This window comes from Mercurialis annua, linkage group LG1-X (assembly GCF_937616625.2).
Source record: "Mercurialis annua linkage group LG1-X, ddMerAnnu1.2, whole genome shotgun sequence".
In the NCBI taxonomy this organism is placed as follows: Eukaryota; Viridiplantae; Streptophyta; class Magnoliopsida; order Malpighiales; family Euphorbiaceae; genus Mercurialis; species Mercurialis annua.
In genome coordinates this window covers 68,304,255-68,414,661 of record NC_065570.1, presented here as the reverse complement: position 1 = coordinate 68,414,661, position 110,407 = coordinate 68,304,255, and the positions used below count along the sequence as shown (strand labels likewise).

At 30.4% G+C, this 110,407-nt stretch overlaps 11 protein-coding genes across 19 annotated transcripts; 7 read left to right on the top strand and 4 right to left on the bottom strand.

The window, feature by feature from the left end:
* The first annotated feature begins 15,163 nt into the window (after positions 1 to 15,163).
* On the top strand, positions 15,164 to 18,898 carry LOC126665806 (FT-interacting protein 7). The gene has a single exon (XM_050358725.2). The coding sequence runs from the start codon at positions 15,514 to 15,516 to the stop codon at positions 18,625 to 18,627; it is 3,114 nt and encodes a 1,037-aa protein (XP_050214682.1). The 5' UTR covers positions 15,164 to 15,513; the 3' UTR covers positions 18,628 to 18,898.
* Positions 18,899 to 18,977: 79 nt separating this feature from the next.
* On the bottom strand, positions 18,978 to 24,728 carry LOC126665807 (uncharacterized). Its single transcript, XM_050358726.2, has 11 exons — positions 24,468 to 24,728; positions 24,349 to 24,387; positions 23,948 to 24,039; positions 22,796 to 23,045; positions 22,434 to 22,553; positions 22,288 to 22,363; positions 21,590 to 21,798; positions 21,343 to 21,451; positions 20,682 to 20,774; positions 20,022 to 20,182; positions 18,978 to 19,683 (listed from the first exon to the last, which is right to left on the bottom strand). The coding sequence occupies exons 1-11, from the start codon at positions 24,612 to 24,614 to the stop codon at positions 19,138 to 19,140; spliced, it is 1,842 nt and encodes a 613-aa protein (XP_050214683.1). The 5' UTR covers positions 24,615 to 24,728; the 3' UTR covers positions 18,978 to 19,137.
* A 1,414-nt stretch (positions 24,729 to 26,142) lies between these two features.
* Positions 26,143 to 27,641, top strand: LOC126675274 (uncharacterized). The gene is made up of 2 exons (XM_050369889.2): positions 26,143 to 26,519; positions 27,533 to 27,641. The coding sequence occupies exons 1-2, from the start codon at positions 26,143 to 26,145 to the stop codon at positions 27,639 to 27,641; spliced, it is 486 nt and encodes a 161-aa protein (XP_050225846.2).
* Positions 27,642 to 29,332: 1,691 nt separating this feature from the next.
* LOC126659948 (uncharacterized) lies at positions 29,333 to 30,884 on the top strand. The gene is made up of 4 exons (XM_050353281.2): positions 29,333 to 29,567; positions 30,207 to 30,266; positions 30,472 to 30,518; positions 30,643 to 30,884. The coding sequence occupies exons 1-4, from the start codon at positions 29,409 to 29,411 to the stop codon at positions 30,728 to 30,730; spliced, it is 354 nt and encodes a 117-aa protein (XP_050209238.1). The 5' UTR covers positions 29,333 to 29,408; the 3' UTR covers positions 30,731 to 30,884.
* Positions 30,767 to 44,861, bottom strand: LOC126659957 (protein NRT1/ PTR FAMILY 5.14-like). Of its 2 annotated transcripts, none has more exons than XM_050353300.2 (8): positions 44,759 to 44,861; positions 44,362 to 44,579; positions 42,476 to 43,029; positions 40,099 to 40,877; positions 37,353 to 37,433; positions 37,057 to 37,274; positions 32,080 to 32,609; positions 30,767 to 31,675 (listed from the first exon to the last, which is right to left on the bottom strand). In XM_050353300.2, the coding sequence occupies exons 1-8, from the start codon at positions 44,850 to 44,852 to the stop codon at positions 30,865 to 30,867; spliced, it is 3,285 nt and encodes a 1,094-aa protein (XP_050209257.1). In that variant the 5' UTR covers positions 44,853 to 44,861; the 3' UTR covers positions 30,767 to 30,864. The 2 variants fall into 2 exon arrangements, with proteins under 2 accessions (XP_050209257.1, XP_050209248.1); XM_050353291.2 differs by having other exon boundaries at positions 37,353 to 37,456; positions 40,149 to 40,877.
* Positions 44,862 to 48,363: 3,502 nt separating this feature from the next.
* Positions 48,364 to 49,038, bottom strand: LOC126659937 (uncharacterized). Its single transcript, XM_050353270.2, has one exon. It carries the CDS (start codon positions 48,972 to 48,974, stop codon positions 48,417 to 48,419), a length of 558 nt encoding a protein of 185 aa, XP_050209227.1. The 5' UTR covers positions 48,975 to 49,038; the 3' UTR covers positions 48,364 to 48,416.
* Positions 49,039 to 49,994: 956 nt separating this feature from the next.
* Positions 49,995 to 57,723, bottom strand: LOC126658815 (disease resistance protein RPM1-like). 8 transcript variants are annotated; one of them, XR_007634445.1, is made up of 4 exons: positions 57,445 to 57,723; positions 57,288 to 57,338; positions 51,223 to 51,715; positions 49,995 to 51,132 (listed from the first exon to the last, which is right to left on the bottom strand). XR_007634445.1 is itself a non-coding variant. In XM_050352694.2 (4 exons), the coding sequence occupies exon 1, from the start codon at positions 55,635 to 55,637 to the stop codon at positions 52,803 to 52,805; it is 2,835 nt and encodes a 944-aa protein (XP_050208651.1). In that variant the 5' UTR covers positions 55,638 to 56,678; the 3' UTR covers positions 49,995 to 50,641; positions 50,786 to 51,132; positions 51,223 to 51,715; positions 52,801 to 52,802. The 8 variants fall into 8 exon arrangements, 4 of the variants coding, with proteins under 4 accessions (XP_050208651.1, XP_050208649.1, XP_050208650.1 ...); XR_007634439.2 differs by having other exon boundaries at positions 57,510 to 57,723; XM_050352694.2 differs by lacking the exons at positions 57,288 to 57,338; positions 57,445 to 57,723 and adding an exon at positions 52,801 to 56,678 and having other exon boundaries at positions 49,995 to 50,641; positions 50,786 to 51,132.
* Positions 57,724 to 60,978: 3,255 nt separating this feature from the next.
* On the top strand, positions 60,979 to 69,496 carry LOC126675263 (uncharacterized). Its single transcript, XM_050369878.1, has 4 exons — positions 60,979 to 61,130; positions 61,654 to 61,775; positions 61,820 to 61,915; positions 65,952 to 69,496. The coding sequence occupies exons 1-4, from the start codon at positions 60,979 to 60,981 to the stop codon at positions 69,494 to 69,496; spliced, it is 3,915 nt and encodes a 1,304-aa protein (XP_050225835.1).
* A 738-nt stretch (positions 69,497 to 70,234) lies between these two features.
* Positions 70,235 to 71,882, top strand: LOC126676447 (phenolic glucoside malonyltransferase 1-like). The gene has a single exon (XM_050370659.2). It carries the CDS (start codon positions 70,361 to 70,363, stop codon positions 71,768 to 71,770), a length of 1,410 nt encoding a protein of 469 aa, XP_050226616.1. The 5' UTR covers positions 70,235 to 70,360; the 3' UTR covers positions 71,771 to 71,882.
* A 2,738-nt stretch (positions 71,883 to 74,620) lies between these two features.
* Positions 74,621 to 78,313, top strand: LOC126665109 (protein NRT1/ PTR FAMILY 5.10-like). The gene is made up of 4 exons (XM_050357811.2): positions 74,621 to 75,034; positions 75,104 to 75,321; positions 75,988 to 76,535; positions 77,414 to 78,313. Exons 1-4 carry the CDS (start codon positions 74,908 to 74,910, stop codon positions 78,216 to 78,218), a joined length of 1,698 nt encoding a protein of 565 aa, XP_050213768.1. The 5' UTR covers positions 74,621 to 74,907; the 3' UTR covers positions 78,219 to 78,313.
* Positions 78,314 to 92,096: 13,783 nt separating this feature from the next.
* On the top strand, positions 92,097 to 95,006 carry LOC126688126 (patellin-3-like). The gene is made up of 4 exons (XM_050382724.2): positions 92,097 to 93,516; positions 93,608 to 93,732; positions 93,868 to 94,009; positions 94,436 to 95,006. The coding sequence occupies exons 1-4, from the start codon at positions 92,188 to 92,190 to the stop codon at positions 94,691 to 94,693; spliced, it is 1,854 nt and encodes a 617-aa protein (XP_050238681.1). The 5' UTR covers positions 92,097 to 92,187; the 3' UTR covers positions 94,694 to 95,006.
* The last annotated feature ends 15,401 nt before the right edge of the window (positions 95,007 to 110,407 follow it).

Below are 110,407 nucleotides of genomic sequence, written 5' to 3'. Positions count from 1 at the left end.
TTGTTTAAGAAATTTTAGTAGCTTTACTTTTATATCCTCATATTACATTAAATACTTCACCACTTTTTAGAAAAATAATTTTAAAATGCATTATTTGATGAGGGTAAAAGAAGAAAAGTAGTGTGAAAAATATTCTATAAATAGATTCAAACAGATTGGGACACTCAAAATATAAAATTTGGTCAATTAAAATGGGACGGAGGGTTATGAATTTATTTAACATTATCCTTAATTTAACAAGGTTGATGTCATTTTTACGCTTAAAAAGTTAGTAGGACCATTTTTGTGCTTCGGTGAAATTACGAGGATCATTTTTATACAGTAGTTTCCGCAATATATTATATCAATTTAATTATTGTATGTACTTGGTCTAAAGTTGTATTGACTAAAACAAACTAAGTAACTGTAAATTTTGGGTAACCAGATTGAAGTTTTTTATAAACATAATTGGAGTGATTGATTTTTATTCTATCCTTTATATATTGTGATGTTAAATTTTACTCATTCGGCTGTTCCCTAGAGTAAAGAGTAAATCCAACTATAATTTGAAATATAATCTCTAGCTAGTACAATGGTGGAACTAGGAAGAAAAAGATTGACAAATGACGGATGAAACAATTTAAAGAGTAAATAATTGGAAAAAGAAAACAATCAATTATGGAGGATTAGTAGAGAATTCCCCTTAATTATCCTCCTGTCGAGTAAAGCTTTTCTTCATAAATGAACGTTAATAAAAAAAAAGAGTATATGCTCATTATGATTTTTAAATTTGTGATTTGTGATTTGGAGTCATCTTTGAGTCATTTTAATCAATTAAACACACTACTCTCTACTTTATGTCAATTAAGAACAATACTCGTTAATTTTAAATTAATTAAAAATAGATTTATGTCATTTTGATTTTTAAATTTGTTTATATTATATAATTTTATTTTTAATTGATTAAAATAATTGAAAATATTATCTTTAATTAATTAAAATAATTAAAAATAAATTATATTGAATTATAATTTCAATATCGGGAGTGACCCTTTGTTCAATATAAAAAGAAGATGAGAAATAAAGGCAGGTTGCATAATGTTCTTATTCGGTAGTATCTATCTTTCTTTTTGTGAAGTTTCCATTTTCTATTTTATTATCATTTGAAAACGACTTAAATTTGGTTTAAAGAAGCTACAATAAAAAGCTGCCATGTGCACTTGAACGTGGTTACATTATGCTACAAACAAAAACAAAATTCTAATATCAACACTTTTACCCCACCTCATTTTACATTATTTTATTCACTACTATTCGTTTAAAAAAAATATACAACTTTATTTAAATAATAACAAAAAAACTATCCATCTTTTAGACCTTTTTTAATTTGGACTTTTAGAAAAGTAGCTAAAAATAAAAATATTTATAAAATTTAATTCTAAAATTAAAATTCGAAAGTCAAACTCCAAGCATATCTGAATTTTATGTTTTGCACTCTTGCACTTTAAATTTTAACTTCAGAGGATTTCAAACAGTTCTAAACGTTTTCTAAGACACTTTGACAACTGTTTATCAAAAACAGTTTATAAAAGAATTTTAAATAATTTTTAACAGTTTCAAGGGATATTTAAAACACAGTTTTGCAACTGCTTTTTGAAAACATTATACAATAGTTTCAAACAGTTTATACAGTTTACAAAAAGTTTTAAACAATTTACAAAGGTTTCGAACAATTTATAAAAGTGTCCAATAATTTTGAAAAACAATAAACAATTTCAAAAAAATTCTGAAACACCGTTTTGCAACCGTTTTTCAAAAAAGTTTATACAATGATTTCAAACAGTTTACAAACATTTCAAACAATTTAAAAGGTTTCGAACAATTTACAAAGGCTTCCAACAATTTCAAAAAAACAGTTTCAAACAGCTTATAAAGATTTCTAAATAAATTATAAAGGCTTCAAATAGTTTACAAAGATTTCAAACGGTTTGAAACTGTTTCTAAAACAGTTTATAAAGTTTTCAAACAATTCCAAAAATAATTTTAAACAGTTTCAAAAACAATTCTAAAAACAGAATTTGCAACATTTATCTAAAAATAGTTTTAAAAAAATTGTTTCAAACATTTTACAGATTTCAAATATATTAACAAAATCTCCAATAAAAATTGACAATTAACAAATAAAAAATGAAAAGAGGAAAAAAATCCAGAATAAGAGGATACGGCGGTGGCGCTTGTGAAAAATTTTGTTGCTTTAAATTTTTTGAGACGAATACGATCGATTTTTTCATCGGTGATATTTTATTTGTTTTGTATTTTTGATTATTTGTGTTATAAACAAAAAGTATTAGATGAATTAAAAAAAATAGATAAAATTTGCCCAGAAATTCCATTAAAATTGAATTAAAAAAATAATAGAAAAAAGAAAAAAAAGACGAATAAGAAAAAGAAGAAGAGAGAAGAAGATATACTAGTGTCTAAAAGAAAGGAAAGTAAAAATTTTAATAAGTTAAATTTAGTTGAGTTTACAACTAAAAAAAAATAAAAGTTTCAAAAGTGAGCTATTCATAACAAATAAGTTAGAAAATGAATTTTTTTTTTCAATTTTTTTTTAATTTCATCCTAGCGTTACGATTTTGTTAATTGTACCAACATCCAGACTTTTGAGCTTCAATTTCACTTTTAAAATCAAAATGGTCTCTTTTTCATTCGGAAAAAATCATAAATTTTTTTATAAAGTATTTATTTAAACTCTTTTTAACTAAAAAATTAAAAAAAGAATAACTTATTTGAAGTTTTTTAAAATAAAAAAAAGATCAATTTAATATTTGAGGGTGAAATTGAAATCAAAAAGTGTGAAATTAGGTGCAACTGATAAAATTGCAACATCATGGTAAAATAATAAAGAACAAAGGGTCAATGCGCCCCCTAAATTTGTGTTACAGGGTCATCTAACCTAATTTATACTTTTTGAGCAAAAAACTCCAAAACTCTTCATTTTCGGGTCAAGTAACCCCATAACTGTAATTTTAAAACGCGTAAAATAAATCGGAGGTGAGGGATACAAAAAAATTAGATACTTCCCTAATTGTTGCGATATAATTATCCTAAATCTGTTTTTTAAAATAAAAATATAAATTATGGGTTATTTGACCTAAAAATGAAGAGTGTTGGGGTTAGTTGCTCAAAAAAGTATAAATTGGATTAAATGATTCCGTGTCACAAGTTTAGGAGGGCGCGTTGACCTTTTGTTTGAATAAAATCGGGGTTAAAAAGTAAGTGATTTTTTGGTCAATACAAATAATATGATAATTACATTATGTTTACGTACATATTGATATTAATTGCCATTTTATTTATCTAAGTTTCGTTACACATGGTCGGGCCAAGTTTGAGTTGCCATCTCCACTCAGCTCAATTATTATTTTAAAGAAGAAAAAAGAATGAGACTTATAGAGCATCATTTATTATTAATTTTGGAGATCCTCATATTTTTAAAAATTGTAAAATAGTGATGAAATTTCAAAATATAATATTGTGCTTACTACACTATTATTTACTGTGAAAGAAAAAGAATTTTTTGTCGTGAAAAAAAAATCAAGCCAATTTTTAATTGATTATGAGTATATATAAAATATAAGGTATTGTTCGTTATAAATAATTAAAAACTGATTATCACATATGCATAATTTGACAGTTAAAAATCAATCACAAATTTAAAAAATTTATTAACTATTTTGTTACAATTTGAAGTTTAGTAATTATTCTATAATTAAAATAATTCCAGTAATCTCCAAAATCAGTTACGCTCTTAAATTGTAGTATCATGATATCGTATTTTCTTCAAACTACTGCATCAAATACATATACACTAAAATCTGCAATTGTGGGTATAAGGAACAAATTGCAAAGTGTATCCATAGATTGTTCCATTACAAGATGAGAGAAACTTTAAAAAAGTTGGGGCTATATTCTAAAGATTCCCCTTAAAATAATGCAACCAGACAAGCAAACAGACAAACACAAAAAGAAATAAAAGGAGAAAATAATAATAGAGACTGTGTTTTCCCTCCTTTGGAGGTCCATTCACCTGGCTCGCATTAATGCCTTATATTAGGAAAAACTATTTATAAAATTATGCTTTTTTTTTTATCTAAAAGTATTTTTTTTAAAAAAAATTACATGACAATTACATATCATCAAAAATTCATCATTGATATATTTCTGATGCATCCACGATTAGGGGTGAAGCCAAAAAGGAGAGAAAATTTTATAATTTAGTATGAAAGAAATAATTAAGGTGGTCAATTTATATAAAAACAAGTATATATATATAATTTAGATTAATATTAATACTACCAATTAATAAAATTTCTTTTGGAGAAGGTGGTCAATTGACCATCTATTAATATAGTGGTTTCGCCACTGTTTACGATACAATGCGTATGAAGTGAAAGTTTTAAAGTATAAAGTGAATGTGTTTTAGATATAAAATAATTTGTTAATTCTTTTTATAATTTTTCCTTTATTTTACTCATAGATTGAAATTTTAAAGTAATTATTATAATATTTTTGATAATTTAATTTTTAATTAAATGTAGATTAAAATTTAAATAAAAGTTTTTCTATTTACGTAGAGAAGCTTGGGGATTTAAAGATATAATAATAACATTTTTTTCAATAGAAAATGTTTTATAACCCATTTTATTTCTTTAATTTTTTAAAAAATATATAGTCAAAATAATAAATTAAATATGTCTATTTTTTATTATCATGCAAGATATTACAATAAAATGGATTAAAAGAGTTGGATAAAATAGCATTAGTCTTTTCCAATTCCCATGAAAGATTACAATTTTTAATTTATACCTGACTAAATTTTCTAATATCCTAAAACAAATTAATTAATACAAACAAACAATTGATCTATAACTAATAATGCCATAACAGACTATACTTTCTGTCTACATGCTGTAGAAGTAATAAAAAAGTACTAAAACCCACAGAACTTCAACAACTATAAGCATTGTCGTTTTGAAAATATTATTGTTTTTTGATTACATAATTATTTCTTAAGTGTTGGTTGCCACCTAAATACAAATTGTTTTTTAGGGTATTCATCTTCAATATTCAATTAGGTCAAATTCTTTTCAAAAGAAGTCCAATCTATAATTCTTAACTATGTCGTAATCACAAGATTTTATCATATATCTCTCAATCAATCCTATTCATTCTCAACTATAATACACATAATAAACATATAGAAAAATAAAATTCAATTTTTTCAGGATAAAAAATAATAATAGATCAAATGTGTTTTCTTATTACAACCGGGAAAGAAATATTAACCTAAAACTCTCTGATATTAACAAACATTTCTATTCTAAATTATATCCATGAGAAAGTTGAATTCTACTTAGGAGTGTAATTAAGTTGAGTCAACTCGCGAGCTATTCAAATTGACTTGAAAAATACTCTAAATCAGTTCGATTAATATCAAATCAAGCTCGAATTTAGCTACTCGAATTGAGTTCGAATATTAAAATACCCGACTCGATAAATTCGTGACTCTAATCAAGTTTTCGTTAATTTATCTTTTATTCTTTATAATTATATTTATTTACAATAATAAATGTATTTGTATATTAAAATTTATTTTTTAAATATTCATACGGATAATCAAGTGAGTCAAAATGAGGTCGTGTTTCAAGTTTGAACTCTATCAAGAATATTAAGAATTCAGAAAGTATAGTGAGGAAGAAGATGAGCACGTGAAAGAAGATTAATTCTCATTAGAAAATAATGAATACTGTTACAACGGTATTTATAGACAGAGGTGACAGTTGTCACTTGAGTATTCTCTAAACCCACAACGGCTATATTAACAAACTTCTTTTACTAACAATAACTGCTTAAGCTTCTGATTTCTTCACTTATAAATATCTTCTCCTTCTTGATTTAATTATCTTTAATATCCCCCCTCAAGATGGAGCATATATATCAAGTATGCCCATCTTGTTGATGAAATTATGAAACTGAGCAGTAGGTAGAGGCTTTGTGAAAAAGTCAGCAATTTGTTGTTCAGAAGCTATTGGAAACAGATGAATTAAGCCAGATTGAATCTTCTGTCTGATAATGTGACAATCCACTTCTATATGTTTAGTTCTCTCGTGAAATGCTGGATTGTGAGCCAAATAACAGGCTGACTGGTTGTCACAATATACCATTGCTGGTGTAGCATTACTTACTTGAAGATCTTGCAGTAGGTAGGAAAGCCATTGAATCTCACATGTGACATTTGCCAATGCCCTATATTCTGCCTCTGTGCTAGATTTTGACACAGTTGCTTGCTTTTTGGTTTTCCAGGATATTAAAGATTTTCCCAGAAATGTACAAAAACCAGTTATAGACTTCCTACTGTCAGAACATGTTGCCCAATCAGAATCAGCAAATGCTTTTAACTTGAGATCATTAGATGCAGGAAAAAATAATCCTTGACCAGGTGACTTCTTAAGATATCTCAGAATTCTTCCAGTTGCAGCATAATGTTTGTCAGTAGGACAATCCATGAATTGTGATAGCTGTTGAACTGGAAATGAGATATCAGGCCTGGTGCTGCAAAGATAGATTAACCTCCCAACTAATCTTCTGTAAGCTTGTATGTCTTTGAAATCTTCACTGTCAGCTTTATTCAATCTAGTTTCTGATGTCATTGGTGTTGAAGCTGGCTTTGATCCAATATAGCCTGTGTCTTTTAATAAGTCCAGTGTATATTTCTTTTGGCATAAATTTATACCTGCCTTTGACCTTGCAACCTCCAATCCTAAGAAAAACTTCAAATTGCCAAGATCCTTGATTTTGAAAGTATCATCAAGATAAGTTTTAACTGATTGGATAACCTCCATATTATTGCCTGTGAGGATGACATCATCCACATAAATTAACAATGCTGTGAAGGACTCATTATTCTGTCTGGTAAATAATGAAGAATCTGAAGCTGTTTGATTGAATCCTTGTGATAGTAAAGCATCAGTTAGCTTCTTATTCCACTGCCTACTAGCCTGCTTCAACCCATATAATGATTTTGTTAACTTGCAGACTAGATTGGGCTGTGTATTTGAAAGTCCAAGTGGAAGCTGCATATACACTTCTTCATGAAGATCCCCATGCAAGAAGGCATTGTTGATATCCAATTGCTGCAAAAACCAATTCCTTGAAGCTGCAACAGCTAACAATACACGAATAGTAGACATTTTGGCAACAGGGGAAAAGGTGTCAATGTAATCTATACCATACTGTTGAGTGTAGCCTTTTGCTACTAATCTAGCCTTATGTCTTTCTATAGTCCCATCACTATTGTACTTAGTTTTATAAACCCATTTACAACCTATAGGCTGTTTTCCAGCAGGTAAATGTGTTAAAATCCAAGTATTATTATTTTGTAAAGCATCTAATTCTTTTTGCATTGCATCTTTCCAACAGACATGCTTTATAGCTTCATTATATGTCTTAGGTTCTGGAACAGAGTCTATTGCAACATTAAAAACCTTGTGATTTTCACTAAGTTTGTCAAAAGTCATAACTCTAGATAAAACATGTGGTGTAGTCTTATGCTTACTAACAGCATTAGTTCCTGGAAGCTTATAAACATAGTCCTTTAAAAATGCAGGTTTGCTACTGACTCTAGATGACTTCCTAATTACATTTCTATCTGTTTCAATAATATTATCACTAATAACTTCATCATTAGAAACAATTGATTCATTTCTATTAGCAGTAACTAATTGTTCATCAATATTATTACTACCCTTATTAATATCTATAGGCAAAGCATCAATATACACAGGAAATACAGCATCATTAATAATAGATTCTGGAATATTAACATTTTCTTGAAATGGAAATAAATGTTCATAAAATCTTACATTCCTAGAAACAAAAATTTGCTTAGATTGCATATCATACAACTTATATCCTTTAGTATTTTCTGAAAAACCTATAAACATACATTGTGTAGCTCTTGGAGTAAATTTATGTCTTTCATGTAACAAAGTTGATGCATATGCCATACAACCAAAAACTTTTAAATGATTTAAAACTGGCAATTTATTGTATAGAAGCTCATATGGTGTTTTATTATCAATAATGGGAGAAGGTGTTCTATTAATTAGATATGTAGCATGTAAAACACAATCTGACCAGAAAATCAAAGGCATGGATGACTGAAATTTAAGGGCTCTAGCTACATTAAGAACATGTTGATGTTTTCTCTCCACTACTGAATTTTGTTCAGGAGTGTATACACATGATGTTTGATGAACTATGCCTTTTGACTGATAAAATGCAACCATATCAAACTCAAGCCCATTATCACTTCTAATACATTTTACTTTGCTATCAAACTGTGTTTCTACAAGTTGACAAAAACTTTGAACTATAGTTCTAGCATCTGACTTAGCTTTCATTAAATACAACCATGTATATCTACTCTTGTCATCAACTATAGTTAAAAAATATTTGTGCCCATATAATGAATGTGTTCTAGCTGGTCCCCAAATATCCATGTGCAAAAGATCAAATGATTTATCAACAATAGATGAACTTAAAGGAAAAGGAATCTTTTTCTGTTTTGCTAAATGACATGTTTTGCAATGTTTTTCAACAGGAACCTTTATTGATGATTCAATAGATTGCAAACATTTCAATCTAGAATTAGCTAAATGTCCTAATCTATAATGCCAAATTGTATTTGCATCAACAGAATTAATCAAACTTTCAGAAACAGAAACAACATTTGAATCAGAAACAACAGAAGCAGCAACAATATTTGAAACATCAAATTGTTCTTTATCAAGATGATAAAGTCCTTGAATTTGTTTAGCTGATCCAATCATCTTCCATTTGATAGGATCCTGTATAATGCAAATATTTCTATGAATTATGAAACAATAATCATATTGAGATATCAACTTGCTTGTTGATATTAAATTAAAAGAAAAATCAGGTACAAACAACACATCTTTAAGGATTAAATCACTACTAAACTTGACAATACCTACATGTGTTACTGGAACTTTAGTGAAATTAGGTAATGTGACAAATATATTATGCACTTTTTTATAAGCAGTAAATGATTCCAAAGAACAAACAATATGGTCTGTTGCTCCTGAGTCAATTATCCAATGAATTTTAGTTTGTTTTTTAATATATGTGCAACCAGCAAAAGTATTAAAATAAGAGAAAGAAAAGAAATGTGTACCTGTCTCCTCAGGTGCAGCAACAAAGTTTGTAGACACAGTATTCACCTTAGGAATCAAAGTTTTCATACCACTAGATTCATTGGCAGCAACAGAATTATTTTGTTGTTGTATCATATTCATAATTTGTGAATATTGCTCCTTTGTGAACATTGATGAATTATTAGAACTCTGAACTCCATGATCCAAAGAACTTTTATCATAATCAGCAACTCCTTGATTTCCATAAACTTCAATATGACCATAACCTTGACTCTGCTCATAACCTTGATTCTGCTCATAATCTTGACTTTGCTCATAAGAATAAGCATTTTCATTATCCTCAAATACACTTATATCTCCAACTTGATTCACATAAGACTGAGGTTGATTTACATTAGATTGAGGTCTAAATCTAGGCTTATATCCAGGAGGAAATCCATGTTTTTTAAAACATATGTCAATGGTGTGACCAGATACACCACAGTAACTACACAAGGGTTTTCCATTATTAGGTGCTGTAAAAAATCTCCTTTGTCCCCCCTGAGGACGATAACCAGCATTTGAATTTCCAAAAGATGGCCTAAAACCTCTATACCCAGGTGGCCTATAAACATTTCCAGATGGTCTAAAATTGTTAACTTGTGTTGCAAACACAGATGATTCAGCAGTAACTATTCCTCCTCCTGTAGTAATCTGTCTCTCATGTTGTAAGGCTAGTGAAAAAACTCTATTGATTTTGGGAAGAGGATCTAACATTAAAATTTGTGTTTTAACAACAGAAAAACTTTCAGTTAATCCTTTCAGAAATCTTATCACATAGTCATTATCTTGATTATCTTTTACCATCTTTAAAGCATCACAATGACATTGAGGATCACAAGAACAAATAGGAACAATCCTAAGATTAAGATATTCATCCCAAAGAACTTTCAATTGAGTAAAATAGTCTGTTACAGACAAATTATTTTGCCTAAAAGCATATATTTCTTCCTGTAATTCTGAAATTCTTACTGCATTACCTTGAGAAAAACGATCAAAGAGATCCTTCCAGACATCCAGTGCATTGTCCATCCATAATATACTTTGAGCTATGGAAGGAGATAAAGATCTCAGAATCCAAGAAATCACCATAGTATTACATCTTTCCCAATACGGATAGATTGGATCAGTCTTTGCAGGAACAATGATACTTCCATCCACAAATTTCAGCTTATTCTTTGACAATAGACACATACGCATAGAACGAAACCACGAGTGAAAATTTTGCCCATTCATTAAAGGTGAAACGAGAATTAATGAGGGGTTCTCACTGGGATGTAAGTAGAAAGGACTTGCAGGATTTTCTGCTTCAGAAACTTGAAATGCCATGATTAGGGTTTTTGGAGAGAAAGAAGAAAAGAAACAAGAAACAAGAAACAAGAAAGAGGAATTTAATAATCTGTAAAGAAGAAAAGATTAAAGAAATTGATGATGAACTGATTGTGATCTGTAATTGATTTTTGAGACTGATTTTGAACTAAAATTGAAATTGATTTCTTTTTGCGATTGAGATTGAAATTTTCAGAGTTTGTGCTCTGATACCATATCAAGAATATTAAGAATTCAGAAAGTATAGTGAGGAAGAAGATTAATTCTCATTAGAAAATAATGAATACTGTTACAACGGTATTTATAGACAGAGGTGACAGTTGTCACTTGAGTATTCTCTAAACCCACAACGGCTATATTAACAAACTTCTTTTACTAACAATAACTGCTTAAGCTTCTGATTTCTTCACTTATAAATATCTTCTCCTTCTTGATTTAATTATCTTTAATAAACTCAAATATTTAAAATAGAACTCAATCGAACTTCAGTCGAATTTGAGCTTTTAAATTTTAGAGTCAAGTTGAAATAAATTTGATAGTGTTTTAACTAGATTCGACTCGATTACCGACTAATGACCTAATTTGCATGAAATTGAACTTTCTATTCATTTATTTTAAAGTCTTCTCTCACTATCAAGAACAACATAGATGTAAGACAAGTCAGAGAAGATAGAAAATAAAGGAAGCAAGACTCAATCAACTTCAGAATTAATGTTGCTATACATATTTATTGCACCTTACTGAACTGATAGAATGTAGTTATTGCAAATTTGTGTCGTATGTAAATAGGACATTTCGGTTCAACATATGTATAACAACACCTTTCTAAGACATCTCATCTTTACAATTCCTGCCCCAAGAAACCTGCTACTTATCATCAGTGAAAACCGGTGGATGAACCGGCAATGATCATCTGTTTAAAATTTAACTACTCTAAAAATTGGGAGATAACTTATGGATTTATGTTGAAGATGAGATTTGAAAAGTTTGAAGTTTCAAGAATCAAGCGGTTTTAAGATCGTATTTTCAATTTAAACCATTTATGTATTTGGATAATATTTTGATGGTTGAAAAAACCCTATTCAATATCTGTATTAACAGCTATCATCATTATTATAAAATAATTCTTTCAATGCGTTAGAAAACTATTCATTTATGTTTAATTTTCATTCTCATTAATGGAAGTTTTAACTTTTGATGAAAAAAACGCTAAATAAATTATTATTAAATATATAAAAATAAGTCGGTGTTTATGGTTTATCCTATATCAATTTCGTATTTTTTAAAAAATATCTAAACTGGACAGACATTGAATTAATAGCTAAGCCAATTAAATCAGTCAGTCTGATTTAGTTCTTTATTTTTTGAGAATCAGTCTGATTTAGTTCTTAAAACACTACTTATCTCCCTTAAAAAAAAACACTAGTTGTCATGCCACAACAAAGTTAGTTTTCTTTTTCTAAGTTAGAAACAAACATTAACTAGGTCAAAGAATTTGGCTTGCTGAGTTCACAACAAGTAAGAAAGAATTCTTGAAGTTTGTGTCAATCTTTCTAAATTGCTACTATTTTGTACTCTATATGGCATGGGTGAGAAAAATCCGAGCCCAACCAAAAAAACTGAGCTCAACCTAATTGAAATTGAAAATAAAGTGGTTAAAACGGTTAATATGATTTGATTCGGTTTAAAATTTGATTGCATTTTTAGTTTGATATTAGCGCTTCATGTACCGAACAAACCAAAAAAATCGAACTTCCACCTTATTTTGATTTTTAAATATACTAGTGTCGCTTCACGTGGCTCGTAGTGTGACTCGTCAAATTATCAAATAAAAAATTTTAATTGGTACTTAAATTTTATAATTATAGAAAATATAAAATAAAAATTAAAATAGTAGTTCATTGAAATAGTTTATCTTATTTAAAATTCTATACGATTAAAAAATAATTAAAATAGTAATTATTAAATAGTCAAAGTAGTATTAGTTAAGAAAAATAGTTTAATTAGTTATTAATGATAATTTTTTTATTAAATCATATGATAATTTTTTTTATTAAAATCATTAGTTATTTTATCATTTGATAAAAAAATTATTTGTATATTTTTTCTAAAAATCAAATATAACATATGTCTTCTTCTTTGATAATAATACACTCTATTAAATAAATTATTAAGAGAAGAGAAAGACCGATTCATTTGACGGAAAAAATGTTCACTTTCTTTTATTATGTTGGTGTTTTTCTTTCGAAAAATAAAAAATAAAAAATCGAAGGAGATCATAAGAATAAAAAAAATTAAAAAAAGAGTTAAAGAAACTTGTGTGCTAAAATAACAAATATAACAAAATTAACAGGATAAAATGTTAATTCAAAAATAATTAGTTATTAAACATAAAATTTAGCATGTGCTTTAATTATACTCAAATTTAACACCAAGCATATGTCAAATTAGACAATAATTATAATATTCCCATTGAGTTATATTTTAAACCTCAATGATAAATTATTGTCATTAGCACACTATTTTATTCTTGCATTGGAGGTGCTTGTAATTTATTTTACATTTTGTATATATAAAAATTAAAAATTACATTTGACTAAATATTTTTATTTATTTTAAAATTGATGTTGTAGTAATAAATTTAGATATCCGTTTGAAAATAATTTATAACTGTTTTAACTTTTTCAAAAATATTACTCTTTCCGTCTTAAGTTAATAAATAAGACTATTTTTTTAAAATTTATATAAAATTATTTATCATTTGAATGATTAATTATCATATATATTTTTATTAATTATAATAAAATATATTAAAAAGAAAATTTAAAAAACTATTAAAAGATAAAAAGTTATTACTATATTAAATAAGAGTAGATGTGATATTTTTTTAGAAATTCAATTATTTTATTTATATCTATTACATTTTTTAATATTTATATTTTTAAAATTATTTTTTTATTTAAACGGAAAAGAAATAATACTGAAAAAATATCAGAATGCTCACATATTTGTGAAAAATAAATAAATAAAGGCCAAACCCATCTAGAGGCCCTTGTACTTTACACTTTTTTTTCCGTAGGTTCTTATACTTCATTTTTGTATTATCTGATCCTTCTAATTATCTATTTTTATTTTTCAGGTCCTTTTTGAGTTTTTTTCAGTCATTTTGTGTGGCTGGAGGGAAAAAATATTGTAAGTATAGGGACTGGACGAAAAAATAATTATAAGTAGAGGGACTAAAAAAAACTCAAAAAGGACCTGAAAATCGAAAATAGATAAGTAGAAGGATCAGATAATACAAAAATAAAGTGTATATATCTACGGAAAAAAAAATGTAAAGTACAGGAGCCTCTATAAGCGTTAAAAGAAGATGCTAAAAGTCATGTAAAGGGAAAGTGAGATTCAATCTGATTTGCTGATAAAAAAAGGTGAAGATTTATGGAATTGCTGACCTTTTAGGCAATAGAACTAGACAACTTCCCCACAAAAATTAATTATTACAATAATAATAATGGATATGCTGCCTAATTCCTTGAAAAGTATAGATCCAATTAATTGATACTATCAGACTGCTTTTAGAAAAGGTTTTTAGGCTTTCATCAATGAAGTGATGATCAATTTCCACCTTAGTATTTAATTTTGCATTCTCTTCTCTTCTTATCTAAGCATTATTCCCATCAAATCTATCATTACAATGTTAACCAAAATTGGTTGCTTAATTGTGGCACACCTATCTTATAATGCTGAATATTAATATTAAATTTGATCATACTTTTTATAATATTAAATTTGATCATAATATTACCAAAAAGAATAGTATTAAATTTGATCATACTTTTAATAACTAGAGAAATGGAATCTAATTTTTTAATTTGAATCGAATATTTTGTGCATGAGATTTTGAATATTCTAACTTTAAATCTTGTTCTAGAGTAATTTTTTTTATAAAAGGATTCTAAATAATTTTTAAAAATATAATTATTTATAAAATAGTTTCTAAAACAGTTTTTTAAAAGTGTTTCAAACGATTTCTAAGAACATAGTTTGCAACCATTTTTAAAAACAGTTTCTACAACAATTTTTAAAATAATGTCTAAAACACAGCAGTAAAAGAGCTTCAAATAGTCTCAAACGATTTTAAAAATGCAGTTTACAATTGTTTTTAAAAATAATATGTAAAATAGTTTAGACGATTTAAAAATAATAATTAAAAGGACGGGTTTTATAATTTTATTTTTAATATAATTGAAGAGTACAAATAGAAATATTATGATAGGAGAGCAAAAAGATAAAGTTTTAAAATCGGAATAATTTTACAAATAAAATTGAAACTATACTAGTAGGTTATCTCATCATAAATTTGTTGATTCATTAGAAAAATTAAATTTGAAGTTCGAATAAACACTTAGCGTTCTTGATTTAATCAAGAATAAACACATACAAATTACTAAATATAAAACAAATGGGCAAAAAGACGATGATTTTCGGCGAGAGGCGAAAAAGCATCTCCTTCCACCAACTAAATTTTCTGATTAAAATCCCCCCTCCCTCCCTCCCTCCCTAAGTAAGAGACAGAGGTGTGAGATATGAAAAAGATGGAAAATGAAGAAAGAAATAGTAAAAAATGATCACTAAAAGACTATTGTTTTCTCACTATCTCCCTCTCTCTTTCTCTAAATAACACACATGTACCCATCAGAAATGAATCTCCCACTTCACCTTTAAATTCAATATTCAATATTCAATATTCAATATTAATTTTCATATTGTTTCTCTCTTCTTACTCCAAAATGACCACCACATCTTCACTCTTCCTCTTCTTCTGCTTTAATCTTACTCTTTCCTCTACCCACCACTCCATTTCTTCATTCTCTTTTTCCCTTTAACTCTCAAATTCTTCAATCCTCAACACAATTTCTCACACACCATGGCCAAGTTAATAGTACAAATTCTTGGTGCAACTGATCTTATGCCTAAAGATGGCCAAGGTTCTTGTAATCCTTTTGTACAAGTCGACTTTGATGAGCAAAGACAGAGAACACACACCAAGATTAGAGACCTTAATCCAAGCTGGAATGGTGAGGAGCTGGTCTTTAATGTTGGAAACCAAAGAGATCTTTCTGGCAAAACTATTGAGGTTGTTGTTTATCATGAGAGACAAGGTCATGATACTTCTGGTCATGACAAGAATTTTCTTGGTCGTGTTAGAATTTCTGGTGATTCTGTGTCTTTGTCTGAATCTGAAGCTAGTATTCACAGATATCCACTTGAAAAACGTGGACTGTTTTCTAATATTAAAGGCGATATAGCTCTCAAGATTTTTGCTCTTCTTGATGGTAATGCTCATAATTACTTTTCTTCTCCTCCTCCCTCTGTTTCTCATCATTTTCAACAGCCAAAAAATGCTGTTAATTATGAAAACGAAGCTATTCCTCTTCAAGAAATCAGTACCAACAAGCTTGAACATGATTTTCTCGAGAAAAAGAGCAAGAAAAAGAAGGAAAAAGAAGTCAGGACTTTTCACTCTCTAGGAACTGCAGCTGGTGGAGGTTCTGCTCATCATCATCAGAATCCTGCTCCTGCTCCTGCTCCGGCTATGTCCTCCGGATTTGGATTCGGGTTCGGGTCCCAGACTCATGTAATGAAAGAAAAAACGCCTACAGTTGAGGCAAGAACTGACTATGCTAGAGCAGGGCCAGCTACTGTAATGCATATGCAAGTTCCTAAGCAGAATCCAGAGTTCTTACTGGTGGAGACTCGTCCGCCGTTGGCCGCCCGTATGCGATACAGAGGCGGAGACAAGACGATGAGTACTTATGATTTGGTTGAGCAGATGCATTATTTGTATGTGAGTGTGGTTAAAGCTAGAGATCTTCCAGTTATGGATGTTACTGGAAGTGTTGATCCATATGTGGAAGTGAAGCTTGGGAATTATAAAGGCAGAACTAAACACTTGGAGAAGAATCAAAATCCTATGTGGAATCAAATTTTTGCATTCTCCAAGGATAGATTGCAGGCTAATTTGCTTGAAGTTACTGTAAAAGATAAGGATTTTGTTAAGGATGATTTTGTCGGTAGAATTATGTTCGATCTGACCGAAGTTCCGCTTCGTGTTCCGCCGGATAGTCCACTGGCTCCTCAATGGTATAAAATGGAGGATAAGAAGGGTGATAAAACTAAGCAAGGGGAAATTATGCTTGCAGTTTGGATGGGAACACAAGCTGATGAATCATTTCCTGAAGCATGGCATAGTGATGCTCATGATATTGGTCATACAAATTTGGCTAATACTAGATCGAAGGTTTACTTTTCGCCGAAATTGTATTACCTTCGAGTTCATGTTATGGAAGCACAAGATCTTTTCCCTTCCGACAAGGGTCGAGCACCTGATGTGATTGTGAAAGTTCAGCTAGGAAATCAGGGAAGAGTGACTCGAGCTGCTCGGAGCATTAATCCGGCTTGGGGTGAAGAGCTTATGTTTGTAGCGTCGGAGCCTTTCGAGGATTACATAATTGTGTCTGTTGAGGATAAGGTTGGACCCGGGAAGGATGAGATCATGGGAAGAGTGATTATACCGGTTAGAGATGTTCCGCCGAGGAGAGACACTGCGAAACTCCCGGATCCTCGCTGGTTCAATCTCCTGAAACCTTCATTGGCGGTAGAGGAAGGTGCAGAGAAGAAGAAAGATAAATTTTCTAGCAAGATTCTGCTTTGTCTCTGTTTAGACACAGGGTATCATGTTCTTGACGAGTCTACTCATTTCAGCAGTGATCTACAGCCATCCTCCAAGTTCCTCAGAAAGGAAAGAATTGGAGTTCTTGAACTTGGGATCTTAAGTGCAAGAAACTTGCTGCCCATGAAGGGGAGGGACGGTCGGAATACCGATGCGTATTCTGTAGCCAAATATGGTAACAAATGGGTACGGACCAGAACACTTCTCGATAATCTGAATCCTCGTTGGAACGAGCAGTATACGTGGGATGTTCATGATCCGTGCACTGTGATCACCATTGCCGTTTTCGATAACTGCCATATTAATGGAAGCAAGGAGGATGCAAGGGATCAGCGAATCGGGAAGGTAAGAATTAGGCTTTCGACTTTAGAAACTGATCGCATATACACACATTATTACCCTCTGCTAGTTCTTACATCCGGCGGATTGAAAAAGCACGGGGAGATTCAGTTGGCTTTGAGGTTCACCTGCACTGCTTGGGTGAATCTGGTGGCACAATATAGCAGGCCACTGCTTCCCAAAATGCATTACATTCAACCAATATCGGTTAGACACATTGATTGGCTTCGCCACCAAGCAATGCAGATAGTGTCTGCAAGACTAGGAAGAGCAGAGCCTCCTCTCCGGCGGGAAACTGTTGAGTACATGTTGGATGTGGATTACCATATGTGGAGTCTGAGAAGAAGTAAAGCCAATTTCGGCCGCATAATGTCGCTGCTTACCGGAATTGCAGCTATCTGTAAATGGTTTAACGACATCTGTACTTGGAGAAACCCGATAACAACCTGTCTCGTGCACGTATTGTTCTTGATTCTGGTTTGCTATCCAGAGTTGATACTGCCCACTATCTTCCTCTACCTGTTTGTGATAGGGATATGGAACTATAGGTTCAGGCCTAGGCACCCACCTCACATGGACACTCGAATTTCACAAGCGGACAATGTGCACCCAGATGAGCTCGACGAGGAATTCGACACATTCCCAACGACACGACCAGCAGATATCGTAAGAATGAGATACGATAGGCTGAGAAGTGTTGCAGGCAGAGTACAGACAGTTGTTGGGGATTTGGCGAGCCAAGGCGAAAGGGCGCAGGCAATACTTAGCTGGCGTGATTCAAGGGCGACAGCCATATTCATAATCTTTTCATTGATCTGGGCTGTATTCATATACATCACTCCGTTTCAGGTTGTGGCTGTACTGGTCGGACTCTACTTGTTGCGACATCCCCGGTTCAGGAGCAAGATGCCCTCTGTGCCTGTCAACTTCTTCAAGAGATTACCATCCAAATCAGATATGCTTTTATGAGCTGCAATGCAAATTACTGTCAGTAAAACATTTATTTGGTTTATTTATTGTCTAGTTGAGAAAGTAAATAAATAGTTGGCCACTATCGAACAAAGGACAGCGACAACGTACGTTTCTCCAACGAGCAACCATCCTGCAAAAGAATCTCACTTTTTAGAATATGCATATCATACCTTTTTGAATCTCATATATTGAACCCCACCATTCTTTTTGGCTCTGTATTCTATATTCTGTAATCTTGATGAGCAATAATATTCTGCATTTGCACAAATAGTAAGATTTTTTGTGCAGATAAGCTGACAAGGCAGTGTATTTAAAGTTACCATAAGAATGATTGCATAATATGGTAGTTTCAAAACTAAAATTGAAATTACAAAAAGCGATATCTTAGAACCAACTGTTGTAAAAAAAAAACAGTTTTAAATATTCTACTGCCAAAAAAATTCATCGCCTATTTGGAATATTTGTCGACTCCTCCCTCTAATAAGCAGTCAAGTAATACAGACACAACTAACTGGACACCATAGTCCTAAAACCAAGATATAGTAGTAGGGCTAAGCTCACAAGAATTCCTCCAAGGAGCGCCCTATCAATAACTCCCCATGTACTCCAGGTTCCTTGGATCGATTCTTGCTTTTTTATGGATCCCGAGATAACATTGTTCTCCATTTTTTTCTGTGTTTTGTTTTTCCGCTTTCTTAGTACCCATCCTATCAGATTTCTCCTATTTCGATCTTCGAGCAGCATATCGTTCTGTGGAATGACAATTTCTTCCAAAGTATTCTGTCCTCCACAGCGGTCTGGTCCACAATCACAAGGCTCTGGTATTTCTGAACATGCACTGGTTCCACATGGATCAGAGCAGGGAGAACATTTGCCCTCACTAGGCATCTTTTCAGCAGAAACCGTTGCCTTATCTGTTTGATCGAAAGTCTCGATTACATCTCCGAAAACAGACCACCTTCCAACGGATGTTATCTTAACAATAGCTGAAGTTCCCAGCATGCTTTCTGGAGCAATCACAAGCACCTGGATGTATCCCTTCGTATGGCCAACCTGCGGAAATTAAGGTAAAACCAATTAAAAGAAAACAAGAAGTTATTCCATAAAGCTCTTGTACATTGTCGTACATAACATTATAAGTTGTGCCAAAATATCTCAAAAATCAGAAATTTGAGATCTTCCTCGTTATCTAGAATGAGGTTGAAAATTGATACTTTCATTTTTAACATTCTATACCCATCAAGTTCAATAGAATAGCAGATGCATGCCGTACCAGCAATCGACATGCCACAACAATTTTATTACTTGTAAATTCACTCAAATTATCACCTTAACCTCACAAGTAAATCTAAAGGCAGATCATTTTATCTTTAGATGTTGAACAGACTCACCAAATGAATTCCATCGGTTGCTATTTCAGTAATCCATATTCTTTCCACTCTACCCTCCATTTCACCATACGGACTGAAAGCTTCAAAAACAGCAGTCAATTCACGGCTTCGTTTTTTCACTATGTTACTGGGGATTTTCTTCATCCTTGCAGCAGGAGTCCCTGGTTAAGAAGAGGACAAAGATAAAAATGGAGAAGGAAACATAAGCAATCACCCACGGGTTTATTTTGGCATGCAATAGAAGTGCTAATTCTCTTCCTTCAAATGAATGCAAATGATACTGCCTAAATTACATATATAAATCAAAAGAATACTAAGATAGGCCCCTCGAGAAACCGCAATAGGTTTGAATGCTTACTTCTGATAAACACAATGAGGGAACAGCAACTATAATTTACCAAAATTAATTAATTTTCCAGCTTTTCTCTTTGAATAATCCATATCTAAGGAAGAGGGTAACATAGTTTTTGTATAGGCATGAATTAGTAGGATATTCATGTGTCACACAGGTGTCTACCGTACAAAAAAGATCAAAAAAATTCAGTCTTCATACAAAATATTTAAGTGTTTTGCAGTCAAAAGGATCCACTGCATTAAAGAGCACTAAAATGGCTTAGCAACTTGTACATGAGAATAAATATAAAGCCATGAACAGCATACCTGGCCGGGGATAAAACTGTGATATATGAACTTGAGGGAATTTGTAATCATTAATAAGGCTGACAGTTTGAGAAAAATCATCATCCGTTTCACCTAATAAACCAATAAAACAATATCATATCCAGCAAACCATCCAGCTCAAACCTGAAATTCTTAAAGTACAGAAGACGCTATAAAGCAATCCATCAAGTTTTACCATATCCTGAATTCTTTTAATATGATGTTTAGAATCAATAATAAAGTAAAAAAGGCAAGGAGAAATGATAGAAGCTTCTTTTTCCCATCATACAGTGATAAAAATAATGGCAATAATGACAGTAAAAAGGAATGCACAAGGCTTCCTACTTAGCAAAGGGTCTACCAGACTTCACTTCCTTTTTTTTATAATTTTGTTTTATCAATATTGTCGTATATTTTGCAAAAAGGAATTTTTCTATGAGTCGAAATTGTGACAGTCTCGCCCACAAGAAAGCAGCATTAGCATTGCTAAGGCTACCTCATGCATCGCTATTTCCCCAAAAAAATTAATATTATTCAGCTGTTTCTGAATTATCAAACTTAAAATGAAGTCAAATAAAAGAAAAATGTTATATAACACCAATGTGTCTACAATAAATGATCCCCACCTGCAAATATAGTGAAATTGTATCAACAAACTAACCTGGGAAACCACATATTATGTCAGTCGCAATTTGCATTCCTGGGACCAGTTCAGTCAGGGTATCAACCACTGTCCTGAACTCGCTCACAATGTACTCTCTATTCATTGCCTGAAAAGAAAAGGAGATTGATACAGTCAATGTTATGGCTTTTCAACCAACAACCTAAGTAAATTAAATTTTGCCGATTTCTGTTGAGAGTAAATGGGGAGTAAAGAAAGGCTAAATCTAAAACAACATTATACTTACTGTCAAAACATTATCACTCCCAGATTGCACTGGTACATGAAGAAAGGAATATACACATGGGTGACGCAGAACTTCTGCTATCTCTTTTAAGTGCTCAAGAATGAAAGGAGGATTTGTCATCCCAATACGAAGCATTGTGCTTGCATCAGCAGGAAGTTCAGAAACAATAGCATTCAGTAAGCTTGGAAGATTGACCCCAATATCTCGACCTGGGAGATTTTAAGAAATCTAAATTTGTTCAAAGGCCTCCCGTAGATGATAACACATTTGGCATGTTCTTCAAGACGCATCAGTGTAAGGTAATCTTAAGAGGTCCGAAAACAAGTTTCTATAGCCAAATACCAGTAATACAAGATGATGTAAATATGTTTACTTTCATTCTTAGTTTACTATGTTGCTAAATGGTGGATGGTTGGTTCGCTTGTAATTTTGGTAGAATAAACTTCAAAAGCTAAACTACTGTTGACTTATCTGCTATATGCAAGAACAAACTAGTGATGTTTACATAATAGTTAGTGTTCCTGTCCACTATCATGAGAAAAATAAAATTTGCATGAAAGGTCATTCCTTATGAGATCTTTACATGGACATCTGAAACTCTTATTATCAACAAAAAAACCCTTATAAACAAGATCTGTTTAAAGCAAGTAGATTCAAATCAGAAAAGAAAACATAAAAATAAGGTCAAAGTGAATAACCATATGCCCCAGTATCTTCACTGCTCAACCATATTTCTTTAACTCCGTCAGCTACAACTGATCTTACACGCCCTACCTGCACAGTTAAACTTTAATAACATAAATTTTGAAAAGCATAACACCAGTTCTTTTTTCCATGAACTTACAAGGCTATCAATGGTGTAGCTCCCTAGATGGCCACGGGCATGCTTTGTCTTGCAATAAGTGCAAGCCCCCAAACAACCAACATTGATTGGAAGAATCTCAACAAATTTGTTCTTCCGAACCTGTTTAGAAAATCAAGTAAAATACATAAAAAAACAGAAGAGTTATACTCTATCTCTATAATAGTTGGTGATTCAAATTAACCAACTGTGAATTAGAAATGTCATTTATTTTCTTGAGGATCAAAGAGAGAATGGGGGACATAGAGTAGGATGTGATGTAACAGGTGCCAGCGCCACTAAACAGCCATAATGAAAACATGAAATGTTAATGCCACAGCATGAATCTGCAATTTAGTCTGTACCTTTGGGAGGTCAAGAGCTGGCAACGTCTTGCGATTCAAAAGCCGCACTTCGTGTCCTTTTAGAGTCTCTTCAACAACTTCAACAACACGGTCTATTTGCTGCACTCCAACTATACTCACTCCTTCTAATTCTTTCAAGTTTCGACTACCTTGAGGCACACAGCCAGCAATGACTAGGGGCTTTTGTGCACTTTTACCCTTAGCCATTAAAGTGTCCATAGCAGATTGACTTGGAGACTTTACAGTACATCTGCATCGAATAAGGCTCATCACTAAGAAAATAATTAACTTAAGTTCAAAGTTACAACCAGTGTTAAAACTAGCAGGAAACAACATTGTAAAGTTTAATAATAGTGTTTAGTAAAAACCTAAACATGCCCCTCAACTCCAGTTCCAAGTCGTCCCAGAAAAATACAAAGATAAGGATTAACCATACGGCCTAAAAGTTCAGTACCTATTTTGCTACAACTACCCTACTTAATTCGTTATAAAAAAGGCCACACTATGCTAATTTTTACATGTGAATTTCCAGCATTACAACATCACCGTTTCTCATTTTCTCATTTCAGCCACAATCTAGCCTATAAGTGCCCCTGTAAGATGGACAGATGACTAATGTAGAGTGCACAGAGTTGTGAGGGAGACAAATTTTTGCACCGGAAACGACAACAAATCTGAGCATAAATAAGCAGGCATTGCTTGTGCCTGAGATCTTAGCCCTATCGTAGTAATAGCCGACTGTTTCGGGTACTCATACACAAGACTAAGTTCTTCCAGTGGGAAATTTAGGGGGATATTAAGTGGTGGTATTCAAGCACCAGAAAGAGACTGAGAAATGGAAGTGATATCACAATGATGAACCTGCCATTAATTTTAGGGATCTCATATAGTTCACTCAAAACACTTGAAGTGAAAAACCATAGCAAATTTTACCTTTTCGATAATGTTGATAATTGTTAGTGATAAAAATGAAATAAGTAAGATTAAAATAGCAATCAATTTTACTTTTGCATCAACCATATATAACAATCTCAAAATGTGAAGTGAGAGTCTCATATGTCACATGATGATGGCATACTGATTGGATAAAAAGCTGCAGCAGTATTTATACAATAATAAAAAAAAACTTAGAAACATGGTATGATTGCTCACGTATTGATCAGCCAGAGATCTCCATCCTCAGGGATGTCAGTTAATGTATAACCAAATGATGAAAGCTGACCCGCCATATATTCGCTATCACTCTGCCACAATTACCAATAGTGAGAAGTATAATCTGATAAGTAAACTAAGCTCCGTTAGATTATAGTCTACATGCTAATAATTAGAGATCTTGCACTCATTTAGGTTACACTATTATGTTTATAATAGTAGCATTTACACAAAATTTTAATCAAACTGTTTTCTACAAATTCCAGTTCTTACCTATAAGTTCCATTACAACAATATTAAATTGCAGCTACAGCCAGCCATGCTCTGAGCTTACCCCAACTGTCTATGGAAATTAAACAGCTGAATCGTAACTCGTAAAAATAATAAAAAAAAAAACTTGCCTGATTATGTGAGCATCCAAAAGTCTTGATATAAATGGTCTGGAGTAAAAAAAACATAAATAAAAAAGAAGAACAAAATGGAAAGTATAAAGAAATGTATAAGGAATAAAGAGAAGGACCTGAGTGCCAGGGATTTTAGGAGAGAAAGAGGCGGTGAGGTTGGGTTTGTTTTTCTTGGGATGAAGTGCAACTGAATTGATGGGTAAGCGAAACCCAGATGGAGCACCATCTCCACTGCCAATTAACAAATCTTCAATGTCTTCCATTTCTTTTATACTTTCTCCTCAATTTTATGTTGCACACTGCTAACAAGCTGAAGACGCAGAGAATACAAACTTTTGATTTCAAGGTTTTTCTTAAATTAAATTGGGCATGTACTCTCCCGGAAATTATTAAAGCTTTTCTTTACACAAATACTTCTTTTTGTTAGGTCATTATCTTTATTTTTCTTTTTTTATTCAAAGGTAAAACTACTCTATGTTAGTAGTTCCAAAAATTAATTCGTAAATTTGTGTATTTATCCAGAATCTAATTAATATTTAATTCTTGAAAAAAAAATTAATATTTAATTGAAATAATAATTTTTTAAAAATAAATCCTACAAATAATGACAAACTCCTAATTTGTAAATTAATAAAATAAAATAAAAAAGTTAATTTGTATTTTTAATAATTAATTATTTTTAAATATTAGTATATAACTATGATATATTTTTTTCAGTTAATATTTTTTTTTTAAAAAGTTTCTTAAATACAAATATTGATCAGCCAGAGATCTCCATCCTCAGTAAAATCAAATGGCTTATAATTCCTTATCAACCACTTCGAAAGCCGAAAAGTAGAAACATGTTGAAGATTTTTTAAGAGAAGCCCATGAAAATCACCTTAAGCAAACTTTTAAGAGTTTTATCTTATGCTATACAATCGTTGCGCCGTGTTATTTTTATAATAAGTCAATTTTACGATAGAAATTCTTTTAATTATTACTTATTTTTTTATCATTTAATTTTTCACATGTCTAACGCACTATTGATTTGTTACACGAATGGCATGTCGCAACGGTTATGTTGGATAACTTTCCAACTTCTAATCCACCAACCGTACGTATTTATTTCCTTTTGTTCTTCGGCTATTTTAACTTTCTTAAATACATTTAAAGTAATGCCATTTATTCTATTTTATTGTACCACCTTATGTGGCAACAAACGAGCGGAGATTAAATTCCTTTTTTTTTACATATACACTTTTGATACATACACTTTTGGTCACTTGGGCTCAATATTTTTAAACAGCACAAATAAGTCCCCAAGAAAATATGAGGGGCTAATTACTGAAAAATAAATTGAAGGACCTCAGTGCTCTTTTCAAAAATTTAAAGGATTTTTTGCAATATTAAAAAACATCAAGGGCTTAAGTGACTAAACAAACTAAAAAGATTTAAATGCTCTTTCTAAATAACTTACTAAAAGATTTTTATACCCTTGGCCAAAATAAAATAAAAATATTATCAATTACAACATAGTACCGTGTCAAATAACGTAAAAAAAACTAGTGTAAAAGTCTAGCGAGTTAAATAGCAGTAGTTCAAGAATTTTAGTGCAAATAAGCGTACAACATAAAATCTATACTGAAAACAGTTGAAATGTGGATGGAGAAATTGACAAAAGCCAAAAATAAGAAAAGATGCTATATTAGATTTGCTAATAAATACCTGATCGATTCTGATTTTGTTACCATAAAGCATAGTCAATGGCAATATAAATTACTCATTTGATTAGAGTATACACAAGCAAGAATGGAGTTGTTATCAAAAACCTGTTTGCCTGTAGTATTTATACTTCTCTTCATCTCTTCTATTACTATAGCTAGTGGTGGTCAGACTCCACCGTCTAGCCCGAGTCCTCGTAAATCTCCAGCCGAACCTCCTATGCGTATCAGCATTAAAAGTTTCCCTATGAAAGGTAAGGTTCCACCGTCTGGTCCGAGTCCACGTAAATCTCCGGGTAGACCACCTATGCGTATCAACATTAAAAATTTCCATATAGATGATCAGACTCCGCCTTATTCTGGCCCGAGTCCTCGTAAATTTCCGGGTGAACCTCCAATGCGTTTCAGAATTAACAGATCCGGTCCAAGTGATCCTAGAAGACCCCCTCCACCTCCACCTTCTTGGCAATAGTTGAACATTGATTTTCCATTTCTGTCTCTCATGTTCACCTACTGATCTATTTAATTGGATTTCAAATAAATAAGAAATGGATGTTTTCTATATGTTTGCTTGCTTGCTTTTTTCTTTTCACCTCAGCAAATTGTGGAAAGGACCTAATTGATATCTTTTTTTAGGCTATGAATAATTTATTTTATTATGGACATAATAAATTTTTGGAAAGAATTAGTAACAAATACGAAATTATTTTTTTAAGATTCAAATTTTTGGTAGATCAATCGCATAGAGTAAATTCAACAACTAAAGATTTACGGAAGGGTGGAGATTTTTGCACTCCAAATTTTAATAATTGCACTCCACTTTCATCTTTTTAATTTATTAATGACATAATTGTCCTTAAAAATTATTTATAATATTATACCGTTATTCTTTTCTAACACTATTTAGTTTTTTAACTCATTAACTTTACAATTATAAAAAATAGCTAACTTTAATTTTACATCTATTTTAAATTGTTGTTAAAGAAAATGAGATTTTAATAATAATACTTTTTTAATAAAAATACTCAATCTTTTAGACCTTTTTTTTTGAGAATTCTTTTAGACAATTTATATAACATCATATAATACATTTTATGACCTCTGATATTGTAATTTTAATATTTTCAATAAATAAATAATTTTGTATATGTATAAGTAATTGTAAACATATTTAAACTTTCAAAAGAATTTCAAAAATATAAAACCATATATGAACCATAAACAATTATAAGATATATGAATGATAACAAAGTTTTAAATAGCTCAAATATATTTAATTAATTAAAACATGATTTTGCCATTAATATCTAGATTCTTTTTTCTTTTTTGAATTCTTCTAGTTGATACACACCAAGGAGTTACGGCAGGTCTAGGTAAATTAACTTTGCAGTAAAATTAAAATATTAAATAATGAAAGATAATTAAAAAAATCAACACATCTTCTTCCTTACTTCCCTCCTACCTCCACACCTCCATAGCAGCACCACCTCCATATCCGGCAGGCACCACCTCCTACCCCCTCCACCTCCGGTAGGCACCACCTCCAACTCCACTTATCCGCCGCCACCAGTTGTTTGTCTGAGATGAACTTAAACGAGCATTTTTTACTTTTTAGACAAATATCTCTTAGTTACAGATGAGGATCTTAATATCTTTATCAATTTTAACAAATCAATTTTAACAAATAAAGGAATAGTTTTATCAAATATGAACAGATCTATTATAATTAAAATAGTGAATTATCTTTTATTTGTTGTTTAAATGTAAATATTTAAAACATAACATTGAAAAAAAGTTTGACAATTCTCTCTCATCTCTCTAAACTTTCTCTTTCTTTTCAGAAACCCTAGCCGCAACAAGAGGGAGGTGATTTTGGCCATTGTTTGGTTCAAAATCACCTCCCTACCTTCTCGTTTTCTCTTTAAATCTCGTATTTAGTTTATTTTACGTCAATAATCACAGATCTGAGATCTATTGGTTTTTTCTTTCTTCCTTTATGCATGTTTTGTCTTCCTTAGTGGAGTTCTGCCTCTTACCCTTTATGGGTTTTGCTATTTCCTTAATGGAATTATCTACGGAACGTAGATCTGAAGTGCTATCAGTAGAAATCTTATTTCTAATATTCTCTCAATCGGACTCATTCAAAGACCAAAGAGTCGATTTGTGGTTTAAAATAACCTTCGAGTGGAGCGGACGGATCGCCGAGTTGCACATTCAAAGAGCTCCGTCAATGCGATTGAAGAAATTAGATATGATTTTTTGTTATTTTACTGATGTTCTATTATTGTACCTCTTGAATGTATTGATATATTCAATATTTGATCAAGTTGTATTTTTATTTCTCTATTAATGAAATTTTCAATATTTTTTAAAAAAAAAAACATAACATTGATGAACAAAACTGCTATATTTTTTTATCATAATATTTTTATTGATTTTATTGTATTATTACATTGATTTATTTAATCTATTTGTAAATATATTTTTTGAGTTTTATATCTGTATATTAAAATAGGGGACGATGACAAACTACCTAAAATTTTAAAAATATTTACAAAAATACCTGTAAACTTTTTTTATTTACAAAAATACGACTGATTTAAAATTAATTACAAAAATATCAAAAAATGAAAATTAATTACAAAAGTACGATTTGTATAATGTCGGTATAATTATGGTATAATTTTGGAATATCAAAACTATAAATCAGATAATTTAAAAATAATATTTGCTTTATTATTTATAATTTCAGTATATTTTTGGTATATTGATTATAAATTTTTATATATATTTTCTAGTTGATAACATGTATTTTTTTTTATGTGTATTTTTCACTATAGTTGGTAATGAACTAGAAAATTTGTATACTCTTGTTATACTGATGGTATAATTTTGGTATATTATTAATTTAATTTTCAGTATACGATTTGATGTAATTTGGTAAATTTTTATTTAATATTAATAAAATCTCAGTATGTATAATGTTGGTATAATTTTGGTACAATGTTGATATAATGTTAGTTTATTAGTATACTAACATTATACCCACAGTATACACCGTATGTTTGATATTATTTTTTATTTTTTTGTACTTTTGTAAATATTATTAATATTTTTGTAAATAAAAAAAGTCAACATATACTTTTGTAATTATTTTCAGTTTTTTGGGTAAATAGTGTAATTTCCTCTTAAAATAGTGACATTACAAAATTGCAGAATGGCCCACCAAACAAATTAATTTGTGGGTGCCATCAGATTCCTAATATATCCACAATTCTCAACCTCATCTTCAAAGTAAAAGAGAAAACAAGTCCATATATGTTTTCTGCTTGGAAAACTGAAGCTAATTAAATTATGGCTATCTTATGTGGTGGAAGCTCCAATTTGATGGCACCAACTCAAGCACTACCAGCTCCTAAATTCAATTGGGCAATACATAAAAGCTGCACTGAAACTAAATCAACAAGTTTCATACTATTTGCTGCAAAATCTGATGGATTCTCCCTCAATTCTGTATGTCACACTATATATATCCCTCTTATAAAATGTTATGCAGTATAATTGATTTATAGCTTAATTTTTCATTTTTCACTTCAATTCTGTCTATTTTTCCAAATTAAAGTCTTTTCAATCTGAAAAAGAATTAAATATATCCTTCATACGATTGCATATAGTTTAAATAAGCGTTTATTTGTCTATTATAAAAGACATCATTGAACATTTTTCAAATGGAAAATATTCGATTTGATTAAATTGATACAATTGAAACTGAAAATTAATAAATGAAATAAAATTGACTATTTTTATTTAGATATAAAAAGAAAGTCAAATTATTGAATAATTAAGCTTTATTTATATTGATACTTATCATTTTTTTAATTATAATGCAAATTAAGTATTTTCCTTTCATTTTTTTTTTTTTTGATTGAAATTTTTCTTTCAGTTAGTTTCAAAAAAAAATATATATTTTCTTTTCAGTTGTCTCTTTTAGTATCTTCATTAACTATTTCATTCCATCTCATTTTTCAACCTTTTTTTTCAGTGGTTTTATTTTCTAGTTCTGTCACTTCACAGTATATATTCCAGTATTAGATCATTGAGGTTTATTTTTCTTAACATTTTTTTTTCTTTTATTTTGGTTTCATTTTGCAGATTTTAAAAGGATGTAAAACATGTGGAGGCAAAGGTGCAGTAGAATGTGCAGGATGCAAGGTACACAGCTGACCTCTTAATTTGTAAATGTTAAATAATCATTGATGATAGAATTTACTCAAATGAAGATTACACTTGTGAATTTAGCTGCCTTTTACTGTAAACAAATCAAGATTGAATAACATTGCACTAAAATTCATGGCTAATATAAGCATCAATTATTGTACAATGTAATACTAACAAATTATTATTTTTATTTCTTCAGGGTTCGGGAAAAAATAAAAAGAACGGAAATATATTTGAGCGATGGAAGTAAGAATAGTAGTACCTTTATATTTTCAAATAAGTTGCATATCAATTAATAATTGTTGTTTTTTGTTTCATTTGGTTTCATATTGATTACCATATTTGCTAATGATATAGTAATTTGTTTCAGATGTTTTGACTGTCAAGGATTTGGGCTCAAGAGCTGTCCAAACTGTGGTAAAGGAGGACTCACACCAGAGCAAAGAGGAGAAAGATAATTACATCTAATACTTCTCTATGCTAAGATCATAATAGATTATGAATTCGACCATTCATTTCTGTGAAATTCCAATTTTCAAACAAATTCAAGTTACAAAATGATATAATGTACGTACAAGAAGGATTTCTAAATTCAATTCGTCCTCCTATAAATGTATGATCTACCAAAACATAAGAACACAATGAACCCTAATGCACTTAATGCAGCAAGTAACCAATAGAAACGATCCAGATGTGCCTTATTCAGATCATCCGAAAACCAGCTCTCCTCTCCATCTCTCTCCGTTGCTTTGTCAATGATCGACACAAGAAAGCTACTAATAAAGCTTCCAACACCTATCACACTCAGATAGAGCGAAAGCCCTACACTTCTGAGCTCTTCAGGTACTTGATCATAGAAAAATTCTTGAAGGCCAACGATTGTAAACACGTCTGCTGCACCGCATAATGCGTACTGAGGAACCAACCACCAAATACTCATTGGAACTATCGCGTTCGGTTGATCAACCATTCTGTATTCCTTTGCAGTGTGGAGTCTCTTTTGCTCGGTTAAAGCTGCGGTTATCACTGAAAGAGTGGATATGAACATCCCAGTTCCAATTCTTTGAAGCATTGTTATTCCGGAGGGATTCTTAGTCAAGAATCTCGCAAAAGGCACGAATATGCAATCGTAGATTGGAATAAAAGTTATAATAGAGAAACCAATGAAGGATTGAAGTGAAGCAGCTGGAATTTTGAAACCTTGAAATGTTGTTCTGTCCATTGTGACCCCTTGTTTTGTGAAGAAAGTTGTGGTTTGTGCAAACACAATTGCATATGGTAAACTCGTAATCCATATCGGAATGAGCCTCAGCAATGCTTTTGTTTCTTCAACATCTCTAACACTGCATACTTCAGAATCTTTCGTAGAATCATCTGATGATATGAGTGCTTTGTTCAGAAACCTTGCACAAAAAAAAGATCAATCCGTTAGTCCAATTCATATATTCAGAAATTCTTACATTACAAGAAAGAGACGGGTTAAAAATTGTTGCAGCTATTAAACTGTAGCAACTGTAGTGCTTTTACAAAACGATATCAACTTGGGACGAAAAAGGATGTGGCTTTCTAATTTTGCCATGTAAGGTGATCTTTTTTCTATGGCCGATGAAAAAAGGCATAACTTTCTAATTGCTTATGCGACCAACGAAAACATGAAATCACGGAAAATCATTTAGCGACTTAACGTTATTGGTAAAACTGAAGTTGGGATACCAAATTATAAGAATTTGAAAGTCAGTAACCGTTACTATTGTTTGATAACCGTAAAATATTTTAACCCACAAAAGAAATTCTTGTAATACTTTACTTTAATCTTTCGGACGTTTGCTCATACACGTAAATTTCCTCCTCTGAAGCTGTGCTTGAAGATGTCTTTCGTCGATTCCCAATTGATCGGACAATTACCTGTCCGATACGTGTAAATGGGTTTTTCTCATTTCGTTTGACGCTATATCTATAATTCATACTTCCAAGCAAGAATAAAAGTAATGCAGCTAACATGAAAATGCAGGGGATTCCAAATCCAAGAACCCAATTAAAGTTTTCTTGAATGTAGACTACCACCATCATTGTTGCTGTAATGCCAACAGAAATGGTAAAATAGCACCAATTGAAATACGAGCTCTTTGCTATACTTTCCTTTGGATGTTTGGCATCAAATTGATCAGCTCCGAAAGCTATAACACACGGCTTGTGTCCGCCTTGACCGACAGCAACTAAATACAGAGAGAAAAAGAACAACCCTACTTGATATCGAGGAGGACCACACGATGTGCTACTATTGTTTGTGTTACAGTCCGTAGTTAAAGCAGCTGATATAGTCAACAAGCCTAGTCCCTGTCGTACATTAACAATTCACATCGAAGCTGATGAACATTAGCAGATCCAAAATAGTAATATACATTTACAACTGAGTAGTAATATAGTCGTATCCATGATTCAAAGCACTCGAAACATAAGGTAAACACTAAATAGAAATATTTTCTACTCGGTCAAGATTTCAAATTTTCTTTTGACTAATTCTATCAAAATCTAGGCATAATGAACCAATAAAATCCAGATATCTATTGTTTTTACTAATTACAACAATTTTTTAAAATTTTATCAATGCTAGCATATGATTTGAAATGTTTTTTTTCGATTGTAAATAAGTCTTTCTAATTGAATAAATTAATATGATTTTACTCGTGGCAGTTATTAGATAGTGGCCTTTTTAAACCAAACCCACCCAATTGAATTACGAAAAAACAAAAATAAAAAAGATGCATATACGTAAAATAATGCTTAGTTGATTTAATTGAGTGAATTTTGATTAAAACTGAAATAAAATTATTTAAATTAGGTTATAATTGATAAAATTAAAAAGCTTATAATCAAATAAAATGGCACATGTTTGATGTTTATAGATTATTATGCCTAAAACCTATATCTGATTTCTATACTGCCAACTTATGTTTCAAATTGTGCATTTAATTCAAGAAAAAAACTTATAATTGTGCTTTTACAACTTTTTCATCGTTTTACCAATAACAATTGTAAAAGAAAATAATAGCTGAGCCAAATTCACTATATTCTAGAGTTTATTTATTAAATACAAAAATAGAACAAACATAGCTTTCTAAATAAAAAAAAGACCCTCATGGCGCACGAGAATGTATTTAAACATTTATATTAACTCCTCATTTAATTAATAATTATTGACTAAAGTTCTTCTTTAGTGCATTAGTGATGGACCCCTTAATTATAAAAAAATCGATTTAAAAATTAAAAGAACCACTATCACACTGATCACACTCGGATTTTTTGTTGGACTTCTCCTTGAGTGTTTTTTAAGGAAAATTTAATAAGATCATGTCTAAAGATTTAGGCATCCAAGAATATGAATTGTCATTCTGTCGGTGAAATTAACAAAAAGAAGGGTTGATGTCAAAAAAAATCACGAACTTTACACGTTTTCTCATTTTAATTACACAGTTTAATTTTTCTCATTTTCATGCACGAACTACCACTTTTTTTCAAATTCATGCACGGTGTTGAGGTGGCACTTATTCATTGGTGTAAATGACCTCCACCTCAGCGAATTATGCCAATTGAGCCGTGATACCTCAGCATCGTGCATGAATTTGAGAAAAGTTGGTAGTTCGTGCATGAAAATGAGAATATTTAAACTATGTGATTAACATGAGAAAACGTGTGAAGTTAGTGAATTTTTATGACATAAACCCCAAAAAGAAATAGGAGTCGTATGTAAATTTTACAGATTTAATGATGTTTAATATCATTGATTCAGTTCGAAACAAAAGAAAAACATTGGTTCAGTTTATAAATGGCGTGTTTCGCAAATCTGTATAAGAATTCATAAGAAAATAGACAAGTGGTTACTTATTTGTTAATTTTTAATGTAGGAATTAGAATGTAAAATATCTTATTTTGTTAATTAAATTTTAAATCAAGTTTATTGATTGAATTGTTTGATAAGTTTATAAAATAATTGGTTTACATTATTATTTTATTTTATAATTGTATAGTATAATCTACTTGTGGAATTAAAATTGATTTTAATATAATTTATATATCATTTATGATAAAAAAAAGAGAATTATTTGCATATAAAATCTCAATCTCCGATTTAAGCATAACTTTTAAAATTTGGTTATAAAAACTAACTTTTCATTTTTTAGCATTTGACAGTCCAAAGTCTAATTTATAAGTATTTTTTCTGATCATGTTTAGTTACTCCATAATTAACCTATGTTATACAATAATTTCAAAAATTTATAAATATGGGCCTATAATAGGAAGGGCCTAAGGTACGAGAAAGATAATATTATACATTTACGCTTTTCATGGATTAAGTTTAATAAAAAAGAAGGGAAAGGAAGATAATGCGGAGGTAATTACTTTTTTGTTTTTGTTTGGATAAACTAATTAAGTGAAAGAGGAAGGAAATAGGAGATGAATCATTCATTCCCTTCATTCACCTTATTAAAATTGAAATAAATTCAACTCCAATTAAAAATACAAAAATCTTACAATACTTGTGTTATCTATCTTTATTAATTTTCAATAATTTCAAATTTGTCTTATAAATATTCAAATTATATAAAAAAAACAAATATTAGTTGATTTTGATTTTTTTTATATTTGATACTATATTCATAAATATTTTAATAGGATTTTGCAATTAACAATTTTTTGATTTTTATATCGTAATGATTTTCTTTTTTTTTTGTAATAATTATTAAAATAATTTATTTTTCACATTTTTTACTTTTATTAATTAATATGAATGTCATTATTTTTTGAACTTTGTAGTATGTAAAGTAATTAATTTAAAGACGAATTAATTAAATTTATAAAAAATCAACTAAATTTCTAATCAAATGATATAAAACAGATTTAAAAATGAATAAAATTAATAGGATGATTTGTCTTTAAAAATTATTATTTTTCTTTTCTTTTATTTATCCAAATAAAAATTAAATACTTTTTTCTTTTATCTTTCCAATCCCAATCATGTTATATATCATATACCCATAAAAATAAATTTATTATCTAATTTTTATTTCCGTCTTTCTTTTCCTTTTCTTTATATTACCGTCCCTCCCACTTTCTATCTTTTTACCATGCAAATCATAGTCCCCAGTTAATTAAGGGTGTTGCTATTCGCCGCCCGCTTTTACTTAGCACCGCACAGGCAAAAGACATTTCTGCCCCTCTAGCAAAATTTCAAAAAAAAAGTTCTCTCAACTTATTCGAACACACTCGAACAACTACGTAAAAAGTCGAGTAAAATGATGGATAACGAGTATAATTCGTCGGAAAACGAATATCGACGTTCGGAAACAAGTTTTTCCGGCTTTTCCGAGATAAAAAATAGTTTTTTTAAATTTTTATTTAAAATTTTTAAAGGGGGACGATTGCGTTTCACGTCCTCTCCAGAGGAGGGGACGCCGGAATTCGGCGTCCTCTCCGGAGGAGAGGACGTGAAAACCAACGTCCCCTCTAGAGGAGGGGACGCCAATTTTCGGCGTCCCCTCCTCTAGAGGGGACGCCGAACGCCGGCGTCCACTCTTCTGGAGAGGACGCCGGCGTCCCCCTTTTCCGGCCGCGACCGAAACGTCGCGGCCGGAAATTAATTTTTTTTTTTTAAAAAAACGTTAAAATGATTTTTTTTAATAATTACAGTGATTTTTTATTACATATTATTACGACTTTGTATTACATATTATTACGATTTGTTAAACGTAAGTATTTATGTTTTGCAGGTTCATTTAGAAGATTATGGCGATTTTCATCTCGTTCGGAATTCGACATTTTCGTAAAATATGAATTTGAATAGAGTTGAATGAGTTGAGAGAATTTATGTTTTTTGTTTATGAGTTGGTTTTCTATTCAAAAAGTGAAAAGGGCAAAAATGTAATGTGGCTGTGCGGTGCTAAGTAAAAAGGGACGGTGTTTAGCAATCCAGTTAATTAATGAATATTTATGCTACATGGTTAATTTCTTTAGAACTCCACATTAATTTAAAATAGAATATTAAATAATCAATATCACATCAAATTTATCACATCTGGTGCTCACTGAATAAAGGAAATTTAAAAGATGAATCATATAAATAATTTTTTAAAATATATAAATCTTTTATTAATTTTTTATGTAAAAATTATTAACCAAACAGTCCACCATGTTATCAGTGGACTAAACCTATCACATTATGCCATGCCATTAAAATGATGTTAATCTTGTAATATTACTATTTAAATATGTAAATAAATAACAAAAAAATTAACAAAATTGCCATTATTTTAATAACGTATATAATATGATAGGTTTATTTCATGATGTGAAGGACTAAATTTATATAAAAATTTCTCTAGTTATTGGGTCTGTTTTTTTTTTTAATTAATGGACCCCCTCATTTTGTTTCCTTTAAAGAACTCAATTATCTTTTATTTTCTTTAAAATAGATATTAAATTTATTTATTTTTATAATTGATCCCCTACAATTCAATTATGGCCCCGCCTTGCGCGTACAAGGGCCATTGGATGTGTTAAGCCTTTTTCTTTAAGCATGCATTAATTATGGACGGGATAATGACTATTAATTGATTTAAAAATTATAAGAATGACCATCACATTGATCACATCCAGATTTTTTGTTGGACTTCTCCAAAAAAAATCCCCCCTGCCGACGTTTTTAAAGATCATTCGGCGGCATCCAAGAATCAGAACCCATAAATGAAATTAAGAGAAGGAAATAGATAAGTGATGAATTACTCACCAAGATGTAAATAAGAGAAGCAAAAATGATGGTGAAGTATCGGCCGAGAAAAGAATCAGCAACAACACCTCCTAAAAGCGGCAAAAGAGTGGCTGTGCCGGACCATGTATTCACATTCACCGCCGCCCTCGCCGTCGATTGCCCGAGCGAACCCGTCAAGTAGGTTATCAGATTGGCAGATATACCGAAATATGCAAATCTCTCTGCTACTTCCACAGCTATATAAAACACATAATTATACGTTTACATTTCAAGATGGATTAACTTCTAAAACAGAAGAAATATTACATTTATACCTATTAGGAAAGATGCTGATCTCCATCCGCCGGAGCTTGATCGGTAAACCGGACGGCCTTTGTAGTCCACCGATCCGTCTACTGTGTCTTCTATTAATGGAGTTGTAGTGATTGCCATTTTGGCTTCAAAAATCTGAGCATGCCGCTGCTATAAATATATATGTGAATTCGCGTAAGCTGAAGAAAAGTCAAGCTGACACCCATGTGGCATTCTCCTATGCTGCCGCGTCAGGGGCTCAAATTTGGGTAAAAAAATAACCCTCTAATCCTTGTATTATGTTATAAGCTACAATTCTATTCTTTATTTTAAGGCCTAATGTCTTAAAAAACCCTGACCTTTTAGCCCCTTTTCAATCATACCCTGACGTTGAAAATTTATCAATTTTACCCTATTTTGCATTTTTGTGTTTCAATTGTACCCTGAAAAATTAACTTAACGTCTTTTGCGTTTGGAAATTTGTTTAAAACATTCTCCATGTCTCGCATATATTAATTGTATATTTTTAAAATTTATTTAAATTTAGTTAAATTAATTAAGATTTTAAATTAGTGTTAATTTGACTATGGTTTTTAGTTAGTTTTTAAAAATAAAGGACTTATTTGTACTTTTTTGAATAAAAAAGAATTTAATTTCATGTTTAGACTTAATTAATTGAATGATTTCATTATTTAAGTAAAAAAATTAACAAAAATTAAAATATTGGGGTACAATTGAAAACGGAAATTTCAAAAGTGGGCAAAATTGACAAATTTTCAACGTCGGGGTGGAATTGAGAAAAAGTTTAAAGGTGAGGGGTTTTTGAGTGATTAAGCCTTATTTTAAATAGGCTAATCCACTTAAAAAAAAAATCCCACCTTTTAGCCTCAATTCAATATTATTTTTTTAAAATGTAGATTTTAAATTAAATTTAAATTAGTTTTACGGAAAAAGACCACTAGTATTTTTATTTTATAATAACATTAAAGACTATTTAGAATATTTGCTAAATTTTGAAATATTGAAAAAATATCAATTTGATGTTTGAGTGTGTAATTGAAATTAAAAGCTGTGGATTTTTAAATTTGAGGGTGCAATTGAAAGCGAAAGATCGTAATTTGGGTATATGTGGTGGTTTTACAACATAAAGGTGCAATTGAATTGGGGCTAAAAGGTGGGTTTTTTTAAAAGGGATTAGCTTTTAATTATTACCTTTTAAAACTAAATCACATACTTTTTCTTTTAAAGAATCAATATATGGGAAGAGTAACTTAGAAGAAAAAGAAACAAAAATAATAAAAAAACACAAATTTATTAATATAATCAGAATCCTAAGACCTGAATGAGTTGTTAAGGCGCTCTTTTAACTTAAACGAGAATGCGGGTTCGAACCACACTTATATATACAGCTGTTTAAAATTTAGGGTCAATTTACTCAATTCGGGCGGGGATTAATATGAATGTGAAAGATTTAAAGTTGGCGTTTCATAGTTAGATCCAGTTCAAGACATTTTACAGTCATACCAAAAAGATATAACCAAATGAACTCATCAACCAAATAGAAATTTCAATTTAGTTTAGTTTTTAGGTAATTTCATTCAGTTATATATAGTTAATTTTTGTAAAAAAATTAATTAATTTGGTTTGATCCCGTTTTTAGACTAAAGTTTTTAAATTAACCGAAGTGACTAAACAAAACAAATTATATATAAATGGTTTATTATACAATATTTCATTGCGAAATTAAATTGGGTAGAATTTAGGGCTATAATTCTTAAATACTTTGTTTCTAATTCCAAATAAAGACTGATAGTGAAGCAAAAATTCAAAGTAGGAATATTTTGGAAAGTGGATGTAAGCTGGTGGTGCTGAACTTTTATAAATCAATGTGTCATTTATACTTATGCATTTACTTTATTCACTACAGACCAACGAATTCATTTATATCTAAAGAAATAAAAATTATTTTTCCTTCATTTTATTTTAAAAGTTTTATGTTTCATTTTGAAGTGTCTCATTTTAAAAGTTTTATTTTTATTTTAAAAGACTCTTGCATTGATCTTCTCTTTTTATTTTTAAAAAAAATCACCTTATAAAAAAATTCATATAGAAAACTCCACTGTCACTAAAAAAGGCAAAACTAAAGAAAACATATATAGTAATTAATATCTTTTTAGTATTTTCTTAATTTTTATGTAAATGCGATGAGACTTCTAAAATAGAATTGAGAAAGTATATAGAAAAGTAATAGCGAGTATAAGTGTGCATTATTACAGTATACCCAAATTAATTATTAGGACCAAAGTAAATCTTTTTGTGCTCGGTTTTAATTAATTTAATTTGATTATGATTAATTTATTTTGAGAAGTCAAATTAATAATTTAGTTTGGTTTAATTTTTAATATAAATTTTTAAATTAATCAAACCAGACTTAACCAAATTATTTATATAGTATTATTTTTGTACTTGTTAAAAAATTAAAGTGTTATTATAATTTTTTATAGGACTTAAATATCAAATTTTCTTTTACATTCTTATGTAATGAACAATTAATAGATTATAAAAATTTATTTGCATAATTTGGTTCGGTTCAATTCGTTAATGAATCAACCGATGCACATCCGTCCATATATTAGGGGTAATACATTGGATTATAACCGAACACAATTCAAAATATAATTTTTTTATAAATTCAAATTATACAGACTTGAATTTATCATATCGATTTAATTTGATTCCATATTTACATAACTTACATATAACTACCACCTTCCCTCCTATAAATGTAAAATCTAGCAAAAATCAGAAAAGCAAAGAATCCAAGTGCATTAAGTATAGCAAGCAGGCAATAGAAATAATCAAGATGTGCCCTATTCAGATTGTTCGAAAACCAGCTCTCTAGCCCGTCTCTATCTGTGACTCTATCAATGACACGCACAAGAAAACTACTCAAAAAGTGGCCAACACCCATCACACTGAAGAACAGTGAAAGCCCCACACTTCTTAAATCATCACCAACTTGATCATAGAAAAATTCCTGAAGGCCAACAATTGTAAACACATCTGAAACACCACATAGCACATACTGAGGAACTAGCCACCATATACTCATCGGAATCTTTGTGTTCGGAAGATCCACCAACCCGTAATCTCGAGCGGTTTTAAGCCTTTTTTGCTCGATCAGCGATGCGATTACCATCGAAGACGTAGAAATAATCATCCCAGTTCCGGCTCGTTGGAGCATTGTGATTCCATGTCGATTTCCGGATAAAAATCTTGCGAGAGGGAGGAAAATACGGTCGTAAATTGGAATGAGAATAATAATTGGAAAGGTGACGAAGGATTGAAGTGAAGCAGGCGGAATTTGGAAGCCTGGAAAAAATGTGGTGTCCATTGTGAGTCCTTGCTTTGTGAAGAAAGTTCCGATTTGTGCAAATACAATTGCATAGGGTAAACTAGTAACCCATATTGGAATAAGCCTCAATAATGCCCTTGCTTCATCTTTCATTGCACCATCTCCTATTTGCACTTGTGCTTCGTTCTCAAATCTTATTGACCCCACCAAAAGAAGAAAAATAAAAATGAGATCAGAATATTTCAAAATTTGAGGACATTAAATTGTTGGTGCGACACACACACATATATATATATATATATATATATATATATATATATATATATATATATATATAATAGGGGTGTGCATTCAATTCAAATATTTTAAACCAAATGAATTGAACTAGTCAGTTCAGTTAATTTTTAATTTGATTTAATTTTTTCAATTTATACCAAAAATGAACAACAATGCTCTAATTTTAAAATTGATCAACTAAATTGATCATTTCAGCTAAGAAATAATTTTTTTATAATTTAGAATCGAATAAGATTTATTATATATAGCTGTAGATATGGCATGTCTGATTACCCCATCAATTGTCACATAAGTAATTTCTTACTCCCTTCGTCTCAAATTGATAGACAATTTAGGATAAATAAAAATATTAAAAAATAGTATTTATTAAGATAAAATGAGTAAATTTATAAAAAATAGTACACTTATCTTTATTTATTATAGTAACTCCCTCTGTCCCAAATTAATAGACAGTTTAGGACAAATACAAGTCTTAAAAAATTGTACTTATTAAAATAAAATGAGCAAATTTATAAAAAAAATAGTACACTTATCCTCATTTATTATAGTAGCAATTTTGTCTTTTAGTATCTTTTGTGTAATATATTTTCAATGCATTGAACCAATATTAATGAACGCATACATGACAATTAAGCATTCAAGTAATAAATTACCGTCTTGGGACTTAAAAAATGAAAATAGTGTCTCTTAATTTAAAAGAGAGATAGTATTTTAATGATAGTTCATGTAGTATCTAATATTATATAAATGAATACTATAATGAAAAGAATAGAAATTCTGAAAAAATAATTTTAAAAATGAAAAGATAATATAAATATCTTAAGAAATATAAATTGAATTTTTTTTCATAAATTTGGTAAACAAGGCAAAAGTTTCTAAATTGTGTGGGATAATTTTTACTAAATGTCCTTGAACTATTTTTTCTCTTCTCAAACCGTCATTAAATTTTAATTTATATCCGAATTATTCCTAAATTTTTATGAAATAATTTGGTTGTGTCTACCGTGAGTTTTTTTTTTCTAACTCAGACTTTTAATGATGTGTTATATGACTTGATATACTATTTGATGATATGTCAGCCAGATGGTATCCTATTGAACCAAATAAAATCTTAATTTTTTTATAAAAGCCATTAAAATCTCAAAACGTTTATTAAAGCCATTAAAATCTCAAAAATATTCACAGTATCGTTGGATAACTTGTAATGAATTCAATAGTAATTTTGTGATTTTAATAAGTTCAGTAGGATATCTCCTACCTGACATGTCACCAAATGAATCGTCAAATCAGACAAAACATCATAAAAAATTAACGGAGTTAAAAAGAATCAAGTTAAAGACAACTAAATTATTAAATAAAAATTTAAGAATAATTAGAGTACGAATTAAAGTTTAAGGATGATTCTGAAAGAAAGAAGATAGTCCAGGGATAATGAGTATAATCTACGCAATATGCCGCAATTAAACTCATATATTTAAAGCATAAAAATCTTACTTGAAAAGCTCAGATTGATCAATTAAGAAAGCTCCCTCCTCCGTCTCTCTAGCAATACGTGAAGAATTCTTCCAAGCTTTTCGACAATTTCCGATGGCTCTACTAATTACATGACCGGCACAAGTAAATGGATTCTTGATATTTTTCTTATCACTATACCTATAAGTTCTGCTTCCAATCAAGAAAATAAGCAATGCAGCTAGCAAAGCAATACACGGAATACCAAATCCAAGAACCCAATTCAGATTTTCTTGAATGTACACAAGAGCAATAAACGTGAAGGCAATGCCAAAAGATAAGCTAAAAAGCCACCAATTGAAAAATGAATTTTTTGCTATTTTTTCCTTGGGATGTTTGCCATCAAATTGATCGGCTCCAAAAGCTTGAACATTAGGTTTGTGTCCACCCTGACCAACTGCTACTAAATATAAAGAGAGGAAGAACAACATTACTTGGTACCGAGGAGGTTCACATGATGTTTTGTTTTCGGAATTCCTGCATTTGGTAATGTTTTGAGAGGTTAAGGCAGCTGACAGTGTCAATAAACTGAGTCCCTATTATAGGCATTTGCAAAGAATAATGGTATCAGCATTGGCAGTTCATGGTCAAACAACATCGGAGCTATTTTTACTTAATGTATCTGAAGTTTACTTTGTTTTATTTTATTTTGTAACTAAAAATATCTAAACTTCAATTTTATAACAGAAAGTATATAGCAGTGTTTAGAAATAATAAATTTGCTGATCCGTATTTATAGAGTTGGTCACGTAAAAGAGAGATGGGTGTATTAGGGTTCGGATATTTTTAAATAGTACTGCTAATTTTTTCCTGCTTTTGGTTTCATGCCATTTTTTCCAGAATCCTGTTGACTAAAAGTATTTTAGATTTCTGTCTAAACTATCAGTTTTCTTTATATTGTAAATATTTGAATCCATATTTTCAACTTTTTTTTGTCTTCTATTTCTACTTTCAGTTTAGTTGTCAATTTTTATCCCTTGATTTCAGGATTATATATGAAAACTATGACAATATTTTCTTCATGTTACAGCAGCTCATTTCCTGTCTTGTATGATTAGTATTGTATTTGTAATCGGCCTTTTTTTTTTCACAATTTCCTCATGTTAATTTTATAAAATATAGTATATAAAATGATGTAATATTACATCATTCTATATACTATATTTTATACTTTAAATATAAAATTTTATTTTATTTTAATTCTAATAAAAAAAGAGTTTTACTGTCTATAATAATATAAATTTTAAAGTCATAATTTAGACACTAATCATTAACATAATATTATTAAATAAAATACATTATAAAAGTTAAAATAAATAGAATCTTCAAAGTTATAAATTAATGAAGTATAATAAATATAATATGCAAAAACTAAATTAGTTAATTAATCAGCATGATATAAAAAAAACTCTCATGCTGATCAATTCCATTTTATATGAAATTTTTAAAGTTCAAAGATCAGAAAATTATCATTACTTATTGGCGTAATGTTATAAAAATTCACCAACTTTATACATTTTCTAATCTTAATCACGCCATTTAAAAATCGTCAATTTTATATAACAACTATCAAATTTTCTCAAATCCATACACCGTTCAAAAATCCGGCAAAAATTGATGACGTGTCACTATCTGGTTCGTGATGACATGTCACTATCCAGTTGACAACTCAGCAATTTTCACCGGATTTTGAACGGAGTATGAATTTGAGAAAAATTGATAGTTTGTGTATGAAAATGACGATTTTTAAACAGCGTGATTAGAACGAGAAAAGTTTGTGAATTTTTATAACGTTAACCTTTAATTATTCAGTGTTTATAATTAATGAAAAACTATCAGTTGAGGATTGAAGAAAATAAAATACTAACCAATATATAAACAAAAGAAGCAAGAATAATAGTGCAATAGCGTCCAAGAAAGGAATCAGCAACAACCGCTCCTACAAGCGGCAACAGGGTGGACGTGCCTGACCATATATTCACGTTCTCCGCCGCAGTCGCGGTGGATTGCCCAAGATAAGTGGTTAAGTAGGTTATCAGATTGCAAGATATCCCAAAATAAGCAAACCTCTCCGCCACCTCCACAGCTGCAACAATATACGTACATAATCACATCAAATACAAAATTTAATTTTTTTTGTTAGAACAGAGAAGAATTTTCTATATATAGTATTTATATTGATTCACTTAATACTAAAATCTTGATTATTGTTTATTTTTGTGTGTGTTATTAATTATTATTACTTGATTCTTGATTTTGGGTTACCTATAATGAAAGATGCCGACCTCCATCCTCCGGAGCTTGACCGGTTGATAGGCCGGCCGTTGTAGTCAACTGATCCATCAACTATGTCTTCCATTATTAATTGAGTTTGTAGTATCTGTAGTAAATAAAGAGAAATGAAAATGCTAGAAGAAATTTAAAGAGTTGTATGTGTTGGGCTATTTACCCGTTTGGTCACCAAACTTTACCTTTTGTATCATAATATTGATTGGAAAAATGTCTTTTATTTTAATCAATTTGTCGACATATTGATATAGTTTGATCAAGTGAGTTATCCTAACGATATTCAAATTTCTATATCGCTGGTTTCCACATTATTAAAAAATGTGTGTGGAATTGAACAAGTGACCTTCAGTTGATTTGAAAAATTAAAAGGTTGGTTACTAAATTGATTCAAATTAAAGATATGATACCAATTTGATATAGAGGTAAACTTTGGTGAGTAAAGGAGAAAATAAGACTGTATATGTGAAATAAGCCAAGCATGGTGACCACACATGCAACATGCATGTCTAGCAGACCTAAAGGAACAACCAGAAGCCACATTGAAAGTAAAATGAAGCAAATAACTCCACATAGAATTTGTCCATCTTTAAAAAGAAACAAATTTTAGGTTATTTTATTTGATAGTTGGAAACTTTTCTATTTTTGCTTAACCCATCGAAATCACTTGTATATTTAAACTTTTATATGTTCAATATGTCTGATAATTGACTCTAGAGATATCCAAACATCGTTATATTCTGTTTTGATAACCGAATTTTATTTTATTTTTATTTTTGTTACTGAACTTTAATTTTATTCAATAAAAGATTTTTCGATAAATAATAACATGACAGTCGAAATTTACCATTTGACAATCGTTTTTTACTTAAAAATTTGTCAATTATGCATAATTTCAATTCAATGAGTTTTTTAACTAAATTATGTATAGATGTCTAGTTTCTAGGCAAAAAATAAAATTCGGCTGCTACATATGCATCTTTGTCGGAAAATCCCACGTTGAAATAAAATTAAAATTTAGTAACTCAATTGAAAAGAAATTAAATTTTAGAGACCAAAATAAAATAAAATAAAATTTGGTCACTAAAATGATATATGTTGATAGGTTGGTTACTTCCAGTGTCTATTAACATTAATATGTGTTTACACTATCCGTTTTCAATTTAATAGATCTTTTTATGTACAGAAGTTATGAGCATGTCAATTAGTCGTCATTAATTAACAAACAATTTCCATATAAAAATGACAAAAAACTCGGATACTTTTAATTTTTTTACTTTTGTTGGAATTGTTAATAGAGAATGGAATTGTATTTATATTTCTGATGTTGAGTAATCGTGTATCGTGTGGTCGAACCTTGAACCATGACTCAACTGACATTCAGGTTTGTAGTTTTTAAATCATTATACATAATACATGCTTGGTTTAGATTACTTTTTGAATACTATTTATATCTGGAATTTTTAGATTTTGAAAGATTGGAGCATAATCAATATTTTTACCGAAAGTGATCTTGATCGACTTATGTGAATTACGATATGTGGATGGTAAAGTTGAACTAAGTTATTAATGTGATACCAATGGAGTTTGGTCCAAGCGGTAAGCGGTTTGTTATCGCTTAAGCAAAGTCTCGGGTTCGTGTGGATACAGAAAATTTCTACTGGTAGACTCACTCACCATGTCAGTTACACAACGCGGGTCGGATCCGGATTAGTCAGGGCGAAACTTTAGAAACCGGATGGTTTTACCAAAAACAATTATTAATGTGATGTTGCATATAAAAGTAATTAGTATAAAGTTAGGATTGGTCATTTTCATTATGTTAGTTCGTATAGTAATTTGTGATTATTTACATATCCTTCGATTTTGTGAGTCTCGGTATCAGAACAAATGTGAGCTTAGATCATTAATATGTGAGCTTAGATCATTACTTTTAATTATTAAATAATTTGTATTGTTTTAAATTATAGATTGTTTTATATACTTCAATTTCGAAATAGTTTTCTATATCGGTATGGTTATATTAGAACATGCTACTTATTCATCAACAATAGAATTGTATGCGCATCGATATTGATTAAGTTTAAATATGTGATATGAGCTGTAGAATTTAATGGGATTGTGGATTTTCTAGTTAAGCTATATAGTGTAGGGAATAATGATGTTTTGGTCGAGCCACATCCTCAAGACTCACATACGATTATGGTCTAAAAGGTAGTCGGGCGAATCCTGGTCAACCTACATTCTCCTGGAACGTGATTTTTGGATATTATGATTTTTGATATTGATATTAGTATCAGATTGTGATTTAGAGTTCCAGTTGTTTCTATAAGATGATATTAGTATTAGATTGTGATTTAGAGTTCCAGTTGTTTCTATAAAATGATATTATTCAAATTAATAGGTTTTGACCTATATATTACTTAATCGTGATGATTTGAACTCACTCAGTTTTAACTAATTTTATTGATTTTCCCTCATTTTAGGAAATTAATGAGGATCATGTTTTTTTTTAAGTCACTTCTGAATTTCATTCTTATCGGAAGAAGTATCTTTAAATTAAGTATGTAAATGTTAAACATTTCTTACCCTAGAATCGCAATGGTCATAATAACATCATTTTTGTGTTTGTAATCGGCTTTGCCCGTTGAACTACTTATGTATGAATTCGAATTTATATTATGTAGAAATGTTGGATTCATAGATGTTATCTTATGTTATATTTTGGTACTCGGCTTATCCTGTTATGCATGTTGTTTATATATTGCACTCTATTTGAGACTGTAGCTCGGGCGGCGATAGATTTGTTAAATGATTTAGGTTAGATACTATTGCATACGTATTGTAATTGATTATCGACATAAGTTGGTTGTTGTTGGTTTGTTATGGGTTTCGAAGCAAGCACTTTCATTCTCTAACACAAATCATGATCTATAAGATCTGGTCGTGACTGAGGGGAGAAACGTAACAAGTCGTTATTTTTGAAGTGGAAAAATCTCCATTCTTAACCATTTGATAAAAATAATGATTATTTAATTAGTAGTGATAAATATACAAAGTAATGGCTATTTTATGAAAAGTAATCATAAAAAGCCTTCCCAAAGAATAGTATAAAGTAATTTACAAATTAAAATTTTATTAAATAGTGATGTTATCGTTAGAGCAACATTTGATAAGGATAGTACAAAATATTTTAATTTGAAAAAAATCTTTTTTCATTCATAATAAATAAATAGATTTAGATTAGAAAAGAATAATTTTATTAAAAAATAAAAATACTGCTCACTTTTTTGTTAAAATAAAATAAATGCACTTGTAGCTCTATAATTCATTGCCAAGCTTCAGTTTTTTTGATGAAATTTGAATTCATTATATGTGGATCAATCAAATTCCTGTTAAACGTTTTCTTAATTTTAATTAATTAAAATCTTGCTTATTTGATTAGATGAACAGTATCTAACTTGAACTTTGATCGATGATGAACACCATCAAAGCTCTGTTTTCTTCAACTTTTGATCCTGATAATGAACAGTAAAAACTACCAAAAATTAAATCAAATTTCCATAAAGAAATTAAATCCACAATGACAAACTCAAGTTTAATTAAAATTGAATTAGAAAGTGTAATATACAGAAAATTAAGCTAGTAAAGGAGTTTTAGAATTAAAATTATCAGTAATATCTTCAAATTGATGATCATCATTATCAAAATCAGCACAATCATAAACAACAGCAACAGATCCAACGAGTCTCAATTGATCATCCAAATACCTCTGCAACAATCCGACTTCCTCTTCTTCTTCTTCTTCCAAATCTCCATCATCGCAATCGCACAATCCTTCTTCGCATCGTCTAATCCAATCACCACTCTCATCTTTTCTTCTCCGTCGTCTTCTGATGTTTCTCCGACAAATCCGGATGCAAAATTCTACTGCGCAGAGAATAGGGAAAGTAAAGCAGACGAAGGGGAGGAGAATCGGCGAACATACGAGCAGGAATATACAGCGGCTCCGACGCATACGTAGCCAAGAAGCAGCGGCTAGGATGATCTGCTGGAGAGAAGCGGTGAGATTCTGGCGGTGGTGGTGGTAGTCATGGCCGGAGGCGGGAATAAGCGGTGGTTGTGAGGGTTTGAAAAGGAGAGGAGCGGGATCATGTGGGTGGGGTTGATTCGTACTATTTTTATACATGAACATGTGATTATGATCGTGATTGTGATATCCGATTGGAATTTTGATGTTAGGGTGTGTTTATCTTTCTTTAATTACTTTATTTTATAAAAGTGGGTTGATTTTAAATTCAAAATATTTTAACATTCTACTTAAGGTAAATTAAGGGAATTTAATAGTTCTTTTTGTACTAATATTCAAGAAAAATAATTCATCAAAATAAAAGACAGATTGAAATAACTGGTAATTGGGGAAGACTGGGTGATGAAATGAAAGAAAAACATTACAATAAGAAACTCAATTTGATCAAATTTAATTTTTATTGGTTTAATCATTTAAAAATGCAAATTTTTTTGACTTTTATTATATGTATTTGAACAAAGGGTCAACGCCTCCACTGAACTTGTGACACAGGATCATCTAACCCAATTTATATTGAGCAACTAACCCCAAAACTCTTTATTTTTGGGTCAAATAATCTCATAATTTATATTTTTATTTCCAAAAATGAATTTAGAATAATTATATCACAACAATTACGGAAGTATCTAATTACTTTTTTGCATCTCTCACCTCCGATTTGTATTTTACGTGTTTTAAAAATACAATTATGGGGTCATTTAACCGAAAAATGAAGAGTTTTGGGATTACTTGCTCAAAAAAGTATAAATTGGATTAGATGACCCCGTGTCACAAGTTTAGAGGACGCGTTGACCCTTTGTTCATTTATATTTCAACCTTTCATAAACGTTAGTTTGGCTCTTATTACGATAACTACATTTCAATCGTAATATTTTTTTTTATAAAGACTAGACTTTTCAATTTTTTTCATTTATGACCAAATCTTTTAATTCAATCCATTGCAGCTTAACTTTAATAAGTATCAGCTGAAAAAAAAATGGGTTATAAATATAAAAAAAATTGGAAAAATATAGTTTCACAGATTTTATGTCGAATTGGCTACAATTGAAACATACTTATCGAAATTAGACCGATATTTTTTTTAAAAATGGATATAAATGAAAAGAAGAAATCAAAAAGATGAAATACTATTTAAGCTACTATGATTTGTTTAGCACCGATAAAAATTAAATTGCAACAAAATTGCCCAACTCATGTGCAACTAAATACATCAAATGTTAGTTTCAAAAAAAAAATACATCAAATGTTAATGTTGTTTCTACTAGTAAAGTTAAAGCTAATTGAATCAAAATAGCATGCTTTAGCGCAATGGGCATTGAGCTTATCAGGTTTTTCAGTGATCATGGAGGATGTTCCTATCACATCAGGCCCTGTATTTGTGAGGATGTTCCTTTCTTTATGCTTTGAGTAATATAGCAGCACCTTTGAAGATCAAAAAGAAAATATACATCAAAGCATGCACCCAAATTTTAAAGCCAAAGAGTTGCTCATATCCAGCACCAACACCCTTCTTCATGGATTTTTACATTAGGAGAGATCATAGAATTTGCACATGTTCTTGTCAATTTGCCCTTCGACCAACATAGTTTTTACCAATAATCACTTCTATAAAACTCCTAAACCATTATACTCCATATGTCTTGTAGTCGAATGAAAATTTGAGGAGTGTATCGAAGCATAAGTATGGATATGCAGAGATATAAATAGGCATGGGCGTGAGTGTGCCTCTAACTGTGTGTACGAGCATCCTTATGGACCAAAGACATAATAATCTAGTGATGATATCAAAATTATATCAGACCAACCAGAACACTAATTAGTCGTAATAGCATCTATTGTTGGTCACCAAATTTTCACATTATTCCCTAACAATTCGAAAAGATTAAATGGGCATTTAAATAAACTTAACAACAGACCTGAAGAGTACCACAAGGTATCAGAGTTGCTTCCCGTGTGCTGATGTTAAATCTCTTCCCTTCTAGATAAGTCTCGACGCCCTAACAACCTGAAAAGTTAAGACACAACTAACAATTGCATATTTCTTTATTTTCTCAAGCTGTGCTTGGACACTCTTCTTTCTCTCTTCAGTCTCAAACTAATTTGAGTACTTAGTGAAAGGAACCTTCTCTTCAGCTTCTCGCTCTAACAGTGTTCAAAGAATGGAGACCACATGGTGTCCTAACATATCCGACAACTCCAATAATCACCGTAGGAGGAGTCTCAACGATTGTAACAGCCTCGCAAATCTTCTTCTTGTGAAGCTCTATACAAAAGGAAATGCAAAAATGTTGAAAATTAGAAGAAAGAATGAACATTTACATAGCAAGACTGTCATCACAATTAAGATTCTTACATAATTGATGTAACTTGGATGCTTCAAAGGCAATTTGTAACTGGAGTTTTTGAGCAAAAGTCATCCTTGTCCTCATAACAGGCTGCAAAATTTAGTAGACGTAACAAAAAGTACTGGCTATAAAAGAGCACAACATCGATACACAAATCCCTACTGCTCACTTCCATTTTAAAATAAAAAACAAACCCAAAAAATATAAAAGAAAATAAGTTAAAAGAAAATCTCACTATTGCAGAAAGAATAAGAGAGCTGAACGACATAGAGAATTTCTGTGATTTTTTCGACTGCAATAAAAAGAGTAAACGTTCTCTGAACTGCTTGTACTGCTACCAATATAACCACCACCAGAAGGTCTTGCTTCCATAACATCCTATCATTTATTAACCGAACCAAACTGTTTGCAGTCACTAATGTCAATTCTTTCTGCATAAATCCTTTTGTGCTTATCTAACTGGGCGTCGCCAATACCGCTACTGCCAGCACCATCATTGTCCTACAAAACCATCAAAAATTAGTAAATCAATCAATAAAATAAATAAGTACATTTTCTGGATCAAAATACAATTGAACAAACATAAAATATTAATAAAACTAAAACTAAAATTACAAACAATGGGGTTCACAGCGAAAGGACCTCAAGCAGGTTGTTTTTTGTTTCGAGACGAGATCCAAATCTGAATTCAAAAACACACTAAAGTCCCAACTCTAAAACAGGAAGTGATTGCCGCATTATTGATTTTAAATGGTTTGATTTGCTTGATAAATGGTGTTGATATCAGCAGACAGAAAGAGAGAGAGAGAGAGAGAAAGCATAAAGAGGAAGTTGTTTTTGAAGGAGAGTGAAGCCTCACCTGGTTCATATTAAACTACTTTCTGTCCAGAAAGTATATATTCTTGGAAGTTAATTTCTAGACAATCACTATAGGGATTGGTGAAAAGCAACACAGGCCATGAACCTCATATATATCTTTAAGGTAAAATCCTATATTACACTCTTTTTCTTACATTGAATATTGTTTTTTCTCTTCTTTCTTCTTTCCCTACCTATATTGACTTGAGTATCGGAGTGAATGGCCGAACACCCCGTTCGACGTTCTTTCTCTTTTGTTCTTATTTCATGTTACCATCCAGTCCCCCAATTGTCTCGGTTGCTCGGCGATTTACCGCTTATACACCAAGTTATGATGCCTAAACTCTAAAAATTCTGGATCATATAGCAAAATTAAATTTAGGAATTTTCATACATTGCTTCTACTTTTGAAGACTATAAACTATATACATGAATCAGAAAGACATCAAATATGCGAGTTTCACACAAAGTAGCATGGAAACTGAAACAGGACGGCAAAACAATGTATTTTAACAAGAATAGGTTATAAATAATAGAGTTTTGGAGTTTAAAAGGAACACCAAAATGTATTACTCTGGAATTTTCCGTGCAACATAGCACATAGTTTAAAGGCTGATGACTTATAATTACATATAACTTGCAGAAAAGAAGCTTAAAAACAACAGAAACACCGAAAAGAACATAAGGTTCTTCTAGACAAATGCATGAAGAATTGAATTCTGAAGTACCATTATTTCCAGATATGACGAGGACGCTGCATAATGCTAGGTCCAGAGTCAGCAGAGTTTTTTCCTTTAAAACTCTCCAAAGAAATGATATCCCAATTGCCATCATACCAATAGGTGAAGAAAACTTCAGGCACACGCTCAACCTTCCAATAATCTCCGTCTTCTCCTCCATTGGGATGTAAAGCCATGATTAGATCTAAAGGCATGTTGTAGAACTCTAAAATTTTAAGATCGTTCAAGGATTCGATGCCTAATGGCACCCTCAGCAATGATCTACAGCTCTGAACAATCAGCTTTTCCAGATTAGGCATTGCTCCCTGCTCGATCATTATTTTATTGAGTCTATCTAACCTGTTTAGACCCAAAAATTTGAGCCTCTGAAACCCTTTAGCTTGGAAGCACAAAGTTTCTCCATCATAAACCTGCACAAACTCGAGATGCACTAGATTGGGTAAATGCTGAAGCAACAGTAGAGGATCATTGGTTAATCCACTCCATTTCAAAACCACCTTCACCAAACTGTCGAGCGAAGATATCCATTCTGGTAATCTCTCAAGACGTCCTGACAAGTACAGCCGCTGAAGAAATCTAGGAGGAGACAATAAGTTTTCTATATCGATGATCTCTCTCTCTTCTACAGAACAAATAGACAATGCACGAAGGTTTCTCAGCCTTCCGATGGAAGAGCACAGTGTTTCCCCATCTTCTCTCCTTAACTTCACAATGCCCAGCCGCCTCAGTTGATTTAGTTTTCCCAATTCAGTCAAAAGGTTATTCCCTTGGTTTGCCTCCAGGAAGCAAAGCTTTTGTAGTGACTGTAAGCTTCCTATTTGAGCTGGTGCCTTGCAGCCATATTTGGTGTCAATCTGATCATCAGACTCATTTTCGTAACGATATGCCAGTAGGTGACGAAGTTTTTGGAGTTTCAGAATCTCAGTTGGCAATTCAGTGACATGGGTGTGCTTCAAATCCAAGGATTCTAGGTTCTGAAGCTTGCCAATAGAGCTTGGAATGGACGTCACCTTGGTATTTCTTAGACTCAAATATTTTAAAAGGTAGAGGCTGACAACTTCATTTGGAAATTTTGTTAAAGGTGCGCCTTCCAGATCCAATACATTAAGCAGCCGTAACCGATGAGAAGACAGATTCAATACAAAAGATTCAGGTAAAGAATCTAACCACCAAAACATGAGCAGTGAACGCGGTCTTGAGGCAGTAAGCATTTCTTGAATGCTTGGCATGACATTATGTATAGACAAGCGCCGAACCTTTTCAGGCCACATCATTGTAACACTCTGTTCGTTAGCTATGGCTGCAAAATCTTGGTCTCTTGACTTGAGAATTATCATTTCCAGGAGAATATCATGGACGCGGCAAGTTTTGACCCGTCCATCAGTAGTGGTGTCAACCACTTGAACCAAACTTCTTTTTATAAGCTCATTCAAATAGCCTTCAGCAACTTCTTCTAATGTCATGCCTTCCTTTTCTTTCACAAATCCTTCAGCTATCCACAATCTGACAAGTCTTGCATGCTCAATTGAGTCATCAGCAGGAAAAATGCTGAAATACATCAAACAGTACTTGAGATAGTACGGCAAGTCATTGTAACTTAGTGACAATATACTTCTCAATCTGTCATTATCTTCTAGCACAGCGCCAAGACTTCGATGCACCAGTTCCCATTCGTCAATTCTCCATCTGTCCTTCGTTGCAAGAACACCGCCAATTGCCACAATTGCAAGCGGCAATCCCTGACATCTTACCAGGATTTTTCGCAGAACACCTTCCAAATGTGGAGGGCAGGGTTCATTCTGAAATATTTTCCTGCAAAACAAAGTCCACGACTCTTCTTGAGATAATGGACTCAAGTTATAGGCTTTATCAGGCGATGAGGCCAAGGCAACATCATGATTTCGTGTTGTAAGTAATATACGGCTGCCACAGCTGTTGTTTGGCAATACATTCTCAAAATCATACCATGCTTTAGCATTGGAGACGTTGTCTAAGACAACAAGGTACCTTCGTTCCTGAAGAAATTCATTGATTACTGTTCTAAGCCTATCGTTGTCCATGTTGTCTACTCCTTGAGGATCTGATAATCGGAGAAAATAGAATAGTTGGAGAATGATATCTTTTAACAAGTCTTCTGTTGTGAAAGATTGAGAAAGAGTAATCCAAGCACGAAACTCAAACCGTTTCTTGACTTCTTTATTATGATATACTCTTGTCACCAAAGTCGTCTTACCAAGACCACCCATGCCAACAACCGAAACAACTTCACGGTCAAATCTATCTTCGAAAAGCCACTCGATAAGCATCTTCTTAGGGTGCTCGATGCCCACAGGATTAGCTTCTTCAAGTTGAAGTGCATCTTTTCTTTTGGAAAGCTGTCTCTCAGAGCTAGAGCTTGAGCCCTGTTCCATGATATTGTTTCTTATCAAGTATCTTCGATGTGTCTCTGAAATGCCAATTACTCTTAGTTTGATGCGTTGCATTTTCAAAGCGATATGACGCCGAGCCTTTAAACTCTTAATCAAGTTAGATATCTTTTGAAGAGAAGCACGGAATCCGTATCCATTATCAGAAGGAATACGCAATCTGAAATCATCAAGAGCATCTTCAAGGTCAAAGACAAGATATCTCACTTTCTTGGCAAACACTTTGAGCTGAAGGTCACTATCCTCTATTGTTTCTGCAACTCTTAAAAAGGCCTTCATAAACTCGAGTTCATCACTAATATACTCAGCTTCCTCTCGAACTACTGACAATAGGCTTCCCTCTTTTTGGAGAAATTCCGTAAGCTTTGTAAGAAAGAAGACTACTGAACCTTCAGCCATCACTTATGCTTTTATTATTGCCTTAGAAAATAAAAGTTCAACAGAAATGGATCTATGTAGGGATATCAAGGAACCTATTTATTTAGACTTTTGGTTTTATATGTGCAGTTAAATACCAGAAAGATGAGAGAAGTGTTATTGCAGGTTTTGGGTTGAAATGAAAGGATTTGATTGATGTGGTCAAAGAGTTAAAGAACTTATGAGAATTCCAGGAGAGCAGTTTGTTATGTGTTGCTACAGGTTCTGAGAGTACCCGCTCTTATACATATTTTTAGCACTGAAGTCAATTTGCCATGTTTATAAGAAACATGGAACTTACTTGCTCGGTTCCTCATCTTTACCTGAAAGAATTTAATAACTGACTTCTGGTGGTTGGTGATTGACTTTCGTAAAAGGATACAATTCTCTTTCATCATCAGCAATGGTATAATAATAACTTAAATTCCACGAAACTTCTTCAACCCTGTCATAAACTAGTCTAAGCAGCAAAGGTTCTTATCCGGGCAAAATTTTCTAAATTCTTCACTAGAACTATAACCTAAAATACTAGAGAGAGTTAGAAGGCCTTTGCTTCTCATCAAATCTCCGTCCCTCTCACTTTTGATTCTGCCTCAAGGGCAGAACTCTGGAACCTATGAATTCGAGAGTCAAATACAATTCAATTAAGCCATCGAAGGACAATGCAATTGGCTGAGTCAATTATTTTTATCTTTCCATGACAAGCTAGATGTCATGAAACTATATCTTGCAGCTTGCAATTCAGATGTTTGAAACATTCTAAAGCCATTACTTTCATAGATGACTCAGCATCTAATGGATTTAATTGCCCCTTATCTTTCTTGAAAGAAAATTCATTTCTTCACCGTAAAGAAAAGGAAACTACCTAAGAAAAGCCCTAAACAATATTTTTGACTGATTCCTACTTCCTAGTTCCTAGCAACTTACCAAAACAAAAATGGTTACCTAATAGTTTCTCTCACGCAATTAACTAATTAATTCACAGAGAAATTCTTAGATAGACTCGGTCCACCACGTCATCCATGGACTAAGCCTATCACATAATGACGCGCCATTAAAATGATGACAATCTTGTAAATTTGTTTATTACTTATTTACACATTTGGATAGTAATATTACAAGATTGCCATCATTTTAATGGCGCGTCATTATGTGATAGGCTTAGTCCATGGATGACGTGGTGGACCGAATCTACCTAAGAATTTCTCTCATTCACATCTTCTTCCAAGAACTTCACGACATAATAAATATATGAAAAAACGCAATTCCAATTAATTTTTTTATTTATGAAATGAAACACAATGGTCATAACAACTTCCACCGAAGATTGATTAGGATCGATTAGTACTCTCAGTCTCGCAGTAAATTCCCATTCTAAGTGAACAAAACCGTACTAAGACCTTTGAAATAGTCATGTCCCACAAAATTAATTATGTAAAACTCTAGTGATCCTATGGGAAACATTGATACACAAAGCTAAAGCATTCAAAAAATTATCAATATTCAACAAAATAATTCATAACTGAAAGCAAAATAAAAATTAAGACCCTTAGTTATTTTTGCAGAATTTTTAAGGAATACAAGTTTTTAAGATAAATAAACAGAAATTAATCAAACAAATTAAGGACTAACCAATTTGGAAGATTCAATACACCGAGTCGTATAGCTCTTGACCACTGTGAACTGCATAATTGACGATAAAATAAGAGAAGCTAATAAGATATTGGTAAAACTCGAGAGGCAAGAACTCCACAGAGAATTTGAGTTTAACAATTTATGACGCGCCCACCACATGTTCGATTAAATGTTTGAAAGAGGATAACAACAAATTAGTGCAAGAGGTACACAGTTCACGTTCGTCTTTAATTGATCTTGATCATTTGGACTTAAAAACATGATGCATGTAATTCAAGGTATTTTCAGTGTTGATCAATGTCTCGTTAGCCAGAGGCATTGTATTCTACTAAGGGGCGGTTTGGTTGGCCAAAAGAAGGGGGAATGGAATAGGAATGGTTCTCATTGTTTGTGTTTATTTTGTCAAATTACACTAGGGAATGGGAATGTGATTACCCTTCAAAGGGAATCACCCATTCCTTCTTATCCCATGGGAATGGACTTTTGGGAATGGGAATCAAAATTTGACAAAATATTTAAATAATAAATAATAAATATATTTAAAATAAAAAAATATTTTTAAATTTTAAAAAATATATTTAAAATAAAAAATATTTTTTAATATTTTAAAAAGAATTTATTTTTTATTTTTTTTAAATAATTTTTTTAAAAAATATTTATTTTATAATTTTTTTAAAAAAATATTTTATTTTAAAAATATAATTTTTTTATATAAAAAATATTTAAAAAATAATAAATAATTTTTTTAATAAATAATAAATAATTTTTTTATTAAACTTTATCCATTCTCATTCCCAGTCCTACACTTTGAACCACAAAAAATGAAAACAATCATTTTCATTCTCATTCCGATTCCCATTCCGATTCCTGACGTTGAACCAAACGGCCCCTAAAATTTTTACACTAATTTGTATGTTTAGCCTAATTTGTTTTTTTATATATATAATTGGGAAAGGGAAGTATTCGTTGCGAGCATTAAACCCACGATCAAGAGAAATTTTTAGGTGAACGAAGTCCACAACATAAATTATCAACCAACCATTTAATACGTGACACGTGCCGTGATTATTTAATGAGTCAATTAATGAAAGACACATTAACTCTAAATAAAACACCTTAAATAATTATTAATAATTGTGCCTTTCATTAATTGGCTCATATAAATAATCACACCACGTGTCACGTATTAAATGGATGGTTCATAATCCTACATGGTGAACTTGGTTCACCTAAAAAATTCTCCACGATCAGGGGTGTGCAGTATTCGATTAAAATTGAATTAACCGACCGAACCAAACCAAAATTATAATTTGGTTTAGTTTTTGGTTAATTTGGTTCGATTTCGGTTTTAATTTTTAAAAAGTTTGATTAATTCAGTTTAGTTTGGTTTTGGATATGAAATTTCTGAATTAACCAAACTGACTGAAATAACCGAATTATATATATTTATAATGTTATTTTTGTGATTTTAAAAAAAACTTAAGGTAATTTTGTAATTTTTTAGAATTTAATTGATAAATGGTCTTGAAATTGTACACAGATTATAAATTAATAGTTAAAATTATTATTTTTAATTTATTTTTAACTTTTTAATAATTAATTTTAATAAAATTTGGTTATTTTGGTTAAGCGATCGAACCAAAATAAATTAGTACTCCCTCTGTTTTTATTTAATTGTCCAGTTAGCAAAATATATTTGTCTTTAATTAGTTGTCCATTTAGGATTTCAATGTGAAATTAGCTAGTATTATCTTTCAAATTTACTCATCCCTAATAAATGAACTTGTGTTTTAATTTATAAGGTATTTATTAACTAATAGGGTTATATTACTATTTTTCCGTATAAATTAAGACAAAAAAAACACTATGTTAATATGTATTACATTTTTAGCTAAATGGACAACTAAAAACACGGAGGGAGGATTAACGTATTTTTTTTTTGAATGTAACAGCTGTAGTTGTAAGTGAGCAATAATTATGTTCCTTTATATTTTACGTTTAATAAGCTGGAGGTTCTTTTTTTCGAAAATAAGCTGGAGTATGTGGTATTGTCGGCGTTCATCATGGGGACAGAAAATAATGTGTTTTTTTATTCTGTAATACACAAAGGGGCTGTTTGGTTCGCCAAAAAAAGAAGAAAATGGGAATGGAATGGGAATGATTCTCATTGTTTGTGTTTGTTTTGTCAAATTACACTAAGGAATGGAAATGTGATTAACCCTTCAATAGAAATCACCAATTTTCCCCGTACCCATGTGAATGAACTTTTAGGAATATGAATCAAAATTTAACAAAATATTTTAATGATAAATAATAAATATATAATTATTAAAAAAATTATTTTTAAATTTTAAAAAAAGTATTTAAAATAAAAAAAATATTTTTTAATATTTTAAAAATAATATTTTTTTATTTTTTATTTTTTAAATAATGTTTTTTTTTAAATAATTTATTTAAAAAAAATAGTATTTTTTTAAAAAATATTTGATTTTAAAAATATAATTTTTTTATATAACAAAATATTAAAAAAATAAAAAAAATAATTTTAATAAATAATAAATAATTTTTTTATTAAACTTTACCCATTCTCATTCGCATTCCTATACTTTGAACCAAATAAAAAATAAAAACAATCATTTCCATTTCTATTCCTTCTCATTCCGATTCCTATTTCCAACCTTAAACCAAACGGTCCCTAATTGAAAGGTATCAATATAAGGAAACTGAGTATGTTGCATTTGTTTATTTCATACAGACTAAAAAAATAAGAAATGTATCGTGATCTATATACACTGGATGACTTAGAATCAAATTGTTAGTGACAATAACTATGTTCCCCTGATAATATATCATAATTACTACATCTTCTATTATTTTTAAAAAGTTAAATATTTATCCTTTAATATTTGATTATATTTAAAAAAAATTAAGTTAGATTAATTAATTACTAGCTGAAAGATCAGCCATTAATTACAATAGACATGATTTATTGAGGAGCTCCCTTTTTCCATACAAAAATTTGATGCCTAACCTCAGAAGCCATTCTTGATACCGCATGGGCTGCTCTATTGCAATTTCTTCTCGCAAATACAAACATTTTTATCGTGTAAAAGAAGGCAATCTAGACCTATCAAACCCATATCGTTCCATGGCAACATGTTGTTGTTGAAGCACTTTACTATAACTTTTGAATCTGAAGAGATTACAAAGGGAGTTAGGGGGTAATTGATCCTGACAGTCACTATACTTTTCAAAAATTTCATTTCAGTCACTACAGAATTTTTTTTTCATTTTAATCACTCAACTTCAGAAAAATTTCACTGGGAGGTCTTATATCCTTTTGGCCCTCTTTTCTCAATTGGCATTTTCCATGTCATTTTTTTAACACATCAGCAAGTCATGTCAGCTTAATATTCTATTAGAATTTTTTTCCACCATGGGTCCCACTCTTTGAAGCTGACTAATGAGCAAATATATTACCTTCCCCAATTTTCTTCTTCTTTTCTAAAATATAAACCCTAATTTTTAAATTAAAAGTATAAACCCAGATGATGAAACTTTTAATTTCACCAAGACTTTTCTTAATTCTTCTTTAAATAGTTATTAATTTCTTCATCTTTCTTTACTTTCAGACTTCAAACCGTCCAAACCATGGAGCACCAGATTTTGCATCCCAATTGTGATTGTCATGAATTTGTTGTTCTTAGAACTTCGTGGACATAGGCAAACCCAGGAAGGAGATTCGTCGGGTGCAACAAATATTTACATTTACTTCACTGCTACCATGAATCGGTTTGAAATGAAGAAAGAGTGTAGAATTAGGGTTGATGGCAAAATGAGGTGAAGAGAATAAAAGAAATTAAGAAGATTAAATGTTAAAAAAAGTAACCTATTATTTTGTGGTAGAAGGGTTAATTGACATGACTAGCTGATGTGTCAAAAATAATGACATGGCAAATTCTCACTGAGAAAAGTGAGAATAAGACCTCCTGGTGAAAATTTTCTGAAGTTGGGTGATCGAAATGAAAAAATAAATTCTCTAGTGACTGAAATGAAATTTTTGCAAAATATAGTGACTGTCAGGATCAATTACCCGGGAGTTAGGTTAGCCTCTATTGCCAAACTTATACCGTCTCTTACAACATACGTTTCCCTCAAGTTGATTTTAATGTTTCCTTCATACTTTCTGAACCCTACAGCTTGGATATTACCCAAGCTATCTCTAATTATTGCTCCAGTGCTATGACTATGGATCTGCCCATGAAAACCTGCGTTCACATTAACTGAACACACTCCAGGCCTCGGTGGAACCCACCTCTTATTCTCCTATGTTCCTGAAGTTTCATTCCTTCTCCTTTGACAGCATACTTCTGAATCCTATAGCTCAATGCCCAATCCAGGAGTTGGTCTTCTGGCTTGCTCCCCTGCTTAAACATAATGCAGTTTCTGTTATGCCAAATCAGCCACAAAAAAACACAGAAAACAGTAAATTTCTCCTTTGATAAAATGTTGTGGGCTTTCAAAATCAGGTCTTGCAAATGGCGGTGTTTCTCAGGCTTCAACCAGCCATACTCCTCCCAAATCTTCCAAATCCTTTTTGCTCTCTAACAAAACCATAAAGAGTGGTTTGTAGCTGTGTTTTAAAAACTGGACCAGACCGGTCGGTCGGACCGGTTGAACCGCGAACCGACCAGTGGTCCGGTCTAAAACTGCGAAAAGCCGGATTTTTTGGTTGGACCGGATTGGACCGGTTGAACCGGATTGAATCGGTAAAAAACCGAATGTTGAACCGGATTGAACCGGTAAAAAACCGGTGAATCAGAAATTTTTTAAATTTATCAAACCAATTGAACCGGTCATTAAACCGGTTGAACCGGTCATTAAACCGGTTCGGCCACCGGTTCGACTTTTAAAACATTGGATTTGTAGAATCCACCTCCTACCAACAAACAGGGCACAAATCATCCACATGCATTCCTCTATGCTTCAGATTCTCTTTCACGAGAATCCATGCAAACTCCTCCTCCATATTAAATTGATTATTACCCTTTCTGCCACTTAAAGTATTTTTTTGTCAAAATAAATTTTATTTCAGCCATAAACTTTTTAAAAAAAAATCTATAAATCGTAAAACAAATCAGATTAATTTATACAATTTATCTATAGTAATTTAATAAATAGTAACATATTTATAAATATTTCTATAGTTCTTTTAAAATATATTTAAATAAAATTCAAAATCAAATTTACTCATTTTTTTGAAAAACTAATTAGATATAATGTGTTTTTTATGGCCTAACGAAAAACCCACCCACCTTTTAACCCGTTTTCAATTTCACTCTCAGTCAATTCCATCCAAATTCACACCTTTAAACTTCAATTCCATCCTTAAAATAGAATAGGACTCTTTTCCACTCGAAAAAAAATTCATAAAAACCCTTATAAAGTACTTAGTTGAACTCTTTCCACCCTAAAAAGTAAAAGAAATGAATGACTTATTCGAATTTTTTCCTCATAAAAAAGAGATCAATTTACTTGGGGTGGAATTAAAGACCAAAGGTGTGGATTTTGATGCAATTGACAAAATTGCAACGTCAGGGTGAAATTGAATAGGAGCTAAAAGGTAAGAGGTTTTTCGGTCAATATGTCGATTTTATTCTATTTATAAATTCTCCATTACAATATGTTTTTAATATGAATCGATTTTGAATCATAAAAAAAATTGAATTTTAAATTAAATAAAATATTTTAATTATAAACTTTTTAATTTAAATTATTTTATCAAAAAATTACATCTTTTTAAGAAAAGATATAAACGTACTATAATAAATTATTATTTTTATAAGTTATTGAAATATTATTGTTTGATAAGTAATTTATAATTTTTTATAATTTTTTTATTTTTTTAATAATCTTATGGAGTTTTTTGAAAGAAAAAAAATTTAAGGGTCAAATTAAAATTTAGTTTAAAAAATTATACCCTTTGACTAATTCAAATAACATAGTTAACTAATGAAATAGGATAGTTGTTAATTTAATCAAACAGTAGAGGGTAAATAATTGATTTTTTAAAAAGTACAGGAGAAGTAGTAATTACGATATAATGTCAGGAGAAAAATAGTAATTATTTATTAATTTTTTATATATATTTAACTATTTTTTTAGTCTCATAAAATTATTTACTAATACATATAAAGTCTAAAAAATAATTATAAATGCTCTTTTGATATTCTATTAAATGCAACATATGATCGATCGAAAAAAGTATTAACAAGAAAGTTATTTCTCTTTACTTTAAATAAATTGTTAATATTAAAAAGTGTTTTCTCTATCTTAAATTATAAATGTTAAGATTAATAAAACTCTAATAATAATTAAGTATATTAGTGAAAAAATTTAGTTTTATAAATTAGTTATTTAATAAAATGATTTAGTAACAAAATTAGTTTAAACTTTAATTATAAAAATCATATAAAATTGTAAAGAAGTACTAACATTATTTACTTAAATAGATAACTGAAAAAGTTGGGAGAATACTGATAAAGTATTATTATAGGGGCGAATCAACCTCGACGAGATGAGAGGTCACTAAATCCAACAAACATAGCTCCAACTATGTTAGATCAATGACCGAAATATCTTCGGACGAGTTACAAACACACCAAAATTCCGGAATATAAATATTATCTGCCCGAATATTATATCCCTAATACGAAAGGACTTACCCTCCGAGGTCCATACCTTAACTACGTAGATATGAAAAATATGACTTGTTTAACAAGAGAAAGGAGATCACAAAAACCTTTTATAAAAGTCACATTATAAGTGAATTTTAAGATACTTTTTTTTCTATATATCTAATTACTTCTTTCTCTTCTTTTTCATAATAAAAAGGCTGATTTGAGTGTCGGAGCGAACACTTAGAAATCTTTCTCCGGTGCTTTTTATCGTTGTTTGTGGATTTTAGATGACGTTTCCGGTACAGATCTTTCACGGATTTTGATGATTTATTAAATATACAATTTACAGCTCAAAGTTTAATTCATAAACAAGTGAAGTACAATTATTCATATAGGGCAATTATAAACGGAAATAAGTACTAGCTAGCAGACAGCTATGCCTGATTGGTTATATTATTCGTAATCGTATGCTAGTCTATTGTTTTTTCTTGTGTATTTCGTTATTTCGTCCGATTGGTTGGCATAGTATTTTATCTTCTTGGTAATGATAACTAACAAAAATTATTGCCAACAAAAAAAACTAATAAAAATTAAAAACCCACCAACCAAATAAGATTTCGTATTTATTTCACGAAAATATTATGAATCTTAATTGTTTGACTTTAGTGGTTCGACTTCGTGACATGAAATATCGGAGATGGAGAAACCAGTGCCTGAAAAAAAGTATTCCCTCCGTCCCTTCTCAAATGACTTTTTACATATATTAAAAAAGCATTAATTAATATAGTGTTTTTTTATTTTACCTTTATTTATGATAGTGTGTATTTTGTGTATAGACTAATAGTCATTAATTATGAAAAGAGAAAAGAAGGTAAAAAAAGAAAAATTCATATAAATTAGCACAAAAAACACGATATATATGGCCTTTTTAAGTGGGACAAATAAAAATGGGAGGGTCCCTTCTTAAATGGGACGGAGGGAATAATCAACTATTTAAACTATTTTTCCATGAGAGATATGAAAAGAATATACTCCATCCGTCCCGTTTAAGAAGGGACAAGTGACTTTTTCACATAGATTAAAAAAGCATTAATTACTATAGTGCTTTTTTCTTTTACCCCTATTTATAATAGTGTGTATTTTGTGTATACACTAATAATCATTAATTATGGAAAGAGAAAAGAGGGTAAAATAGGAAAATTTATATAAATTGGCATAAAAAACACGATATGACATTTTTAAGTGGGATAAATAAAAATGAGATATGTCCCTTCTTAAATGGGACGGAGGGAGTATGTAATAATTTAAGGCTAAATTCATTTTTAAGTTTTTATATATTTAAAATTGCATTTATCTGTTTTTTGAATTTATGTCTTTGTTAGTCTATTTAGTTTAATTTATTTTGAATTTATAAATTTTTTAGACGGAAAGAAGCATACATTACGTATAACCAATCAGACACAGCTGGCATAAAACATGTGTGAAATCAAATTCAAATGTCCGTCTAATTCGACATATTGACAAAATAGGTCACATCCTTCAAACTTGCAAAAGGAATAGAGTAGCTTATTGCCTCAGATGGAAATAGAGTAGCGAATTATTGGTTTTGTAACTAGTTTGATTTTTATTAATAATATAATTTAGGGTGGAAAAATTAAATTATGAGACGTTAAGGAGGTATCAGCCTAATTGGGATGTCCGGATGCGTTACTGATACTTTTCTCATTCAATCTTCATTTAACAAACAAAAATATTTAAGTACATGGATCTAATAAATAAAAGAACTTGAAGAATGAACTAGATAAATAAAAAAAATCAAAATATAGAGGTTTTTGTCATTTTCGACTTAAAAATTATTAATCATTTAAGAGATTGAGCCACATGTTCACAATATCCATTCATAAAAGAACTCATTAAATAAAAAATCAATAGTAAAACTTCAATATCCGTACTTTTATTTCAAGACATAATCTTTCTTTAGTTGGTCTTATTGAGACTAAGCGAGAAGTGATTGACGATTTTATTGCTAGTCGGCTTTGGCCAAATTCAGATTATAGTTTTTGTTTTTCTCCTTCTTCGGGAGCATCAGGAGGCCTTCTTTGTTTGTGGGATAAGAAGCTTTTATCGGTTTCAAGAACCATTACTTCTCCTCGTTGGATTTGTATTGATTTTGATTTATCTGGGATTCAATATAGCTTTTTTCTGGTTTATGGCTGTTCTTTAGCAGCTGATAGGACTTTGCTTTGGTCCAATCTTCTTCCTGAACTTATCACCGACAGGTTTTGCTTCATGGTAGGAGATTTCAATGAGATTTTGCACCCTTCGGAAAGGTTGAACTTCAGTGGGTATACGGCAGGTATGAAACAGTTCATGGATTTCATTCAGTCTTCTAATCTTGTTGAGATTCAGCTTCAGGGACGCCTTTTTACATGGCAAAACAGTCAATCTCGTTCTAAGATTGATCGTTGCTTTGTTTCGGCCGATGCTTTCATTTCTTGGCCAAATTTATCCCTTGTAGCTTTGCCTAGAAATTATTCAGATCATACTCCTCTTCTTTTCCGTTCAGCAGTGGCTTTTGACTGGGGTCCTAAACCTTTCAAATCGATAAATGCTTGGTGGAGTAACGCTTCTTTCTATGATTTGGTTGCGAATTCATGGAAGGAAATTTCAGCTGTTCCTGTTCATAACAGCTTAGTTGCTAAACTAAGAGAATTAAGGAGGATTATTAAAGCTTGGAATGTCAATTCATTTGGCAATCTTAATTCAAAAATTGAATCAGCTCAGAATTCTATAGAAGCTCTTGAAGTAGCTGCAGATTTTAGAATTTTATCGTCTCAAGAGCAAGATGAGCTAGCTTGTTTGCGTGATGAGTTCAACTTGGTTTCTAAACAATTAGAATCCTTATGGCTTCAAAAATCGAGATTGAATTGGAATATTTCTGGTGATAAGAACTCCAAATTCTTCCACACTATTGCCTCAGTCCACTCTAGGAACAACTTCATCTCTGAAATTATAGTGGATAATCAGCGTTTTAACACTCCAGAGTCTATTAAACTTAATATTCAGAATTTTTACAAGAATTTATACAAGCCTCATTCTAAGCTGAATTATTTTCTTGATGATTTGCCTATTCGAATTTTGTCTGCTGAACAAGCAACTAGTCTTTCGGCTATTTTTACCGAGGAGGAGATTTTTCTAACTTTACTGGGTTGTGATGACAATAAAGCTCCGGGTCCAGATGGTTTTAATTATTTTTTCTACAAGAAGGCTTGGAAGATCTTGAAGCATGATATCTTGCAGTTGTTCTTCAATTTTCATCAGACTGGATTTTTCCCCACAGGTCTGAATACTGCTTTTTTGGTTCTGATTCCGAAATTAAAAGGGGCTATCGACATCAAAGATTTTCGTCCTATTAGTTTGATCAACGGAGTTTTCAAGTTATTGTCAAAGGTGTTAGCTAACAGGTTATCTCCTATTCTTCCTCTTCTTATTTCTGATAATCAGTTTGGATTTATTAAAGGAAGAAATATACATGACTGCCACATGATTGCCTCGGAGCTAATCCATCTTGCTAATAGGCGTAAAGATCAAGTTTTTCTCATTAAACTTGATTTTAAAAAAGCGTTTGACTCAATATCATGGGATTTTATTCTCAAAGTTATGGCTAGGATGAATTTTGATGCTACTTGGATTAATTGGATTAGTTCCTTTTTTTCTTCTTCGCAACTTTCTGTTCTTGTTAACGGTAGTCCTAGTAAGAACTTCAGTATGAGCAGAGGAGTCAGACAAGGGGATCCTATTTCTCCGATGCTTTTTGTCCTAGCCGTAGAAGGTCTTAAAGCTTTGTTTGTGAAAGCTGTCGATTTAGGTCTTATTGATGGTATTCACGTTGATGGCTACGCTGAGCCAATTTCCATTCTGCAGTTCGCTGATGACACGCTCTTGTTTGTGCCTAAGGATATGGAAATGATCCGGAATTTATTGAGGATTCTTAGATGTTTCGAGTTGGTCTCTGGGCTTGAAATTAATTATCAAAAGTCGTCTATCATTGGTATCAATGTAGAAGACGTTTCCATGGTTGCAGCCTCTTCTATTCTCAATTGTAAGATTGAAAAATTGCCAATTACTTATCTGGGTTTGCCTCTTTCTCTGAAGCCAATTAAAGCTAAACATTGGGATCCCATTATAAGTAACTTCTCTAATCAATTAGCCGGATGGAAAGGTAACTTATTGTCTCCTGCTGGTAGACTTGTCTTGGTTAAGTCTGTTCTTTGCAGTCTTCCAGTTTATTATCTTTCTTCGTTTCGCATTCCGAGTTCGGTGGTTTTGTCTCTGGAGCAATTGATGCGCCGTTTTTTATGGAGTGGTTCGGTCTTAAAATCTGGTTTCAGCAAGGTCTCATGGGTGGATGTTTGCATGCCTTTTGCATATGGAGGTTTGAATATTTCTCCTATGAAATTTAAAAATCAGATTTTACTTTTAAAGTGGATTTGGAAACTTGGTATCTCAGATAAACTCTCTCTTTGGTTTAGCGTAATCAGTTGTAGCTCAAGCTTGTCTCATTGGTTTGACATCGAACAAGTAGATACTCGTCGTTTATCTCATCTTTGGAAAGGTGTCCATTCTTCTTGTGTTTCTCAGCAGCAATTTTGGAACTTCTTCAAAAATGGCTTGCGTATTAGCTTGGGTTCAGGAGAAAATGTGAGGTTTTGGTTTGATGTTTGGGCAGGAAACAATTCATTCAATTTGCTTTTCCCTGGTTTGTTCAATCTTTGCCGCAATAAATATTCTTCTGTGTCAGTGTTATTTAATTCTGGGCAGCAGAATTTTAGCTTTGTTTGGCAGCGGCGGCTTCGTCTTGGAGAACAATCTCAACTCAGCTCTCTTTTGGCCATTATTTCTGATAATTTTCCCTCTATGGGACCTGACCTGTTCGAATGGAACAGCAAACCTTTCTCTCCGGCAACCTTCTCGCACTTTTGGCATGCTTCAGTTGGTTCTCCATCTCCTCAGCTCAGCAGATTTTGGAAATTCAGTATTCCTCCTCGCATTCAATTCTTTATGTGGCTTTTGGCTAGGGACCGGATATCTTCTAACGCTTTGTTAGCCCGTCGAGGTGTTATTTCATCTTTTAATTCTACTTGCTTGCTTTGTTCCGAAGAAGAGTCGAGTATCCATATTATTTTGCAATGCCGTTTCGCTTGGGAATTTTGGAACTCAATTCTGCATTGTTGCAGCATTCAATGGGCTGCTCCAACCTCAATTCATCATTTTTTTGACTTTTGGAGTTCTCTTTCAAGCAAGCGATATCGTTGTCTTTGGCAGTCTATATGGTTTTTCGGTATCTGGGAGTTATGGAAAGCAAGAAACAGGAGGACTTTCAGACATGAAATTGTGGACATCAACTCATTGGTGTACTCGTCGATTTGCAATGCAGTTATCTACTACAAGGATAACAATAGCGGTTTTAATTATTCGCCGAATGATGTTTTTAGAAACTTAAACTTCTTCTGTAATTTTTTGTAGCCCGTCTTTTTTCGAAAAGACTTTTGCCTTCCACTTCTTTGTGGACGTGCTAATTCAATAATCATTTACCCAAAAAAAAAAAAAACTTTTAAAGAACAAATTTTAAAAAAAGACTAGATAAATAAAAAATTAAAAGTATATGAGCATTTTGATGGATTGAGCCTGATTTTAAGGGTTAAATGCAAAATAAATCATAAATTTTAGCGTTTTTGCAATTACAACACAAATTTTAAAATTTGACAAAAATAGTCACCAACTTTCAGTTTTTGGCATATCAGAATACCAAACTATTTTTCGTCGAAAAGATGCTGATGTGACTATGTCCACAGTTTTTTCCCCGAAATATAGCTCGGTATTATGATTTGCCGAAACGTGTAAATTGGTGACTGATTTTGTCAAGAATTAAAGTCCGTATTGTACTTACAAATCGTGCTAAAGTTCGTGATTTAATTTGTACTTAACCTAAATTTTAATCATCCAACTCAAAAGTCTATGATTTATATACACGCAATATGGAGAAAACGAGAAATTATTTTATTAGTAATCATGACTGTTTCAATTTATCAAGTAATATTTTATCATCAAAGGTATTATGATGATGTGATTTTGTCTAATAAATCTAATTTTTTTGAAGTGAATTGAATTGGAGTATGTATTATAATAAAGAACAAGTAAATTTCATTTTCTGCATAATCTTCCTAATCTGTCCATAATCTTCTTGGGCCCTAAAATTTGCATCGACAGCTTGTTCATGAATCTCAATTCATATCTATATATCTTCTTTAATTTTGTCCAGTCTGATAGAAAATCAGTTCATCTTCTGGTGTAGTTCATCTAAAATCATATCCTCTGTTACACTTTCTCATGGCATCATCAAACTCTTTAAAAATTCTGCAGGTTTGTCAGGTGGCTCCGGCGAGCGACTATGTCAGAACCACCGAGTTATCTCTTTCTTTCACTTTTATCGATACCATAATGCTGATTCTTCCTCCGGTTGGATGCATTTACTTTTACAAGCACACCGGATTAAACCCTACCTTGTTCAACATGGAAATCCTTCCGATTCTGAAAGGTTCACTCTCAAGAACCTTGGTCCACTTTCTACCTCTTGCTGGCCGCCTCACCTGGCCATTTTTCGCTCTTAAACCCGTCATTCGCTATGCTCCGACCGACTCCATTTCGCTAACGATTGCGGAGTCTAATGCAGATTTCGAGAGCTTGGTCGGGGATGAAGTGCGCGAGGTTTCTCAGCATTGTGATTATGTACCTGAGTTGTTTACATCAAGAAAATTGGCATCTATTATGTCTGTGCAGATTACTTTATTTCCTGACAAAGGATTTTCCATTGCCACTAACATACAACATTCGGTCGTTGATGGTATGGGTGCATCTCTGTTCATGAAAGCTTGGGCTTATACTGCTAAACAAACCAAGAAAATTGATGACTCAACGTTCATATTTCCCGATCTACAGCCGGAGCTGACCCCGTCTTTTGATCGAAAATGTATCAATAGATTTTATTTTTCATTCCTTTTAAAATCTTTAGGATTGAGCGGGTTAGCTATCAAATACATCCCAAGAACCTTGGAAATCGCATCTAATAATGATCAAATGTCAAAAGATTTAGTTCAAGCTAGCTTTCAGTTAAGCCGCGGTAACATCAGAAAGCTAAAAGAAAATACTGCAGAAGATAATGAAGAATTCAATTTCTCGACATTTGTTATAACTTGCGCTTATATATCAGTCTGCATGGTGAAAGCTAGAGGAGGAGACGGTAACAGAAAGGTCGGAATTGTATTTCCGGCAGATTGTCGGAGCCGGCTAGACCCGCCAGTTCCGCAAAACTATTTTGGCAATTGTATTTTCTTGTACGAAACTATTTCAGAAGCTAAGGATTTCATGCAAGAAAATGGAGTTGCTGTAATAGCGAAAAAGATTTATGAGATGACTGAAAGGTTGAAGAAAGGAGTTTTCCGAGAAGCAAGAAAAAGTCTGGTTCAGTTAGGTAATACAGAACGAGATGTGCAACAAATTTACTTACTTGGGTCACCTCGTATTATGTTTTATGAACTCGACTTTGGATGGGGGATTCCTGAGAAAGCCACTATTGAAGCCATTAATTGGGAAAGTATTTGTGGGATATCAAATATTAATGGTTTTTCAATGATTGGTGACAGAAATGGAAATGGAGGTGTTGAAGTTGGAGTATCATTGTTAAGGCATGAAATGGAGGCATTTTCTTCCTTTTTCGCTAATGGTCTTCATGTGACTTAGTCCCCTCCCTAAATAAATAAATAAATATGAGTGATTATTCAAAGCCATCCCTTATAATACCTCGTTCATGTAATAAACTGATAAATATTTACGATATTAAAATATTAAAGTATAGTGTTTTTTCTACCAAAACTAAATAGATAGAGATAAATTCTACATCGAATTTTGCGGATTACAAAAGAATTTGAAGCTAGCCCTAGCCTACTGGGCTTCTCTATTACTATTACAACCTATAAACTACATATCTATGTATTCAAAGGACGATTTACAACGCCAAATATCGTGACAAATGCTTAGGCAATTCGCAACCGGACAAACTCCTGTATTAAAAGCCTAAGACACTTGAATGGCATCGTATTCGAAAATACGCTTTTTGCAACCCTTGGAGAGGCTCCAATGCATATCATCTCTAAGAGCAATGAACTCCAGGATATTTGGGTCCCAAATGTATTGGTAGATTGCTGAAAATTTGCCTACTAGACAGCCTTGAGAATTCCTTACCACACAAGCTATCGCCCAAAATATGAGATTTTTATAGGAACCAACATCTATATTAATATGAATAGCATCAAATGGAAACCTTCTGCCTATCTTGCAAAAGTGTAGCTTCATCCCTGGGAGAGACAAGACTTTTGCTGGGGTACTAGGAACTGCTTTGTTAGCTTCTCTGAAACTCAAGAAATAGTGGTGAGCATTAGCTATTTTAGTCTCCTCAGATCAACTAAAAGATTGGAAAATCCTGGAATTTCTAGCTTTCTAGATTGCCCAAACGGTATGACAGAACAAGTGGATGATCTCTTCTGCTTGATCCTGAGAGGAGAAATCTGATATAATGGCTATCCACACCTCAGCCAGACTATCACTTGGGAGTATGTGAGACAACAGAAGAACTGGAGAGATGAACCAGACCCAACAAGCAAAGGGACAATGGAATAAAATATGCATTACTGTTTCGGACTTTTTGCAGAGAATAAACTCAAGATCCATCTAAGTTTTATGGCGAAGAGTTGTGCCTGTTAGAAGACCATTGAACAAAGCTCTCTGGATGAAGATCTTAATCTTATTTGGGATATTCCGATTTCACAGGAATTTCCACTGCTTTCTTTCCATCAGTAAAGGTCCATTCAAACCCTCAAAATCATCCTTAATTAAAATTTGGTAATAACCTGACTTAATTTTGTAATTGCCATGAATAGTGTGATGTCAAATCAGAGAATCTTCCAGCTTGACCGAAGGTCAGAATTTAAAATAATTAATTAAATTTTATATAAAAAAACTAAAATACAACAAAAGAACTGGAGAGATGAACCAGACCCTACAAGCAAAGGGACAATGGAATAAAATATGCATTACTGTTTCAGGCTTTTTGCAGAGAATACACTCAAAATCCATCTAAATTTTATGGTGAAGAGCTGTGTCTGTTGGAAGACCATTGAACAAAGCTCTCTGAATGAAGATCGTAATCTTATTTGGGATATTCAAATTTCACAGGAATTTCCACTGCTTCCTTTCCATCAGTAAAGGTCCATTCAAACTCTCAAAACCATCCACAATTAAAGTTTGGTAACAATCTGACTTAACTGCGTAGTTGCCATAAACAATGTGATGCCAAATCAGAGAATTTTCATGCTTAAACAAAGGTCAGAATTTAAAATAATTGATTAAATTTTATAAAAAAATTAAAATAAATAAATTTAATATGTTTTTATTTTTTGTTGAGCCGGAGTTCGAGCTTGATAAGTCAAATTCATTCAAACTTAAATTCAAGTTCGAGCTTGACTTGTCTCGGACTCGACTCAATTTTTTTATATTAAATATGAATTATTTAAAATTTTATTTTATGTATTATATTAAAAATTAGATATAATATATAATTTAGTCATAAATTGGCCATCTCAAAATTTTATGACTAGATCCGCCAGTGTCCATGCCTCAGTTGTTGGTGTTGTTCCAACATATCTCTTTGTCCACCACTCTCCACATCTCCTCGTTGTTCAGAAAGTTCTCGATCCATATATTGTCAAGGGCCATCAAACCTCGGCATAAATGGTTGCACAAACTTTTCTAAGGTTGGCATTATGATATCTCGGTGCTTAACTCGAATCGGTTTGATCATTGGTTCTCGGTTTAACCGATTAAGCAATTTAAAAAAAAAATAGAGAATTTACGACAAATTTATATGTCGTTAGTTCTCTATATTTTATATTAACTTAAAATAATGTCTATAATTATAGATAAAATTTTATAATATAATACAATTTAAATTTAATAATTACATATAAAATAATTTACATTCAATAAATAAAGAGTATTGATATACTAAAATTCTTCAAATTTTACAATCATAATGCTTAAAAATTCTATTAGTTTACACTTTGGATAATTACATTGTAATTTTAAGTTTAAAAAATATATTTTTTCCTAATTTATAAGATTTAAAACTTTTCAAATTCATAACTATGAATAAAATTATGTATTTCACTTATAATATTTACTTAAAAACTTTTTATATTTCATAACATATAAATGTTAATACTCTCTAACAAAACTTTTAAAATTTCACAATTAATTTTTCATTTATATAATATTATTTTAAATATATGTAATTTTCAATTAATATGTCTCTTTTAATAAAATTTAATTAATTGAATTTAAATAATTAAATTCAACTTAATTATATTCATCACTTTCGAAATTTCTTCATTTCTATAACTTACATTAAAGCTTATTAAATTAAGGTAAAAGGCTAAAAAATGACCCTCATATTTCCACGTAGATTCTTAAGACCCCTTCATATTTAGACTTAATTATGACCCTCATATTAACGAAATCTAAACTCCGCACTCTTTCCTAAAAACATAAAGAGTCATAACGGAGCCTTCGGAAGGTTGGGAATTTTAGGTTTCGTTAAGACTCATAATTTATTTCGGAACCCTTAGAAATACAGAAAGAATGAAGATAATAGAAAGATCAAGTTGACTGAAAAATTCCAAATGTGATGAGCAGTGCCGCAACCCCACAAAACAACTAACTAAACTCCGACAAAGTTATACGTCAAGACAATGACCATATCATTACAATTCACGTTATAACTCCAACAAGATAGCATTCTGGTGGTGCCAATACAAAGAGAAGCCATGGCCGTCACTCCTGACGTACAAACTCCACTCTTGTACGACGCCGTTGAAGGCTCCGTTGATTTTAATGGCCGACCCGTTTTCCGATCCAACTCCGGTGGCTGGAGATCCGCTGCTTTCATTATAGGTAATTTCTTATAAATTCAAAAACAGCATCCAACTTAATTTATGATTTATTTGATTTATTTCATATTAGGAGTGGAAGTGGCAGAGAGATTTGCTTATTATGGAATAGCATCCAACTTAATTACGTATTTGACCGGTCCGCTTGCTCAGTCCACGGCTTTTGCAGCGGCCAATGTGAACGCATGGTCTGGAGCGGCGTCGTTATTGCCGTTGTTTGGTGCATTTGTTGCTGATGCTTTCCTTGGTAGATACCGCACTATTATCGTTGCCTCTCTTATATATATACTGGTAATTAATTTACTCTCGACAATTTTCATATCTAATTAGATGCATTTAAGTTAAATTTAGCTAATTTACTTCATTTAAGGTTCAAATTCGTCTCTTATATATTAAAGATAAAATGGTATAGTTACTTGATTAAGCTTGTGAGTTCCTGCAGTTGCTTACTTTGATATTCAAAATGTTGTTGAACTTGTTAATTAAATAACTTGTTATTCTCGAGGAATTCGAGTGTTTTTCAAGCCGATTTTGAGCAGCTGACGAGCCGGCTTCGCTCGCTTCCCTAACAGTTTCCGAGAATGTTGGAGCTCATGAGTTGTGTTTTTATAATAGCCTGATCATTCTATTGCTTTCTTGAATTTGTAGTGAATTTATGCTGATGGCAATGTATAGTGTAGTGGTGAAGTAAAATGGTTTTCTGGACTTGGGAATCTTATATAAGTAGGATTTTACTTTTGGCTCATGCTTATGATCATAAACTCGTTTTTTCTTGGATTTTAAAATGGAATTGAGACCTGCTTATGAAACATGTTGAGTTCCTCATGTTAATTTGGATTCCTTTAAATTTTTGTAAAGCTTGCTTCAAACCAAATTTTGTCCTACTTGCTGGGAAGTTGAGTTCAATGTTTGTGCTGATTTATTGTAAGTTAATGTTGTGTCCTTTATCATCATCAGGGACTTGGCTTGTTGACTCTGTCGGCTGTGCTTCCTTCTTTCAGTGCTTCTGACTGCTCAAGCACCAAACCTGTTGCATCATGCTCTCCTAATATGATTCAAGTTGTTTTGTTTTTCTCTTCTCTGTATTTGGTAGCTCTTGGCCAAGGAGGGCACAAACCCTGTGTTCAGGCTTTTGGAGCAGATCAGTTTGATGGACAAGATCCTAAGGAGTGCAAAGCCAAAAGCTCATTCTTCAATTGGTGGTATTTTTGCATGTGCGGAGGCACCATGATATCACTTTCAGTGTTAAACTACATACAAGACAACCTTAATTGGGGTCTTGGATTTGGAATCCCATGTGTTATGATGATTATTGCCCTCGTTGTATTCTTACTTGGAACTAAGACATATCGCTATAGTGCCAAAGTAGAAGAGAGAAGTGCGTTTCAAAGAATTGGTCGGGTATTTCTAGCCACAATTAGGAATCGGCGAGCATCCCCTTCTATAATAGCTTTGGAGGAAGAGGCTCGTGGAACACTACCTCACCGGAGTTCTGAGCAATTCAGGTAAGATAAAACCTTTATGCTCTTTAGAAAATAAAACGACAGAACTGCATGTGCATACAAATAAATGTAATCTTCCAAAGGATTTTTAGAACATTTAGGATTTATGGCTCATAAAAGTAATCTGTAATCTGAGCAGAAATTTGAAGAAGTTTTGCATGATTAATCGAAATCTCCATTATGATCTAATAGGTCCCATCCAAAGAATGTGCACGTCAGAATTAAGTTACTGAATTATATGAAGCCTTACTTAAAACAATGAAATTCATTTCTGATGGATGTGAAATTCTTGTCATTTACCTTTTAAACCATTATAGCATACAAAATGGCAGTATATGGTCATGCCCAAGGATACGAAGCCCTGGCAATTAAAGCCCTTAAACTTGGGAATACCTTTAAAAATCCTATCCAAATACTTGAGTTAATAGATGGTGTTTCATTATGCCTTGTTTTCTTCCATAAACTTGTAAAATTTATAATCTGAGCATGACTAATATGAAATGCAGAGTGTGTATTTTTGTGCTTTTAGTAACTTTTCATTGTAGGCTTTCTATCGTTCTTGCTCATTTTTACAAGACATTGGTTTTAGGATTTGTAAGAAGTTGCTCTCCAATAAGAAGATCTATTGACTTATTGTGCAAAATGTCTCCAAGATGATTTATTTCCCTAATGCTTAACTTACTGTGAAATGACTATAGTTTTGAAGTAAATGTTTGATCATTGAAGAAAAATGATTTGTGCATCTTTGATCTTTTACCAAAACTCTTCTGAAATTGACTTTGCATCTTTGTGTGATTGAAACAATTATACGGCCCATCTTAATTATTTTTTCCAGCTGAAAACTGTTCTAAAAATGACATTTCGATCTTCCGATGTGCCAGCTTTCTCAATAAAGCCTTGCTTGCTTCAGATGGGTCAAAAGAAGATGAGAATGTATGTAGTCTTAGTGAAGTTGAAGAAGCTAAGGCAGTACTTAGACTTGTTCCGATATGGAGTTCATGCTTGGTATATGCTGTTGTTTATTCACAGTCCTCGACTTTCTTCACCAAGCAAGGAGTAACGATGGATAGGTCAATTTCACCGAGTATTGACATACCACCAGCTACACTTCAATCCTTTATCAGCCTTGCAATTTTCTTATCCATTCCGATTTATGACCGTGTCTTTGTTCCAATAGCAAGGACTATAACTAGGAAACCTTCAGGCATTACAATGCTTCAGAGGATTGGAACTGGAATATTCTTATCAGCTGTGTCTATGGCAATTGCTGCTGTGGTTGAGATAAAAAGGCTCGAAATTGCTCGAAAACATGGATTAGTTGATAAGCCAAATGTGACAGTTCCAATGAGCGTGTGGTGGCTAATTCCTCAATATGTACTGTTCGGAGTTTCTGAAGCATTTACAATGGTTGGTCTGCAAGAATTCTTTTATGATCAGGTTCCTAGTGACTTGAAGAGTGTGGGGCTTTCGCTCTACCTCAGCATCTTTGGTGTAGGGAGCTTTATCAGCAGCTTTCTTGTATCTGCGATTGACAATGTCACCAGTCACGAAGGGCATGATAGTTGGTTTGCTAATAATCTGAATCGCGGTCATCTTGATTACTTCTATTGGCTACTCACAGGGCTCAGCATTGTACAATTGATAGCTTTCCTTTATTTTGCAAAATATTATGTATATAATAGATAACCCACAGTTTATAGTGCATCATACTACTGTTATAAGCTATAATTTCCCTTTACGCACATACATGGGCGAAACCGCCCACCCCTGTTGGCCGGTCATATGATTGTCTCAGACAATTTTTTATTTTTTTTACCTTTTTTGCTGTTTTTTTTTAATTACTTTTGTTCAATCTCTCTTCTTCAGTCATCTACCATTTTTTTTGTGGTTCCCTAATGTAGCCCAAAAGACTCGACCGTTCTTTATTAGCTGCAAGTTTATTAAATGCTGGCTACCAAGTATTTTTTTCACTCAGTTGATCCTAATATTTGTTCAACTGTGTCAGGTTGGACTGTTGTTTTATGCAAACCCATATGCGAAGCTAAGGCATTACTCATGCTTGCCGCTCTTTGGGGTTAAAAAGAGGTATATATAATATTTTTTTGACGAACTATTTAGTACTTCTGAAAAATGTATAATCGGATACTTCTTTTTAAATTCTTTTGATGAATTTGTAGTCTTCGACTTCTACTGTTCAGATCACAGTTCATAAATTTACTTTAGATAAAGGACAGTTGAAAGTTGAAACACATGAAAAATCTCTGCCCAAATAGATCAGAAAGGCTTATGGATGTAGTAGAGCAAGAAGCATGAGTAATACATAATGGGACTGCAAAAAAAACGGCTTAATACATAGTTTGACCTCTGAACTTGTACTCTATTACCCATCTAACTCCTAAATTTAACGTCTCACCTATCGAACCTCTGAAATTGTTAAATAATCCGATTTAACCCCTGAACTTGATAAATATGTAAGTATTGAACGCTTTGTGTCCACCTGTCATTTGAAATGTTCTAGAAGAAATTGTGTACGGAGGGGTTAAATGTTTACGTATTTATCAAGTTCGGGGGTCAAATCGGGTTATTTAACAAGTTCAGGGGTTCGATAGGTGAGACGTTAAATTTGGAGGTTAAATGGGTAAAAGCGTACAAGTTTAGGGGTCAAACCATGTATTCAGCCGCAAAAAGACTGACACATTGACCCTATCTATGTTTGGCAAGTCTTAAACCATTGAATATAGTTGATGCATATCTTATCATGCCAATGGCTGAAGAATGACCCATGCTGAGTCAAGAATTAGGTCTGTTGCTCCTCCATTTTCCATACTTGTCACAGACTCTAATTTTATTTTCTTTCGGCTTATTAGCCTGGAAAACAGATTCACATCATAGTTCGCCCACTTTAGGCCTCTACTTGTCCCTTACAGGGGTTTTTTAAAACCCAACCAAATTAAAGTGGCAAATTTGGTTTAATTCGATTTAAAATAATGGGAGATTTTAATTTTTTGATTAACTTCAGTTTGGTTTTAGGAGTAAAAAACTAACAAAGGATCAATTCACCCCCTCAACTTGGCACGAAATATCAAATAAGTCATTTTGGACGATTTTGGTACAATTTAACCCGCAACTTAGCAGAACTGGATCATTTCAACCAGCAACTTAGAAAACCGGCTCAAATTCACCCTTCTGACAAAAAATCTATACATTTATGAAAAATATCATTTTTTTTAATTTATATTTATTTCTTAAACCATAATATATTTATAATTATTTTAATTTTTCTTTAAAATAATTTTCAAGATAAAAAATAAAAATAGTATAAAGACAAAAAAGGATGTTTCTATTCATTAAAAAATAGAAATTTCAGTATGTTTCCATTTGATTTTAAGTTTAATTTTTTTTATCCAAATCAAATCGGATTACAAACATATTGAATTAAAAAAAAATGAACCGATCTAAAATATTTATGAAATCTTTTAAAAAATTCAATTCAATTTAAAAAAATTTAGTCCAATTTAAAAGAAAAATATATGTAGTTTAACTAATAATTATAAACTTATAAAAATTTCTTTGAATTATTTTAAAATTTTATTTACTTTATGAAAGAAAAATAAATTCATGAACACATTAAATCTTATTTTTAACAATCACTATTTTTTAATTAATGAAAGGGGATAATAGTGAAATTTGATCAAATATCAGGAAGACAATAGTTGCATGTAAGAGGTCGCAGTAATTTGGATTTACAATGAGGAGATAAATAGTAAAAAAAATAAAAAATCAAGGAATTATTTCTTTATTCAATTTAAATATTATTTCAAAATAATTATATTTGTAAAAATGGCATTTTAATACTAAGTAATGTGATTCCTGTCAGGATTGGCTCCACATCTTTATTTCTGTGTCTTTAAGAGTCTATGGATTGGGTAACTATGAAGAAGAAAATCACCGAATTCTGAAAAAAGAAGGCTTGTTGGTTGGTGGCTCTAATTTATTCTTAAGTCAGTTTAATATGCTTTTTTTATAACACTTCTATTACTTAACAGCATACAGGCTTGTTATTCTGATAATGAAAAATGATTGAGTGTGCAACTATTTATTTACATATAATAAGGGCTTCAACTAGTCGTTACTTACAATATATTTTGACAGCCTTTAATCATACTTCATAAATTGGATTTAAATAAGCATTAAGTAACTTCTAAAGAGAAATTACAAATAAAATAAAATTAACCAATTAAAACTGCGAATCACCTATTCCTACGGTGGAGGAGCTGGTAAGATATTTTATTTGACTTAAGTGAGATTGCGTGTACAAACGTATTCATGTATGCAGTCGTTTAAAATTTGGGGCTGTAACTTTACTTACCGCAAGAGGCCTACTCGGCTCGAGTGAGGAGTAATTTGAAAATAGAAGGTTTTAAAAGTGACATCTTATAGTTAAAACTCATTCAGAACACCTTTATGTATTGTAATGTAAAAAAATTTGATTCACCTCAACTAGTTTTTTTTTTAAAAAAAAGTTGATATAAACTGTAGTTCTATAATTGTTAGCATTGATTGCAAACACCTCATGGGACTTGACCAAGTTTATTCTTTTATACCTCATGTTCTACAAGTAATTTGTTTCCCATTCACTTTTGATCAACTTATCTAAGTTTTTTTTCCCGTTTTCTAACTTTGATAGTTGATCAATCAAAAAGTTAAATTATTAAAACTAAAGTTCATTTACTCGAGTCATGAATATGTAATTGTATTAAAATTTTGATATTTTTTTAATTATGTATTTAAGTTATATTTACGTGGTCATATCAGGCTCAAAATTGAATAAAATAGAGATTAGCATAGTAACCGGCAAAAGATTATTAAAATTTGAGTCATGAATATGTAACTGTATTAAAATTCTGATTTTTTTATAATTATGTATTTAAGTTATATTTACGTAGTTATATCCGGCTTAAAATTGAATAAAATAGAGAATAGATAATGAAAAATTTATGAATTTGGTCTAGATAAGAATTTTCCGATTAGATTAATATAGTAACCTGAAAAAGGAATTCTACCGAAAAAAAGTAGAGTTATTATTAAAAGGAAAAAGATTGCAACCTGTATTTGCTAAGTAGTACTGTGAATGGGTCTGAATAATAGCTGGATCCTCCATGTATTTTGTTTACTAAGAAGAAAAAGATTTTGAAAGATTATGCTTAAGCTTTGAACCAAGAAAAATACAATAAAGTATGAAAAGAAGAAGCATTTGTTACAAAATTTGATAATTTTTGGGATTGAGATTCCAATAATTTTGGGCATGACAGGTATTAGTTGGATATTATCTGTCTTCTTCATTACTTGGACCATTCCTTAATCATTGCTACTTCCAACCTAAATACTTTGACAAATTTATTTCTCATATACAATTCCACTTTAAATCTAATTTTTATTTTAATTAAAAACACAAAATTCATAAAACAGCTATGTTTTAAGATTTTATTTCTTGTATTTTGGAACTGAACAGCTAACGTTGCTTGTTTCATTTTCTTTTATATAAATTGGTGTATATGGCTGTAAAATCTATATGCTTTTGAATTTGAATTAAAGTTTTATATGTTTAATAGGGTCCATTTTTATGCAAATAGACCTAGCTAATCTGATTTGAAGAAAGCTGTGAGATTTAGATGGAAGCATTAGGTTTGAGCTATACCACTCTTAAGAAAAAGCATTCTCTTTTTTATAGCTCAGCAGCCCTTAGAAGATTCGTGTAATATCTAGCGGAATTGACTAGATTCGAGACTTTCATAGTGAATTATCAACGAAGATTTTAATCTTTTCGGTAAAAAAAAAAAAGACGCCTATGAACATATTAACACTAGTATTGTACTATATAATGAGAGGTTGTCCTTCATAAATTATATGGGTTCTTTCTAGCCTAAGGATTGGATTATAAAAAAAACATAGAAAAAACACTACATTTTATTACAAATGGAAGCAAGTGTGTAATCAAGAAAAACATTGTCTGCGGTTGCTCCTCTAACCGGCAGTCATTATTTTTTTTATTTCCTTAGTATTTTCTTAATTGTATAATTATGTCATCTTTTTCTGTCATCGGTTTTTTTTATTTTTTATTTTTTTTCCGATCACTGCATGGAAGTAAGTTAGAATATTGTTGCTTTCTTTAATTTTGGCAGAATGACAGTAATTATGTTGCTTAGATGATGTTTGATAAAATTAAGTACTGAAAATTTCAAACATAATTGTGTTTGATAATTTTAACCACTGAAAAGAATTGATAATTTCATTAAAAATGTTTTATTGTTGAATTTTTTATTTTAATCATTAAAATATGTATAATTGAAATTATTGATTAGTAACTATAATAATATTTGTATAAAAATATTATATCTTCATAAATGCAAATAAGTGTAATTACTAGTCAAAAACATGAATAAAGTGTACAAAGATTAAAAAAATGTTATTGATACTTTATGAAATTGCATTAGTAAAAAAAATTAAAGAAACTAACAATTTATATTTTTAATAAAAAAATTAAATTACTAATTTTAGCTTAATATTTTATGTAATTTTAATTTAATTGAATATATTAAGTTGGAATTAGTGTGGTGTGGCTATTAAATAGTACCGAACAAATATAAAAATAAAAAAATAAAATTAATAACTAAATTATGTTATCAAACGCCACCTTATTATCAACCCCAAGGCCCCGTGAGTTGATAAGGTGTTTTTCTGTTTTAAGTGAAATTGTGGGTTCAAAACGTATTCATGTATACAACCATTTAAAATTTGGTATCAGAGTCTGCCTCTAGCAAAAGACCCACACTATTAGAGTAGAAATTAATCTGAATCTGAAAAATTAAAAAGTATAATTTATAATTGAGACTCATTTAGAAAACTTTACGTATCATATACCAAAAAAAACGCCACCTTATTGTCAAACTAACACAGAAAATTCTCTAACGATAATGTAGAATATATATATATATTTTTACAATGTAAACAAGAAATAGAAGCCCCCACTTCTATTTGTGTGGAAAGACACAAGAGGCCCACTACTTCTCCAAAACTTCAGACAGAATATTTAGTGTGTTGTCTCAAATTTCAATTTTCTCCACTTATAACTTAAATTTTACAGTATAATTTAAATTTTATACAATTTATATTTTACCATTAAAAAATGAAAAAAAAAACTTAAGATTTTTTTGGCATCTATAAGAAAAATTACATCTTAGCATATATGCTTCATAATTATTTGAGTTTTATTTTCTATATTATAAGAATCAGATTTATTTTAACACCAACATTCTGTAGCAAAAGCACCTTTAAAATTATTTAAAAACGAAATAACAAGATATCATGATAACAATAAGAAAAATAAGTCATAAAAAAATTGTTAATAAAAAAATTATTTATTGTAAACTACATGAAAATTAGATAGTAAATAGAATTTAAATATCATGTCTTAAAAAAAATCTGTTCAAAATTTAAAAAATTCAGATCTGAATTGATCTCATTTTCACTGACACCCTAATTTAGTGAACCAACAGAACATAAAAAAAATTATGTTTTTTATTACTATTTTTATTTTTATTTCGTATTTTCATCCTCAACTCTGAATCAAATACATCTTAATTTATTATCGGCGATAATGTTCAAATTACTTTATTTTTAGAAAATAATTACAAAAATCTGATTCATGAATGGCTAATTGTATTCCGTACCAGTTTCATAAAATATTTATAAAAATACCTTTTTTACCCACTATAAATACACTATAAAAACACTAGTAAAAACACTATAAATACACCATAAATACATTATAACTACATCACAAAAACACCAACAAAAATAAAAAATACACCAAAAAGGATATTTTTGAAATTAAAAAGGTAATTTATAAAATAAAAAAAGTATGCAATGTAATTATTTTTTAAAAAATGAGTACCGTTGTAATTAAAGTTCTAAAAAAGATGCTCTTGAAAATTTTCACTGATTATAATGGCAACCCAGATTTTGTCATATTTTTATAAATGTGGAAAAAATTAAAAAAAGATAAATTATGTTTTAAAATCATATACTCCCTCCGTCCCACAAATATAGGCCACCTTTCTATTTTGGGCGTTCCAAATTATAGGTCACTTTCTATTTTTGGTTTATAATTTTAAAACTAAAAATCTTAATTACCCCTAATAAATATACATTGTTATCTTCAATTATTTAATTGTTCCATGTTTCTTTTTTTTAAAAGGCTAAAAAACACAAATATAAATGTCAATTTTCAATACCAATGCAAAATACAGCAATACAAAAATTAGTCATTAATATATTATTATTTATTTAAAAAATTTATTAAAGGCTAAAAATGGAAAAGTATATAAATAAACTAATTTTAACTAATCTAACTATATTTTTCTTAATTCCCGTATTTGTCCAAACGGCCTATTTTTATGGGACGGAGGGAGTATTAATAATATTATTTAAAAAATAACTTATACAATTATATAATATAAATTCTACGTATCTCATACCTAATTGTATATGGATATACTCTTTTTTTTTCGATTAGATAATAAAAAGATTATCAAATAGTCAACCTTTTTTTTAATGCGACTTAATTCTTGTAAAACATAAAATAATTCATAAAAAATAAAGACTTAGATGTGCTAATTAATAAAAAAAAAGGTAAGGATTCAAATGCATCTTAGAGAAAATATAAAGTTCTTTTTGGAAATCAACTCTATAGTGAAACATCATTTTGCTCCAAACATTTTTTTTCTCCAAACTTAAAATGTCTATTCAACAAATAAAAACAATTGCCTATAAATAGGATTAAAGACAAATAACAATACAAACATGGTTGGTATTCCCCCCTTGTAGCTCTTTATCGTTTTGTAATCTCATGCCTGTCACGTTCTTGTGTTAGGACAAGTTTTATATTTACGAAAATGATGAATTACAACTTTATTTTATTTTTTATTTTAATAAAATAATTTTAGAAATTTAAATATCATGTAAAATAAATTATTTAAATATTTTTTTAAAATAATACACATCTATATTATTTACAAAATATAATTAATATTTTGTTCAATTAGTTTAAGAAAGTTAAAATGAAATGTCTTTAAGTTAAAATTTTATTTTCACTTGAATTCCAAATTTATTTGGATATCAAATATGTTCTTAGTGAAAATATTATATAATGTGTTCATAAAACCTGAAGGGGTTGTTTGGAATTGTTATTAGCAATAAAAAAAATAAATTAAAAGCACTAAACATATTAACATATTTATTTTATTTTTTATATACTTTGCAAAATATTTATTTACATGCTTTTCAAAACAAAAAAATAAAAATAAAAATAATACTTTCTTCATTTCATTTTTAATTGTCAAGAATTTTTATACACATTGTTTAGAATAATATATTAAATATAATATGATTTTACTTTTATATTTTCTTATCACATTAAATATTGCATAATTTACTAAAAAATCTATTTGAAAATTAATTATAAAAAATAGCAAAACAAAAAATATTAGTTAAAATATAGATACTACAAAAACTAACCATTAAAATAAATATTTATAAAAAATTATAAATTAAACGAAGAAATAATAAAATTCTCGATAAAATTTTAGTTCCCCAACCCTAAAACAAACTGAACCTATCCATGAAATTTAAAAATGTCCTTATTAGACCAAATTGGCAGCAACTTTTTAAACTGTCTACACAAAACATTCTTAAAGGACTCACCTCATCCATCAATTCATGCCTTCAAAACAGACAAGCTAACTTCTTCTACTTTTGTAAACAAATTCTTCCTCTTTACTGCTCCATTTCTCTTTCCCTTATTTCCCTCAAGTTGTACTTCAATATTTTACCCCACAATTTCCCTCTATATTTCTTTGAATTTTCTGAGATGTTGTAATGATAATCTTACTTTTTTAACTTTTTTAGTTTTTTCTTATCATGGGCGAGGGAGAATTTTTAGCGCTTAAGGGAAGATTTGATCCTCCGATCTTAATAGATCATACCCAACACTTATACCGTTAGAACTATAGTTTATTTCATCATTCAGTTTTCCACTGACTATATTGGTTCGGACCAAATTAGGATCGAACCGGATAGCAAAACTTTTCTTATCAACCTGTCCCATTCCATTCTAATTAGGACTTCAATTCAAAATCTCTAATTAACTAAAATAATCGCATACCAGTTTATCTAAGCAACTAATGATCATTTGGTGTTTGAATTCAATTAAAAACAACCGAAAGAATAATTTATTTGAGTATCTGTATGTTTGTGTTGAAACATCTCAATTGCACAAATCATTAAATTTACAATGGATAAAAAGGTTAGAATTTGTGATTAATCGCCTATGCCATGTAAGTTGAAGGGGCAAATAGATATTTAACTCCAACGGGTTCTTCACCGGTTTCAGTTTGGCTCCAAACCGGGCCATGGCTGCCACCTATGATCCCATGACAGCCTGCCTTGGTGTTCGACACACGTGTCAAAATGGGAAAGGTTTGTAGCGATTTTGGTCTGTGTTGTGGTCAAAGAAAGTTGAGGGCATGAAATGTTCTGTGATATTATTCTAGTTGACAGCTCTGTCGTGGTGTATTTTTAGATTTTTGAAGAATAAAATCTTTGTTTTACACTTAATGCTCAAATTCCTCATTACGTGCAGAGTAGGGTTTTGTTTTTTTGAATATTAGAAAAATCCGATATCCATTTCATGAATTTGGCCTTGCCAATGTTTATTTTAGAGAATTGGATGGCTTAGCCAATTAAAATGTTAGTCATGAAATTGACCTATATTATTCTATTTCTTAAAAAAATTATCTGAGTGGGTTTTAAATATAACATACATCATCTTAACCTTTTTTTTTCTACAAGGACAAACACCATTATCTGAATGGAAAAAATAAAGTTTAATGCAAAGCATATAAATATCAGCAATTTCACAATCACAATAAGTTTAATATGATGCCTTAAAAAAAAGTAAATTATTCATAGTGAATTCTGTGTGTAAAAACTAGGTAGTAAAATCAAGAAAATAAAAAGACATGGAAGAATGTAAAGAAACACGCCTTAAGTTCGAAGAAAGAAATGGAGTAACTCGATTAAATAAAAATCGTAATATTAAAAGAGGTAGGAGACAGTTAAAAATAGTTAACGATCGACATATCAAAAACATGACCGTCTCTTCTGCAAGTTGATTATGTCGCTACTACTGAATGTTTATTCCATATAACGGAAGTGTCATGTCATTTTTACAACAAGCCAATAAAAATGTGTGATACGAAATCTTTATTTATTTTTTATTTTTTTATCATTAAATATTTGCACATGGTGACGCCTCATTGATTTGTTGCATGAATGACATGACGCAACTGTTGCATTATATAATTATTCCTACTAGAAACAGTGATAAATTATGAGCAAAAGGTTATCCCATTAAATTTTTAATTATGGGGGTCATATAAATCAAATTTAGTGAGCAATTCTCTAACATAAGTACAATTACATTCATTTCAATGTTTTTAGAAAACTTAACTTATTCTAAGATTTCTGTACTATCCGTTTTTTTACTTAGTCCTTAAGCATTATTATTTCTTTATTTGGTTTCTATATTTTTAAAAACAATTTTATAAATTTTTTTTATTTCTTTATTTAATCCTTATACTTTTTTTTGTCAAAGATAGCCTACTCTAATTGTTAGAGGGGGTTAGCGGGAGTTAATGTTAGACATTTTTTAAATAGGCACACTGCCCGTGAGAGCTGAGGGTCGAACCCTCAACCTCATACACATATCATTAGAGCTTAGCCAACTGGACCAAGTCTTCAAGTGTATCCTTATACTTTCAAAAACAAAAATACATAGAGATAAAGTAAAAAAAAAGTACAAAAACTTTAAGATGAGTTTTGCCTTTTTAGAACGCATAAAAAATAACCGTAAAATTATTTTTATATATTATGTTATATTTTAATGTTTTTATGGTTACTTTTCACGCGTTTTGAAAATAAAAGAGTGTCTGCAATTGAACTTATTTAAAAAATTATGAACTATATTACAAAAGATAAATTTGAATTATATAAACCAGTCTCATAAATTCAAGGATGGTTCTTTACTCAATAGTATACTAGGAAGAATGGCGTAGATCGGTATAAAATAGCATTCCGGCACAAAATGAGGCGGGATCCTGCCGTTCTCCTTCATGTTTTTCTTTCATTTTTTTAATTTAGTTAATCGCATAATTTTTATATTTATCTGTTTTACTCAGAATCTATTAAAACCTTGATTACATCAGTTATGTTCTACTGTCAGAAAAATATACAAAGATAATTACAATTTACAAACAACTTACTGGGTTACTATTTCGGAGTTTAATTTAGAACAAATGGTAATTCACCCCTAAATTTAACATAAAATATATAAAAAATAATTTTAAAGACTTTTGGATCAAACAGACCGCAACTATGTCAAAGTGCATCAAATCAGTCTCTCCCCACTCTCATCCCGTAAGTGAGTTACACCCTCCGTATAAAATTAAAAAAAGTTTAAAAACTCTTAATATTTTATTTATTTAAATTAATTTTTAATAATTTTTATATTCAATATAATTTCAAAAATTTAATAATTATTTTATTTTTTATAAAAAATTTAGGGATCTTTTTTTCTTTTTCTTTTTTCTGTGGCCCCCATTTGTTCTCTACCCACCGCTGTACGACTCCACCCCCACAGGCACAGCGCTCCTCGTTGTAGCTCCTCCGACGAGGAGCAACTCATCTAAAAGGAGGAAGAAATATATTCCTTAGTAGCAGCTCCTTTAAAACGAGGAGCTATTGCTCCTCGTAGGAGGAGCTGCTACGACTCATCAATTTTACAACAATTTTCTTAGATTTGCAAAATTAATCATAGTTAATCTAATCGGTATAGTTATTATATTATACATTTTAATTTAATAGATAATTTGTATTCATATAATATCCTTTTCCTTTTTTATTCTTTTTGATTATAAAATTATTAGAGAGATGTGCTGCTGTGAGGATAATAAAAAATAAATTTATATATTATTTATTAATTTTTCAAAATAATATGCATAAATTTGTTTCCCAATTAGAGTGTGATAGCTAGAGATAGTATTTTCAACTCTTTGATTTTTCAGAAATAAAATTCAAATTGAGCTGTTAGTAGTTTTTTTCCATTTAATTTTTTCATATGAGGATAAAACGATATATATATAGCATATAAAACAAAATGCGGGTGATTGAATTGATAGTACTATAGCAACCAATTAGACAATAAATTTAATCCAACTAATAATATGAATTTGGATTATTTCTTTGAATATAAAGAGTTTTAATTAAAACAATTCGGGGTGTCATTGTCTCAAATGGGAGTTGGAAGGGGCTTTAGCTACATTTTTCTCATTAAACTCGATTTTGACTTTGTTGGTGATACTGATACGCATATAATACATCACTTTTAGATAACCCATTGCATTAAATTAATTTATAACTCAAATATCATTAGCCATTTGTTGTAATTCTAATACCATAATTTGCCCCAATCGCAATATACATTTGTTGTAATTCTAATATCTAAACCCTAGCCGCCTTCTCTTCTCTTTTCTCTCAAACAAACCCTAGCCGCCTAAAACTTTTTTCTTATTTTTTTCTTTGGCATCCGTTAATGGCTTAATTTTTCTATTGACGGTAGCCACCCCTTTTGTTTATGTTATTTTAATTCATATAATATAATAAATAGCCAATTCCTTTTCATTTTTCTGACGGATTAAAATCTATCACGAAGCGCAATTCAATTATCAAAAAGCGACGATAGATTGAAGATCTTTCAGTAACAAAATGGATTCGTCTATGAGCTATACTAGTTTTATTTATTTTTTATTGTTTGTCTTTTTTATAAATGTTTTACTTTGTCCTTTCTCTGTGAAAGGTTTGTTGTCTCCTTTTCAGAAGGAGTTGTTGTCTCTTTTTTAGAAGGAGTTATATTAAGTGTTTGAATCGGATGCTGTGAGTTTGCGGGTGTTTGGAGAAATTTGAACGAAGAGTGATTAAAGACTGCACTTAATTCGCGAAATAGTTAGTAATTTATTTTTATTTTCGTAAGTAAGGTCTGCGAATCAGGCAGCATGTTGTCTGTTCCATGTCAGGTCATCGGGTTTAGTTTTCAAATTATCTCGAATTTCTTACAAATGTAACTGTTTCATATTCAATTTAATGAAATTCGATGAATTAAAAAAAAAAACATAAGATAGTGCAAACCCACTTCGATAGCCTCCTCTTTAGGGAGGTAGTTTTTGGTTAATCTTTGATCAAAAATCACCTCCTTACACCCACATTTTTTTATAAATTATATAAAATAAATGATTCTATCATATAAATAAATTTTTTGTTGGTTTTTTTTTTCATTTTGAATTCCTACTCTTTATGAGTTTATCATTGTTATGGAGTAATGTCTTCTTCAAATATAGAGTTTTTACAAGAAATCGTCTACCTAAAAAATTAATTTATAAATTTAGATTTCAACTTGATTATTGTTCCTTAAATTTTAGATCTATGTATTTGGGTGACCCTTGATGGTTAGTAAGCCAATCCGAGATACATAAGCCGAGGACCGTCTCAAAATAACCTGGACACTCTATCTAGAAACGTCTGCATTACTATATCTCTCAAGTTATATGAATATACAGTAGACTCTCTAATAATTAATACTAAATAAATTAATAATTTTAATAATTAATAAAATTTTAGAGAACCAAATTAAACATTACGTCATATATAATATTCAATAATTTAATAATTTTAATATTTAATAAATTTTTAATTCACTGTGTGTATTAATTATTAGAATGTTGACTGTATTATAATTTTAACATGTATAACATTTGAAGTTGATTAAAAAATACTAAAATTAATTCTAATTTTTTTAATAATTAGTATTAGTTAATTTTAGTCATCTAAACCAAATTAAATATTATTTTGATTCGATTACATTTCAGTTTGTATATATTTTAATTATGGGTAAAATAATTAGAAAAAAATTGATTTGCTCATAATTATATTGGGTTTATTACTTTATTTCACCAACGGAATCAGGCGATGCACAACTACTCATGAGTTATAAATTTATAATACAAGTGAATTAGACATAGTAATTGAGTAAACTAGAAAATAAAAAAGGAAGTTAAAAGAATCACAATTAGTTTAATTACTCATAAAAGGGTAGGAAAATGGAAAATGAAAAAGAGAAACGGAAGAGGTGAAGGAGAGAAAAGAGGAAAAGAAATGATAATTAAGGAAAAGAAAATGTCAGAATTAGGTAGCACTACTATAACTAAACATGTTTTTTAACCATTACCACCAGTAATTAATAATGACTGACTCCATGTAAACACAGAGCGGTTAAGAAGTTAGAAAGAAAAAAGAATGGGGTCCACTAAAAACAAAGTGGCCTAGTAGCTGGCAAACCGCTCTTGCCAGTCTGGTTCCCTTCCCTTCTCTTCTTTTAAGCCCTTTCTCCTTCTTTTCTTTCTCTTCATAATCATCTTTTTTCTCTTCTTAATTACTATTACTGATCCTTAATCTCAAACCATCATTTTTCTTACTACCATCATCCATGGCGGAGGAGACCCAGAAGCCAGCCGCGGCACCCTCGTCCACTACGGTAGAGGAAGTCGTTGTGGTGGAGAAGCCGCTTGTTACTGAGAAAGAATCACTGCCGTCTGCACCTGAGCCTGAATCACCCGAAAAGCCAGCTGCGGCGGTCGCTACTCCTGCAGAAGCGGTGGCTGTTGAAGATGCTGTCGTTGAGGCTTTGAAAGAGGAGACCAGTGGTGATAAAGCTGGTGAGGAGGAAGTGAAAATTTCTCAGTCTGTTTCTTTTAAAGAAGAAACCAACGTTGTTGGTGAATTACCGGAGGTTCAAAAGAAAGCTCTTGACGAGTTGAAGCAGCTTATTCAAGAGGCTCTTGTTAAGCATGAGTTCACTGCTCCACCGCCGCCGCCGCCTCCTCCTGCCGCTGCTAAAGAGGAGGAGAAGGCTGAGAAAACTGAAGAGCCGAAGGTGGAGGAGGTGAAAGTAGCTGAAGAGAAAACTTCCACTGATGCTCCGTCGACCAGCGAGGAAGCTAAACCGGTAGAAGCTGAAACTGCTCCGGTGAAAGCGGAAGAGAAGGCTGTTGAAGAGAAAAAAGAGGAGAAAGTTGAAGAAAAAGCCGTCGTACCAGCCGAGGCCGTCGTGGTTGCAGAGACGAAGGTTACTACCGTTGTTGATGAAGACGGAGCCAAGACAGTTGAAGCAATTGAAGAAACTGTCGTACCCGTTTCCGCTCCTGTGCCGGCGGAGGAGCCAGCCGCGCCAGCTAAAGAAGCCGAGACAACTCCGGCAGCAGAAGAGGAGCCCAAAACAGAGGAAACACCCGCTCCACCACCGCCACCGGAAGAAGTTTTCATCTGGGGAATTCCGATTCTCGGAGACGAGAAAAGCGACGTAATCCTGTTGAAATTCCTCCGCGCTAGGGATTTCAAGGCGAAGGATGCTTTCACCATGATCAAGAACACCGTACGCTGGAGAAAAGAGTTCGGGATCGACGCTCTTCTTGAAGAAGACCTCGGAAATGAATTAGAAAAAGCTGTGTTCATGCACGGGTTTGATAAAGAAGGACACCCTGTTTGCTACAATGTTTTCGGTGCTTTCCAGGATAAGGAGCTTTACCAGAATTGCTTCTCCGATGAGGAAAAGCGTGTTAAATTCCTCCGGTGGAGGATTCAGTTCTTGGAGAAGAGTATCAGGAATCTTGATTTCAGCCCTAATGGAATCTGCACAATTGTTCAGGTCAATGATCTCAAGAACTCCCCCGGACCTGCTAAGAGAGAGCTGAGGCAAGCCACTAATCAAGCACTTGCTATTCTTCAAGACAATTATCCTGAATTTGTGGCTAAACAGGTAAAATCATAATTTAATTGAGTTAAAATTTATTTTTTCTTGATTTTTTTATGGTTGAATCTTGAATTGTAATGGGCTTTGGTTTATGAAGGTGTTCATCAATGTTCCATGGTGGTACCTTGCATTTAATAGGATGATTAGTCCTTTCCTGACACAAAGGACTAAGAGCAAGTTTGTATTTGCTGGTCCATCCAAATCTGCAGAGACCCTTTTCAAGTAAGTGCAAAATCAAATTCTTTTTGTTCATTAATGGATCTCTTTAAATGCTTTTAATTTATTGCTCAATTCTCTTTTTGTTCTTTCTTCTTTAATGAGCTGATCGTTGATTTATTGTATATCTAAATTCAACAGATATGTGTCTGCTGAACAAGTGTTGGTTCAGTATGGTGGATTAAAAAGGGAAGGTGATCAAGAATTTGGTGTAAATGACTCTGTCACTGAGGTTACAATTAAGCCAGCTACTAAGCATACTGTTGAATTCTCATCTTCTGAGGTGAGCTTTCTAGTTTATCTGTTTTATCTAAAATCTTGAGTGTCCTGATTGCGCTTATCTAATCGAGTTGAGTCGACATTGTCAAACTCAAACTCGATCAAATTTTATTTTAAAAGATTAAGCTCGTTCGAGTTCGGTAGAAATTAGTCAAAAATTAATTAGCATAGAGAGACTGTCTTGCTTAATATCTTGATATTTGAATCCTACTCGACAGTTAACTTGCGTAGTTTCAACTCGAGCTCAAATTAATTTTGATTATTTTTTGAGTTAATCCCGAATAAGTCGTGAGTTGACGTGACTCGGTTACATTACTAGGCATAGCTCAATTGATACTAATATCGGACCGTAAGTTTCGAGCTCAAATCTAGTCATAGCCAATGAATATCAAAAGAATTATGGTGCTAATTTGGATTACTAAATTGACAGACATGTCAGCTGGTTTGGGAACTCCGAGTTGTGGGATGGGATGTGAGCTACGTAGCCGAGTTCGTGCCGAGTGCGGAAGATGGTTACACTGTTATTGTATCAAAGACAAGGAAGATTAGTTCAACAACTGATGAGCCTATAATCAGTGACTTGTTCAAGATCAGCGAACCGGGGAAAGTTGTGCTCACCATTGATAATCAAACCTCCAAGAAGAAGAAGCTTCTCTACAGGTCTAAGACCAAACCACTCTCTGAATAAAGCTAATTCAATCATCAACCAAAATTAGAAGAACATGACATGGAATTGAATTGCTGAAATATTTCAGGGGGTCTTTGTGCTTTAAAGGAAAAAACAGGGGTCTTTTTGTATTTTTACTTGTTTAAATTTAAATTTTTGTTTTTATAAAGTTTGGGCATTTATTGATAATTTTTTTATTAGTTTTTTGATTGGGGGAGTTTTTGTTATTGTGTTGGATACAACATATTACTGGTGAAGGACATGCATTGTATAGGCACATTTCTGGTATCTGTATTGTGGAATATAAATGTGTTAAATGTGTTACTATTCTTCATGCTCTTGCCCGTAAAATTTGTGTAAATATGATGGTCTATAACTATCTTATTTCTTTGTAACAAGTCGTATCTGTTATTAGTTCGATTAATATCAATTTCATTCTAAATATTTTACTACTCCTATTAGGCTGTGAGTTCAATTTTTTCCACAAATGCTCTTTTTTTTTAATTATTTAAAAAAATTCTAAATATTTTATATATAATTTTTGTAATTGATCACGAATCAACTAGATTTTAGTTGATGAAATATTTGTAGATTTGTATGCAATGTGAAATGAGGTTGGGTTGTTGGAAGTATAAACTAAACAAGAAGACAGCAGAAACAGAAGAGGAATTTGGAAACTAGTTTTGTTGTTAAAGACAGCTATTTTGAAAGTGATTTAGTTGTTTAGGGTTTTTGTTGGAACGATGAAAAAAGGAATTGTAAGAAAGCATCTGCTTGAAAACTAGTTCTTGTCCTTATTCTGAAAAATACATTACCAAACAAGATAGCCGTTGTTTTATAGTATTCTCCATCCTCTTTTTGTCAACTTGTCTTATTTTCTTCATCATTAGTGACACCTAACCAAGACTTCTTTTAATGTTTAAATTTTTTCATACAATTTCAGCAACTTACCGGAATCATTCCCTACATCATTTTGATAAAAATATTTTATCAAATTTTAGTATTGTTTATCATCTAAATTTAACTTTTTTTATTAAAATTTAAAGTAAATATAAATATACGAACTATAATTTCTTTTGTAATTTTAATATAAAGTTTATGTTTTTACAGTTTGAAATACAATTTTCTATAGTATATAATTTAAATTGCGATTGAAAATTTGATCGACAATGAAATGTATCTTACTTACCATATCTTTTGTTTTTGAGTGGCATTCCATATTAGCAATGATTGTTGAATTTCTAGTAGGCTATTCAAATTATAAAATATAAATATTTGTATTTTAAACTATGAGAACTGAATGTTATGTTAAGAAAATTTAAAACACACTATAATTTATAATTTTATTTATATTTAATTTTTTAATTTAAATAATTATATATCAATTGGCTATAATATATAGTGGTACGATCTTATATACATTGCCTTGTAAATTTTTAATTTGATGAAATATATTTATAACTAAAATATTCTTAACATTATAAAATTTTAAATTTATGACTCGATCAATAAGAATTAAGACTATATATGGTTCACAAAATTGATAAATAATAATAAAATAACATTTTGTATAAAATGTCTGTTTTTTACTTTAGTTAAAATTTTAGATAATTAATAATAACTTTTTATATTTTTTTATAGAACTAAAAATTCTATTAAAAATCAAAGAATAAATATTCTAAAATAATTAAAAAAACTAAAAAAAAAAATTGAGCGTTAAACCTTTGTAGATTACTTAAACTAGATATTTTAAAAGGTTGAATTTGTGGATGCAATGATAATGGTAGGTTTCAAAGGAGAAAAGCAAAAGGGTTACAATGGTTCTACTATCAACTTTATGCATAAATAAACCCCAAAAATCATAACTTTAGTTTGAAATAGAGGGGGCGCCAGTAAATCTGTCAAACACTTTACAGAAAGGCAAGAAAAAAGCAAAGCAGTTTTAGGATAATTATAGTCTTAATTTTATTAATACATGGGATAGTTCTCTAATCATTTTCTCCACCCACCTTATAAAGCTATATGAGGACAGATAGTTATTTCATTATTTATCTCAATCCATAATTAAGGCTAGCAATACAAAAAGTTAAACTTTAATTTTTCTTTATAATTATAATTAAAAAAAATTAGTTATACAACTCTTACATATGTACATCTATTGAAGATATGATTTAATTATAAAAATATTATGTTCTTCCATCCACCATAAAAATATATTTAATTGAAGTTACATAAGATTAATTTTCTTATAATGAGGCCGGTCAATAATGCTAATAAATAATGAAGACACAAATGATATTCTTTAGTTTAACAATGACATTTCTTGAAAATAAATAATAAATAGGTATCGTGGAATAGTATATACTAAATCAACCTCAATTGAATTCCTAGGTTTTATCTTTATCTGTTTCTTCATGCTAATAAACAACCATGGCAGCTCACTTTAAGCTCCCTATCACAAAATTCCTTCAATTATTAAAAAAGGTCACAAACTCCCTAATTAATGACGACTCTCACTAAACCCCCTGTGGACCAAAATATTCTTAGCGCCGTCATTTTATTATGAGTTGTCAGTTAAAAAAAATAGCGGCGCCACATCAGCTGACACGTCATTAAAAATTCGAAAAAAAAAATGCCAAAAATACTCATAATACTACTAAAATTTAATAAAAAAGATTAAAAATATAACCCATCCAAGCCCAACCCTAACCCATCCAAGCCCAACCCTAACCCCACCCACTGATTTCCGGCCACCACCTCCTACCGACCGCCGTTATTTTTGCCTGCGATCTTCTTCGACATGTTTTTCCATGAAAGAACAAGCTCTTCCCATGAGAAGAACAATTGTGAATCTCTTCTTCATAACATATCTGAATCTTTTTTTGCAATAATATCCAAGTTGCATTTTTTTTTGTTGCAATAATATCCAAATTGCATTTTTTGTTGCAATAATAGTCAAATTGATGGCCAAACTTGTTGTTTTCGATTAAAATATTAGGTTATATTATTTTTTAATGTATAATAATATAGTAAAAGTCCCAAGAAATGGTAAACAACTCAAAAAAAATCACATCAAAATTTCAATTTGGCTATTATTGCAACAAAATAATGCAATTTAGATATTATTGCAAAAGTTAAAAGGTTTGAATAAAATTGCAACAAGTCGTAAAGATTTGGGTTTTTTTTACCATTAAACCTTAAAAAATTGATTATAGTATATACCAAAAAATACATTTATAGAATAAAAAAAAACAAATAGTATCAATTTAATCAAATTTGTATTAAGAAAATGTAAGAAGTGTCAAAATAAATATTTCACTATTCAAAAAGTTTACATTTAAAGCTACGACTCAAAAAAAAATTACAAACTATGAAAAATAGTTAAATAAATGATTTTTTATACACTTGTAAGAATTGAAACTAATTTAAAAAAAGTTATAGTTCAAACACTGAAATATTAAATTTAGAAAAGTTTAAGTACATGATGATAGTATTTTTTTGGGTTAATTCCTAAAAAAATCACGAACTTTACACGAAATTTCATTTTAATCATGACCTTAAAAAGTTGTCATTTAAAGGCACGAACTTTCATTTTATTTCAAATCTATCATCAAAGTAAAATTCGGTGTATTTTATCTGATTAAAAATTCCTAATCCTAGATACTCTAACCGAAAGATAATAAGATTTGATGTTGATTAATAATTTAGGTCGTTCATTAATGATTTAGTGAAGAATTTAGTCAATAAAAATACATTGAAATGATGAATTTGAAACAATATGAAAGTTTGTGCTTTTAAATGACAATTTTTAAAGGTCATGATGAAAATGAAACTTCGTGTAAAGTTCGTAATTTTTTTAAGAATTAACCCTATTTTTTTTTTAAAGTCAGTTTATTAAAATATTTTTTTCTCAGAATTTTTTCTCAGAAAAAAGAAATTTGTAAAAGCAAAAAAATCAGAGACAAGTGCACGGGCTAGATGTCAGGTATGAGATCATAGCTACAATTCTCTTTGTTAGCATAGTTTATTATTACTAATCATCTTAGATAATTAATGTGTTATTTTTCCTTTCTTTTTATCAAAGATAGTATAATGAGTTTCAATTGTTAATGGTTAATTACTGAGGTATAATTTGAACCCAGATTTTTTGATGGACTTAGAAATGTCATAGCCATCAAAGCTAGGTCCGTATTGGCTAATTAATTTGTTGTATTGATCCATTGAGTATACATTTCTTTATTTATTTTGCAAGAAATTGACAAGTAAAGTACATTATATATAAAGGAATAGCAAAGTCATATTTTCATTTTAAATAAATACACATTAATAAGTTCACTTCAATTTATTTTCAATTATAGTCTATAATTGCTAATGTCATGGATAATCTTCTCGCATAATAATTGACAAAGTATCTCTTTAACATAAGAAATTCAAAGAGACAAATTCAATGCGTCCAAAAAAATTATTAGCCAAAAGTCTCAAATGCACGAAATCGTCTAAAATATTATAGATGGGAGTTCATATATTTTTTCTCGAAAATTTTAATTTTAACTTAAGTGGTAATATGCCTCTTGTAACTAATGGACAATTAACACTTAAATTAACTTTATGGGCAAATCAGTACACGAACTTGGTGATTATCGGCAATTTGTCCCATTTTAGCAATTTATCGCCTCAATTTGTAAGTTAATTATCCTCTCAATCGGCAATTTGCCCCTTAACTTGTAAGTTAATTGTCAAAATGGGCTAATTGTCCATAATCACCAAGTTCGTGTACTAATTTGCCAACAAAATTAATTTATGTGTTAATTGCCCATTAGTTACAAGTTGAGGGGGCAAATTGTTACTTAAGTCTATTAATTTTAAAAAACTATTTAATTACTTTCGTTTGTTTAGCAATATAAATTTTTTATTTGAATATATAAAATTAATTTATTATGTAAACTAAATATAAAAATTGATGTTAAGTAAATTAATACTTATATTAGACAATAATAGATTAGTACTTATTTCATATTTTTTTTGATAATTGGGGAGGGGGAGCAATTGTGGGTAGGGGTGGGCATGGACCGGTTAACCGGTCCATGAGGATAATTTGTAAACCGGTCCATTGTAATACGGTTTTTAAAATTAAAAACCTAAACCTAAAATTTTAAACGGTTAACCGGTAAATTGGTTAACCATAAAAAACGGTTCGGTTTTTCGGTTTTGCGGTTTTTAACCATATAACCATTAGAAAAATTAAAGACAAAAAAAGATATATTTTTAATTCTATTTGATTTTTTAGCAAACAAAAAAAAACTATAGAAATTCAAATTATATTAAAAAAATATAAATCTAAACTATCTTATAAATAGTTAAATCAATGCAAATATTTAAAACTATTATTATTTACAAATAATTTATGAGTAATATTAAAGCTAGGTTTGTATTTTTTGAATTGTTTGTAGTGTTGTTCACGTCCACTATCTACTATTTATAGACTTAAATATTCCTATTTTTTTTAAGTAAATATTTTAATAAGGAAAACAAATTTCTTTTACAATATTTTCATATATAAAATCTCCTAAAATATATAAATATTCCTAAATAAAATATATGTCAATATATTTTTATATTTAGATTTTATTGTGTATATTATAAAATCAATATTATTTTATAGATCATAAAATATATCTTATTAATTATTAAAAATATATGAATATATATATATAAACCGGTTAACCGGTTAACCACGGTTTTTAGAAATTCAAAATCTAAACCTAAACCATTAACCATGAAAACTAAAAATCAAAACCTAAACCTAAACCGTTGGACCGGTTAACCACATTTTCCGGTTCGGTTTTCCGGTTTCGGTTCGGTTAATCGGTTTGACCGGTTTTTTTGCCCACCCCTAATTGTGGGAGGATTTGAACCCATGACCTAACAGTTTACTGCCCAACGCTTATACCATTTGAATTACAACTCGTTGGTTTTTATATCTTTATTTAATTAATGAATTATGAACAATTCAATTATTGTCATATATTCTAAACCACTAATTATGCTCTATTGAATCATCAGCTAGCAAAATTCGAATTTACCTGACTAGTAAACATCTAACTAGAGGTGGGCATGTACCGGTTAACCAGTCCATGAGGGTAATTTATAAACCGATTCATAATAGTATGATTTTTAAAATTATTAATCTAAATTTAAAATTTAAAATGGTTATCATCAAATTAGTTAACCATTTAAAACAGTTTAATTTTTTGGTTTTACAGTTTTTAATCATATAACAATTAAAAAATTAGGCTAAAATAAAATAAAATTTGTAGAATAAAATTTTAAATATAGTCTAATAAAAAAACTTAGTTCTATTCTATTTAATTTTTTTAACAAACAAAGAAAAAAGGATAGAAATTCAAATTGTATATAAAAGAGAATTTAAACTATTTTTTTGAATAGATGAATCAATTTAAATATTTAAATTTATAATTATAATTTATAACAAAAAAAATTGACATGCCAATATACGAATTTTCAAAATTCTCTCATACTGTAAAATTTATCGTTTAAATTCTCACGTATAAGGTGAAAAAGTTTATGAAGATGGATTGTGCTAATATTTAATTATTTCAAATCCATCTTTATAAGTCCATAGATTTTTATATTCTAAATGGTAAAATTTATAAATTCATCAATTTTACGTTCCAATGATTTTAAATATAATTATAAAAAAATAAATTAAATTCATAAATTTAATAGTAAAATTTATTAATTTTTAAAGGTGTCTAAAAGACGTGCCCTACTTGTCTGCCGGCCTTATCCTCTTTCATTTAGTAATCCCCTTCGCATTCAAATAAGATAAGACTCCCACATTTTATATTTTTAGTTCACATACCTATTATACATATAGATATATGCTTGCATGTTTTATTTTCCTTAAATATTTGACAATTTGCAAGCAACAGTTTATCAATTTTATTCATCACGTCACTTTTGAATAAATTTAATAATAATATTATAATGGGTTAATTCCATAAAAAATTACGACCTTTACACGAATTTTCATTTTAATCACGACTTTTAAAAATTGCCATATTAAACCATGACCTTTTATTTTTATTTTCAAATCTATTACCGACTATTTTTCCCGTGAATTTTATTCTTTTTTTTTTAAATATGTCGAATTATGGTGGTCACGTCATCATAAATACACAAAAAATTGATTTGATGATAGATTTAAAAAAAAGGTCGTGGTTTTATATGACAACTTTTAAAAGTCTTGATTAAAATAAAAATTCGTATAAAGTTCGTGACTTTTTAATGGAATTAACCCTATTATAATATATCATTAGAATATTTTTTCTTTTTTACAATAGTAAATCCATCGATGAAGATTACAAAATAAGGCTGAAATTTATATCACAAATTTTTTTATATGATCTTTCAAGATTTGAATAAACCAAATAAAGACAAACAATCCATGATACAAACAAAGATAAAAAAAAAAGATCTAGTTATAAATCCCGTAAACTTAAAATAACGACGGACAAATCCGTTGAGCGGGGACTTCGATCTCCTTCTCCCGATGAAATGGAAGAACGGCCTAATCTGTTAAATCCTATTATCTCCAATCAACATCTTCATCTAGATCTATAAAGTTAGAAGTCACAAACTTTCTGATCTTTAAATCTACAAGAACTTGAATATGAAAAATGAACAAACTCTAAAGATTTTTGATAGATCTAAAAATCTAATTAAAAGAGGAGTAAAAACCTTACAAGTTTTATTAGACTTAAAAAAAATACCAAATCAACATAAACATCTTAAAATAGCTTTATTGAAATCAAATTAAAAATTCTAATCGTATTATTATGGGTGGAGAGAAGATGATTTTCCGACTATAGCCGGAAAATCACCTTCTTTCACCCTCAAAATGGTGAAGATGAAGAAATTTTTTTCTGAAAGAAGGGATCGCAATTTTTAGAGAGGCAAGGGGATACTGTAAACAAGTTAAACTATTATTAGAATATTTAAAATATAATTTTTTAATTAATTTAGTTATAGTATTAATATTCTATTAATGACATGATGCGATGGATATAAATTTATTATAAAATATTTTTTGATTCGAGATTCTCATTGTAATTATCAAACTAATTAATTGCTAAATTCTAGGCCTCATCACTCAAAAATCCCTCAACTTTAAACTTTTTTTCAATTCCACCCCGACGTTAAAAATTTGTCAATTTTTCCCACTTTTGAATTTCCGTTTTCAATTGTACCCCAATATTTTAATTTTTGTTAATTTTTTTACTTAAATGATAAAATCATTCCATTAATTAAGTCTAAACATGAAATTAAATTCTTTTTTATTCAAAAAAAAATACAAATAAGTCCTTTATTTTTAAAAACTAACTAAAAACCATAATCAAATTAACACTAATTTAAATTCTTAATTAATTTAACTAAATTTAAATAAATTTTAAAAATATACAATCAATATATGCGAGACATGGAGAATGTTTTAAACAAATTTCCAAACGCAAAAGACGTTAATTTAATTTTAGGGTACAAATAAAACACAAAAATGCAAAATAGGGTAAAATTGACAAATTTTTAACGTCAGAGTATGATTGAAAATGAGCTAAAAGATCGGGTTTTTTTAAGACATTAGGCCTAAATTCTATCATTGTGTTTTAGAGATTATTGATGAAGCCTTTCATTGCTTTTGAGATATTTCGTCAGATTATTGAAGTTCAGGCGCACTAATCATATTATTTTAAATTTTGAAACCATACGGATCGGGCTTCAATGCACGATTTACAAAATGATTTTGATGAATAATTATACGGATCGGGCTGCTTCTTCAACACAACCTCCTAGACCTAACAGCCTAATATAGAAGTGAAAAGAAATATATTTTGTTTATGATGGTTAAAAAATCTTGCTTAAAGGTATAATCCAAGCAATGTCAATTTATTAAGTGAATTATTTCAGATTGCTAAAAACTTTGTTGGTGATATTGACAAATTTTACATTAATTTTTCTAGGACAGTCAAGATTCATTGGACAAAATTGCTAACGTATCTTTTCGCATAATTCCATACTCAAATTTTTAAATTTATAGATGGGTACCGTATGGCTTCGATGCTTTGTCGGTCGGTCCGAAAAGTTGAATAAAATTTGATTAAACTCAGTCAAACTAAAAAATAAAAATAATCTGGAGGTTAAAAAATCAATACGATATTAATATATAAATTGTTCCTACTGCTAACTTAGCTAATCACAGGGAATGGAGACAAAAAAGCACAAGGTTTTAAAGTTGTTTTTGATTGATAATTCAGTTGTTCTAAATACAAACATAAATCTAACTATTTATAACAGACAAACTTTAAAATAGAAAAACCAGTTTAATAAGATACAATCTCTTGTTTTAATAAATACTGTACTAATTAATAAATAAAATAATTACTGAATAATAACTAAAATAGATAGTTAAATGACTTTTAGGTTCAAAAATCCTAATTAGTCATCGAGTTCTTTTTGGACAGTGTAAACAGTATCATAGGGCGAAAGAATTTCAACGACATTTAATATTACTAAATTCAATAAATAAGATATGGCGCTACAGTAGACATGCATGAATCACCAAGGTAAAGACGAGATACGACCACGACAATCCTTCACCAATAGATCCATATCTCGAACTACCAAAATAGACTAATCACAGATGGAGTCTATATAATACACACACACGCACACATATTGCTGACTCGAAAGATACTTATCTGTTCAAAAATGTGAGGGACCAGAAAAGAATTTTTGATACAAAATTGTCCATGGCGCCCTACGCGTGACATACAATCAAGAAAAAATAACTAAATTGTACAGTTCTAGAAATTTGGCAGGGATCAGTAAAAAAAATCCAACCGTTTTGATGGTCTATATAAACCAACTTAAGAGAGACCCTAAGGTGTCTGTTTTTAGTTGCGTTTTTATATTGTTTATATTTCTTTTCTCTTTTTTCCTATTAAACATTGAGCATTGGAACAAATGACCTGTTTCATACTCTGAAGGTGACTATGTCTCCATAGACCAGCAAGTTGGATGCTTAATTCTACATTAATTCCTATCAAATCTTTTAAAATTTTGAGGGCTTTAGGCAATATAGGCCACTATGGCCTATGCTCAAGGCTGAGCCTGCTTGACATGTGGCTTTGGTGAGACATTATAATAAAAGGCTTCTACTCAAATAACCAACATTCAAATTTAATTTATTTTTATACTGACTCATATTTGACATTTCAAAACTAGCATACTAAAAAAATTTATTATTTTTCTATCATTCATATAAATAGAACCCTAATAACACAAACTCTCATAATTATAATTATTTTCTCTCTTCTCAGATTTCTCTCTCATTTCTTTCAACTCACCTTTCACACTATTCTCAAATTTGCGCACTGTTCCGCCGTTTCGCCTCTGTCTTTCCACCTTTGTCTCGCCTCCATTTTTCTTTTATCTTTTTGATTTTAGACCTGAAATATTTTGTTTTTATTTTTCATTTTCAAATCTGTAATTTTTTTTTATTTTTTTACTGTTTTTTCACCATGAAAAATGTATAAAGAGTATATTTAAAGAATGTAATATTCATTTTATGTTATGTAGAATAATTTTGTAATTTTATGAAATAAATTCTGTTATTTCTGCATTTTTCTTTGTTCTGCAGAACAATTTGTTGATGATGATTGATTGCTGAATTATTGTAATGTTACAGTATTGTTAATTTTATGTTGATATCAATTGAATTTTTTTTAACATTGACAAATAAGATAATATTGTCTGTGAAATAAATTAATTAAATTAAATTAAATTGAGACTAGATAATGATACGATAGTATCGGGGAAGAAGACAAATAATGATGTTGAATTATTATAATGTTACAGTGTTGATATTTTGTTGATTTTAGCATTGGTGAGTAAGACAATAATGATGTTAAATTATTGAAATGTTACGATGTTGATTTTATGTTGATATTGTGTTGATATTATGTTAATATTTAGTTGATTTTAACATGAATGAAAAAGAACACATTATATGCGAATAAAATAAAAAAAATTGAAAAAATGTTGAAAAAAATAAAAATTAGTGAAAAAAAGATTGAAAGATTTAAATTAGTTAGTTTATTATATTGTAATTCCCCAAATATTTAAAATATATTAAATCGTGCCACGTGTCGAGAATTTCGATAAATTAAATCAAAGTGGATTTAATTTATTAATATTAGAATTTTGGAATAATTTTTATTAATCGGAATTAATATCAGAATTAAAAGAAAAGTAAGAAAAGTAATATAAAATAAAATATAAATTCCGTGACGATAATTATTACGCCAAAGTTCTTAGAATAATTTATAATATTTTTGGTAAAAATTTCGTATCAATCGGAGATCGTTTAAAATTTGGAAGTGGACATGTTTTAGATTAAATTGAAAATTTTAAAAAGTTTAAAGATTAAATAGCACTTTGACCACCCATATAAATAGGCTTAAGTCATCTTCATTAGCCAAAGAAGTATCTAGAGAGTTTGAGAATTAGGAAAGAAAGAAAATTCCATCGTTCACAGTCGCCCTCGCCTTCAAATCGCCGTTCTTGATCCGTTTTGCGAGCTTTTCATCTCTAATTCTTCGAATCGCTGAGGAGATTAAGGTGAGCTCGACGTTTCGCGTTTTGGTTAAGTATAATTGTTGGAATATCGATTTGATCGTTTAGGCATTTTTATATCGATTTCGAATTAGTTATCGTTTTGATTCGATTTTGGCGTTTTAATTACGTTTTTGGTGAATTGGATATGTTGTGGAGATGGGTTATCAAAATTTTGCTGTTTTGGGGTTGGAAGCACGTCGGAAAGTCGGAAATCGGCCTCGGAATGCGAGCCTATGGCTGTGCGCAGCACAGCTTAGCTATGCACATGCACAGCATACTGTAAATATTTAAAAGGGATAGTAAAAAAATAAATATTAAAAAAAACAGTATATCATATAAAAAAAACATAATAAAATGTTGTATAAATCATCAAAACTGATATATTATATATATATATATATATATATATATATATATATATATATATATATAGCAGAAGAGAATGAAAATGAAATGTTGTTTCTTGTCTTTGATGCCAATTAAAGGCATGCATTGCATGGCTATAAAGTATCAGTATCAATTCTCATGTGCATAGCCGTTGTTTAATTTGTCCATTTGACAATAATAAAACAATGTTACAATGTACTTGAGGTGTATGCATGTGTTTGTTGGCTTGCCCCCTTCTACATTCATATCATGTTATGCGCCCACATAACATATATATTAAAAAAATTCGATTAATTTGATTATATTGATGAAGGTTAATTTGATTATATTGATGAAGGTGTAATTTAAAATAGTGAGTTATGGACACTGTTTAAAATGTGTGATTAACATATCAAAAGTATTTTTAATTAATAGGTAAAAATATTTGATTATAAATGAGTTAAAATATAATAATCAACATATACATAAATATATTTAAATTTAGTCATAACCTGATAACTAGTGTGGTTGAATTCTTATGCTCATAAACTATTTATATTTATGCTACTTTAATAATGTGAGTTATTTTAACAAACTTAATTCACCACTTTAGCAATCCAAGTACAGATACTTGGAATTCATGTACACCCCTTTTGTAGTAATACTCTATAGGTCAAATCTATTTAGCTGTTTTTAAAAATATTTATTTATTTGATTTTTATTGAAAATATTATCTTGATTTAGTCTTTGTATTTAATTTATTTTGATTTTTATGTTTTCTCTTTGATGGAAAATTAGCGTGCATCATGTTTACCGTAAAATGCGTGTGAGATCAAATTTAAATATTCATCTAATTCGGCATGTTGGTAAAATGGACCACATTAAATTAACAATCTTTTGTATGTACAATGATTTATTGAATAAATAAAATTGAGGAGACTAGATAAATAAAAATTTAAAAATATATAAGCCTTTTATCATTTTTTAACCTAAAAATTAGTAGCCATGGCAACTGAGTCGCATGCTCATGTAGAAGAATTTAATGAATAATAAACTTTAAAGAGAAATTGGATAAAAAAAAACTGATAAGCTTTTGACATCAGAAAAGCAATCGACATAACTTATATTGGAGTCATTGTATTTTTCTGTATAAATTGAGTTTTTATACTTTGATTTTTATTACAATCAAATCCTTCAATTATAGAGGACGGTAACATTGTTATATATGAGATGAAAAAAATATCGAATTTTGTTCTTGTATATTTTATTTTTTATTGATGACGTTTTTGTAGTTTATGCTTAGCCAGTTAAATCATATTGATTAACCTTTCTCATTTATTTTAATAATTTGTTATTATTTGTATATAATAAACAGTTAGACTACATGATATTCACTAATAATTTTTGTAAATTTTATGTTATAATAATAATTAATAATTAATATTTAATAAAATAAAATGAAAAAATTTAAATTGAACATATTATATTATAGATTAGTAAAAATTATATTTTAATTACTTTGTAGATTTAACTTATTGGGTAGCCTAATTAGTTTTTTTTCTATGAAACGATATAATTATATTGAAGACAAAGAAAAGTGAAGTACAATATATCAAATGTTATAAAAATATTAAAAATGATGAAAAAATCCTAACATTAAAAGTGAAGTACAATATATCAAATGTTTTTTCCGAATTTTTTACAAATGTAACTGTTTCATATTCGATTAATGAAGTTTGATGAATTCTCAAAAAAAAAAAGTTAGACTACAATATGATATTCACTAATAATTTTTGTACATTTTATGTTATAATAATAATTATTATTATTTAATAAAATAAAATGAAATAAAATTAAAATTGAACATATTGTAGTATAGATTAGTAAAATTTATATTTTAATTATTTTGTAGATTTAACTTATTGGGTAGCCTAATTGAAGCTAATTAGTTTTTTTCTATGAAACGATATAATTATATTGAAGACAAATAAAAGTGAAGTACAATATATCAAATGTTATAAAAATATTAAAAATGATGAAGAACTCCTAACATTTAATCTATTTGAAAAGAAATGAAATAAATGAATAGAAAGTTAAGATGATATATTTTAATGACGCATTGATATTTTAAAAAAATTGTTGTTGCTTAATTTTTAGAGCACTATTTTTAATTTTGGTAATTCCATTTTTAAAGTTGTTATATTTCAGAACCGTCTTTAATGAATTCACTTTCATTTATTAAGTGGTGTGAAAGTGAAACTCGAACAAATATTAAGCAGTCTTGATCTAATTAAGGATCGACACACAAACAACATAAAATAACATCATCAAACCACTCAAAATAATATCACTAAAACACACAAAAAAAAGTAAATTTTAAGAATAAAGCAATTTATTTAGAAAAAGTAGAAACTTATAGAGTAGAAACAAAAGTGTAGTTTGTAATGAGTTTTATTACTTTATTAGCACATAAAACATTGTGTTAGTATTGATGATGGTAATACAAATTGGTCCCATGAATAACAGAAAATTGTCACGCCTGTACAAAATAAAGCACAGTTACAAAAGCAAATGAAAAGGAAAAGGTTAGCAACGCACCTCACCTAACAATTGAAACCCCAGCTAACAAATCATTTCCTTTAATCACAAAACTATTTAACCTCAGTAATGATAATTATAACCAACAATTGAAAACATACTTATGTGATAAAGAAATTAATGAAAATGCTCAAAAACTGAAATTTTTGTTTGGGACCAATTTGGATATAAATATTGAGAAAATCTTTTAGATTGGCATATTTATGAACGACATTCACACTCTGTATGACTTGTAGATTCATGAACTATTCACTTATCGTGTGACACATAATAAACAATAATAAATATCATAACCAGTCAATAAATATCACACTAATTGCTTATATTTTAACTATAATTACTGTGATATTTATTGATTGGTTATGACATTTATTATTGTCATGTGTCACGTGATAAATGGATAGTTTATAATCTTATATGGCGAACTTGATTCACACAAAATATCTTTCGATTGATGTAGCAGGAATAAAAATAAATCTTTAATATTGTTGATTAATGAATTAAGGCCAAAATTATAGTAGCATGCAAAATCTATTGGTTCGAATGAAGTTTAGAAATTATCCATCCAAACAATCGTTAATTCAATTGAATTTTAAAATCAAAAAATAAAAGCAAAAGTTTTTTCTAAAAAAATTGGAATTGAAAGGAAATTTCAGGTGAAAGTAATTTAAAATAGACATTATTATTTAAAGATAAATTGGAGTTTCAGAGGTCTAAACAATTGCATTCGGCGCAAAAGCGAGAGATGTCATGAGCGATGCAAAAGTGTATCGATCATTGGCCCGTTTTTAATGAAATTGACTCATATATCACCTAAATCGCACACCTCGAATTTGAATACAATTACGAAAGTGTCATTATCCAACTTTTCGGTCTATTTTCTCCAAAAATTTCAATTCCGCATTCATACCCATATCAAAAAAATGTTTTTATTATATTTATAGGATAAAGAAGTATTGGATTAGTAATGATCTTAAACATGTAAAGTAAAGTAACTTAAATACTCTTTACATCATTTTTTTTATCACATTAATAGTCTAGCAAGTTTTATAGGTTTTTGTTATAAAAAAGCAAATA

Bases quoted from the DNA above. Each gene is read 5' to 3' on its own strand.
- LOC126665806 (XM_050358725.2), top strand. From the start codon at position 15,514: ATGGCCAAGTTAATAGTACAAATTCTTGGTGCAACTGATCTTATGCCT.
- LOC126665807 (XM_050358726.2), bottom strand. From the start codon at position 24,614: ATGGAAGACATTGAAGATTTGTTAATTGGCAGTGGAGATGGTGCTCCA. The intron at 24,388-24,467 runs GTCCTTCTCTTT...TTTTTACTCCAG, and splicing joins CTAAAATCCCTGGCACTCAG to ACCATTTATATCAAGACTTT. The intron at 21,452-21,589 runs GTAAGTATAATG...TTTTCTTTTCAG, and splicing joins GGAGTGATAATGTTTTGACA to GCAATGAATAGAGAGTACAT.
- LOC126675274 (XM_050369889.2), top strand. From the start codon at position 26,143: ATGGAGTTGTTATCAAAAACCTGTTTGCCTGTAGTATTTATACTTCTC. The intron at 26,520-27,532 runs GCAATAGTTGAA...ACACCTCCATAG, and splicing joins CCTCCACCTCCACCTTCTTG to CAGCACCACCTCCATATCCG.
- LOC126659948 (XM_050353281.2), top strand. From the start codon at position 29,409: ATGGCTATCTTATGTGGTGGAAGCTCCAATTTGATGGCACCAACTCAA. The intron at 29,568-30,206 runs GTATGTCACACT...TTCATTTTGCAG, and splicing joins ATGGATTCTCCCTCAATTCT to ATTTTAAAAGGATGTAAAAC. The intron at 30,267-30,471 runs GTACACAGCTGA...TTATTTCTTCAG, and splicing joins TAGAATGTGCAGGATGCAAG to GGTTCGGGAAAAAATAAAAA.
- LOC126659957 (XM_050353300.2), bottom strand. From the start codon at position 44,852: ATGGAAGACATAGTTGATGGATCAGTTGACTACAACGGCCGGCCTATC. The intron at 43,030-44,361 runs GTTAGTATTTTA...TGCCTATAATAG, and splicing joins CTTCTTTTGTTTATATATTG to GGACTCAGTTTATTGACACT. The intron at 31,676-32,079 runs GTAAAGTATTAC...TTTTTGTGCAAG, and splicing joins CAAACGTCCGAAAGATTAAA to GTTTCTGAACAAAGCACTCA.
- LOC126659937 (XM_050353270.2), bottom strand. From the start codon at position 48,974: ATGTTCATGTATAAAAATAGTACGAATCAACCCCACCCACATGATCCC.
- LOC126658815 (XM_050352691.2), bottom strand. From the start codon at position 55,637: ATGGCTGAAGGTTCAGTAGTCTTCTTTCTTACAAAGCTTACGGAATTT.
- LOC126675263 (XM_050369878.1), top strand. From the start codon at position 60,979: ATGAATTTGTTGTTCTTAGAACTTCGTGGACATAGGCAAACCCAGGAA. The intron at 61,131-61,653 runs GTGAAGAGAATA...CTCCTTTGACAG, and splicing joins AGGGTTGATGGCAAAATGAG to CATACTTCTGAATCCTATAG. The intron at 61,776-61,819 runs GTAAATTTCTCC...TTTCAAAATCAG, and splicing joins ACAAAAAAACACAGAAAACA to GTCTTGCAAATGGCGGTGTT.
- LOC126676447 (XM_050370659.2), top strand. From the start codon at position 70,361: ATGGCATCATCAAACTCTTTAAAAATTCTGCAGGTTTGTCAGGTGGCT.
- LOC126665109 (XM_050357811.2), top strand. From the start codon at position 74,908: ATGGCCGTCACTCCTGACGTACAAACTCCACTCTTGTACGACGCCGTT. The intron at 75,322-75,987 runs GTAATTAATTTA...TATCATCATCAG, and splicing joins CCTCTCTTATATATATACTG to GGACTTGGCTTGTTGACTCT. The intron at 76,536-77,413 runs GTAAGATAAAAC...CCGATGTGCCAG, and splicing joins CGGAGTTCTGAGCAATTCAG to CTTTCTCAATAAAGCCTTGC.
- LOC126688126 (XM_050382724.2), top strand. From the start codon at position 92,188: ATGGCGGAGGAGACCCAGAAGCCAGCCGCGGCACCCTCGTCCACTACG. The intron at 93,517-93,607 runs GTAAAATCATAA...TGGTTTATGAAG, and splicing joins CTGAATTTGTGGCTAAACAG to GTGTTCATCAATGTTCCATG. The intron at 94,010-94,435 runs GTGAGCTTTCTA...CTAAATTGACAG, and splicing joins TTGAATTCTCATCTTCTGAG to ACATGTCAGCTGGTTTGGGA.